At 38.8% G+C, this 121,896-nt stretch overlaps 1 long non-coding RNA gene and 1 pseudogene across 2 annotated transcripts; one reads left to right on the top strand and one right to left on the bottom strand.

Moving 5' to 3' along the window:
• Window positions 1–384: 384 nt before the first annotated feature.
• On the top strand, window positions 385–1,432 carry LOC137745353 (extradiol ring-cleavage dioxygenase pseudogene; annotated as a pseudogene). The gene has a single exon (XR_015956226.1). The product of XR_015956226.1 is annotated as an extradiol ring-cleavage dioxygenase pseudogene (transcript).
• Window positions 1,433–18,156: 16,724 nt separating this feature from the next.
• On the bottom strand, window positions 18,157–65,294 carry LOC148690555 (uncharacterized). The gene is made up of 2 exons (XR_015956238.1): window positions 65,067–65,294; window positions 18,157–18,265 (listed from the first exon to the last, which is right to left on the bottom strand). It is a non-coding gene; the product is annotated as an uncharacterized LOC148690555 (long non-coding RNA).
• Between the last annotated feature and the right edge of the window lie 56,602 nt (window positions 65,295–121,896).

Below are 121,896 nucleotides of genomic sequence, written 5' to 3'. Positions count from 1 at the left end.
TAATTTAAAAAGAGAGTTCTTTCGAGCCAGATAATTTAATGAGGATATATCTCCCAACTTTAAAAAGAGAGTTCTTTCGAGCCAGATAATTTATTTTGAATTTTGAGCAAAAGTTCTTTAGCGTTAATGGGATCTTTCCAGAAAATAATGTTAGGAATGTCTAAATATTTTCCTACAATTGCTTTATGTTGAATATGCATAATGTTGACAATATCAACGCGTTTTTTCCTTGTTCGTTCCAAACTCGTTCTTCTATTTTTTTATCATTTTTAGAAAAAAATGACAGAAGCACATACGCATGCTTGACCGAACCCAGATTACGACTTTTCAGTATAATAATATATATATATATATATATATATATATATATATATATCCCTTCTATACCTAATTCTCAATCCAAATCAAATTCTCAAATTCCCCGTTGTATGTCTGGTAATTCAATTCTCAAAGGAAAAGGAAAAACCATTGTTATGGCAGTGAAAGACACCTTCTACCTATCCCACGGATCGCCGACGCTGAGCATCGACGAGTCGCTTCCGGCCAGAAAATTCCTCCAGTCGTGGAAAGAAACGGTGTATTCTCAGAAACCCACCTCCATCCTCATCATCTCCGGCCACTGGGACACCGCTGTCCCCTCCGTCAGCTCCATTTCCGGCCGCTACAGCACCATCTACGACTTCTACGGCTTCCCCAGATCCATGTACCAGATCAAGTACCCCGCCCCCGGCTCCCCCCACCTCGCCAACCGCGTCAAGCAGCTGCTGACCTCGACGGGCTTTGGACGCGTCGACGTGGACACCAAGCGGGGGCTGGACCACGGCTCCTGGGTCCCGCTCATGTTGATGTACCCGGAGGCAGACATCCCAGTTTGCCAGCTGTCGGTCCAGTCGGGGAGGGACGCCACTTATCACTACAACTTGGGGAAGGCGCTGGCCCCACTGAGGGACGAGGGTGTTCTTATAGTGGCGTCAGGCAGCGCCACCCACAACTTGGGGGCGATGAGGAAGACCAAGAACAATGAGGTCTTCCCTTGGGCTCGCGAGTTTGACACGTGGCTCAAGAGGGCTCTTCTGGAAGGAAGGTACGAGGATGTGAACCAGTGGGAGAAGAAGGCGCCGCATGCGAAAACGGCGCACCCTTGGCCGGACCACCTTTACCCGTTGCATATCGTGATGGGGGCTGCTGGTGCGGACGTAAAGGCTAAGCAAATCCACGACAGCTGGGACCTCGGTGCTGTTTCGTACGCAGCCTACCAGTTTACATCACCTTGAACTTGAGCTTGAGGTTGATCTTGAACTACCAGTTGCCGCTGATTAACTATATATGTCAAATAAATTGCTGTTATATTATGAATTTCATCACGAATTCATTGAATGTGTAGTAGTGAATATTGTATTAAGGATTAATGAGAGATTGTTTTCCTGTTTAATTTCTCCATGGTTCTTGATAGGATTTTTATCACTGTAGGGATAAAACATTTTAAAAATACTTGCAAGAGTACAAGATTGTTGTATTATAGCACCTCAAGCAAGGTCATTTTTCATAGGAATTGAATGAATAATTTGTATTTAAACTAATTCTCAATTAATTACTTGAAACAAGATTTTGGAAAAGGTTGATTTTGTGACTTAAAATATTAAAAACGAATTTAAATTAAAAACAATCAACCAGAAACCAATTTAAAGAAACACTAAAGTTTTGCCGTCACCTTAACAATCCTACCCAATTTTACCCATTACTTATGATTTTCTACATACATACTTTGAATGTTAGGTTTTCCTAATATATATACATTCTACCTAGAATCTCCAACATAGAACGTATATCTGACATGCAACCTGTCCGGACGTTTGGATCAAATATGAACATGAAAGACTCATTAAGTTTTATGAAAATTCTTTGAAAAACCATGCAACCCTTAAGACTTGATGTTCATCCTAAGTGAAATTACAATTATAAACCACAAGAAGCCAACGTCAATTTCAGGGAACTTTCTGACCAAAATTGCATCAAATTACTTTTCTAAATATCCTAATGGTCACGAATCACTAAGACACTTAGATAGTTTAAAACGGTGATTAATAATTCAAAACATGCATGCATAATATCATAAGTAAATTGAAAAGAAACTACATATTCTTGCTAAGGATCAAGGTTTCGCCCTAGCCAAAAAAACTAGCTATGAACAATCATAAAATAAAATATTATTAAGAACAAGCATTATTTATACTACTACAAAATAAAACCCTATGTTGCATCGGACTATCTCGGACTGGACTAGCTTCAGGGACTAAGCTGGATTAGCTTGGACTAGACTAAACAGGACTAACTTAGTGAAGCGTTTGATGCAATATCGGTTTAGAAGTAGGATAATAAAAATAATAAAAATAATTATTTTTTTTCTTTTACTATTTCTTTTTCCTGCTTAAAACCTCTCATCCCTCTCCTTTTTTTCCTGTCCAAACTCCATAGATTCCAATCACAGCTTTTCCTTCATTTCAATTGATAAAGCTTTCCGTCCAAATTCCACTACTTGCAACCACATCTTTCTCCTCCATCTGAATCGATAAAGCTCCCAAAACACAAACAATCAGAAACTCAATTTCAATCAAAATCGAAATTGCAATTGCGTTCCTTGTATACCCAACGACACTCTGATTTGAGCAGGACGAGGAATAAGAGGGAGAGGACGTGATCTGGGTTGGGTCGTGCAGATCAACTTGGCATATAGGTTGGGTCATGCAGTCGGCTTGGCATCTAGTAGGACGAGGAAAGAGAGGGAGATGACGTGATCTGGGTTCAGGGTGAGGAGAGAGGGAAAGGACACAAGCATTAGTGAGAGACCGAGAGCAAAGACAAGACGCGAGAGCAGAGAGAGAGAGGGAGAGGGAGAGATAGAGAGATGAGGAACGGTGAATGAGACAACGTTGTGAGGAATGAGTTCTTAGCAATCCCATGGTTCAACGTCGGACTAATTTGGACGACTTAACGAGGCCCGTAGTCCACACGAGTCCGGGCTAGTCTCATTTAAGTTAGTCCCCAAGCATACCAAACATGAGACAATAATCCTAGCCAGTCCAATCCCACTTAAGAAGGTGAAACAAACACACCCTAAAAGGTCTTAGATTAAAACTAGGAAATATAATAAAATAATAAAACAGAAAATAAAAGGTTTCTTATTTAAACTGAAATTCGGACTTCTTAGAAAATCAGACTTTTGACTAACCAAATCAACTTCGATTTGGTCCCAAAAGGTCTTTTTTGAAAGCTGAAGACGTCCCCTACAAATCCTCAGAAGGAATCTTCCTTAAAATATGCCATCTTGACTTCCAAAATACCCAAAGTGTTCAGAAACGTCAATCTGGGAAGGCTGCGCGCTGGGCATTTATTTCATTGCCACAGTTAAACGGTTTGGTAGAAAAATCTGAAACCTTAATACAATCATCTTAAAAAACTCACGAACATCCTCCAATTGGAATCACTTCAAAATTCGTCCGTTTGATTACTTTTCGCTCAAGAGGAAATCGATTATCCTACATTGAAAATATAATTTAAAGCATTAAAATCTCACCAAAAGTAATCAAACGGTGTAGCTCAAATTATGATATGAAGCTTCAAGTTTAAAAGGCCGTACAGCCTCATGGTTAATTTCATGGACCATTATCTTGTCTGCCCTCCGTAATCCAGTTATGACCAATTGACAATTCATCAGTTGGCAGGCAACTGATTTGTTTTTAGTTTTTTCGTGTTCATTTTTGTGGTTGTGATATAAAAAAGTATATGAGAAAATGAGGAATGAACAACAGAACGGACGAAAACAAAATATTGGAATTGAAAAAAACGAAGACCACAACGGGTGGTCTTAAATTGCATTGATTGGGTATATAACACAATATATCCAAGCTATGTTGAAAGAAGAAATGAAGAAACACTGAGCCATTTGAAGATTGAAGATGAATCGCTCATCAAGAAAACTTATTTCTTCCTACCTTATAATCCACTTAAAAGCGAAATTAATTGACTTCTACATTCAATATACCTCGAATTTCGTGACCTATACAATCTAATCCAACGTTAGGCACTAAATGAGGTCCTAAAGTAGACAATTTGCTATCATAACGAATGCACCTTAGAGATAGAGTTGGATAACAAGTCCTTTTGATCTAAAGCAAAAGGTTATGTTGTGCTTGACTGTGGCAACAGGTAGAGTAAAATTCTCCATAGCCTCTCCAAGCCCGAAAGAGGTAGATAACAGTGATTTGCCACCAGTTATCTCTTTTTTTTTTTTTTTTTTTTTTTTAAAGCAAAAGGTTATGCAACATCCTTCTACATGAATAATATACATGATAATCATTTCATATGTTTATTTAATACTGCTGCTTACCAACATTTAGTTATAGTATCGCAAATTAAATACACCATGTGCTTATTTATCCCAAATGAACCAAAGCGGCCTATATGAAATGAGTCATGACCAACAGCATTTTTTAGCACAAAACAAATCAATGGCAGTGAACACACCTATAAAATCCCCCAATCTTCTCAAATGAATGAACAACTCGTCTGTTCGCTTGCTATACAAGAAACAAAGTAAGAAACCTACTGTTCTCTCTTCTGTGAGAGTCTTTCTCTCATCTTGTGAGAGTATTTCTCACTGTTGTGTGAATGCTTTCAACTTTCACCAATCCACTTGGTCCTAGCTATGACCAAGGTTGGTGGCAGTCCCAGATTTTTCTTCTCTATTTTCTTTCTTTTCTTTATCTTCCCATTGTTTGCAATTTTACCTGTCCCGTTTCTGTCCAGATTTTCATATCACGCCATCATGTCTCTTCTTGCCGTTGATTTCGCCATATTGAACCCCAAATCCGAATCACTTGTTTCCCCCATCTCCCTCAGTCCATCGACTCCATCATTTCATCAGTTGGTTCAGTCATCTTTCCATCCATCCTCATATTTGATCAACTACTGTGTGTTCTTTGCGATTTGCCGTAGATTTATGGGAGAGTGTATAGAGCTTTGACTCAAGTGTTCGCACCACCACCTTTGCTGGCTATAATTTAATTGGTTGGGAAAACAACTTTAATTGGGTAAACAATTTAATGCTTTCTATAATTCCTAATATATTTAGGACAACTCATCATGGGCTGAAAAAACCAACATATGTCATTTCAGGGTTGTTTCCTCTAGGCTTGTGTTCCGTGGATTCAGTTCTTCATCATCCATGCCTAAATACAACCAAAACAAGACACGAAAATACACAGAAAATGCAATCCAATACATATTTTCCTGTGTTGGATATATCCGTAAAAATGCAAGTATGGTGCCTTTTTCATGGACAAATTGACTGGGTTTAGCTATAGATGACCATTCGTGTGACACATTACTTCAAATTGGGGCAAAAGTAAAGCACGTATTTCCTAAAAAATTCATCCTCTTGATATTCTCCTAAACCACTTGAGGCTTCAACTTTGAGCTCTCTCAGGCCCTCTCATGTCGTTCCTCAATCACTTTACCATGAACGTGAGGTCGGTGACAAGCATCAGACAAGAGAATTCTCTTCCCTGTGTGCGAGCCATTATCTTGTCTCTGCAGATTCTCACTCTTTCACTGGGATTTCGATTAGTATTCATATGGGGCTTGACTTGGGTGTGATTTTGACGGTTTATGTACTCCATGTCAATGCAAAAACATTGTGCAAATTGATGGAAAATCCTAAATATTTGACGAATCAAGGTATATAGCAAATTTCTATACCAGCCGAAGGTTCTTGAACATACTTGTCCTTTGTACAGTAGAATAGTCACTGGAAAATCTCTGTGCAGGCAAGAAAGTCGGTACAAAACTGCAACGCATTGAGCAGTTGCTTAATTGCTTATGTTACTCAAATCTTCCACACCCTAATGGTTCCATCAATCGATGAACTTATCATGCAGTTGTCCTTTGGGTGATAATTGACACTTGTGACCTGTAAAAGAAAATTCAACCAACTTTTGGTTAACATAGTATTCCAAACCAGTCATTACATGGAAAACAAAACTTGAAAATTTTCACATGATGAATGTTGCAACACAATCCTCGACGAAGTTTGCTTTGGGATCACAGAATAGTCCTGTGAGGTAAACTTTGACTATTTCACAATTTGGTCTTTTGAGTTTGTGTTTTCTTTACCATTTCACGTAAAAAACAAATACATTATTAAGGTACCCTGCAAGCAACAGCCCTTAAGAAGTTATTTTTGGAATTTGCTCAGGGGAGATAGCAATAATTTTTTATGAGGTTTCCAACTTCCCACAGATATGTAGCAGTGATGAACTGAAGAAGCTCCCCAAGCTCTAAAAGGACAGTCTGATTAATTCTATTTGAGGGAAGCATTTCGTAAGAGGGAGGACCAACCTCCACGATGTTGTCTACTCTATGACAATAAATCGGAACAAAAAGGACGACATTTAAGTATGTACCAGTTCGCAACATACAGAAAGAAAAAGCTTTACCAAAAGCTAACACAATTGAAGAGCAAAAAATATAGGGAAAGTTAAAAAAGAAGAGCAATTAACAAGGAAACACAAAGAAATAAACCTTATTCTTATGATGAAGACGTATCAAAACTGAAACAATATGATGAAAGACAACTTCTTATTCTTATATCTGTTGACAATCTTGTTCAATTAGGATGGATTAGTCACAGGTACAAATTTTATACACATAAAACAGGAAGAGACACTACGAGCATTCAACATCTACATTATTTTAAAAGTAAAAACACAGTGATTGGAAAAGAAAAATAAGCTTTACCACTGACGAATGTGCTCTGAAACTTGTTGCCACCGATGCATCTACCAGACCCCAGAAGAAAATGGAACCATCCTCCAACCCACCAGTTACATGGGCATCGGTATTGGTAAGGCAGCAGTCCAATTTGGTACAGAAAAATAACCAATGAAAATGATAAGAACTTGTGAACAATGAGAGTAGAACTTACGTAGTACCCTGTGTCAAATATTGCAAGGTCACCACAGGATACGGAGAAATGATGATCAAAAGAGCTGAGAACACACATGAAGGGGATGGTATAGTAATAAAAATCGCAAAAGCAGTCGCGCTACACAGCTGCATATTACAAGTGTGTCCTTTGTATTCTTGAAGTAATTCACCAGATCATAAGAAAGAATTAGTGAAAGGTGCCTGCGAGCAAATTAAGCAAAATTACAAATCTACAGTAAGTAAAATCAAATGTGTACATATCAATCAGATGTAAAATTGAATATAAACAGCCGGTGAGTATGCAGTTACCATCATTTGACATTGAGATGCAGTTTACAGGTCGCCTCCAGTCATCGGATAGTTCTCTATAGAATACAACATTAATCATCACTGCGGTAAGCTCCTGAAAAAGATTTTCACAGAATTTTGTTCACAAAGTAACCAAGTAATATAGCTGAAATAAAAACATATGGGTTTAATCTCTGAATTTTCAGGGCAATATAACAATGTTACCTCCCAGTACGCATGTCAACTGTTCGAACAGTTCCATCAACACGCACCAATAATTTTGGTCTTTGTCAAACAAACAGACATTACGCTATCTGTAAATGTGTCAATTATCTGAACCGGTTCAATGCTGTGAGACCTGCAGTCCCAAGCACACAACGACTGATCGAAACCAGCGGAGACAAACGAGAATTGAAATTTGATGTTAAAACTGTTGAAGCCTGCAAATGTTCATGAAGCAATTGCTCTTACTGTTCAATTGGACAACAAGCACTCTGACTCAAAAGTTTATCCTCCTAAACCAGCCCCATTGATTAAGCCCCAACCTGTAATCACTACCCCTACTGCACACACTATGCCTTGGGTGGGTAACTTGGATATTAAGAAACTATCTCCAGAGGAGATTCAAAGGAAGAGGGAGAGGGGTGAGTGCTGGTTTTGCACTGATAAATGGTTTAGAGGACATAAGTGTCGGCTAAAACAACTTTTGATGCTAGATGTGGTTAATGATGAATTACCTGATGGCGAATCTGTTGAGTTACAACCTTAGCTAGTGAATGTGCATTTTATGGTACCAATGCTAGACAAACCATTCAAACAATGAAAGGGGATGGTGTAATTAATGGTCAATCTGTGAAAATTATCTAGGATTCTGGAAGTACACACAACTTCATAGATTCCAAGTTATTGAAGGAGTGGGGGCAGCAAGTTCATCCTACCAAGCATTTGAGGTGATGATAGCTGATGGAGGAAAGGTTAAGAGCTCAGGGTGTTGTAAATCACCTTCTCTCACTATAGGAGGCTATAATTGTGCAGTAGATCTTTACACTCTGCCTTTGGGTGGTTGTGATATTGTTTGGGCTTCAGTGGCTTTCCTCAATTAGTCCTGTTCTTTGGGACTTTCAATTGCTGACTATGGAGTTTGTAAAGGACAATCAACAGTTTAAGTTACGTCATAGTCCCACCACAGTACCCTTAATTCAAGAAATTTCTCTGCCGCACTTCGATAAAGACATTTACAATTCCAACTTGGGATTGTTTTTGTATTCCATGGAAGGAGAGAAGATTGAAGCTAGTGATCTCACTTAGTCTCAACTGCAGGAATTACAATGCTTACTGGGAAATTTTGAAGAAATCTTTGTGTTGCCCTCTAAACCACCACCTTCTAGAGCTCATGATCATCACATTCCATTGGTATGCCACCAAATATCAGACCATACCACTATGGTCTCTTACAGAAAACAGAAATTGAGAAAGCAGTTCAAGAAATTTTAGAAATTGGGTTTATAAGACAAAGTCACAATCCCTTTTCATTCCCAGTGCTTTCAGTGAAAAAGGAGGGAACATGGAGGATGTGTATTGACTATAGAGAGCTTAATGCTCTTACCATCAAGGATAAGTATCCTATTCCACAGATTGAAGACTTGCTGGATGAATTGCATAGGGCCATTTACTTCTCAAAGCTTGATCTGAGGTCTGGTTATCACGATATATTGATGAATAAAGAAAGCATTGCCAAAACTGCATTTAGGACTTGATGTGGTAGAAACTAACACACAAATTAAACCCTATAAATTATGCAATCGTAGTATGAGCAAGTAGGGATCGTTCTATTCTGGGGACTAGAAGAGATGCTAATCAACACAAACTAAACTTATAAAACTGAAAACTAAGTTAAACTAACAACAAAACAATGAGGGGGGAAGTTTTTGGATGAATTCTGACTTAAAACGAAACAAATTAAGTTTGGTACGAAAATTGGGTGAAAGGCTAGCTAGAGGATTCTTCTCCACACATGAACCATATGCATACAAATCAATTTTCAGTTATTATTCTTATAAACCATGAATGACAATGCCCCAATTTATTTGTGAACAACACTAATTAACTCTCAGATTTTCCTAATTTCATTGAATTGGACTCAGCGACGCAATCAAATTATTCTTATCAAGTTCCCAGTATGAACATAATGATAGAGATACATATCAAAGATCATTAAGTTATGTGAAAATCATAAGCATTGACAAAGCATTCGTAACTATAAAAAGCATGATACTCTTGCCAAGAATTTATTTAACTCAATCATGACTAGTGACTTTTACTACTTGCAAATATAAGTTCATAACGATTAGGTGAAATTCCCTTATATTCTAGCATCAAATCCCTGCATGCAAACTAAGTAGGCCTCCTTAATAAACATACAAGAATAAGTTATCTATAAAACAGATAAGTAAATCACATTCATGTTTTATGAAACAATAATTGGATGGAATCAATTCATACCACACATATGTTCATGGCTTCGAATTCACCTCTAACTAAAAAGAAATTTAGTTACACATGTTTGTCATAACTAAACAAAAACAATCTAAATTAAACATTGAAATCAAGTAAGGAAAGAAAGAACTCTGAGACACTCCAGCAATGGCAGATTTGACACAATCCCTAGGTGGCAGAATTGGCTCCTCCCCTCTTCCAAAGCTGCAACACACTTCTGTTTATTTCTTTATATTTTTCTCTCTAAAACTTTCTCTGAATTATGCGGCAAGTGTGTGCATTTATAGGGCAGATACACGGCATTGTTTGTGGAGGAAAAGGATTAGTTCTTAGCATTGTTTTAGGACTCCTAGAAATCAGATAAGAGGTGGTTTAATATGACAAGGAATCGCCCTTGCAGCTGGAGATAAGGTAAAGTAGGATTAGGATAGGATAAGATAAGGTAAGATTAGTTTGGATAAGGTTGGATAAAGATAAGATAAACTGGATAAGATAGGATAAGATTGGATAAAGATAATATTTTTCCTTGTCTTCCAAACTTCAATTTTGATTGCTCGAAATCTAGGAACATGTCTTACACATGTTAAACACCTTCTAATCAACAAAAACGTCTAGCCCACTTGTTCTCCATGCATGTTATCCATTCCAAGTCCAAAACTGCTCCAAATTGCTCAATTTGACCATTTATTGTCATCTTTACCAATTAGACCTACAATAATACGAAAATAACTGAAATCACTATAATAAATGGAAATTAACTAAGTAAATGCCTTTTAAGATAACAAAGTCGCATAAATATGCTCCTATCAGGACTCATGAAGGACATTATGAGTTCCTAGTAATGCCTTTTAGTCTTACTACCCCTGCCACTTTTCAAAATTTTATGTATGACCTCTTTAGACCATTTCTTAGGAAGTTTGTGCTGGTATCTTTGATGACACATTAATATACTACAAGTCTTGGGAATAACACTTATTTCATTCACAACAGGTTTTCTAGATCTTACCGCAGAATCAGTTGTATTTGAAGAAATCGAAACGCTCATTTGGTCAAAGCAAAGTGGAATACTTAGGTCACATTGTATCTAAGGCTAGAGTGGCTGCTGATCAAGTAAATTGCAAGCAATTACTGATTGGCTTGTACCAAGAAATGTGAAAGAGTTGAGAGGTTTCTTGGGTCTTACTGGCTATTACAGGAAATTTGTTCATGGTTATTGGAAAATATGCCAACCCTTGTACAATCTTACCAAGAAAGATGGGTTCTGTTGGGGAGTTGAAGTATTGGAGGCCTTTGAAAAACTAATGAGGATTATGTCTTCACCTTAGGTACGGGCACTACCAGATTTACCTTAACCTTTTGAGCTAGAGTGTGATGCTTCAAACAATGAAATTGGAGTAGTATTACTGAAAAACAAAAAGCCAATTGCCTTCACTAGTCAGGCATTGTGACCAATGAATCAGGCTCTTTCCAACTATGAAAAGGAATTAATTGCAATAGTTCACGATGTGAATAAATGCCAGAACTACTTGCAAGGAAGACATTTCATAATCAAGATTGATTACAACAGTCTAAAGTACTTTTTGAGTCAAAGGACTAACACTCTTTCTAGCAAAAATGGGTTTCAAAACTCTTGGGATTTGACTGTGAGATCCAGTACAAGAGTCGAGTTGAGAACACAGTGGTTGAAGCACTTTCTAAGGTACCAAATGCAAACTCTAATTATGTTGAGACTTCTATTAACCTTGACATGGACCTTATTGTAATATCTTACCCTTATTTTGGGTGGATGGATGACATAAGGAGAAGTTCTGAAAATGATGAATGGATTGTGGAATTAATTTAAGCAGTTTTTGACAATTCTAAAGAAGTGGATGATAATCTTGCAGTTTTTAAGTATATAGTAGACAATGGGTTTCTGTGCTATAAGAAGAGGATATTGCTAAGCCCTACCTCACCTTTAAGGCATAAGATCATTGAAGAATACCACTCTACTCCTGTGTAGGTTACCAAGGGGTGGTTAAAACATATCACAGAATAAAAAAAATTATTGGCAGGGAATGAAGAAAGACATTAGGAACTCTGTGGTAGAATGTGGCATATGCTAGCAAAACAAAAGGGAGAATATAACACCTCCTGGGTTATTACAAAAATTACCAATCCCACAGAAGACTTGGTCTAATATTAGCATGGACTTCATAGTTGGGTTGCCAAATTGTAAGTGTAAAATTGTGATCATGGTTGTGGTAGACGGACTCTCTAAATATGCACACTTTATAGCTCTTTCTCATCCATATACTGCAGTGACTCTGGCTCACGCTTTCATTGAGTCTATATTTAAATTGCATGGTATGCCAAGTTCCATTGTGAGTGACAGATATCCTGTATTCATTAGTGCATTTTGGAGAGAATTTTTCAGGCTACAAGGTTCAAAATTGTGCATGTTATCATCCTCAGAGTGATGGACAAACTGAGTTGGTGAATAGATACTTAGAAACTTACTCAAGGTGTTTAATTGAAGAACAACCTAACAACTTGTTGGAAATGTGCCCTAAAACCAATCATATGATGATACTTTATGGACATTTCACATGTTAAAGTAATCTACTTTCATATAAAAGGCAAATATTATTGTTTTAAGCTGTCTCATATAAATGTCATATGCTTAAACAATAAGTCCAAGGAATATGCAACTGGGAGAATGTGATCTAAAGAAGTTAGATACATGAGACCATTCTCTTTCGTATACATATCCTAAACATTCCTGATCATAGGATTGCCAATTGGGCATTGACAGTCCGTTAAGATCAGTACGTGCTATGTCTTCTCTTAGGGAGAGTGACTGGTCTTGACTCATTGGTGTGACTGACACCAAGACAACATGTAGGTGCTCAATAGAGAATGAGTCCACTAAACACGATTAATGAGGAGTTCTCATACTCATGTCACATGAGAACTCATGGTTGGGATAATGCAAAGTAGTCCTTTGACCTGAGGCATCATAGTTGTCTTGTGGTTAGGTCTTTGATCTTTGACTATGTCAAAGTCACTCCATCAGAGGGTGTCCACGGCATAGTTGGGATTAAGCCACTTAGCCATGGAGGCAAGTGAATGCGCAACAGGGGATCTCTAACCTTCAAACCGTTTGAGGGAGAATACTCTATGATATGATTAAGAATCTATGGCCAGAGTATGAATGAGATTTAGGAAGTCGTTCCAAATCACATTCAAGGTAATTGTATAAGTAAAAGAATCACATTGGATAGTAGACATGAATAAACTATCAAACCAAACAATGTGGTCAAGAGTATTGTATTAGAGAAAGACCGTATTGCATTGTAATCCTAAACTAAATAGGTTCTCCACCTTTTTTGATTAGCTTGGGTAACCATGACATACTGCTAGGTGTCACTCATGGTTTGTAGAAGCCCTAAACGTGTATAATCACTAAAGGGAGAATTGAAAGCAAGTTTCAATTCACAATCGATATGAAGAGTTATAATCACCCACTGCCTTACTAAAAGGAACCTAATGGATCGTACACCGTGTAAGGTAGAGATTGAAGAAATAACGGAGATGAGTAAGGATAATTAAATGGTTTAATTATTTATGGCAAGGATTAATTAATATGATGATTAATCAAATGAATATGTTCGTGATAGACCTCAGGTTAGTTTTGGGCCTCAAGGCCCAATGGGCTTCGAATGTCGAGCCCATTGATTTAAGTTGTATGACAACTTAATGAATAAAGATTCAAGAGGGCCCAAACAACCCAATGACCATAGAAGGCTGGCCATATGTTGAAAGAAAGGCTTTTTGTTCTTTTGTCACTTAAGTGAAGTGACTATATAAAGAACTTTATAGCCAAAATTCATTTAGGGTTTCTTTTGGAGAAAATATGAGAACACAAGCTCCCTTTTCTCTCTAAGAAGCCGGCCACCCTAGGAAGGTTTTACTAGCATCTAAATCTTCCTAGGTCACTCATCTCCTCATCAAAGCTCTCCTTGGTGTGGAAAAATTAGAGGTTCTCTATTTTGGGAACTTGGAGAATCCTTTCAACTATCCTCCTCCAAGAAATCCATGGAGCTAAGAAGTAAGGAATGAAGGCCCTATCTCTAGGGTGATTAGCCTTTGCTTATGCAAAGAGGAATCAACAAATGTATAATATTTCTCAACTAACTTTGTTCTTGAGTTGAGTCTTGGTTCACCCAACTACTAGGCTTTGAATTTCATGGGTTAAGTTTTGTTTTTGGGTGCATACAAGCATGATTCTGCCTTTAATTGTTAATTGCATGCCATACATGTTGCTCAAATGAACTTGTTTTCACAAATGTTTGAATTGGTTGCCTTGGACTGAGTGGTGCTTTATACATTACATCATACTTCTGCAAGATTTACACTTTTTGAATTGGTATGTGGTCATTCCCCTCCACCTATATCTCTATATGAAATAGGAACTGCTAGGATGAATTTTGTGGAACCAAGTCTGTTGGAAAGAGATAGCATGCTAGCTGTTCTCAAGCATAATTTGAAGATTGCACAAAACAGAATGAAGATTCAAGCTGATGAAAAAAGAACTGAGAGGCATTTCACTGTGGGTGATTAGGTATATCTGAAACTGGTTCCCTATTAGTTGCAAACACTTGCTAGACACAGTTATCACAAATTGCAACCTATGTTCTATGGCCATTATGAAATTTTGGAAAAGATTGGTGTTGTAGCTTATAAACTGAAATTACTAGAAAAAATGAAGATACATCTTGTGGTCCATGTCAGTTGTCTCAAGAAGCAATTAGGAGAGAAAGTGGCTCCAAGTGTGACTCTACCAATTGCAACAGATGATGGTTAGGTGCAGAATTCTCCTCAAGCAATCTTGGCTAGAAGGATGCATAAGAAAGGGGAATGCAGCTGGTGTACAACAGTTGGTGCAGTGGCTTGGGCAGGAAGCAACTAAAGCTTCATAGGAGGATTTTGATGACTTCAAGACTCGGTTTCCTGGCTTTCTAGTTTGAACCTTGTGGACAAGGTTATTTTTCAAGAGGGAAGCATTGTTATGTAATGTGATCGCCTCAATAAAAAGTAATAGGATTTTGGGTCGAATTGTAATGTTTTAGCATCAAAATGTAAGGTTTTGGAGTTAATATGTAATTTGTCTCTTTTAGGATTTTTGTTAATGAGTCTAGGTTGTGTATGCCATGTGGCAGTCTTGTATTGGAGAGGTTGGCTAGTAGGGATGACAATTGTAACCGTTAAACCCAATATCCATGGATAACCTCCCGAATGGATTGGATTTGGGTATGGAAATTCAGGTATACTTTGAATATGGGGAAAAACAGTGAATAGTATTCGGTTATGATTTTGGATATGGTTATAGGAGTTACCAATCCGTATCCGTTCTCGAATCTGAATCGAATAATACATACACACACACACACACACACACACACATTATTCACCAAATCACTATCTTGAGAATACAAAAGTTGCATTGTGTGAGTTGCATTTTGTGGGAAAGTTTGAAAGTTTTGATATCAATCAAAATCAATGAGAATTTAGTAGCACTTATGGGAGACATCAAAGATTAGCCAACATCATCAATTTTTAGCTTTAATTTTTAATGAGGAAGTTAATATTTACAAAATCATAATGCGTCAATTGAGCGAATATATTTTTTGTATTGACGAAGATGGATATAACCATTAACTGATGGAAAATCAGTTACCCGATGGGTATGGTTATGGATTATAATCGATGGTTAATTTGCGGTTATGGATATGGTTAATTTTCATGGTTATGGGGATGAATATAGCATTTTCGTCCTCAAATCGAACCGTTGCTATCCCTATTTGCCAGTGCTATTTAATATTCTCTCTCTCTCTTGTTGCAACGATATCAATTTACAAAAAATATCCTCATCTTCCTCCTCTCGCCCTTCCTTGTAACTCTTGCTGCAGGTTAAGGTTGAACCGGTGGCTGGGACTGGTATCTAACATTTTCATCAGAATTGGAAAACTGGGTTGGACCGAAAAACTTGAAAGAAAAAAGGACAACGTTAAATTTCGAGATTTACGAGGTGACGTGAACGTCGCGGACTTCGCTGCCGTGAGACTTGTAGGTCTTGATGTGGATGCCACAGTGGGGACCGGCTCTCAGACTGTAATTCCCGTCGTTGTTGAACCTGGCGACTAATATAGCACCCTCGTGCCGTCCGAGCACGTTTGCCTCTTTCGTTGGCACTTTTGATTCCCTCATCTTCTTCTTCCTCTCCTCTTCGCTGATGCTTTGCGGCATGACAATTTGGGTTCAGCCTAAATTCATCTTTGAATTTGGGCTCACCTATGTTGCATGGATACGAATGGGGATATGCATGAGACCGTATGTCGTAGGGTGGATGCGGATCGGTTTGAAAATAATATGTTGCAATGCTATCACGTTACATTTTTGCGTCGTGACATCATTAGATCTTAATTTTTATATTTTTAAGAGAAAATTAAAATTCCTTGTATTTTTTTTAGTACTTGTTAGATTAAACATTGATTTCATTTTAAGATGTGGTCAAATGTTGTCGAGTCATTCAATTCCAACTGGAAGAAAGCATATGAGTTCAGTTGATGGTGGTGAATGCGGAGAGAATTGCTGTAGAGAAATGAAACTCTTATTTATGTCCTGAAATGGAGAACCAGTTGGATAAGTTATTAGAGGTGGGAAGACATTAGCACATTAGCCGGTCAAGCGAGTTTATATTTGAAGTACATAGTGATGATTCGGTGATGGTGGACTTGAAAAATTGGTATTGTTCATGTCGTCACTAGTAGATTAAAGGTTTCTCTTGCTCACAAGCAATTTAGATTAAAGCAATTTTTGGTGATAAATCATTATGTATTTACTTGAAGCAAAGTGCACCTTACGTACCAATTCTTGTCAAAACTGCACCATACGTACCAAGTGATTTGTATCTTTTGAATTAACATAACGTGAAAAGACCTACCAAATAAGGCACGTTTAAAACTCACATTATATAACATTTCATCAATCGGGTACGTACCAATAATAAAACTAATATGTACCAAACATCTAGTACGTTCTAAATTAATCTTATTCATGAACCATACAATCACTATGTGTGAAATTAACATGAATTAATGTACCAGTTAGTTGGTAGTTTAATACCAAATGATCATTACTCATTGAAATAATGTAAAAAGACGTACCAAATAATTGTTAAGTTTCAAATGCACACTATATAACGTTTCATCAGGTACGTTTCAAAACATTAATTTAAATTACCAAATGTCTGGTATGTTTTAAATTAATATTATTTCATGAAGCAAACGATCAATATGTGTCAACATAACATTAATTAACGTACAAGTTAGTTGGTTAGTTTAATACCAAATGATCATTACTTGTCGAAATAACGTAGAGACATGCCAAACAATAGGTATGTCTCAAACACACATTGTATAACGTTTCATCAGAAGTATACGTTTCAAAAATAAAAACTTTATGTACCAAATGTCTGGTACGTTCTAAATTCATATCATTTCATGACCCAACAATCAATATGTGTCAACATAAGATTCACTAAAGTACCAAACTCCTGGTAAGTGATGCGATATTTATACGCACACAAACTAAACCCTATTTGTGACAATTGTAGTAATGATGTAAGTAGGGATCGTTCTAACCGGGGATTAACTAGGGATGCTAAACACTTGACTCAAATAAATAAAACTAACTTTTAAAACACTAAGACAAACTAAAAGACTCAAAACAAGTTCAAAAGACTCCAAATACTTAAAAACATAAAATAAGACAAATCAAATGATTAAGACTTAACAAAATAGGGGGGGGGGATTGTGGTTGGACGAGATTAAATTAAACGGACAGATTATAATTTAAAACAGATAGTAAAGATGAATGTGATAAAAATATGGATGATGGAATAGCTAAGGGGTTCTTCTCCACACATGTTACACTTGCATACAAGATTGATTTTCGGTTGGTCTTTCGATAAATTATGAAACTCAATGCTCCAAGTTAATTAGGTCCGCTTAAATTAACTTTCAGATTTCCCTAGATTCGTTGGATTGAATGGAATACGCATTACAATCAAATTATTCTTAATCAAAGTCCCTAACTATGGAATACGCATGATAGAGACATTCAACAAAGATCATTAAGTTCAATGAAAATTATAAGTGTTGACGAGGCATTCGTTACTATGGAATACGCATGAAACTTATGCCAAGAATTCGTTTAACGCAATTGTTTATAAGCAACCTCCACTACTTGTGAATATAAGTTCGTAACTATTAGGTGAAACTCACTTATATTCTAGCGTCATATTCATTCAAACGGTTAAACAAATTGAATCCACAACTTATGAAATTCCAACCAAAAGTAATCAATTCATATTGCAAGCATAAACATGTATTTTGAATCACCCCCTAGCTAAAGGGGGGTTTAGTTCCTCATAACTTTGAAATCAAAGAAACACCTAAACATTCCAACAACTCAAACTTGAATTGTATGAACGTTTAGGCACTCTTCTCTTCCATTACAAAACAAAGAAAATTGAATTTAAACATTGAAATCAAAGAAACACCTAAACATTCCAACAACTCAAACTTGAATTGTATGAACGTTTAGGCACTCTTCTCTTCCTCGTTGTTGTAGCACAAGGTCTAAGGTGAGCTTTGGGGATTATGTGAAGTGTTTTGGAGGGATGGGAAGTGGTTGGATAGTGGCTGCAATGGAGGATAAAAACTGCACAGATTGGAAGGATATGCACGGCAATGGATGTGTATTTGTGTTGTGTGTTGTGTTGTGAATTGAATGAGTCCCATTGTGGCTGCAATGCATGCTTATTTATAGGTAAATGAGAGGGAACATGACAGCTAGGAATAGGTGGAAATGTGGCTGCAATTTTGGTGAATGATTATGAGTGAATGCATGTGAATGTGGCTAGGTTGGAAAGCTGGAATTGCATGTGGAGTGTGCTGAAAATGGGATGGGAAAGCCACGGCAATGAAGGGAGATTGATGATGAATTATGAAGAGTGAATGCATGTAGGGTTGATATGTTTGAATGATGATGAATGCATGTGAATTAATGATTAAAGAGTGAGGGTATACATGTGGAATTGCAAGGGAGAAAGCTGGAACAAAGGTGGGTTATGCACGGCAAGGTGTTGTTGTTGAATGATTATGGATGAATGGTTTAATTAATGAAAGAATCAAGGGTGCATGTTTGAATGATTAAAGGGACATGTGGGGGTGGAAATGATGAAGGAAATGGTGGCTGCAATGATGAAGAAAAGCTGGAAATGTTAGGGGGGATGCACGGCATTGGGTGTTTTTGGTGCATGTGGCTGCAATGTTGTGCAATGATGGAGGAATAAGTGCATGTGGTTGAATTGGTGGTGAATGTGCATGGCAAAGAATGGATTTGGCTGCAATGGTGTGGAATTGGGCTAAGGTTTAAGTGCATAAAATGGACCCAAATTGCTCCCCCTTGCATGGCAAGGAATGGTGTTTGTGTTAAGCCCATGGCAAGGTGTTATGTAATTGGGTTAGGGCCATTGTTTTGTGTCCTCAAGTGCATACAAGGCCTTCAATTTCATCCAACACTTGGGCCCCAAGTATAAGTTATCCATCCTTAGCCCAATAGTGCTCCAAAACACTCCACAATGCATCCTATCGTCAAACACGTCTTATTATCCTGAAAACACACAAAAGAAGCATAAAGGACTAAAATAACTAAAGAAACATAACGTAAATGTACGAGAACAAGCCATTTAAGTCGCATGAATATGCTCCTATCAGTAAGTTACAAATTTAGTATGAAAAGAGGGCATTTAAAACTTACAATACGATGAGTTCAGTAAAACAATTCATTGATGATTTTGTATTTGATCATAGGGGTGTTGATTTCAGAAGCTTATCGTTGTTGACAATATTAATTATAAGGGACTTTTTGATATAAGTGCCTGAGTTTTCAACTCTATAGACTAAACATATGTTGGTTTTAGAGATTTAATTAAACATTTTTCCTACAAATTTGGAGTTTCATCTATCATAACTATCCTTTATTTGTACCAAAATTACAGATCTTACCATTCGTTGGCAACGATCACAAGTTAAACAAAATGTTCTAGCATCTTTAAAGATTGTTGGCCAATAAAAACCACATTCTAACACTTTAAGGGCAGTGCGTTGTGTGCCAAAATGTCCACCACAAGCATAAGTATGACAAAATGTTAGAATCGAATTAAACTCATAATCATGCACACAACGACGCACAATCTGATCTGCACAAAACTTCCACAAATATGGGTCATCCCATACATAAAACGTAATGATCTTTAATTGTATCTCTATTATGATCTAATGTAGGGGACTCTTGAAGAATGCTTTGGGTTGTCGTATGATGTCATCCAATCCAATAACTTAAGGAAAATCTGAGGGTTAATTAGTGATGTCACGGTTAATCTGGGGTGTTGAGGTTCATGGTTTATCGAAAAGCAACTGGAAATCAATTTGTATGCAAGTGTGTCATGTGTGGAGAAGGACCCTCTAGCTATCTAATCATCCATAGTTTTTCCTAAATTCGTCCAAATCTCATTTAAGTCTTTTAGTTACTTGTTTTTACATTAATTTCGTCCAAAACACAATCCCCTTTATTTAGTTGTGTCAAATCTGTCCTAATTAGTGTTTTTGAGTGTTTTGAGTCAAAACCAATTCTATTTTCGTCCAAATTGAGTCTTAGAGTCTAGTTTGAGTCTATTTGGTTGTTTTGTGTTGTTTTAAGTCTTTTAAGTTTGTTTTGAGTCATATAAGTTTAGTTAAGAGTCTTTTGAGTTTGTTTAAGTGTTTTGAAGCATATTTTTGTATCTTTGAGTTAGTTTTCATTAGATTAGCAATCCCTCCTAATCCCCGGCCTAGAACGATCCCTACTTATATCTATACTACAATTGTCAAAAATAGGGTTTAATTTGTGTGCTATTATATATCACATCACCAACTTCTTTTCCACTCCTCAAAGTAATTGTTTTGGCAGATTCGAACCCTCCCTTTGGATTGACAATGGTTGAACTTGGAAGCTTGCCTTGGTCTCGGAATAGTCCCACAAACTCCGCAATCTGCCCTATTTGTTTCTCTAAGTGGTCCACCCTTTTGTCTTGGTTTTGCATCGCCTTGTTTTGATTTTCCTGCCCCTGAGACAAACTAGTAAGTAACTTAAGAATTGTAGCATTATCTAAAGTTGTACCTTGATGGTTTTGGGCGGATTGGGGTTGGTTTTGGTCTTGGCCGTGGGTTTTGGCGTAAAACCCCGGGGGTTGCTGCCTAAAGCCTCCTTGTTGGTGAGGTTGTTGAGGCTCCCTCCACTTGAAGTTTGGATGGTCTCTCCATCCCGGATTGTATGTATTGGAATATGGATCATTCCTTGGCTGATTTTGGCTTGGAAATCCAATGGCGTTTGCACTCTCCCATCCCCCATTCTCAATCAATTGAGGGCACTTTTCCGAAGGATGACCTTGAATAGAACATACGCCACATACAATTGAACCTTGGATCTTCATTCCTTCGGCCATCTGAGACACAAGAGAAGTAAGATTAGCTAATTGAGTTTGAATGTCGGATTGAGAACTTACCTCATGTACTTGTTGCCGTGGGGTGTCCCTTTGCCAAATTCCTTCGTATTGTTGTGCATTGAGAGCCCGGTTCGCAATGAGGTTCTTGGCTGCCATAGGGGTTTTATCCACCAACGCTCCTCCCTGATAGGAGCATATTTAGGCGACTTACTTAGCTTGTTTTCGTGCATTTATATTGTTAATTCATAGTTGTTTTAGTAGTTGATGCGAAAATAGTTAAGCACACAAATTAACCCTCTTGTTGTCAAATTATAGTAAGGATGCAAGTAGGGATCGTTCAAGACCGGGGATTAGGAGGGCTTGCTAAAACCTCTAAACTGACTTAAAAACATAAAAACAAAGTTAAAAACGTTCACTAAGATTCAAAGGACTCAAAACAGGTTCAAAAGACTCAAAACTGCCTAAAAACACTACTAGGCAGTTTCTGACCTTCAACACAATTTTGGACGAATTTAAAGTTATGGTTTGACTCAAAACACTTTAAAACACAAACTAAACAGATTCTAAACACTATAGAACAAGAAACTAAAGGGGGGTTTTGATTTGACGAAAATTGAAATAACAAAACAAGTTATAAAACTAGGCAGATTGTAAAACGAATTTTGAAAACAAGATGATGGATGGATTAGTTAGAGGTCCATTCTCCACACATGACATATTTGTATATGAATCGACTTTCCAATTGCTTTTCACTAACTATGATGCTCAACACCCCAAGTTAACTGATAGGAGCATATTTAGGCGACTTAGTTGGTTTGTTCTTGTGCATTTACGTTGTTATTTCTTAGTTCTTTAAGTCTTTTAAGCCATTTTCGTATGTTTTCAGGTTCTAAGGGCTAAAAGAGCAAAGAAGTGCATTTTGGAGCCTTTTGGAGCACTTTTGGGCTAAGGATGGATAGCTTATGCTTGGAGCCAAAGTGTTAGACGAAATTGAAGACCAAGTAAGCCTAGAATCGAAGGAAGAAGGAGGAATCAAGAATTGGAAACCAGTTTCCATTATGGGGAGTTTCTATTCTTGAAAGATTTCCAATTGTGCAAGTTTCCAAATAATGTTGGTTGCCTAAATCACATGTTCTAGAAGCCCTAGACATGTCGTAAATTGTGCCGCACCTTACCTTCCTTTTCTCTCCCAAAATCTGCAAGATTATGTCACAATCCCTTTCTTAAAAGCCTTAGCCTCACCTATACATTCCTTTTCTCCCAAAATCTGCAAGTTTAATTGCACTTTCCCTTTCTTTTCCTCCCTTTGCCGCAAGACTTAGCCCTTTTCCCCTAATTCCTGATTGCAATTACCTATTCTAAAGGGATTTAACTTAATTCCTGATTATTAGAATTTATTTGGGGAATTAAACACATACTTATTTCCTATGCAAGCCTTGCCGTGCACTTCCCTTGACCTTCCCTCTTCCTTGCCGTGCAAGGGAGATAGTTCTTTCCTATTTCCTTGCATTAAAACACATTCCTTCTGTGTTTTATTCCCTTGCCGCACCTATTCACCACTTTCCCTTAAATTTCTGATTTGATTTCCTATTTCTAAAAGCTTTTGACTTAATTTCTGATTACCTAAATAACCTAGGGTTTTAATTCCTGAAATCCTATTAATAAACCTCCTTGTTGCAGCCACAAAACATTCATTCATTCACCATTTGATAGGATCATATTCATGCAACTTAATTAGATTGTTCTCGTGCATTTATGTTGTGTTTACTTAGTTATTTTAGTGTTTAAGGCCACTTTTGTGTATTTTCAGATTATAAGGCCAAAGTGTGCAAGAAGATGCAAATTGGAGTCTTTTGGAGCGAAAGAGGAATGAATGAGTTGAAGACTTGAAGAAACGATGAATTCCTACTCCAACAATGAAATCCTACCAAAACGAGGATTCCTACTCAAACAAGGATTTCTACTTGAAGTAGGACAGTTAACCCTAAGTTTCCCGTTTTGGTAACCTTTCCTAATCTTAAACGTCCGTCTTTTCTAGCCACTTTGAAGGCCTTGTATGCACTTTAGGACACAAAAACAAGGTCCTAGCCCAATTACATAACCTTGCCGTGGGCTTTTCCCTTCTCCCCTTCCCTTGCCGTGCAAGGGAGGGCATTTTTGGCCCATTTTATTCACTTAAACCCTATTTCCCTCTCCTAACCTAACCATAGCCGCACCTTGCCTTTTTAATTTCTGATTTTCTCCTAATTCTAGCAGCCTTTAAATTAATTTTAGTTAATAAAAGTTAGCTAGGGTTTTGTTTTCGGAAAATATATAAACTAAAACTATTAGCCGCACCTTATTTCTCTCCCAATCATTCATTCTTTTCATCTTGCAGCCACCTTTCCATATTTTTCTTCTTGAATCCGTAACTCCCATCCAGAAAACCCTAAGCTTCTAAATCCCATCTCAGCCGCACCCTTTAATTGACCCTAGAATCTTATTCATTCAATCTATCATTCAGCCACCATAAAACCTAATTCACTCCCCTAGCCGCACCTTAGTCTCTATTCTCTAATTAATTCTATTCAGCCATTCACTCATAAACCCTAAGCTTTAAGCCGCAGCCACCCATTCATTCTCTCCCATATTCTTTCCCTTTTGCCGCAGCCACCATCACCCAAAACCATTCAATCCGCAGCCTTCCCCCTTCATTCCAGCCATCTTCCACATCTTTCCCACCATTGCCGCAGCCATCTCCACCCTTCCAGCCACCTTCCACACCTCCACACACCTTCCACCAACCTTGCCGCACCACCAAACCTCCCTAAATCCATCTCCACCCCAAAATAACATCCAAAACACCCTTAGACCATCTCTGCCGCAGCAAGGAGAAGAAGAAAGAGGAGCTTGGACGCGCAGAAATTCAAGTGGATTCGTTGTGCGTTCTAGGTGTAATCAATCTTTGTTCTTGATGTTTAAATTCAATTTTATTTCTCTTTCTGTGAACATGAGAGGCTAAATCCCTAATTAGCTAGAGGGTGATTCGAAACCATGTTTATGCTTGCAATATGAATTGATTACATTTGGTTGGAATTTCATGAGTTGTGGATTCAATTTGTTTAACTGTTTGATTGATAACTTATTTATGTATGTTTATTGAGAGTGCACGCTTGATTTTCATGCATGAATATGACGCTAGAATATAAGTGAGTTTCACCTAATAGTATGAACTTATATTCACAAGTAGTGGAGGTTGCTTATAAACAATCGCGTTAAATGAATTCTTGGCACTAGTTTCATGCTCATCATAGTAACGAATGCCTCGTCAACACTTATAGTTTTCATGATGCTTAATGATCTTTGATTGTATCTTTATTGTGCTTTTCACGTAAAGGACTTTTGGAGAATGTTTTGAATTGTGTATGCGCTAACCCATCCAATTCATTAACTTAAGGAGAACTTGACGGTTAATTTAAGCGGACCTAATTAACCCGGGGTGTTGAGTTTCATAATTCATCGAAAGACCAACTGAAAATCATCTTGTATGCAAGTGTGACATGTGTGGAGAAGAACCTTCTAGCTAGCATTCCATCCATATTTTCATCACATTCATCTTTACAGTCTGCCCTTAATTACAATCTGTGCATTTTATTTAATTTCGTCAAAAACTCAATCCCCCTTTACTTTAGTGTCCAATTTAGTTAGAAAGTGTCTTAGTTTGTGTTTCTAAGTGTTTTGAATCAATTTATTTCCCAAATTCGTCCAAAGTAGTCAAAGTGCTCAAAACTGCCCAGATAGTGTTTTTAAGGCAGTTTTGAGTGTTTTGGTGCTGTTTTGAGTCTTTTGATTTGTTTTAGTGTTTTAAGTGTTTAGTTTTGCATTCTTTGAGTCTAGTTTAGTGTTTTAACCTTTGTTTTAAGTTTTTGAGTCAGTTTCCAGGTGATTTAGTAATCCCTCCTAATCCCCGGTTTAGAATGATCCCTACTTATACATATACTACAATTGTCACAAGAGTGTTTTAATTTGTGTACTTAATTAGTTCGCATCAAATTTTTGGCGCCGTTGCCGGGGATTAGCAACTTTGCTAATCCCTTGGATTGTTTACTTCCTGTTTTATTTAGTTATTTTGTGAAAGAATCTGACCTTGTGTTGTTTTTCTTATTTTAGGTACTAGTGTATGACTCGGAGTTCTCAATCGATTCGTGAGAATATCTTGGACTTTGACAGCGATTTTGAGAGGACTTTGAGACGGAAGAGGAAGCAACACGAACCAAATCCACAAAGCCCGGAACCTGACCTCGAGGAACAAGTCCTAGAAGAGGAGGAGGAACCCACGGCAAGGATCTTTGAAGAACCACAAGTCATGGCCGTGGACACCCGGACACTCAAGGAGCTTTCGGCCTCGGGACTGGATAATGCCGCACCCTTGTGTATCCAATATCCCCCACCTGCCCAAGGGAAGACCGATGAGTTCGAGTTGAAGTCAAGCTTGCTTCACCATATTCCGAAGTACCATGGGTTGTCCATGGAGGATCCGAACAAGCACCTGAAGGAATTTGAGGTGGTGTTTTCAAGCATGACTCCCATCAACGTCGATGGAAGTATTCTGAAGATGAAGGCTTTTCCATTCTCTTTAATGGACAAAGCCAAAGATTGGTTGTACGACTTAGCTCCCGGAACCGTCACAACATGGGAGAGCATGAAGAGGGCATATCTGGAGAAGTTTTTCCCAACTTCTCGAATCATCCTTTTACGAAAAAGGATAAGTGGAATCCAACAAGAAGAAGGTGAGTCCTTTCCTACGTATTATGAACGTTTTAAGTCACTTGTTGCTTCTTGTCCACTGCATCAGATGAAGGAGGAGTTACTTCTACAGTACTTCTACGAGGGGCTCCTACCAATCGAACGTCAAATGCTCGATGCCTCGGCGGGTTGAGCATTGGTGGACAAGACACCCGTGGATGCCAAGGTCTTGATTGCTAACCGAGCGTTGAACGCTCAACAATACGAAGGAGTAGGCCAAAGAGGACCCCCACGGCAGCAAATACATGAGGTAAGTTCCACACCCGACATTCATTCACAATTAGCTAATCTTGCTTCCATTGTGTCTCAGATGGCCGAAGGAATGAGGATGCAAGGACCAATTGTGTGCGGAGTGTGTTCTATCCAAGGACATACTTCTGAGAAGTGCCCACAACTCATTGAAAATGGTGGATGGGAGAGCGCAAACGCAATTGGGTTTCAAGGCCAAAACCAACCAAGGAACGATCCGTATTCAAACACCTATAATCCAGGATGGAGAGACCACCCAAACTTCAAATGGAGGAAGCCCCAACAACCACCACAACAAGGAGGCTTTAGACAACAACCCCCGGGTTTCTTCACTAAGCCATTCGCACCCACACATGCTCCACAACAATCTGCCCAAACAAGTTCAGGTAACACCCTAGACAATGATACACTTCTTAAGTTACTAACTAATTTGTCTCAGGGGCAAGAGAATCAAGCCAAGGCAATGCAAAATCAAGAAAAAAGGGTGCATCAATTGGAGAAACAAATTGGGCAGATTGCGGAGTTTGTAAGCCAATTCCGAGACCAAGGCAAGCTCCCGAGCTCAACCATTCCAAACCCAAAGGGAGGGTTCGAAACGGCCAATGCAATCACCTTGAGATGTGGAAAAGAAGTTGGGGCAGGTCCTAAACCATCCAAATCAGGTCCTAACGAGGATGAAAAGTTGAGAATTGAAGAGGAGGAAGGGCAAAGCCACGGCAAGGGTGGAGCAACCTTTGCTGCAACCACTTCAAGCTCCTAGGCCGTCCAACAAATGTAAGGTAGGTCTAAACTTAATTGTTTCTAATGTGATTCCACCAAATGTGCCTTTTCCTAGTAGGTTTATGCAAACAAAGAAGGAGGAGCAGGAGAAAGACATTCTGGAGACGTTTAGGAAGGTCCAAGTAAACATTCCTTTACTTGATGCCATCAAGCAAGTGCCCAGGTATGCAAAGTTTTTAAAAGAGTTATGCACAACTAGGAAAAGAATTGCAAACAAAGAAGTTGTGAAAGTAAGTGAAAATGTATCCGCGGTTTTGCAACGAAAGTTACCTCCAAAATGTAAGGATCCAGGGAGCTTTACTATCCCATGCATGATGCGAAAATAGTTAAGCACACAAATTAACCCTCTTGTTGTCAAATTGTAGTAAGGATGCAAGTAGGGATCGCTCTGGACCGGGGATTAGGAGGGCTTGCTAAAACGTCTAAACTGACTCAAAAATATAAAAACAAAGTTAAAAACATTCACAAAGACTCAAAGGACTTAAAACAGGTTCAAAAGACTCAAAACTGCCTAAAAACACTAAATAGGCAGTTTCTGACCTTAAACACAATTTTGGACGAATTTAAGGTTATGGTTTGATTCAAAACACTTTAAAACACAAATTAAACAGATTCTAAACAATATAGAACAAGAAAGTAAAGGTGGGTTTGATAGGAGCATATTTACGCACCTTAGTTTAGCTTGTTTTTGTGCATTTATAGTGTTTTTCCTTAGTAAAGTAGTCTTTTAAGCTAGTTCTATGTGTTTTCAGGTTTTAAGGGCAAAGTATGCAAAAGGATGCATTTTGGAGCAAATTAGAGCTTGGAATGGACATCATATGCTTGGAGCCAAGAGGATGGACGAAATTGAAGATTTGAAGATGATGTTTCTTACTTGAACTAGGTTTCCTAGTCGAAGTAGGAAAGCGCCTAATTAAAAGATGAAATCCTAGTCAACAAAGGATTCTTAATTGAAGAAGGATTCCTAATCAACGAGGGATTCCTAGTTGAAGATGGATTCCTAGAAGAATGAAGATTCCTACTCAATTAAGGTTTCCTACTTGATAAAGGAAAGTCAAAATCCAAATTGTCTCAAGTGAAGCAACAAAGAAGTTTTCCAAGTCCAAGAAGGAAAAGGAGTCCAAGATGAAGAAGGAATGACGAAGACAAGGGTTGCTAATCCTAATAGGCAAAGTTTCCAAGTGCAATGAGGAGTCCTTATCCATCTAGGGCACTTTATCCATTTAGGATACCTTATCCTTGTTCTAGAAACCTTATCCATCCTTGCCGTGAGTTTTCCTTGCATTAGAGGGTTTCTAGAAGCCCTAATCTGCCTTATCCTTTAGTGCCGCACCTATCCCTTCTAGAAAGCTGATTTCCCTTGCCTTGCAAGGCATTCTAGAAGCCTTATCACCTCATCTCCTTACCTGCCGCACCTAGGAAGCATTATCCCTTTTTATTTCTGATTTCTAAGCCTATTTCCTTGTGGATTTGGGTTATTCAAGTCCATATCTGATTACACTAGGGTTTTAAGTGCCTATATGTACTCATATTAACCCCTAGATCAGATCACCACCTCTCATACACATTCATTCATTCCAGAAATTCGTCCAACCCTCTCCACACCCTTGCCCCAGCCACCAAACACCTTTCTCCTTAGTTTTAAGCTTTGCCACACCATCCCCTTCCCCTAAACACTACTACATCCCTCCATGACCATGCATCCATACACCTAAGGCCGTAAACCTGTCCCTAGACCTTTGCCGCACCAAGGAGGAGGAGAAGGAAGCTCGGAAGTTCATGCAATTCGAGTTCGCGTCGTTGGAATTTCTAGGTGTTTCTTTTCCTTTGATTTCATTGTTTAATTTCAATTCTCTTTGTTTTGTGCGTATGAGGAACTAAACCCCCCCTTGGCTAGGGGGGGATTCGAAATACATGTTTATGCTTGCGATATGATTTGATTACTCCTAATTGCGTTTCATAAGTTGTGAATTCAATTTACTTATCTATGTGAATTACATTGATTTGTGTGTGTTGGTTGAGAGTGCACGCTTAATTATCATGCATAAATTGGATGCTAGGATATAAGGAAATTTCACCTAATCGTTATGGAATTATATTCACAAGTAGTAAAAGTTGATGATCTCAATTGCGTTAAGTAAATTCTTGGCATAAGTTTCATGCAATTCATAGTAACGAGTGCTTCGTCAATGCTTATGGTTTTCAAAGAACTTAATGATTCTTGCTTGTATCTCTATTATGCAATTCATGTAGGGAACTTGTGGGGAATGCTTTGGGTTGTCGTATGCAATCATCCAATTCAATAACGTTAGGAAAATCTGAGGGTTAATTAGTGCAATTCACGGTTAATCTGGGGCGTTGAGAATTCATGGGTTATTGAAAAGCAATTGGAAATCGTTTTATATGCAAGTATAACATGTGTGGAGATGAACCCCTTAGCTAGCTTCCCATCCATTCAACTCCATCAAATTCGTTTTTACAATCTGTTCTAATTTAAAAAGTTTGTTTTGTTTTTAAATTCGTCCAAAACCAATCCCCCTTTACTTTGTTGAGTCATAGTAGTTAGAAATCACTTTAGTTTGTGTTTTTAAGTGTCTTAGGTCAAAGTAAAATCAATTTTCGTCCAAAGTTGTGTCTAGTGTTCAAAACTGCCCAGATTGTGTTTTTAAGGCTGTTTTGAGTGTTTGGTGCTGTTTTGAGTCTTTTGGTTTGTCTTGGTGTTTTAAAGTTTAGTTTTGCATTCTTTGAGTCTAGTATAGTGTTTTAAACTTGTTTTTACGTATTTGTGTCAGTTTTCAAGTGATTTTGCAATCCCTCCTAATCCCCGGCCTAGAACGATCCCTACTTACATACTACAATTGATAAAAAGAGGGTTAATTTGTGTGCTTATAAATTCTCACATCAAATTTTGGCGCCGTTGCCGGGGATTAGCAACTTTGCTAATCCCTTGGATTGTTTTATTTTCGTTTGTTTTATTTTATTCCAGATTCTTCATCTTGTTTTGTTTCTTGTTTGGGTACTAGTTTATGACTCGGAGTTCTCATCCGATTCGTGAACATATCTTGGACTTTGACAACGATTTCGAGCGAGAGTTGAGACGAAAGAGAAAGAACCCAGAACCTAGCGAATCAAGTGAAAGTTCTGAGTCCGTTTCTGAATTTGAAGAAGAGGAACCCACGGCAAGAGTGGGTGAAGTAGACATGGCAGCGGACAACCGAACAATCAAGGAGCTTTCTGCTTCGGGATTGGCCAATGCCGCACCCTTGTGCATCCAATACCCAAGGGCGGCTCCAGATAAGACTGCCGAGTTCGAATTGAAGTCAAGTTTGTTACATCACATTCCGAAGTACCATGGGCTGTCCATGGAGGATCCAAACAAACACTTAAAGGAGTTCGAAGTTGTTTGTTCGAGCATGACCCCGGTGAATGTCGATGGAAGCATCTTGAAGATGAAAGCTTTTCCATTCTCTCTAATGGATAAAGCTAAAGATTGGTTGTATGAACTGGCGCCCGGAACTGTCACATCTTGGGAGAGCATGAAACGGGCTTTCTTGGAGAAGTTTTTCCCAACTTCTCGAATCATCCTCCTACGAAAAAGGATAAGTGGAATTCAACAAGATGAAGGTGAATCTTTTCCTACTTATTATGAACGTTTTAAATCTCTTGTTGCTTCATGTCCACAACATCAGATGAATGAGGAACTTCTCTTACAATACTTCTACGAGGGACTTCTTCGAACGTCAAATGCTAGATGCCTCAGCGGGAGGAGCCTTGGTGGACAAGACCCCCACGGCTGTAAAGACCTTGATTGCTAATCGAGCATTGAATGCTCAACAATACGAAGGCGTTGGACAGAGGAGTACCCCACGGCAACACCAAGTCAATGAGGTAAGTGCCATAACCGAACTTCAAAATCAAATGGCTAACCTCACTACTTTGCTTTCTCAGGTGATGGACGGTCCAAAAGTCCAAACCGTAGCTTCTTGTGGTGTGTGCTCCATGCAAGGACATCCCACGGATAAGTGCCCACAACTGATCAAGAATGGAGGGTGGGAGACACTCAATGCCGTGGGATATGGGAATCAATACCAAAATCGTGGTGACCCCTTCTCCACTACCTACAATCCCGGTTGGCGTGATCATCCAAATTTCAAATGGCGGGATCCTCAACAACCCCAACAACAAAGAGGATTTAGGCAGCAACCACCGGGCTTTTATACAAAGCCATTCGTCCCCAATCAAACTCAATCGCAATCTACCCCAACAAGCTCAGGTATGTCTTTGGATAATGATCAAGTTCTTAAGTTACTTACTACTTTGATGCAGGAAGTACAAACTCAAGCTAAGGAGAGACAAATCCAAGACAAAAGGGTGGACAATCTGGAGAAGTAATTAGGGCAAATTGCCGAGTTCATGGGGCAATTTCGTGAGCAAGGAAGGTTGCCTAGCTCAACGGTGGTCAATCCGAAAGGTGGATTCGAAACTGCCAAGGCCATTACGTTGAGAAGTGGTATGGAGCTTGGAAATCATCCAAAACCATCCAAACAAAGCCTTAATGAGGAGGAAAAGCTGCTGCAAGAAGAAGAACATGGAGCAAAGGCCACGGCAAGGGAAGCCAAAACCTTGCCGCAACTCTCTAGTACACCAAAACCATCCCAAACTACCAAGGTGAGTCCAAATTCGAATTTGTCTAGTTCTATTCCACTAAATGTGCCCTTTCCTAGCAGGTTTATGCAATCTAAGATAGAGGAGGATGAAAAAGACATCCTGGAGACGTTTAGGAAGGTGCATGTCAATATCCCGCTCCTAGATGCAATAAAGCAAATTCCGAAGTACGCTAAGTTTTTGAGGAAGATTTGTACAACAAGGAAACGGATTCGGGAGAAGGAGGTGGTACATGTAAGTGAGAATGTCTCTGCAATGTTGCAAAGAAAGCTGCCACCTAAATGCAAAGATCCAGGTAGTTTCACTATCCCGTGTGTAATTGGTAATACAAGGTTCGAACATGCTATGCTAGATTTAGGTGCATCAATTAATGTCATGCCATACTCTGTTTATGCATCTATGAATCTAGGAGAGCTTAAAAATGATGGTGTTATTATTCAATTAGCCGATCGATCTAATGCATACCCGAGAGGAGTTTTGGAAGATGTTTTGGTGCAGGTAGACCACTTGATTTTTCCTGCAGATATCTATGTGCTTGACATGGAGGATTCAACCCACTCTCCACCATCGCCACTCTTACTTGGACGACCTTTCATGAAAACAGCCCATACCAAGATTGACGTGGCCAAGGGAGCCTTAACTATGGAGTTTGGCGGTGATACGATTAACTTTAAAGTTTCTGAATACATTGAGAATCCTAATGATGTTCGTTCTTGTTTTGCCATTGGTACAATTAAAAATATAGGGCAGGAACGTTCAACACCAATCAAGAAGGATGCTTCTAGAACCACCATCGAGGAAGGAATTGAAGGAGAGCACAAGGAGCACGCCACTACCCTACAAACACCCAATCTGGCCGTACCTAAGGATAAAATTTGCGAGATGGTGGCTGCCCTAGGGGCATTGCCACAACATCCTAGTAAGTCTCCAATCCCAATTCCAATTCCCATTTCAACTAATAGGTTGTTACCTTCTTTGGTGCAGGTTCCAAATCGATTTCAAGGTGGTGGGAGCATTTACTTGGACTTCCAGAACCAAAATACCACCATTAGGGAGGATCACTATCCCCTCCCATTCATTGAGCCATATTACGAAAGTGTTGAAGAGCAAGTTGTGGAGGATATCACACTCCATGCCGTGGGCCCTAGTAAGGAGTGAATGAGGTCTTCGTCCGGCTGTACGACGTTAAAGCAAGCGCTACTTGGGAGGCAACCCATGCATGCAACAAAGGAAGACCGAGAAAGCACTCCAATTCCAGATTTGCGTTCCTAAACTCTTCTATTTGTTGTTGATTTTGTTTCTGCCATGTTAGGTTGTTAGATGTTGTTTTGTTTGTTTGTTTGTTATTTGTGTGAGTCTATGCTTGAAACATTGAGGACAATGTTTGATTTAAGTGTGGGGGGGGGGGGGTAACCAAAGTGTTTTGATGCAAATTCGTAGGGTTTTGTCACCCATAATTTCAAATGTTGTTTCTTGCTGTTTTTAGGTGTTTTTAGGCTGTTTTGGTGTGTTTTAGTATTTGTTGTTCTAAAAATCCGAAAATCCCAGAAAAAATTGAAAAAAATTGTTTTGAAAACCCAAAAAGAGTTGTTTTTAAGTTGTTTTTGTGTGTTTGTTTGTGTCTTAGGGTACCTTCCAACACAATGATGAGTATTCGGTTTGTAATTGCATGACTGTTAAAGAGAATGATTAACATGGATGAAAGTTTGATTTACTCTTTGTTTATGCTTGGTTGTGGTTATAACTTATGACTTCACATGTAATCAAAAAGAAAAAAAAAATTAGTTTTTGTAACATGCTTGAAGGAAGGAACTCAAACAAATGCTACAACCTTGTGAGACTTGAGCCTAAACGTTTATTTGGAGAGTTAAAATCTGTGCATTCTTGTTTTCTAAAGTCGTTGCATGATCTCATTATTCTTTGCTTGGTTACTACTTAGAAGGCGTTTCATCATTTAGTTCCAAATACTAGAACTCATGCCAATTTCATTCAAAACATGTTATTGAATTGCATAACACATATTCAAGATGAAGTTAGTAGTTACCACCATAGCCAAAAAGCCACCATTCCATGCATGTGTTTTTGTAGGTTTAACCCCGTTGAGCCTCGTTTAGCCTATGTTGTTTGTTAACCCACATTATCCTCACCTAGCCTAGATTAGGATTATCCATACCCTTGTTCTTAGAACGTAGTTAAGCATGACTCATGATGAATTCCTTTGGATCATGGTATTGCAGAAAGCTAAGTGTGGGGGAAGGATTCTTGATATGGGTATGTGCCAAAACTCATATTGAGGCACGGGTTAGGAGAAAAGAAAAAAAGAAAAAAAAAAAAAAAAAAAAGAGAAAAATTCGTGCAAAATAGAAAGAAAAAAAGAAAAAGTTGTGAAAAGTATGAAAAGGAGTTGGAAGAGCATAAAATGAGCTCTAAGTTGTTGGTTATTGAAGAAAGGATCCAAAACGTTGCATTTGACCCTAAGTATGCATGTGTATTCCCCTTTGTGTTTAAAGTTATTTTCTGCACTCTAAAGTGAATTCTAAGTATCAAGTTCATTGCTTTGCTTACTACTGTTTAAAGAACGTTTGTTTTATCCTTTACCTTTCTTTGTTAAGCCAATACCCCTAGCCCCGTTACAACCCTTGACTTTAATCTTGAGTGTTATGTGTTTCAATTTGTGGAGTTTAAAATTGGTACGAGCATATGGTGTCACTGGTTCTCGCATCTAAGTAGTAGCATTCCATTCATGAGATCATGTTGACAAACATGCTTTTTAACTCCGAAAAGTGCTTTCTTTGTCATACATATATGTGAGCATTCGTTTTCATATTTACGTCTATCTTCTCACATATAACTAGTATAGGGTGTGTAGTCAGAAAATCTGTCTGAAAATTGAGTGCATATCTAGTAAGGAATTGAGGAAATTCTCTAAGGCATGTACTACATTCAAAATCATGTTTTAATTGGTTATTTGTGAACTAATGAGTAGTGACTATGATTAAGTAAATGCTTAAGCGTAAAGATGGCTAAAATCTGTGGGAATGATGATTTTTAACATGTCATGTGCATTGGAAATCCCTGAGGCGATTGTTGGAAGGTGTAGGTTGTGTTTTACTCGTTTTACTTCGTTTATTTACTTTGTTTCATTTTATTTTGCTCGGGGACTAGCAAAAGCTAAGTGCGGGGGAATTTGATAGGAGCATATTTACGCACCTTAGTTTAGCTTGTTTTTGTGCATTTATAGTGTTTTTCCTTAGTAAAGTAGTCTTTTAAGCTAGTTCTATGTGTTTTCAGGTTTTAAGGGCAAAGTATGCAAAAGGATGCATTTTGGAGCCTTTTGGAGCAAATTAGAGCTTGGAATGGACATCATATGCTTGGAGCCAAGAGGATGGACGAAATTGAAGATTTGAAGATGATGTTTCTTACTTGAACTAGGTTCCCTAGTCGAAGTAGGAAAGCGCCTAATTAAAAGATGAAATCCTAGTCAACAAAGGATTCTTAATTGAAGAAGGATTCCTAATCAACGAGGGATTCCTAGTTGAAGATGGATTCCTAGAAGAATGAAGATTCCTACTCAATTAAGGTTTCCTACTTGATAAAGGAAAGTCAAAATCCAAATGGTCTCAAGTGAAGCAACAAAGAAGTTTTCCAAGTCCAAGAAGGAAAAGGAGTCCAAGATGAAGAAGGAATGACGAAGACAAGGGTTCCTAATCCTAATAGGCAAAGTTTCCAAGTGCAATGAGGAGTCCTTATCCATTTAGGGTACTTTATCCATTTAGGATACCTTATCCTTGTTCTAGAAACCTTATCCATCCTTGCCGTGAGTTTTCCTTGCATTAGATGGTTTCTAGAAGCCCTAATCTGCCTTATCCTTTAGTGCCGCACCTATCCCTTCTAGAAAGCTGATTTCCCTTGCCTTGCAAGGCATTCTAGAAGCCTTATCACCTCATCTCCTTACCTGCCGCACCTAGGAAGCATTATCCCTTTTTATTTCTGATTTCTAAGCCTATTTCCTTGTGGATTTGGGTTATTCAAGTCCATATCTGATTACACTAGGGTTTTAAGTGCCTATATGTACTCATATTAACCCCTAGATCAGATCACCACCTCTCATACACATTCATTCATTCCAGAAATTCGTCCAACCCTCTCCACACCCTTGCCGCAGCCACCAAACACCTTTCTCCTTAGTTTTAAGCTTTGCCGCACCATCCCCTTCCCCTAAACACTACTACATCCCTCCATGACCATGCATCCATACACCTAAGGCCCTAAACCTGTCCCTAGACCTTTGCCGCACCAAGGAGGAGGAGAAGGAAGCTCGGAAGTTCATGCAATTCGAGTTCGCGTCGCTGGAATTTCTAGGTGTTTCTTTTCCTTTGATTTCAATGTTTAATTTCAATTCTCTTTGTTTTGTGCGTATGAGGAACTAAACCCCCCCTTGGCTAGGGGGGATTCGAAATACATGTTTATGCTTGCGATATGATTTGATTACTCCTAATTGCGTTTCATAAGTTGTGAATTCAATTTACTTATCTATGTGAATTACATTGATTTGTGTGTGTTGGTTGAGAGTGCACGCTTAATTATCATGCATAAATTGGATGCTAGGATATAAGGAAATTTCACCTAATCGTTATGGAATTATATTCACAAGTAGTAAAAGTTGATGATCTCAATTGCGTTAAGTAAATTCTTGGCATAAGTTTCATGCAATTCATAGTAACGAGTGCTTCGTCAATGCTTATGGTTTTCAAAGAACTTAATGATTCTTGCTTGTATCTCTATTATGCAATTCATGTAGGGAACTTGTGGGGAATGCTTTGGGTTGTCGTATGCAATCATCCAATTCAATAACGTTAGGAAAATCTGAGGGTTAATTAGTGCAATTCACGGTTAATCTGGGGCGTTGAGAATTCATGGGTTATTGAAAAGCAATTGGAAATCGTTTTATATGCAAGTATAACATGTGTGGAGATGAACCCCTTAGCTAGCTTCCCATCCATTCAACTCCATCAAATTCGTTTTTACAATCTGTTCTAATTTAAAAAGTTTGTTTTGTTTTTAAATTCGTCCAAAACCAATCCCCCTTTACTTTGTTGAGTCATAGTAGTTAGAAATCACTTTAGTTTGTGTTTTTAAGTGTCTTAGGTCAAAGTAAAACCAATTTTCGTCCAAAGTTGTGTCTAGTGTTCAAAACTGCCCAGATTGTGTTTTTAAGGTTGTTTTGAGTGTTTGGTGCTGTTTTGAGTCTTTTGGTTTGTCTTAGTGTTTTAAAGTTTAGTTTTGCATTCTTTGAGTCTAGTATAGTGTTTTAAACTTGCTTTTACGTATTTGAGTCAGTTTTCAAGTGATTTTGCAATCCCTCCTAATCCCCGGCCTAGAACGATCCCTACTTACATACTTACTACAATTGATAAAAAGAGGGTTAATTTGTGTGCTTATAAATTCTCACATCAAAACACTAAATAGGCAGTTTCTGACCTTAAACACAATTTTGGACGAATTTAAGGTTATGGTTTGATTCAAAACACTTTAAAACACAAATTAAACAGATTCTAAACAATATAGAACAAGAAAGTAAAGGGGGGGTTTTGATTTGACGAAAATTGAAATAACAAAACAAAGTATAGAACTAGGCAGATTGTAAAACGAATTTTGAAAACAAGATGATGGATGGATTAGTTAGAGGTCCATTCTCCACACATGACATATTTATATATGAATCGATTTTCCAATTGCTTTTCATTAACTATGATGCTCAACACCCCAAGTTAGCCGTGGACAGCACTTTTCTAACTTTCAAGTTTTCCTTAAGTTATTGAATTGGATGGGAATGCGCATACAACAACTCAAAACATTCTCTAAAAGTCCCTTACGTGAAAAGCACAATAAAGGTACAATCAAAGATCATTAAGTTTAATGAAAACTATAAGTATTGACGAGGCAATTGTTACTATGAAAAGTATGAAACTCTTGCCAAGAATTCAATTAACGCGGTTGTGACAAGCAACCTTCACTACTCATGTTTATAAACTTGTGACAATTAGGTGAAACTCGTTTATAAACTAGCATCGAGTTTATGCATGAAGACTAAGTATGCATCCCTAATCAACATGCAAAAACAAGTTTTTAATAAACAGATAATTGAATTGCAATCACAACTTAACAAATCACAATTGGAAGAAATCAATTCATATTTCAAACATGTTCATGGCTTCAAACTTTCCCCTAACTAATTAGGGGTTTAGCCACTCATGATTACAGCAAACTTAGAAAGTAATAGCAAAGTAAACATTGAAAACAAGAACGAAGTACACCTAAAACACTCCAATCTGCAAGCATGAAACGTTTTAGGCCTCCTTCCTCTCCTAGTTGCTGCGGCACAAGGGGTTATGGTGAGTTTTGGGGATTATGGATGATGTAGAATGATGTGTTTAGGATAGGGATGGATGTAGGGGACGGCAAGGGTTGTTTTTGGGCATAAAGTATGAAGAATGGTGAAGTATGGATGTGTTAGAGGGAGGGGATGAATTTCTGGCGTGAATGGTGAATGAATGAATGTTTTGTGGCTGCAACAAGGAGGTTTATTAATAGGATTTCAGGAATTAAAACCCTAGGTTATTTAGGTAATCAGAATTTAAGTCAAAAGCTTTTAGAAATAGGAAATCAAATCAGAAAAGTGAAGGAAACTACCTAAAAGTTGCAGCAAAGGAATTAAACACAAAAGGAATGTGTTTAAATGCAATGAAATAAGAAAGAATCATCTCCCTTGCACGGCAAGGAAGAGGAAAGGTCCATGGAGGTGCACGGCAAGGCTTTCAAGAAATAGTTTCCAATTCTTGATTCCTCCTTCTTCCTTCGATTCTAGGCTCACTTGGTCTTTGATGCATGAAATTTTACGCACACAAATTAAACCCTCTTTTTGTCAAATTGTAGTAAGTATGTAAGTAGGGATCGTTCTGGACCGGGGATTAGGAGGGATTATTAATCACTTGGATTTGACTTAAAAACGTAAAAACACAATATAAAACACTATACTAGACTCAAAGAATGCAAAACTAAACTTTAAAACACTAAAACAAACCAAAAGACTCAAACATCACCCAAAACACTCAAAACTGCCTTAAAAACACTTTCTGGGCAGTTTTGAGCACTTTAGTGAATTTGGAGGAATTTGTGTAATAAATTGAATCAAAACACTTATAAACACAAACTAAATGTATTTCTAACTAAATTGGGCAATAAAGTAAAGGGGGATTGAGTTTTGGACGAAATTAAACTAATTGCACATATTGTAATTTAAAGTAGAATGTAAATATGAAATTGATGGAATGGAATGGATGAGAAGCTAGCTAAGGGGTTCATCTCCATACATGTTATACTTGCATAATAAAACGATTTCCAATTGCTTTTCAATAAACCATTAATTCTCAACACCCCAAGTTAACTAGATCCGCTTAAATTATCCTTCAAATCTTCCTAACGTTATTGAATTGGATGATTGCATACGACAACCCAAAACATTCCCCACAAGTCCCCTACATGATTGCATAATAGAGATACAAGCAAGAATCATTACGCTCTATGAAAATTATAAGTGTTGACGATGCGTTCGTTACTATGGAATACGCATGAAACTTATGCCAAGAATTCGTTTAACGCGATTGTTTATAAGCAACCTCCACTACTTGTGAATATAAGTTCGTAACTATTAGGTGAAACTCACTTATATTCTAGCGTCATATTCATGCATGAAAATTAAGCGTGCACTCTCAATAAACATACATAAATAAGTTATCAATCAAACAGTTAAACAAATTGAATCCACAACTTATGAAACGCAATTAGAAGTAATCAAATCAAAATGCAAGCATAAACATATATTTTGAATCCCCCCCTAGCCAAGGGGGGTTTAGTTCCTCATACGTACAAAACAAATAGAATTGAAATTAAACATTGAATTCAAAGGAAAAGAAACACCTAAACATTCCAACAACTCAAACTTGAATTGTATGAACGTTTAGGCCCGCTTCTCTTCCTCTTTGTTGTAGCACAAGGTCTAAGGTGAGTTTTGGGGATTATGGATGATGTAGAATGGAGTGGGGTGGTAGGATAGGGAGTGGTGAATGGCTGAATTTCTGGTGGTGTTTGGATTAGTAGGGAACTCACGGCACAAGTTGGTGTGTATGGATGATTTTCTGAAATGGAAGAGTGAATGAGAATGTGAATGAATGCATGGGTTTTTATAGGGGGAATGGGAGAATATGTGGCTGCAATAATGATGGAAAAACAGCTAGGAATGGGATGGGAGTGCACGGCAATGGTGGGAAAAAAGGGATGGTGGATGAATGATGAAGAGTTGCATGTGGCTTAGTGATTAAAGAATGAATGGATGTGCTGGAATTGGTTGTGAAAAGCTGGAAAAGGGTATGAAAGTGCACGGCATGGGCTTGTTGTTGGTGTAAATGTGGCTGAATGGTTTAATTAATGGGAGTGTGCATGTTTGAATGATTAAAGGGAATGAATGGAAAAACAGCTAGGTTGTTTATGATTAAAATGTGGCTGATTGTTTATGTTGAGAAGTGAATGAATGCACGGCAAAGGGGGGAAGAAATGGGCTGGAATATGTGGTGGATGATTAAAGGTGCATGTGGGTGAATGTGTGGCTGCATGGGTGAATGATTAAAGGGATGTTGCTAGGTTGGAAAAGCATGTGTAATGGCTGGAAATGCAATGAGTAATGCACGGCAAGGATGGGCTGTTTTGTGTTGTTGGTGTGTGAATGGGAATGCAATCTGAAATGGGAGAGCATGTGGGTGGAAATGCATGTGGGTTAAAGTGGAATGACAGCTAGGTTATGATGATGAATGCATGTGCAAAGTTGGTTGAATGATTATGAGTGCATGTGGCTGATTTATTTGAAGGGAATGCATGTGATTGAAGGGATGTTGCTTGTATGAAGGGGGAATAATGCACGGCATTAAGTGATTGGAATGGTGTGTTGTGAAGGGGAAGTCACGGCCAAAGGGGATTGTAATCTTTTGGTCTTCAATTTCGTCCATCTACTTGGCTTCAAGTATATGCAATCCATTTAACGCCCCAAAATGCACCAAAATGCACCCTTTCGTCAAACACATCTTATGATCCTGAAAAGACACAAAAGAAGCATAAAGGACTAAAATAACTAAAGAAACATAACGTAAATGTACGAGAACAAGCCATTTAAGTCGCATGAATATGCTCCTATCAATCTTTAATTTCGTCCAACACTTTGGCTCCACGCACAAGCTATCCATCCTTAGCCCAAAAATGCTCCAAAAGGCTCCAAAATGCACTTCTTTGCTCCTTTAGCCCTTTGAACCTGAAAACATACGAAAATGGCTTAAAAGACTTAAAGAACTAAGAAATAACAACGTAAATGCACAAGAACAAGCCAACTAAGTCGCCTAAATATGCTCCTATCAAATTCCCCCACACTTAGCTTTTGCTAGTCCTCGAGCAAAACAAAACAACAAAAGAACACGAAACTAAACAAAACGAACACAACACAACCTAAACCTTCCAACATTTGCCTCAGGGATTTCCAATGCACATGACATGTTAAAATTCATTATTCCCACAGATTTTGGTCCTCTTTACACTTGAGCACATTCTTAATCATAGTCACCACATACTAGTTCATAATTAAGCATTTAAAACCATGTTTTGAATGTAGTAACATGCCTTAGAGAATTTGCTCAATTCCTTACAGATATGCACACAATTTTCACTCAGATTTTCTAACTACACACCCTACTCTAGTTATATGTGAGAAGATTGATATAACATGAAAACGAACACTCACATATATGTATCACAAAGAAAGCAATTTCTGGAGTTAATAAGCATGTTTAGATATGATCTCATGAATGGAATGCTACTACGTAGATGCGACAACCAGTGACACCATATGCTCATACCAAGTTCAAACTCCACAAATTGAAACACATAACACTCAAGATTGAAGTCAAGGGTTGTAATGGGTTTGGGGTGTTTGGCTAACAAAGAAGGGATATGGAAAACAAAGGTTCTTAAAGAAATAGTGAGCAAAGCATTTGAATCAACTTAGAATTCACTTTTGAATGAAAACTCAACGTTTGAACAACAAGGGGAAATTTAGACAATTTAGGGCCAGATTTGGTGTTTTGGACCCTTTCTTCACATTCAACACTTCATCACTCATTCTTACATCTTTTCAAGCTCTTTTTCCTTTCTTTCTTTCTTTTCTTTTCTGTTTTTCTTTTTCATACGTTTTTCACAACTTTTTTCTTTCCTTTTGAATCTCAAAACATACATATAAACTTAAGAACAACATTCCCTCCCCCACACTTATTTTCTTGCATAATATAACTCAAAAGGAATTCATTTAAGTCATGCTCACTATCTTTTAAGAACAAGGGTGTGGACTGTCCTAAACTAGGCTAGGTGAGGATAATGTGGGTTAACAAAGAATAAAGGCTAAACAAGGCTCAACGGGGTTAACTTAAACATAAAATGAGGTAGGATACACGGCAATTTGGCTTTGGTGGTGGTCACTACACAACTTCTTCTTGAATATGTGTTATGTAAATCAATAACATGCTTCGAATGAAATGGGCATGAGTTCTAGCATTTGGAACTATATGATGAAACGCCTTCTAAGTAATAACCAAGCAAGGAATAATGAGATCATGCAACGACTTTAGAAAACAATAATGCACAGATTGTTAACTCTCCAAATAACGTTTAGGCTTAAAGAACTAAGAAATAACAACGTAAATGCACAAGAACAAGCCAACTAAGTCGCCTAAATATGCTCCTATCAAATTCCCCCACACTTAGCTTTTGCTAGTCCTCGAGCAAAACAAAACAACAAAAGAACACGAAACTAAACAAAACGAACACAACACAACCTAAACCTTCCAACATTTGCCTCAGGGATTTCCAATGCACATGACATGTTAAAAATCATCATTCCCACAGATTTTGGTTATCTTTACACTTAAGTACATACTTAATCCTAGTCACCACATACTAATTCACAATTAAGCATTTAAAACCATGTTTTGAATGTAGTAACATGCCTTAGAGAATTTGCTCAATTCCTTACAAAATATGCACTAAATTTTCACTCAGATTTTCTGACTACTCACCCTAATCGAGTTATATGTGAGAAGATTGATGTAAGCATAAAAACGAACACTCACATATATGTATCATAAAGAGAGCAATTTCTGGAGTTAATAAGCATGTTTAGGTATGATCTCATGAATGGAATGCTACTACTTAGATGCAAGAACCAGTGACACCATATGCTCATACCAAGTTCAAACTCCACAAATTAAAACACATAACACTCAAGATTGAAGTCACGGGTTGTAATGGGGCTTGGGGTGTTTGGATAACAAAGAAGGGATATGGAAAACAAAGGTTCTTTAAGCAATAGTGAGCAAAGTAATGATTTAGACATTTAGAATTCCCTTTAGAACGCAAAAATCAACTTTGATCACCCAAGGGGGAATCACACAAAACTTAGGGCCATATTCAACTTTTTTGGACCCTTTCTTCAACCATCAACGCTTGCGAGTTCATTCTTACTTATTTTCACTCCTTTTCTTTCTTTTCTTCTTCTTTTTCTTTTGAATCTCAAAACATACATATAAACTTAAGAACAAACTTTTACTCCCCCACACTCATTTTCTTGCATAATGTAACTCAAAAGGAATTCATTTTCCGTCATGCTTACTATGCTTCAAGAACAAGGGTACGGATGGTCCTAATCTAGGCTAGGTGAGGATGATAAGGGTTAACAAAGAACATAGGCTAAACGAGGCTCAACGGGGTTAAAACTTACAACATATACAAAATATGGGAAGTAAGGCTTTTTGGCTATGGTGGCAACTACACAACTTCATCTTGATATATGTTATGCAATTCAATGTCATGCTTTGAATGAAACGGATATAAGTTCTAGCATTTAGTTCTATCATGATATAATTGCATTCTAAGTAGCAACCAAGCAAGGAATAATGAGATCATGCAACAACTTTAGAAAACAAAGAATCACAGAATATAACTCTCCAAAGAAGGTAATGGCTCGAGTCTCACAGGGTTGTAGCGTTTGTTTGAGTTCCTTCCTTTAAGCATGTTACAAAAACGAATTTTTCTTTTATGATTGCATGTGAAGTCATACATTATAACCATAACCAAGCATATACCAAGAGTAAATCAAACTTTTCTCTATGTTTATAACTCTTTTTAACAGTCATGCAATTACAAACCAAATCCTTATCATTGTGTTGGAAGGTACCCTAAGACACAAACACACAAAAACGACTCAAAACACTCTTTTTAGGCTTTTCAAAACATGTTTTTCAAATTTTTATGTGATTTTCGGAGTTATAAGAACAAAACATACTAAAACACTCTAAAACAACTTAAAAACACCTTAAAACAGTAAGGAACAACATTTGAAGTTATGGGTGATAAAATCCCACGAATTTGCATCAAATAAACTTAGTTACCCCCCCCCCCCCCCCACACTTAAATCAAACATTGTCCTCAATGTTTTAAGCATAGATTCACACAAAGCATAAGTAAATACACAAAAAACACTTAAACATACTAAACATGGCAGAATGTAACTAACAAAGAGAAGAGTTTAGAGACGCAAATCTGGAATTGGAGTGCTTTCTCGGTCTTCCTTTGTTGAATGCATGGGTTGATCTTGGTGATTCCACAGGCTTAATCTTGAACTGGTTTCCTCCCATTGTTGATTTTCCACAGGCTACTCTTGAACTGGGCTGTAGGATTCTTTTGGTCTCCTCCACTCGTTGATTTTCCTTTGTGCTACTCTTGAACTGGGTAGCAGGATTCTTTTGGTCTCCCCCGAAGGTCTGAGCTTACCCCTTTTATCTGTTTCTTTGTTCAATCTTTGCAGAAGTGGTCCCTTCTCTGGAAGTGTATCAACCGTTGAAGATGACTACTCGAGAGCAACGCTAGGTAAGCAACCAGGAATAGATTCCAGGCAGTCGACTCCAGATCGGAAGACTGACTCCAAGTGCCGGCTGATTGCTTCTTTCACTTTGCCATGCGAGTAAGAACAAGGACAAAGAAAAAGACAGGGAAAGAGCATGATATGAGATACTTTTGCTTTTGACCTTGATGATATGAGATACCTTTGCCTTTGAAGAAGCGGTGAAAGAATCAGCACATGTATTTGTTGTGCTTGTCTCCACATGCTTCAATCTACTGTTTCCTCCTGGGTCATCTGTACTCCAGGCATTTGGTATCATCTTTGGGGAAGAAGAAAAAATTGAGTATTTCGAAAGGCTTTGCTTGGAGTGCGCCCTCAGAGGTGAGGGAGAGTTGGGCATTTTCTTCAGGTCTGCCTTGCCATAAAAGATGAAGGTCGACATATATAGGGATAGCAAGTGGTGGTACTGTTCTTTTACCCTTGTCGACAAACGTTTTGATCCCGCCAATCCGGCTTTTTGAAATAGTGACGACTCTTCGATCTTTGAATGCGCCTCTTCGATTTCTGAACGACGCCTCTTTGATTTCTGAGCAGGCGCCCCTTCGCTTTCTGAACGACACGTAGTAGTGCGGATGCGGCTCCTTTTGACAAAGCTGCACGCGTTTTCTGAAAAGCAGAGAAAGCGTCGCCAAACTTTGCGCTTGTCGGCAAAAGTGTGTAGTTGCGATGATGGCCTCCACGTGTTTTCAGCTTTGTCAGAGATCTTTTGACAAAGTTGAACGCGTTTTCTGAAAAGCCGAGAGATCGTCGCCGAACTTTACGCAGGAAAATCCGGCTCTTTGAATCGGTGGTCGTGGCACCTTGGCTTTTTATAGAGGTATCGATCACCACCAACATACACACTCTGAAGATTGCCCATTTGTGAAAATCGTCTCCGGCCCTTTGAGATTTAACTCCATCCACCCTTCTCTTTGAACACCTTTGAAAAATGACTAACCCATTGAACCTTTGCTTAGATCTCAGTCTCAGCAGCGATCCGGTTTCGCCCCGTCAAGGTAATGTATGGCGCCCTTCTTTCTTATCTTCTAACGGTCCTCTTACAGGTGAAGACTCCATGATGACGGATGCAACAACAGCTACGATAGTAGCTAGGAACCTCCTCACTCCTAAGGATAGTAGGCTGCTTTCAGGACGGTCCGATGAGTTGGCCGTTCAAGAGTCCCTCGCTCTCAGTGTTCAGTGTGCAGGCTCTGTGTCCAACATGGGCCAACGCCTACTTGCTCTCTCCCGGCAGGTTGAATCGTTGATGGCAGAGGTGGAAAGTCTCAAGCAAGAGATCAAACAGCTGAGGTACGAGAATAGAAGTTTGCATGTGCTTGCAAACAACTATTCGACGGGCATGAAGAGGAAGCTTGACGAGTTGCAAGAATCTGAAGGTCGGATTCAGAGTGACCGTCAAAGGCTTGCGGCTTATCTCCAGAGGCACCTTTTTCCTGGGTCATCCAGCGTTCCACCAAGTATTGTGGCCTCGAATGATCTAGCTCCGATGCCTCCCGCTTCGATGCCTCCCTCTTCTATGCCTCCCGCTACGATGCCTCGTAGTGGGGCTTCACGTAAACATCCTTTGTGAAGGCTCCATCATTCTGCCATTTTTATTCTTTTTTTTTTTTTTTTTTTTTTTAGAATGAAACGGTATGGAATTGATCTTTGAATGGAAGGTGATACTTGAAATGATCCGATAATGGTTTAAATTCAAGATTGGATGCCTGAATCATTAACAACATGTTAGTATAAAAGAAAATTGAAATTGGAGGAGGTGGCTTACTTATGTGATCCAATAAGAACTCAAGAATAAACACCCCTTCTTTGAACGTTTCAGGGACTTTGCACTTGGTCAGATTTGATGTGAGGATTGGTCCTTGTCTTGTGTCATAAAATTCAACTTCTTTGGGGTTGTTTATCTCAAGAACGTCCTCTTTGATGAATTCATGATATTCCCTACTTTTCACCTTTGGAAGGGCTTCCAAGGTGTCTTTTTCACTTTCTTCTTCCTTGGAATTCATGAACCTGCAAGGAATAGGGATATTTGTTGGAACGGGTTTAGAAATAATGAAATTTGGAACAACCTTACCTGAATTAGATGGCGTAGGAGCAATAGGTGCCTCCGGCAAAGGTGTTTCCTCTTCCTCAATTTGCAATCTTTCATATTCCTTGTGATTTGATTTTGATGGTTGAGGGTCCGTTCCAACCTCCTTGCCACTTCTCAAGATGATTTCCTTGGCAGTTTCAAATCCTCCCTTCGGATTTGCAATGGTTGAACTAGGGAGTTCGCCTTGGTCTCGAAACTGTCCTACGAACTCCGCGATCTGCCCAATTTGCTTTTCCAAATGGTCCAACCTTTTGTCTTGATTTTGCCTCTCTTTGTTTTGAGGTTGGATTTCATTGCTTTGGGCAGGTTGTGGTGGCTGCATGGGCGTTGAATAGAACTCCTCATATGGTGGCTACCAATATCCTTCTTGTTGAGCCTCATTGTCTTGATTTTGTGAGCCCTGCACCAAACAAATTAATTCATTAAGCTTTTGATTATAATCTATTGACGAACTTAAATTTGGTTGGGCATATTGAATATGAGGTTGTGGTGGGTGTATAGGTGATAGGAGCATATTTATGCGACTTAAATGGCTTGTTCTCGTACATTTACGTTATGTTTCTTTAGTTATTTTAGTTCTTTATGCTTCTTTTGTGTGTTTTCAGGTTCTAAGGGCAAAGTATGCAAAAGGATGCCTTTTGGAGCCTTTTGGAGCAAATTAGAGATTGGAATGGATATCATATGCTTGGAGCCAAAAGGATGGACGAAATTGAAGACTTGAAGTAGGAAAGTTAAATCCTAAAAAGACCTCATGTTTGAGCATCATTGAAAACTCCTACGCATTTTAGAACACAAAAACAACATTCCTAGCAACCTTAGGACATTGTCGTGTGTTTCCTTGTGTCTCCCTTCCTTGCCATGCAAGGAAGGGCTTTGTTCCCTATTTTAAATACTTAAACACTACCACTTATCATACATTCATTTATCACTTATCATAATCATTCACTTATCACTTAACATATCATACACTTATCACTTATCACCTACTTCACCTACAACATCCACCTACTTCACCTACAACATTCACCTACTTCACCTACAACATCCACCTACTTCACCTACAACATCCACCTACTTCACCTACAAATGACATAGCCATATGTTCCCTCCACTACTCCTATAAATACCCTTGCATTCATTCATTCATGAACATCTCATTTCATACACAACACATTACAAACACATTCTCCCTTCCCTAGCCGTGAGCTTCCCATCCATTCCCTTATAATCCAAACACCACTCCTCATCCATTTCCATAATCCCCCAAACCTCACCTTAGACCTTGTGCTACAACAACGAGGAAGATAAGAGGGCCTAAACGTTCATACAATTCAAGTGTGAGTTGTTGGAATGTTTAGGTGTTTCTTTGATTTCAAAGTTTAAATTTAATTCTCTTTGTTTTGTACGTATGAGGAATGGAAGAGAAGAGTGCCTAAACGTTCATACAATTCAAGTTTGAGTTGTTGGAATGTTTAGGTGTTTCTTTGATTTCAAAGTTATGAGGAACTAAACCCCCTTTAGCTAGGGGGTGATTCAAAATACATGTTTATGCTTGCATTATGAATTGATTACTTTTGGTTGGAATTTAATAAGTTGTGGATTCAATTTGTTTAACCGTTTGATTGATAACTTATTTATGAATGTTTATTAAGAATGCGCGCTTAATTTTCATGCATAAATATGACGCTAGAATATAAGTGAATTTCACCTAATCGTAATGAACTTATATTCACAAGTAGTGGAGGTTGCTTATAAACAATCGCGTTAAACGAATTCTTGGCATAAGTTTCATGCGTATTCCATAGTAACGAATGCCTCGTCGATGTTTATGATTTCCGTTGAACTTAATGATCTTTGTTGAATGTCTCTATCATGCGTATTCCATAGTTAGGGACTTTGATTAAGAATAATTTGGTTGTAATGCGTATTCCATTCAATCCAACGAATCTAGGGAAATCTGAAAGTTAATTTAAGCGGACCTAATTAACTTGGAGCATTGAGTTTCATAATTTATCGAAAGACCAACTGAGAATCAATCTTGTATGCAAGTGTAACATGTGTGGAGAAGAACCCCTTGGCTATTCCATCATCCATATTTTCATCACATTTATATTTACGTTTTGCCTTCAATTACAATTTGTGCAATTTAGTTAATTTCGTCAAATCAAACCCCCCCCTTTACTTTCTTGTTCTTTAGTGCTTAGAATCTGTTTAGTTTATGTTTTAAAGTATTTTTGAATTCTTTGAGTCTAGTATAGTGTTTTAAACTTTATTTTACGTTTTTGAGTCAGTTTCCAAGAGATTTGCAATCCCTCCTAATCCCCGGTCCAGAACGATCCCTACTTATACTTATACTACAATTTGACAAAAAGAGGGTTTAATTTGTGCGCGTATAAATCTCGCATCAAATTTTGGCGCCGTTGCCGGGGATTAGCAACTTTGCTAATCCCTTGGTTCTTTTCTTTTTTTTGGTTTAGTTGTTTTCGTTTTAGTTTCTAACTTAGTGTTGTTTTCTTTGTTTGTTGTTACTTTTGATATTTGATTTAGTTCTCTTTCTTTGATTTTAGGTACTAGAGAAGTAAGATATGGATTTTGCTAGCATTCAAGCTCAATTGGCAAATCTTACTTCTAAATTGTCGCCGTATGCCGAAAGGACCACAATGCAGAGTGTCCCTACATTTGGTGCTTCATATAGGCAAGCATTTCAAGCCAATCAATGTCCACAAAGAGATTGGAGGGATCATTCAAACTCTATTTGGTGGGAAGATCAACAAGTTCAACGTGAAGCATATTGGCAACCATATGAGGAGTTCTATTCAAGACCTATGCAGCCACCACAACTTCATATGCAATATGCTCAATTAAATTCAAGTTCGCCAATAGATTATAATCAAATTCTTAATGAAATAAATTCTTTGGCGCAGGGGTCACAAAATCAAGCCAAGGAGGCTCAACAAGAAGCATATTGGCAACCATATGAGGAGTTCAATACAACACCTATGCAGCCACCACAACCTCCCCCACAACAATTCCAATCAAGTTCAAGTATGTCCATGGATAATGATAAAAATTTTCAATTACTAACCTCTTTGACGCAGGACGAAAAAAATCAAGACAAGAAGTTGGGTAAATTGGACGAGCAATTTGGGCAGATTATGGAGTTCATGAAACAAATTCAAGAGCAAAGTGAACTCTCCAACTCAACTATTGAAAACTTGAAGGAAGATTTTGAAATCCATAATGCTATCACTTTGGGAAGTGCTATGGAGGTTGGAGCTGACCTAAAAATGTCCAAACATAGCCTAGAAGTGGATGAAGAGCTGCTAATTGAGGAGGAGGAAGAAGACATGCACACGGCAAGGGTAGAACAACCCTTGCCGCAGCCCCCTAAGCCCTCTAAACCACCCACCACCAGTAAGGACGTCCCAATTCCATGTTATTCTGATGTTATTCCACCCAATGTCCCTTTTCCTAGCAGGTTTTTGATTCCCAACCAAGAAGAAAGTAAAAAGGACATCGTGGAAGCCTTCCCAAAGGTGCAAAATGCTATTCAAATTCTTGGTGCAACACAGCAAGTTTTAGATGGTGTTGAATTCTTCAAAGGACTTTGTACACCAAGAAGAATGATTCAAGAGAAGGTAGTGACTGGAGAAGATGTAGAAGGCATCAAAGAGGACATATTTGAAACCACAATTCCCAAGGAAGTTGGATTTTATGACACGGGACAAGTCATAACTTTCAAAGGGGTGTTTATTCTGGAGTTCATTTTGGAGCACACAGGTAAGCCGCCTCCCCGAATTTCAATTTTCTTTTATACTAACATGTGGTTAATGATTGAGGCACCCAATCTGGAATTTAAACTATTACCGGATCATTTCAAGTATCACCGCCCATTCAAAGATAAATTCCATGCCGTTTGATTTTATTTATGTAAAAAAAAAAAAAAAAAAAAAAAAAAAAAAAAAAAGATACTAAACATGGAGAAAGATGGAGCCTTCACAGAGGATGTTTACGTGAAGCCCCGCTACGAGGCGTCGAAGCAGAAGGAATAGAAGCGGAAGGCATAGGAGCGGAAGGCGCAGAAGCGGGAGGCATCGGAGCGGAAGCCATCGGAGCTAGAGCATTCCAGGCCTCAATACTTGGCCAAGCGCTGGACGACCCAGGAAAAAGGTGCCTCTGGAGACAAGCCGCAAGCCTTTGACGGTCACTGTGAATTCGACCCTCAGATTCTTGCAGCTCATCAAGCTTTCTCTTCATGCCCGACGAATAGTTATTTGCAAGCACATGCAAACTTCTATTCTCGTACTTAAGCTGCTGGATCTCTTGCTTAAGACTCTCCACCTCTGCCATCAATGATTCCACCTGACGGGAGTGGGCAAGCAGGCGTTGGCCCATGTTGGACACAGAACTCGCACACTGAACACTAAGTGCGAGGGACTCTTGAACGGCCAACTCATCGGACCGTTCTGACAGCAGCCTACTATCTTTTGGAGTGAGGAGGTTCCTAGCTACTATTGTAGCTGTTGTGGCGTCCTGCATCACGAAGTCTTCACCTGTAAGAAGACCGTTAGAAGATAAGAAAGAAGGGCGCCATACGTTACCTTGACGCGGCGCGCCCGTATCACTGCTAAGGCTCAATTCCAAGCTAAGGTTCGATGAGTTTGCCATTTTTCAAAAGTGTTCAAAGAAAAGGGATGGAGTTAAATTTCAAAGGGCCGGGGATCATATAGATATCCCTTCAACACAACATAGGTCATTGAAAGGACCAAAAATCCGAGACAGTAGGAGCGCATCACCCAAGCTGAGATCAACAATCGCACGCCCCCCATATGTGTCAACTAATCTGGCGATCTTCAAGAATGGGAAATCTTCAGAGTGTGTTTGTTGTGGTGATCGATAACTCAATAAAAAAGCCAAGGCGACGCGTCCACCGATTCAAAAAGCCGGAATTTCCGGCGTAATTTTGGCGACGCTTTCTCGGCTTTTCAGAAGACGCGTTCAACTTTGTCAAAAGATTTCTTCTTTTCAGACAACACGTGGAGGCCATCACCGCAACTACATATCTTTAGCCGACAAGCGCAAAGTTCGGCGACGCTTTCTCTGCTTTTCAGAAGACGCGTGCAGCTTTGTCAAAAGGAGCCGCATCTGCACTACCACGTGTCGTTCAGAAAGCGAAGGGGCGTCGTTCAGAAATCGAAGGGGCGCCTGCTCAGAAATCGAAGAGGCGTATTCAGAGATCGAAGAGGCGCCACTATTTCAAAAAGCCGGAATTGCGGGATCAAAACGTTTGTCGACAAGGGTAAAAAGTACCACCACTTGATATTATCTCTATATATGTCGACCTTCGTCTTTTATGGCAGGGCAAACCTGAAGAAAATGCCCAACTCTCCCTCACCTCTGAGGGCGCACTCCCAGCAAAGCCTTTCGAAATACTCAATTTTTTCTTCTTCCCCAAAGATGATACCAGATGCCTGGAGTAAAGATGACCCAGGAGGAAATACATGTGCTGATTCATGCACCGCTTCTTCAAAAGCAAAGGTATCTCATATCATCAAGGTCAAAAGCAAAAGTATCTCATATCATGCTCTTTCCCTGTCTTTTTCTTTGTCCTTGTTCTTACTCGCATGGCAAAGTAAAAGAAGCAATCAGCCGGCACTTGGAGTCAATCTTCCGATCTGGAGCCAACTGCCTGGAACCTATTCCTGATTGCTTACCTAGCGTTGCTCTCGAGTAGTCATCTTCAACGGTTGATACACTTCCGGAGAAGGGACCACTTCTGCAAAGGGGAGCGAGTAAGGCAAGTGAAAATGATACATTGAAGCATGTGGAGACAAACATAGGCTGAGTTATCCTCCAACCCTTTTCAATACGAATTGGAAAGATTGAACAAAGAAACAGATAAAAGGGATAAGCTCAGACCTTCGGGGGAGACCAAATGAACCATCATGCTGCCCAGTTCAAGAAGTAGCACAAAGGAAAATCAACGATGGGCAGAAACCAGTTCAAGAGTAAGCCTGTGGAATCACAAAGATCAAAAGCCTCAATGCAATTACCAAGGAGAAGATGGAATTTACACTCTATAACCAGATTTGCGTCTCTAAACTCTTCTCTTTGTTAATTACATTCTGCCATGTTTAGTATGTTTAAGTGCTTTTTGTGTATTTACTTATGCTTTGTGTGAATCTATGCTTAAAACATTGAGGACAATGTTTGATTTAAGTGTGGGGGGGGGGGGGGGGTAACTAAGTATGTTGATGCAAATTCGTTGAATTTTATCACCCATAACTTCAAGTGTTGTTCCTTGCTGTTTTAAATGTTTTTAAGGTGTTTTTAAACTGTTTTAGCGTGTTTTGTTTTATAACTCCGAAAATCACATAAAAATTTGAAAAACATTTTTTTGAAAAGCCTAAAAAGAGTGTTTTGAGTTGTTTTTGTGTCTTAGGGAACCTTCCAACGTTATGATGAGGATTTGGTTTGTAATTGCATGACTGTTAAAAAGAGTTATAAACATGGATGAAAGTTTGATTTACTCTTGGTATATGTTTAGTTATGGTTATAATGTATGACTTCACATGCAATCATAAAAGAAAAATTCGTTTTTGTAACATGCTTGAAGGAAGGAACTCATAATAACGCTACATCCCTGTGAGACTCGAGCCATTACCTTCTTTGGAGAGTTATATTCTCTGATTCTTTGTTTTCTAAAGTTGTTGCATGATCTCATTATTCCTTGCTTGGTTGCTACTTAGAAGGCGTTTCATCATATAGTTCTAAATGCTAGAACTCATGCCCATTTCATTCAAAGCATGTTATTGATTTGCATAACACATATTCAAGAAGAAGTTGTGTAGTGACCACCACCATAGCCAAATAGCCTTACTTCCCATACTTCGTATATGTTGTAAGTTTTAACCCCGTTGAGCCTTGTTTAGCCTTTATTCTTTGTTTACCCACATTTTCCTCACCTAGCCTAGTTTAGGACAATCCCCACCCTTGTTCTTAAAAGATAGTGAGCATGACTTAATTGAATTCCTTTTGAGTTACATTATGACAGAAAATAAGTGTGGGGGAGAGAATGTTTAAGTGTTGATGTTTTGAGATTCAAAAAAAAAAAAAAAAAAAAAAAAAAAAAAAAAAAAAAAAAAGAGAAAAGAAAAAAATGAAAGAATAAGTGATTGAAGAAAGGTTCCAAAACACCAATTCTGGGTGTAAATTGTCTAAACTCTCCCTTTTTGTTCAAAAGTTGAGTTTTCATTCAAAAGTGAATTCTAAGTTGATTCAAATGCTTTGCTCACTATTTCTTTAAAAACCTTTGTTTTCCATATCCCTTCTTTGTTATCCACATACCCCAAGCCCCGTTATAACCCTTGACTTCTATCTTGAGTGTTGTGTATTTCAATTTGTGGAGTTTGAACTTGGTATGGGCTTATGGTGTCACTGGTTCTCGCGTCTAAGTAGTAGCATTCCATTCATGAGATCATATCTAAACATGCTTATTAACTCCAGAAAATGCTTTCCTTATTATAACATATGTGAGTGTTCGTCTACATGTTTACATCAATCTTCTCACATATACCTAGTGTAGGGTGTGTAGTCAGAAAATCTGTGTGAAAAACGAGAGTACATCTAGTAAGAAATTGAGGGAATTCTCTAAGGCATGTTACTACATTCAAAACATGGTTTTAAATGCTTAGTTGTGAACTAGTATGTGGTGACTATGAGTAAGAATGTACTTAAGTGTAAAGATGGCTCAAATCTGTGAGAATAATGATTTTTAATTTGTCATGTGCATTGGAAGTCCCTGATACGATTGTTGGAAGGTGTAGGTTGTGTTTTGTTCTTTTTGTTTTGTTTTTCTGTTTTGCTCGAGGACTAGCAAAAGCTAAGTGTGGGGGTATTTGATAGGAGCATATTTATGCGACTTAAATGGCTTGTTCTCGTACATTTACGTTATGTTTCTTTAGTTATTTTAGTTCTTTATGCTTCTTTTGTGTGTTTTCAGGTTCTAAGGGCAAAGTATGCAAAATGATGCCTTTTGGAGCCTTTTGGAGCAAATTAGAGATTGGAATGGATATCATATGCTTGGAGCCAAAAGGATGGACGAAATTGAAGACTTGAAGTAGGAAAGTTAAATCCTAAAAAGACCTCATGTTTGAGCATCATTGAAAACTCCTACGCATTTTAGAACACAAAAACAACATTCCTAGCAACCTTAGGACATTGTCGTGTGTTTCCTTGTGTCTCCCTTCCTTGCCATGCAAGGAAGGGCTTTGTTCCCTATTTTAAATACTTAAACACTACCATTTATCATTCACCACTTATCATATCATACATTCATTTATCACTTATCATAATCATTCACTTATCACTTAACATATCATACACTTATCACTTATCACCTACTTCACCTACAACATCCACCTACTTCACCTACAACATCCACCTACTTCACCTACAACATCCACCTACTTCACCTACAACATTCACCTACTTCACCTACAACATCCACCTACTTCACCTACAAATGACATAGCCATATGTTCCCTCCACTACTCCTATAAATACCCTTGCATTCATTCATTCATGAACATCTCATTTCATACACAACACATTACAAACACATTCTCCCTTCCCTAGCCGTGAGCTTCCCATCCATTCCCTTATAATCCAAACACCACTCCTCATCCATTTCCATAATCCCCCAAACCTCACCTTAGACCTTGTGCTACAACAACGAGGAAGATAAGAGGGCCTAAACGTTCATACAATTCAAGTGTGAGTTGTTGGAATGTTTAGGTGTTTCTTTGATTTCAAAGTTTAAATTTAATTCTCTTTGTTTTGTACGTATGAGGAATGGAAGAGAAGAGTGCCTAAACGTTCATACAATTCAAGTTTGAGTTGTTGGAATGTTTAGGTGTTTCTTTGATTTCAAAGTTATGAGGAACTAAACCCCCTTTAGCTAGGGGGTGATTCAAAATACATGTTTATGCTTGCATTATGAATTGATTACTTTTGGTTGGAATTTAATAAGTTGTGGATTCAATTTGTTTAACCGTTTGATTGATAACTTATTTATGAATGTTTATTAAGAATGCGCGCTTAATTTTCATGCATAAATATGACGCTAGAATATAAGTGAATTTCACCTAATCGTAATGAACTTATATTCACAAGTAGTGGAGGTTGCTTATAAACAATCGCGTTAAACGAATTCTTGGCATAAGTTTCATGCGTATTCCATAGTAACGAATGCCTCGTCGATGTTTATGATTTCCGTTGAACTTAATGATCTTTGTTGAATGTCTCTATCATGCGTATTCCATAGTTAGGGACTTTGATTAAGAATAATTTGGTTGTAATGCGTATTCCATTCAATCCAACGAATCTAGGGAAATCTGAAAGTTAATTTAAGCGGACCTAATTAACTTGGAGCATTGAGTTTCATAATTTATCGAAAGACCAACTGAGAATCAATCTTGTATGCAAGTGTAACATGTGTGGAGAAGAACCCCTTGGCTATTCCATCATCCATATTTTCATCACATTTATATTTACGTTTTGCCTTCAATTACAATTTGTGCAATTTAGTTAATTTCGTCAAATCAAACCCCCCCCTTTACTTTCTTGTTCTTTAGTGCTTAGAATCTGTTTAGTTTATGTTTTAAAGTATTTTTGAATTCTTTGAGTCTAGTATAGTGTTTTAAACTTTATTTTACGTTTTTGAGTCAGTTTCCAAGAGATTTGCAATCCCTCCTAATCCCCGGTCCAGAACGATCCCTACTTATACTTATACTACAATTTGACAAAAAGAGGGTTTAATTTGTGCGCGTATAAATCTCGCATCAATAGGTCTTGAATAGAACTCCTCATATGGCTGCCAATATCCTTCTTCTTGAACATGTTGAGGTTCCCACCACATAGAGTTTGAATGATCACTCCAATCTGAACTGTAAGTATTGGAAAACACGTTATTCCTTGATTGAAGATCAAATATATCAACGCTTTGCATTTGGGACCTTTCCATGAGCTGTGACAAAAGAGAAGCATTATCAAGTGCCATGTTGTTCTTCTCTAGTACCTAAAATCGACAAACAAAACACAAATAAAAAACTAAAACTAAAATACAAAATAGAAACGAACAATCCAAGAGATTAGCAAATTTGCTAATCCCCGGCAACGGCGCCAAAATTTGATGCCTGAAATTTTACGCACACAAATTAAACCCTCTTTTTGTCAAATTGTAGTAAGTATGTAAGTAGGGATCGTTCTGGACCGGGGATTAGGAGGGATTATTAATCACTTGGATTTGACTTAAAAACGTAAAAACACAATATAAAACACTATACTAGACTCAAAGAATGCAAAACTAAACTTTAAAACACTAAAACAAACCAAAAGACTCAAACATCACCCAAAACACTCAAAACTGCCTTAAAAACACTTTCTGGGCAGTTTTGAGCACTTTGGTGAATTTGGAGGAATTTGTGTAATAAATTGAATCAAAACACTTATAAACACAAACTAAATGTATTTCTAACTAAATTGGACAATAAAGTAAAGGGGGATTGAGTTTTGGACGAAATTAAACTAATTGCACAGATTGTAATTTAAAGTAGAATGTAAATATGAAATTGATGGAATGGAATGGATGAGAAGCTAGCTAAGGGGTTCATCTCCATACATGTTATACTTGCATAATAAAACAATTTCCAATTGCTTTTCAATAAACCATTAATTCTCAACACCCCAAGTTAATTAGATCCGCTTAAATTATCCTTCAAATCTTCCTAACGTTATTGAACTGGATGATTGCATACGACAACCCAAAACATTCCCCACAAGTCCCCTACATGATTGCATAATAGAGATACAAGCAAGAATCATTACGCTCTATGAAAATTATAAGTGTTGACGATGCATTCGTTACTATGGAATACGCATGAAACTTATGCCAAGAATTCGTTTAACGCGATTGTTTATAAGCAACCTCCACTACTTGTGAATATAAGTTCGTAACTATTAGGTGAAACTCACTTATATTCTAGCGTCATATTCATGCATGAAAATTAAGCGTGCACTCTCAATAAACATACATAAATAAGTTATCAATCAAACAGTTAAACAAATTGAATCCACAACTTATGAAACGCAATTAGAAGTAATCAAATCAAAATGCAAGCATAAACATATATTTTGAATCCCCCCCTAGCCAAGGGGGGTTTAGTTCCTCATACGTACAAAACAAAGAGAATTGAAATTAAACATTGAATTCAAAGGAAAAGAAACACCTAAACATTCCAACAACTCAAACTTGAATTGTATGAACGTTTAGGCCCGCTTCTCTTCCTCTTTGTTGTAGCACAAGGTCTAAGGTGAGTTTTGGGGATTATGGATGATGTAGAATGGAGTGGGGTGGTAGGATAGGGAGTGGTGAATGGCTGAATTTTTGGTGGTGTTTGGATTAGTAGGGAACTCACGGCACAAGTTGGTGTGTATGGATGATTTTCTGAAATGGAAGAGTGAATGAGAATGTGAATGAATGCATGGGTTTTTATAGGGGGAATGGGAGAATATGTGGCTGCAATAATGATGGAAAAACAGCTAGGAATGGGATGGGAGTGCACGGCAATGATGGGAAAAAAGGGATGGTGGATGAATGATGAAGAGTTGCATGTGGCTTAGTGATTAAAGAATGAATGGATGTACTGGAATTGGTTGTGAAAAGCTGGAAAAGGGTATGAAAGTGCACGGCATGGGCTTGTTGTTGGTGTAAATGTGGCTGAATGGTTTAATTAATGGGAGTGTGCATGTTTGAATGATTAAAGGGAATGAATGGAAAAACAGCTAGGTTGTTTATGATTAAAATGTGGCTGAGTGTTTATGTTGAGAAGTGAATGAATGCACGGCAAAGGGGGGAAGAAATGGGCTGGAATGTGTGGTGGATGATTAAAGGTGCATGTGGGTGAATGTGTGGCTGCATGGGTGAATGATTAAAGGGATGTTGCTAGGTTGGAAATGCATGTGTAATGGCTGGAAATGCAATGAGTAATGCACGGCAAGGATGGGCTGTTTTGTGTTGTTGGTGTGTGAATGGGAATGCAATCTGAAATGGGAGAGCATGTGGGTGGAAATGCATGTGGGTTAAAGTGGAATGACAGCTAGGTTATGATGATGAATGCATGTGCAAAGTTGGTTGAATGATTATGAGTGCATGTGGCTGATTTATTTGAAGGGAATGCATGTGATTAAAGGCTAGGAAAAGTTGTGGAATGGCTTGTATGAAGGGGGAATAATGCACGGCATTAAGTGATTGGAATGGTGTGTTGTGAAGGGGAAGTCACGGCCAAAAGGGATTGTAATCTTTTGGTCTTCAATTTCGTCCATCTACTTGGCTTCAAGTATATGCAATCCATTTAACGCCCCAAACTACTCCAAAATGCACCAAAATGCACCCTTTCGTCAAACACATCTTATGATCCTGAAAACACACAAAAGAAGCATAAAGGACTAAAATAACTAAAGAAACATAACGTAAATGTACGAGAACAAGCCATTTAAGTCGCATGAATATGCTCCTATCAGTCTTTAATTTCGTCCAACACTTTGGCTCCAAGCACAAGCTATCCATCCTTAGCCCAAAAATGTTCCAAAAGGCTCCAAAATGCACTTCTTTGCTCCTTTAGCCCTTAGAACCTGAAAACATACGAAAATGGCTTAAAAGACTTAAAGAACTAAGAAATAACAACGTAAATGCACAAGAACAAGCCAACTAAGTCGCCTAAATATGCTCCTATCAAATTCCCCCACACTTAGCTTTTGCTAGTCCTCGAGCAAAACAAAACAACAAAAGAACACGAAACTAAACAAAACGAACACAACACAACCTAAACCTTCCAACATTTGCCTCAGGGATTTCCAATGCACATGACATGTTAAAATTCATTATTCCCACAGATTTTGGTCCTCTTTACACTTGAGCACATTCTTAATCATAGTCACCACATACTAGTTCACAATTAAGCATTTAAAACCATGTTTTGAATGTAGTAACATGCCTTAGAGAATTTGCTCAATTCCTTACAGATATGCACACAATTTTCACTCAGATTTTCTAACTACACACCCTACTCTAGTTATATGTGAGAAGATTGATATAACATGAAAACGAACACTCACATATATGTATCACAAAGAAAGCAATTTCTGGAGTTAATAAGCATGTTTAGATATGATCTCATGAATGGAATGCTACTACGTAGATGCGACAACCAGTGACACCATATGCTCATACCAAGTTCAAACTCCACAAATTGAAACACATAACACTCAAGATTGAAGTCAAGGGTTGTAATGGGTTTGGGGTGTTTGGCTAACAAAGAAGGGATATGGAAAACAAAGGTTCTTAAAGAAATAGTGAGCAAAGCATTTGAATCAACTTAGAATTCACTTTTGAATGAAAACTCAACGTTTGAACAACAAGGGGAAATTTAGACAATTTAGGGCCAGATTTGGTGTTTTGGACCCTTTCTTCACATTCAACACTTCATCACTCATTCTTACATCTTTTCAAGCTCTTTTTCCTTTCTTTCTTTCTTTTCTTTTCTGTTTTTCTTTTTCATACGTTTTTCACAACTTTTTTCTTTCCTTTTGAATCTCAAAACATACATATAAACTTAAGAACAACATTCCCTCCCCCACACTCATTTTCTTGCATAATATAACTCAAAAGGAATTCATTTAAGTCATGCTCACTATCTTTTAAGAACAAGGGTGTGGACTGTCCTAAACTAGGCTAGGTGAGGATAATGTGGGTTAACAAAGAATAAAGGCTAAACAAGGCTCAACGGGGTTAACTTAAACATAAAATGTGGTAGGATACACGGCAATTTGGCTTTGGTGGTGGTCACTACACAACTTCTTGAATACGTGTTATGTAAATCAATAACATGCTTCGAATGAAATGGGCATGAGTTCTAGCATTTGGAATATGATGAAACGCCTTCTAAGTAATAACCAAGCAAGGAATAATGAGATCATGCAACGACTTTAGAAAACAATAATGCACAGATTGTTAACTCTCCAAATAACGTTTAGGCTCAAGTCTCACAAGGTTGTAGCGTTTGTTTGAGTTCCTTCCTTCAAGCATGTTACAAAAACGAATTTTATCTTTTATGATTGCATGTGAAGTCATACATTATGATTGCATGTGAAGTCATACATTATAACCATAACCAAGCATATACCAAGAGTAAATCAAACTTTTCTCCATGTTTATAACTCTTTTTAACAGTCATGCAATTACAAACCAAATCCTCATCATTGTGTTGGAAGGTACCCTAAGACACAAACACACAAAAATGACTCAAAACACTCTATTTAGGTTTTTCAAAACATGTTTTCCAAATTTTTATGTGATTTTCGGAGGTATAAAACAAAACACACTAAAACACTCTAAAACAGCAAGGAACAACACTTGAAGTTATGGGTGATAAAATCCCACGAATTTGCATCAAATATACTTAGTTACCCCCCCCCCCCACACTTAAATCAAACATTGTCCTCAATGTTTTAAACATACATTCACACAAAACAAAAGTAAATATGCAAACAGCAACTAAACAACATAACATGGCAGATTAGAAACAACAACAAAGAGAAGGGTTTTAGGAACGTAAATCTGGAATTTGGGGGATTCCTAGGGCTTCCTTTGTGGAATGGATGGGTTGCCTCCCATATAGCGCTTGCTTTAACATCGTGCAGCCGGACGAACACCTCCATCAAGCATCAGGGGAAGCCACGGCATGGAGGGGTGTTTCCTCCACGACATGCTCCTCAAACAAAGTGTAATAAGGCTTCAATCGATGCCCATTTACCTTGAACTCGTGGCCACTTTTTAAGCTTTGGACTTGGACTGCACCATGAGGAAAAACATTAGTAACAACAAAAGGTCCAATCCATTTGGAACGTAACTTACCAGGGAATAACCGAAGTCTTGAATCAAAAAGCAACACTTTCTGCCCCTTGGAGAATGTTTTGGTACGAAGCATCTTATCATGATATGCCTTCGTCTTGTCTTTGTAGATGCGAGCATTCTCGTAAGCCTCGTTCCTCATCTCCTCAAGTTCATCTAATTGGAGCTTCCTATGAACTCCAGCAGCGTCTATGTCCATATTGAAGGTTTTCACAGCCCAATGTGCCTTGTGTTCTAACTCAACGGGGAAATGACATGGCTTACCATATATAAGCCGAAAAGGTGACATGCCAAGGGGAGTTTTGTAAGCCGTACGATAGGCCCACAATGCATCATCCAAGCGCAAACTCCAGTTTTGAGGGTTCCACGGTTTTCTCTAGGACTTATTTGATCTCCTTATTTGAAACCTCAACTTGCCCATTAGTTTGAGGGTGATAAGGTGTTGAAACCTTATGCGTAACGTTGTACTTCTTGAGCAAAGCTTCAATGGTGTGGTTACAAAAGTGAGAACCCCCATCACTGATTAAAACTCGTGGCATCCCAAACCTAGCAAAAATATTAGATTTCACAAAATCTGCAACAACCTTAGAATCGTTAGTACGGGTGGCTTTGGCTTCCACCCATTTGGAAACATAATCGACAGCTAGCAAGATGTAAGTGAAACCAAAAGATGGAGGAAAGGGGCCCATGAAATCAATACCCCAAACATCAAAAATTTCCACAAAGGAGAGAGATTGCTGCGGCATTTGGTCCTTAGGCCCTATGTTACCTGTTCTTTGACACTTATCACATGCTAAACAAAAGGTTCTTGCATCTTTAAACAAAGTAGGCCAATAAAAACCACATTCAAGAACTTTTAAAGCTGTCCTTTGGGTGCCAAAATGACCCCCACTAGCATATGTGTGACAAAAACTTAAAATTGAATGAAAATCTTATTCATGCACACATCTCCTTATAATCTGATTCGAGCAATGTTTCCACAAGTATGGGTCATCCCAAACATAAAATCTAGCATCCTTTTCAAGTTTATCACGTTGGAATGTGTTTAAGGTGCTAGGAACTTGTCTAGATACCAAATAATTGACCAAATCGACATACCAAGGGGTACTTACCTGAATGGACAGAAGTTGCTCATCCGGAAATGTTTCTAAAATGGGGATGGGCTCTTCCTCACGCACCATTCTACTTAGGTGGTCAGCCACCACGTTTTCACACCCTTTCTTGTCTCGAATTTCAAGATCGAACTCTTGAAGTAGGAGCATCCAACGAATGAGTCTTGGCTTGGCCTCCTTTTTGGTGAGAAGATACTTCAAGGCTGCATGATCAGTGAAAACAATTACTTTAGTACCAAGAAGATATGATCTAAACTTATCTAATGCAAATACAATAGCCAAGAGTTCTTTTTCGGTTGTGGAATAATTAAGTTGGGCATCATTCAACGTCCGTTAGGCATAATAGATGACATGCGGCCTCTTGTCTTTCCTTTGCCCTAAAACAGCCCCTAGAGCATAATCAGAGGCGTCACACATTAACTCAAAAGGAAGGCTCCAATCAGGTGGAACAATGATTGGTGCCGTGGTCAACAACTCCTTGAGTTGATTGAATGAAGCCGTGCACTCCTTGGTGAATTCAAACGACACTTCTTTTTGTAGGAGGCGGCAAAGAGGTTGTGCAACTTTTGAGAAATCCTTGATAAACCTACGATAGAATCCTGCATGGCCAAGAAAAGAACGAACCTCTCTAACCGAAGTTAAAGAGGGTAAGTGACGTACAAGATCTATTTTGGATTTATCAACTTCAATGCCGTTTTCAGAGATAATATGACCTAAAACTATGCCTTGTTTAACCATGAAATGACACTTTTCCCAATTAAGAACAAGGTTAGTTTCAACGCAACGTTTTAGAATCAAACTAAGATTATGCAAGCAACCATCAAAAGAATTACCAAAGACACTGAAATCATCCATAAAAACTTCAATGATGTTCTCAACATAATCAGAAAATATACTCATCATGCATCTTTGAAATGTGGCAGGTGTGATGCGAGAATTATACGCGCACAAATTAAACCCTCTTTTTATCAATTGTAGTAAGTATGTAAGTAGGGATCGTTCTGGACCGGGGATTAGGAGGGATTGTTAATCACTTGGATTTGACTTAAAAACGTAAAAACACAATATAAAACACTAAACTAGACTCAAAGAATGTAAAACTAAACTTTAAAACACTAAAACAAATCAAAAGACTCAAAATGCTTTTAAAAACACAAACTTAAATGATTTCTAACTAAATTGACATTAAAGTAAAGGGGGATTTAAGTTTATACGAAATTAAATTAAATGAACAAATTAAAACAGAATGAAAATATGAAATTGATGAAATAGAATGGATGAATGCTAGCTAAGGGGGTCATCTCCACATATGTTACACTTGCATAATAAAAAGATTTCCAATTACATTTCAATAAATTATGAAACTCATCACCCCGGGTCAATTAGGTCCACTTAAATTAACCGTCAAGTTTTCCTTAAGTTAATGAATTGGATGGGTTAGCGCAACGCAATTCACTACATTCTCCAAAAGTCCTTTACGTGAACAGCACAATAAAGATACAATCAAAGATCATTAAGCATTATGAAAACTATAAGTGTTGACGAGGCATTCGTTACTATGATGAGCATGAAACTCGTGCCAAGAATTCATTTAACGCGATTGTTTATAAGCAACCTCCACTACTTGTCAAAATAAGTTCATAACGATTAGGTGAAACTCACTTATATTCTAGCGTCATATTCATGCATGAAAATTAAGTGTGCACTCTCAATAAACATACATAAATAAGTTATCAATCAAACGGTTAAACAAATTGAATTCACAACTTATGAAACGCAATTAGAAGTAATCAAATCAAAATGCAAGCATAAACATTTATTTCGAATTACCCCCTAGCTAAAGGGGGATTAGTTCTTCATAACATTGAAATCAAAGAAACACCTAAACATTCCAACAACTCAAACTTGAATTGTATGAACGTTTAAGCACTCTTTTCTTCCATTCCTCAAACATACAAAACAAAGAGAATTGAATTTAAACATTGAAATCAAAGAAACACCTAAACATTCCTACAACTCAAACTTGAATTGTATGAACGTTTAGGCCCTCTTCTCTTCCTCTTTATTGTAGCACAAGGTCTAAGGGATGTTGTTGGTGTGTTGAATGGATTGGGGAATTATGGAAATGGATGAGGAATGGTAGAAAATGGAAAGAAACCCACGGCAAGGAAGGGAATTTCAGGATGTGAAGATGGTGTGTGTTTGTGTTGTGGTATGTACAATGGAAAATGAGAATTATGGGGAGTGAATGCAAGGGCTTTTATAGGAGAATGAAGGTGTAAATGGCTGTTTGTTTAAGCATGCAAGTGGCTAATTAATGATGAACAAACAGCTAGGAAAGCATGTGAAAGCTGGAATTGCATGTGAAGATGCTGGAATTGCATTGAAAGCCCACGGCATTGAGTGTGTTTTCTGGAATGATGGCAGGTTGTGTATGTGTTTGGGAAGAGAATAAATGTATGATGGTGGCTGAATGATTAAAGGGAATGAATGGGAGTGACACTAGGTTGGTTATGCATGTGGAATGTGGCTGAATTGTTGGTGAAATGATGAATGGGAAAGCTGGAATTTCAAGGGAACTCACGGCAAAGATAAGTGTTTTGGTGATGGGTGCATGTGTTGATGGTTTTGCATGTGAATTAAAACTGGAGTGATGATGATGAATGCATGTGTAAAGGAAGTGGATTTTCTGCAAATGCAAGACTACTTATACATGGCTGAAATGATGAAGAATAAAGGGTGCAAGTGTGAATGATTGAATGTGCATGTGGGTTGGAAATGTGGCTGCAATGATGAAGTGTAATGGCTGAAAATGGGATGGATTTATGATGGGAGTGCATATGATTAAAGAGTGGGAGTGCATGTGGGTGAATGTGAAGGGAATGCATGTGTTGATGACTAGGTTAGTGGGTGGAAATCTGAAAATGGCATAAGGGAATGGGAGCTCACGGTTTTGGCTAGTGTTTGAATGTGTAAAGTGTGTGTGAATGCATGTGAAGATGCTAATAAATAATGCATGTAGGGTTAGGAAATAAAATCATAACTTAAAGGGGGATGATTAAAGGGTGTTGAAAGGTTTTGCATGGCTTTGAAGTGATTGTGGATTGGGCTAGAGTTTAAGTACATGAAATGGACCCAAATTGCTCATCCTTGCATGGCAAGGAATGGTGTTTGTGTTAAGCCCATGGCAAGGTGTTATGTGATTGGGTTAGGGCCATTGTTTTGTGTCTTCAAGTGCATACAAGGCCTTCAATTTCATCCAACACTTGGGCTCCAAGTATAAGCTATCCATCCTTAGCCCAATAGTGCTCCAAAACACTCCACAATGCATCCTTTCGTCAAACACGTCTTATTATCCTGAAAACACACAAAAGAAGCATAAAGGACTAAAATAACTAAAGAAACACAACGTAAATGCACGAGAACAAGCAAAGTAAGTCGCCTAAATATGCTCCTATCAAGGTGCATTACATAAACCAAAAGGCATGCGACGATATGCAAATGTACCAAAAGGGCATGTGAAAGTTGTTTTTTCTTGGTCCTCGGGTGCTATGACAATTTGATTATAACCAGAGTAACCATCAAGAAAACAATAGAAAGCATAACCCGCTAACCTTTCAAGCATTTGGTCAATGAACGGCAATGGGAAGTGGTCCTTGTGGTGGCATTTAGCTTCCTATAGTCGATGCACACCCTCCAACCAGTTTGAATGCGCGTAGGAACAAGCTCATTCTCGTCACTTGCAACCATAGTCACTCCGGACTTCTTTGGAACACATTGCACGGGTGAAACCCACTTACTATCCGAGATTGGATAGATGACTCCACAATCTAGAAGTTTGATTATCTCCTTCTTCACAACTTCCATCATCGGAGGGTTAAGACGGCGTTGAGCCTCTCTAGTTGGTTTGGCCCCCTCCTCAAGAAATATGTGATGCATGCATGTTGTAGGGCTTATACCTTTGATATCGGCCAATGTCCATCCTAGGGCAGATTTGAACTCTCTCAAAACGTGAACTAGTTTCTCCCAAAAAAATGTACTTCAAATGGCTTGGTAGTGGTTTTAGTTCAAGGACGGGTGCCTGAATGATGGACGGAAGCAAACTGTTAGTCGAAATAGGAATTGACTCACGATTAGGAAACTTACCATCATGCGTAGGCAACAACTCAAGGGCAGCAACCATCTCCCTAACTTCCTCACTAGGGGGCACGGCATAGTGTGCTCTAGGTGTGCCGTGAGTTAACCTAGGTGTTACCTCCTCGTTGTGTTCCATGCCTCTTGTAATGGCTTTTTCAAGCGCATCGGCATTCAAATCGTCAAGATATCCCTGCGCCAAAGAATCAATTATATCAATAGAGAAACATGAATGGTCCTCACTAGGGTACTTAATAGAATCAGAAAGATTGAAAAATAATAACTTCCCCATCAAATTCCATGGACAAAGTTCCATTAAACACGTCAATCTTGGTCAGGGCCGTTTACATGAATGGCCTTCCAAGGAGGATGGGTAATGAAGTGGCATGATCCGATTCATCCATGTCAAGAACATAGAAATCCGCCGGGAAGATTAAATGATTAACCTGCACTAAAACATCTTCCAAAACTCCCTTTAGATAGGCGTTAGATCTATCGGCCAATTGTATGATTACACCATCATTTTTCAATGCTCCTAAATTCATAGATGCATAAATTGAGTATGGCATAACATTTATAGAGGCACCTAAGTCTAGCATGGCAGATTCAAAGCGAATATTACCAATGACACAAGGAATTGTAAAACTACCTGGATCTTTGCATTTTGGGGGTAGTTTTCATTGCAAGATAGCAGAGACATTTTCACCTACCTTGACAACCTCATTGGTCGAAATCCTCTTCCTAGTGGTGCACAACTCCTTCAAAAACTTGGCATAGCATGGAACTTGCTTGATTGCGTCCAAAAGAGGTATGTTAACTTGAACTTTCCTAAATGTCTCAAGAATGTCTTTTTCAGCTTCCTGCTTCTTTGTTTGCATGAACCTACTAGGAAAAGGAACATTCGAAGGAAAAACATTAGTAGGAACTGAATTTGACACATTCTTACCTTTATTGGACAGATTGGATGGCTTAGGGTCACTAGAAACTTGCGGCAAAGGGAGTTCCATCCTTGCCGTGGGTTTGGTTGTTTCCCCCTCTTCAAAGTGCAGTTTTTCATCCTCTTCGTGACCTGTTTTTGATGAAGAACCTGCCCCAACTTCTTTCCCACTTCTCAACACTATGGCTTTTGCACTTTCCAACCCTCCTTTTGGATTTGGAATGGTAGAACTAGGGAGTTGGCCTTGGTCTCGAAATTTACCTACAAAATCTGCAATCTGCCCAATTTGTTTCTCCAAATGATCCACCCTTCTGTCATTGTTTTGCATTGCCTTGGCTTGATTTTCATGCCCCTGAGACAAGTTAGTTAGTAATTTAAGAAGTGTATCATTGTCTAAAGTGTTACCTGAGCTTGTTTGGGCAGACTGTGGAGGTGCTTGTGTGGGTGCGTATGGTTTGTTGTAGAAGCCCGGGGGTTGTTGCCTAAAGCCTCCTTGTGATTGGGGTTGTTATGGCTCCCTCCACTTGAAGTTTGGGTGATCTCTCCAACCGGGATTGTAGGTGTTGGAATATGGATCGTTCCTTGGTTGATTTTGGCTTTGAAAGCCAATTGCATTCGCGGTCTCCCATCCACCATTCTCAATAAGTTGAGGACACTTGTTAGAAACATGTCCTTGAATAAAACATACGCCACACACCATTGGTCCTTGGATCCTCATACCTTCGGCCATCTAAGACACAATAGAAGTAAGATTAGCTAATTGAGATTGAATATCGGATGAAGAATGATAGGAGCATATTTAGGCGACTTACTTAGCTTGTTTTCATGCATTTCTGTTATTAATTCATAGTTGTTTTAGTCTTTTAAAGTATTTTCGTGTGTTTTTAGGTTCTAATAGCAAAGGGAGCAATAAAGTGCATTTTGAGGCTATTTGGAGCATTTTTGGGCATGGATTGGATAGCTTAACCATGGAGCAAAGAGGATGGACGAAATTGAAGACTAGAAGAGTTAGGAAAGGCTACAAATCTGGTGGAAGAAGTTCTACTCCAATGAAGATAAGGAAGAAGCAAGAAACAAGGAACCTTATCCAACCTTATCCAAACCTTATCTTATCCTATCCTAGAAACCTTATCCTATCCTAACTCTAACATTATCCTATCCTATCCTATCCAAATCAGATTGGGACCTAAACCTAGCTACTTAGGGAGAATCAATTACACATTTAAACACCTATTTCAGTTTCTAGAAGACTCATCCATACCATTGCCGCAAATCACCATTCCTAGTAGGTTTAGGAATTGAAAACCTTTTCCTACTCTTATATCACATGTCCTAGGCCCTTTAGGTTTAGGAATCTGCCCTAAACCTTCTATTCTAGAAACCTTATCTCATCCCTACATGTGTGCCGCACCTTCCCTTCTAGAATCCCTAAATCCTAGCCGAAATTCCTATTCCAAATCCCACTTGATTTCTGCCTTGAGTTAACCTTTTTCCAATGGGATTAGGCAATCCTTTTCCTTCACTAAGTGTGCCAAACTAGCCTATATAAACTCCTTGCCGTGCCATTTAATCACCACCACCCTTCACACAACAATCATTCATTCATAAACACAATCATCCTTTGCCGCACCACCATACATACCTAAATCCATCCAAAAACCCAGAAAATCATCCACAAACCCACCATAGACCCTTTGCCGTGACTTAGCAAGGAGGAGGAGAAGGAAGACCAAGCCTTGGGCGTTTGTGCATTCAAGTTGGAGTGTTGGACGTTTCTAGGTGTAATTTATCCTTTATTATTAATGTTTAAATCTATGTTGCTTTGTTTTGTCATGAACATGAGAGGCTAAACTCGTTTTAGCCTAGGGATGCTTTGAAACCATGATTACATTTATAATATGAGTTGATTGAGTCCAGTTGTGATTTCATAAATTGTGAACGCAATTTACTTAACCGTTTGACGGATAACTTATTCTTGTATGTTTATTAGGGAGGCCTACTTAATTTGCATGCTTGAATTTGGGGCTAGAATATTAGGGTGTTTCACATAATCGTCACAAACTAATATTCACAAGTAGTTAAGGTTGTTTTCACAATCATGTTAAGTAAATTCTTGGCATAAGTTTCATGCAATTCATAGTAACGAGTGCTTCGTCAATGCTTATGGTTTTCAAAGAACTTAATGATTCTTGCTTGTATCTCTATTATGCAATTCATGAAGGGAACTTGTGGGGAATTGATAGGAGCATATTCATGCGACTTAAATGGCTTGTTCTCGTGCATTTACGTTATGTTTCTTTAGTTATTTTAGTACTTTAAGCTATTTTCGTGTGTTTGTAGGTCCAAAGGGCTAAAGGAGCAAAAAGATGCATTTTGGAGACTTTTGGAGCACTTTTGGGCTAAGGATGGATAGCTTATGCTTGGAGCCAAAGTGTTGGACGAAATTGAAGACCTAATTGAAGACCAAAGTGTTGGAACCTTGTTCTCTTTAGTTCTAGGACATTTAAACCTTTCCTATATCCATTGCACATGCATTCCTTTAATCCACATTCATCACCACTTCAACACATGCATCCATAATCATTTCTCCAACCTTGCCGTGCACATCATCATAAACAATCATGCACTCCACATGCATTTCCACCCTTACAAGACCCTAAAACATATCATCCACACAAATCTGCCATCATTCACACAAACACTACCCATGCCGTGCATCCCCTCACCAAGTAATCATTCAACATTTCAGAAATGAAGCCATTCCACATGCATATTCAACCTAGCTGTCATTCCACTTCATTGCACATGCATCTTCATAAATCAACACATGCATTCACATGCTTTCACAACCTAATCCACATGCAATTGCATCACCCATTCACCACCAGAAATCACTCATTGCCGTGCACATTCACTCACCACAAACATTCCACCTGCATTCATCAACATATCTAGTTGTCACTCACATGCATTTCCTTCATCATTTCCAACCCACATGTCCCTTTAATCATTCAAACATACACCCATTCACCACCAGAAATCATCCTTGCCGTGAGTTCCCATCAGATTTCCATCATATTCACATGCATTCCATCCTTTAAAACATTGCACATGCATCCATAATCATTCATTCCAGCCAAGCCACATGCACTCCCTTTAATTAATTCATCCTAGCTGTCAAAGCACATGCACATTCACCCTAATCATTCACATACACAACCTGCACATTCTCCTTTCATTTCTGTCAAAGCACATGCACTCCCACCCTTTAATCACATGCATAAATCAGCCACATGCATCTCCCATCACCATTTCAGATTTCCACCAAGTTCCTAGCTGTCATGTTCCCTCTTCTTCACCTATAAATAAGCATCCATTGCATTCATTCTCATTCATTCTTCCATTTCAGAAATTCACCCATTCACACATCAAAACTGCCCTTTGGCCGTGAGTCCCTATTAATCCAAACACCACCAGAAATTCAGCCATTCCACCACTCCCCAAACCATTCACACCATCAAACTATCCTTAGACCTTGTGCTACAACGAAGAGGAAGATAAGAGGGCCTAAACGTTCATACAATTCAAGTTTGAGTTGTTGGAATGTTTAGGTGTTTCTTTGATTTCAATGTTTAATTTCAATACTCTTTGTTTTGTACGAATGAGGAATGGAAGAGAAGAGGGCCTAAACGTTCATACAATTCAAGTTCGAGTTGTTGGAATGTTTAGGTGTTTCTTTGATTCTCTTTGTTTTGTACGTATGAGGAACTAAACCCCCCTTGGCTAGGGGGGAATTCGAAATATATGTTTATGCTTGCATTTTGATTTGATTACTTCTAATTGCGTTTCATAAGTTGTGGATTCAATTCGTTTAACTGTTTGATTGATAACTTATTTATGTATGTTTATTGAGAGTGCACACTTAATTTTCATGCATGAATATGACGCTAGAATATAAGTGAGTTTCACCTAATAGTTACGAACTTATATTCACAAGTAGTGGAGGTTGCTTATAAACAATCGCATTAAACGAATTCTTGGCATAAGTTTCATGCGTATTCCATAGTAACGAATGCCTCGTCAACACTTATAATTTTCATAGAGCGTAATGATTCTTGCTTGTATCTCTATTATGCAATCATGTAGGGGACTTGTGGGGAATGTTTTGGGTTGTCGTATGCAATCATCCAATTCAATAACGTTAGGAAGATTTGAAGGTTAATTTAAGCGGATCTAATTAACTTGGAGCATTGAGAATTAATGGTTTATTGAAATGCAATTGGAAATCGTTTTATTATGCAAGTATAACATGTATGGAGATGAACCCCTTAGCTAGCCTTCATTCGATTCAATTCTATCACACATTCACATTTACATTTTGCTTTAATTTACAATCTGTACATTTAGTTTAATTTCGTATAAACCTAAATCCCCCTTTACTTTAATGTCAAATTAGTTAGAAATCAATTTAGTTTGTGTTTTTAAGAGTCTTGAGTCAAGTTACAACTTAATTTCGTCCAAATTTGTGTTTATACTCAAAACTGCCCAGAAAGTGGTTTTTAGGCAGATTTGAGTGTGTTTGTGTTGTTTTGAGTCTTTTGGTTTGTTTGAGTGTTTTAAAGTTTAGTTTTGCATTCTTTGAGTCTAGTATAGTGTTTTATATTGTGTTTTTACGTTTTTGAGTCAAATCCAAGTGATTAACAATCCCTCCTAATCCCCGGTCCAGAACGATCCCTACTTATACTTATACTACAATTGTCAAACAGAGGGTTTAATTTGTGCGCGTATAATTCTCGCATCAGGAATGCTTTGAGTTGTCGTATGCAATCATCCAATTCAATAACGTGAGGAAAATCTGAGGGTTAATTAGTGCAATTCACGGTTAATCTAGGGTGTTGAGGTTCATGGTTTATCGGAAAAGCAACTGGAAATCAATTTATGTTAGAACGTATCATGTGTGGAGAAGTATCCCTTGGCTATCCCATCATCCATTAGTTTTTCTTATTTTCGTCCAAAATCTGTTTTAAAGTTTTAAGTCACTTGTTTTCTTTTAAATTCGTCCAAAATCAAAACCCCCTTTCTTATTTGTTCCAAATTTGTCCAAAAGAGTCTTTTTGAGTCTTTAGAGTCAAAACCAAGTGTATTTTCGTCCAAATTAAGTCCTAGAGTCTAAATTGAGTCTTTTTGGTTGTTTTGAGTTGTTTTGAGTCTTTTAAGTTTGTTTTGAGTTATATAAGTTTAGTTAAGAGTCTTTTGAGTTTGTTTAAGTGTTTTGAAGCATGTTTTTGTATCTTTGAGTCAGTTTTCATTAGATTAGCAATCCCTCCTAATCCCCGGCCTAGAACGATCCCTACTTATATCTATACTACAATTGTCAAAAAGAGGGTTTAATTTGAGTGCTATCTTTTATCACATCAAAGAACTTACCTCATTCACTTGTGGCCGTGGGTTATCCCTTTGTCCCACACCTTCGTATTGTTGTGCATTCAATGCACGGGTTGCAATGAGTGTCTTGGCTGCCATGGGTGTTTTATCTACCAAAGCTCATCTCGCCGAGGCATCTAGCATTTGACGTTCGATTGGTAGAAGGCCTTCATAAAAATATTGAAGGAGAAACTCTTCCTTCATTTGATGCTGTGGACATGAAGCAACAAGTGATTTAAAACGTTCATAATAAGATGGAAACGACTCACCTTGATTTTGTTGGATGCCACTAATTCGTTTCCTCAAGAGAATGATCTTTGCAGTGGGAAAGAATTTCTCTAAGAATGCACGTTTCATACTTTCCCAAGAATTAACAGTTCCGGGGGCCAATTCATATAACCAATCTTTGGCCTTGTCCATAAGTGAGAATGGAAAGACTTTCATCCTCAAAATACTCCCATCCACATTGATGGGTGTCATACTTGAGCAAACTACTTCAAATTCCTTAAGATGTTTGTTAGGATCTTCCATGGACAGCCCATGGAATTTAGGAATATGATGTAATAAACTAGACTTAAGTTCAAATTCGTCCGTCTTACCTTGAGCCGCCGCGAGGTATTGTATGCATAAAGGAACGGCATTGTCTATACCTGAGGCAGAGAGCTCTTTGATGGTTCGATTGTCCACAGCCATGGTTTGTACTTCCTCCACAAACTGTGCCGTGGCCTCTCCTTCCTCACCTCCTTCGTCAAACTCAGATGTAGAGCTAGGAGATGGTGGGTTAGGATTTTGTTGATTCTTTTGCTTCCTCAAGGTCCGCTCAAAATCGTCGTCAAAGTCAAGGATGTGCTCACAAACAGGTTTTCAACTCCTAGTCATAAACTAGGACCCTAGAAACAAAAACAAGAATAAGGTCAGTAACTAAAACGAAAATATATGAAAAAGAAATAAAAGAATTAACGAGGGATTAGCAAAGTTGCTAATCCCCGGCAACGGCGCCAAAATTTGATGCGAAAATAGTTAAGCACGCAAATTAACCCTCTTGTTGTCAAATTGTAGTAAGGATGCAAGTAGGGATCGTTCAAGACCGGGGATTAGGAGGGCTTGCTAAAACCTCTAAACTAACTTAAAAACATAAAAACAAAGTTAAAAACGTTCACAAAGACTCAAAGGACTCAAAACAGGTTCAAAAGACTCAAAACTGCCTAAAAACACTACTAGGCAGTTTCTGACCTTAAACACAATTTTGGACGAATTTAAGGTTATGGTTTGACTCAAAACACTTTAAAACACAAACTAAACAGATTCTAAACACTATAGAACAAGAAAGTAAAGGGGGGTTTTGATTTGACGAAAATTGAAATAACAAAACAAGTTATAAAACTAGGCAGATTGTAAAACGAATTTTGAAAACAAGATGATGGATGGATTAGTTAGAGGTCCATTCTCCACACATGACATATTTGTATATGAATCGACTTTCCAATTGCTTTTCACTAACTATGATGCTCAACACCCCAAGTTAACCGTGATGCACTAATTAACCATCAGATTTCCTTATGTCATTCAATTGGATGATGCATGCGACAATTCAAATTATTCTCCAACGGTCCTCAACATGAATGCATAGAAGAGGTACAGTGAGAGATCATTATGCTCTATGAGAAGCATAAGTGTTGACGAGGCAATTGTAACTATGAATGCATGATACTCTTGCCAAGAATTCAATTAACGCGATTGTGACTAGCAACCTTCACTACTCATGTTTATAAACTTGTGACGATTAGGTGAAACTCGTTTATAAACTAGCATCGAGTTCATGCATGAAAACTAAGTATGCATCATTAATCAACATACACAAACAAGTTTTTTAATAAACAGATAATTGAATTGCAATCACAACTTAACAAATCACAATTGGAAGAAATCAATTCATATTTCAAACATGATCATGGCTTCAAACTTTCCCCTAACTAATTAGGGGTTTAGCCACTCATGATTACAGCAAACTCAGAGAGTAATAACAAAGTAAACATTGAAAACAAGAACGAAGTACACCTAAGAACACTCCAATCTGCGAGCATGAAACGTTCAAGGCCTCCTTCCTCTCCTAATTGCTGCGGCACAAGAGGTTTGGTGAGTTTAGGGAGTTATGGATGCTGTAGAATGATAGATTTTGGGTTGGGATGGATGTAGGGGACGGCAAGGGAAGTTTTTGTGCAGAAAATATGGAGAATGGTGAAGTATGGATGTGTTAGAGGGAAGGGATGAATTTCTGGCGTGAATGGTGAATGAATGAATGTTTTGTGGCTGCAACAAGGTGGTTTATTAATAGGATTTCAGGAATTAAAACCCTAGGTTATTTAGGTAATCAGAATTTAAGTCAAAAGCTTTTAGAAATAGGAAATCAAATCAGAAAAGTGAAGGAAACTACCTAAAAGTTGCGGCAAAGGAATTAAACACAAAAGGAATGTGTTTTAATGCAATGAAATAGGCAAGAACCATCTCCCTTGCACGGCAAGGAAGAGGGAAGGTCAAGGGAAGTGCACGGCAAGGCTTGCATAGGAAATAAGTATGTGTTTAATTCCCCAAATCAATTCTAAGAATCATGAATTAAGTTAAATCCCTTTAGAATAGGTAATTGAAATCAGGAATTAAGGGAAAAGGGCCAAGTCTTGCGGCAAAGGGAGGAAAAGAAAGGGAAAGTCAATTAAACTTGCAGATTTTGGGAGAAAAGGAATGTATCTCACGGCAAGAAAAGAGAAAGGATTTAAAGTCAGAAATTTGGAGAGAAAATGAAGGTAAGGTGCGGCACAATTTAGGACATGTCTAGGGCTTCTAGAACATGTGATTTAGGCAACCAACATTATTTGGAAACTTGCACAATTGGAAACCTTTCAAGAATAGAAACTCCCCATAATGGAAACTGGTTTCCAAATCTTGATCCCTCCTTCTTCCTTCGATTCTAGGCTCACTTGGTCTTCAATTTCGTCCAACACTTTGGCTCCAAGCACAAGCTATCCATCCTTAGCCCAAAAATGCTCCAAAAGGCTCCAAAATGCACTTCTTTGCTCCTTTAGCCCTTAGAACCTGAAAACATACGAAAATGGCTTAAAAGACTTAAAGAACTAAGAAATAACAACGTAAATGCACAAGAACAAGCCAACTAAGTCACCTAAATATGCTCCTATCAAATTCTCCCACACTTAGCTTTTGCTAGTCCTCGAGCAAAACAAAACAACAAAAGAACACGAAACTAGACAAAACGAACAAAACACAACCTAAACCTTCCAACATTTGCCTCAGGGATTTCCAATGCACATAACATGTTAAAATTCATTATCTCCACAGATTTTAGTCATCTTTACACTTGAGCACATACTTAATCATAGTCACCACATACTAGTTCACAATTAAGCATTTAAAACCATGTTTTGAATATAGTAACATGCGTTAGAGAATTTGCTCAATTCCTTACAAGATATGCTCTCAATTTTCACTCAGATTTTCTAACTACACACCCTAATCTAGTTATATGTGAGAAGATTGATGTAAACATGGAAACGAACACTCACATATATGTATCACAAAGAAAGCAATTTCTGGAGTTAATAAGCATGTTTAGATATGATCTCATGAATGGAATGCTACTACTTAGATGCGAGAACCAGTGACACCATATGCTCATAGCAATTTCAAACTCCACAAATTGAAACACATAACACTCAAGATTAAAGTCAAGGGTTGTAATGGGACTTGGGGTGTTTGGCTAACAAAGAAGGGATATGGAAAACAAAGGTTCTTAAAGAAATAGTGAGCAAAGCATTTGAATCAACATAGAATTCACTTTCGAATGCAAACTCAACTTTTGAACAAAAGGGGAGAATGTAAACAATTTAGGGCCAGATTTGGTGTTTTGGACCCTTTCTTCAACATTCAACACTTAATCACTCATTCTTACATCTTTTCAAGCTCTTTTTCCTTTCTTTCTTTCTTTTCTTTTCTGTTTTTCTTTTTCATACGTTTTTCACAACTTTTTCTTTTCTTTTGACTCTCAAACATACATATAAACTTTAAGAACAAACATTCCCTCCCCCACACTCATTTTCTTGCATAATGTAACTCAAAAGGAATTCATTTAAGTCATGCTCACTATCTTTTAAGAACAAAGGTGTGGACTGTCCTAAACTAGGCTAGGTGAGGATAATGTGGGTTAACAAAGAATAAAGGCTAAACAAGGCTCAACGGGGTTAACTTAAACATAAAATGAGGTAGGATACACGGCAATTTGGCTTTGGTGGTGGTCACTACACAACTTCTTCTTGAATATGTGTTATGTAAATCAATAACATGCTTCGAATGAATTGGGCATGAGTTCTAGCATTTGGAACTATATGATGAAACGCCTTCTAAGTAGTAACCAAGCAAAGAATAATGAGATCATGCAACGACTTTAGAAAACAATAATGCACAGATTTTAACTCTCCAAATAACGTTTAGGCTCAAGTCTCACAAGGTTGTAGCGTTAGTTCGAGTTCCTTCCTTCAAGCATGTTACAAAAACGAATTTTTCTTTTATGATTGCATGTGAAGTCATACATTATAACCATAACCAAGCATATACCAAGAGTAAATCAAACTTTTCTCCATGTTTATAACTCTTTTTAACAGTCATGCAATTACAAACCAAATCCTCATCATTGTGTTGGAAGGTACCCTAAGACACAAACACACAAAAACGACTCAAAACACTCTTTTTTAGGCTTTTCAAAACATGTTTTTCAAATTTTTATGTGATTTTCGGAGTTATAAAACAAAACACACTAAAACACTCCAAAACAGCTTAAAAACACTTTAAAACAGCAAGGAACAACACTTGAAGTTATGGGTGATAAAATCCCACGAATTTGCATCAAATATACTTAGTTACCCCCCCACACTTAAATCAAACATTGTCCTCAATGTTTTAAACATAAATTCACACAAAACACAAGTGAACACACAAACAGCAACTAAACAACCTACATGGCAGATTAGAAACAACAACAAAGATAAGGGTTTTAGGAACGCAAATCTGGAATTTGGGGGATTCCTAGGGCTTCCTTTGTTGAATGGATGGGTTGCCTCCCACATAGCGCTTGCTTTAACGTCGTACAGCCGGACGAAGAACACTTTCACGCCAGGTTGGAACCCACGGCATGCAAGGGAAGCTCTTCCACAACATGCTCCACGAAGTTCTCATAGTATGGCTTTAATCTATGTCCGTTCACCTTGAATTCTTGCCCTGTTCTTAAACTCTTAATTTGGACTGCACCATGCACAAAAAGATTAGTAATAACAAAAGGGCCAACCCACTTGGAACGTAACTTACCAGGGAAGAGACGAAGACGTGAGTTGAACAACAACACTTTCTGCCCTATTATAAAAGTCTTGCCTCTAATCATCTTATCATGGAATGCTTTGGTCTTCTCTTTGTAAATTCTAGCATTCTCATAAGCTTCATGTCGTAATTCATCAAGTTCACATAATTGAAGCTTCCTATGAATTCCAGCTTGGTCCACATTCAAATTGAATGTTTTGATAGCCCAATGCGCTCTATGTTCTAATTCCACAGGGAGATGACATGGTTTACCATAAACAAGATGAAAAGGAGACATACCAAGGGGAGTTTTGTACGCTGTCCTATATGCCCAAAGAGCATCGTCCAAACGTAAACTCCAATCTTTTCTATTTGGCCCAACGGTCTTCTCCAAAATCTGTTTAATCTCTCTATTGGACACCTCGGCTTGGCCATTGGTTTGAGGATGGTAAGGTGTGGAAACCTTATGCGTCACATGGTACTTCTTGAGTAAGGCTTCAATGGTATGGTTACAAAAATGAGACCCCCATCACTGATTAGCACCCTAGGCATTCCAAATCTTGAAAAGATATTAGTTTTCACAAAATCTGCCACAACTTTAGAATCATTAGTTCGAGTGGCTTTCGCTTCCACCCACTTTGAAACATAATCAATGGCAAGCAATATGTAATTGAAACCAAAAGATGAAGGAAACGGACCCATAAAATCAATTCCCCACACATCAAAAATTTCAACAACACAAATGGGTACCTGCGGCAATTGGTCTCTTTGGCCTATATTACCTGTCCTTTGGCATCGATCACAAGCTAAACAAAAGGTTCTTGCATCTTTAAACAAAGTAGGCCAATAAAAACCACATTCAAGAACTTTTAAAGCTGTCCTTTGCGTGCCAAAATGACCCCCACTAGCATATGTGTGACAAAAACTTAAAATTGAATGAAAATCTGATTCATGCACACATCTCCTTATAATCTGATCTGGGCAATGTTTCCACAAGTATGGGTCATCCCAAACATAAAATCTAGCATCCTTTTTAAGTTTATCACGTTGGAATTTGTTGAGGGTGCTAGGAACTTGTCGAGATACCAAATAATTGACCAAATCGGCATACCAAGGGGTACTTACTTGAATGGACAGAAATTGCTCATCGGGAAACGTCTCTAAAATGGGAATGGGCTCTTCCTCACGCACCATTCTACTTAGGTGGTCAGCCACCACGTTTTCACACCCTTTCTTGTCTCGAATTTCAAGATCGAACTCTTGAAGTAGGAGCATCCATCGAATGAGTCTTGGCTAGGCCTCCTTTTTCGTGAAAAGATACCTCAAGGCTGCATGGTCAGTGAAAAAAATGACTTTAGTACCAAGAAGATATGATCTAAACTTATCTAATGCAAATACAATAGCCAAGAGTTCTTTTTCGGTTGTAGAATAATTTAGTTGTGCATCATTCAACGTCCGTGAGGCATAGTAGATGACATGCGGCCTCTTGTCTTTTCTTTGCCCTAAAACAGCCCCTAGAGCATAATCAGAGGCGTCACACATCAACTCAAAAGGGAGACTCCAATCCGGGGGAGCAATGATTGGTGCCGTGGTTAACAACTCCTTGAGTTAATTGAATGAAGCCGTGCACTCCTTGGTGAATTCAAACGCCACTTCTTTTTGAAGGAGACGGCAAAGAGGTTGTGCAACTTTTGAGAAGTCTTTGATAAACCTACGATAGAATCCTGCATGGCCAAGAAAAGAACGAACCTCTCTAACCGAAGTTGGAGATGGTAAGTGACATACAAGATCTATTTTGGATTTGTCTACTTCAATGCCGTTTTCAGAGATGATATGACCTAAAACTATGCCTTGCTTAACCATGAAATGACACTTTTCCCAATTAAGAACAAGGTTAGTGTCAACACAACGTTTTAGAATCAAACTAAGATTATGCAAACAACCATCAAAAGAATCACCAAAGACGCTGAAATCATCCATAAAAACTTCAATGATTTTCTCAACATAATCAGAAAATATGCTCATCATGCATCTTTGAAACGTAGCAGGTGCATTACATAAACCAAAAGGCATGCGACGATATGCAAATGTACCAAAAGGGCATGTGAAAGTGGTTTTTTCTTGGTCCTCGGGTGCTATGACAATTTGATTATAACCAGAGTAACCATCAAGAAAACAATAGAAATCGTTGCATGATCTCATTATTCTTTGCTTGGTTACTACTTAGAAGGCGTTTCATCATATAGTTCCAAATGCTAGAACTCATGCCCATTTCATTCAAAGCATGTTATTGATTTGCATAACATATATCAAGATGAAGTTGTGTAGTTGCCACCATAGCCAAATAGCCTCGCTTCCCATATTTCGTATATGTTGTAAGTTTTACCCCCGTTGAGCCATGTTAACCCATGTTCTTTGTTTACCCACTTTATCTTCACCTAACCTAGAATATGACCGTCCTTACCCTTGTTCTTAAAAGATAGTGAGCATGACTTAATTGAATTCCTTTTGAGTTACATTATGAAAGAAAATAAGTGTGGGGGAGAGAATGTTTAAGTGTTTTGTTTTGAGATTCAAAAGAAAAAAAAAAAAAAAAAAAAAAAAAAAAAGAGAAAAGAATAAGTGATTGAAGAAAGGTTCCAAAACACCAATTCTGGGCGTAAATTGTCTAAATTCTCCCTTTTTGTTCAAAAGTTGAGTTTTCATTCAAAAGTGAATTCTAAGTTGATTAAAATGCTTTGCTCACTATTTCTTTAAGAACCTTTGTTTTCCATATCCCTTCTTTATCCACATACCCCAAGCCCCGTTACAACCCTTGACTTCTATCTTGAGTGTTGTGTATTTCAATTTGTGGAGTTTGAACTTGGTATGAGCTTATGGTGTCACTGGTTCTCGCGTCTAAGTAGTAGCATTCCATTCATGAGATCATATCTAAACTTGATTATTAACTCCAGAATTTGCGTTCTTTGTGATACATATATGTGAGTGTCGTTTTCATGTTTACATCAATCTTCTCACATATGACTAGATTAGGGTGTGTAGTTAGAAAATCTGAGTAAAAATTGAGTGCATATCTTGAACGGAATTGAGCAAATTCTCTAAGGCATGTTACTACATTCAAAACATGGTTTTAAATGCTTAATTGTGAACTAGTATATGGTGACTATGATTAAGAATGTACTTAAATGTGAAGATGACTAAAATCTGTGAGAATGATGATTTTTAACTTGTCATGTGCATTGGAAATCCCTAAGACGGTTGTTGGAAGGTTTAGGTTGTGTTTTACGTGTTTAGTGTCGTTTTGTTTATTTGTTTTTATTCTGTTTTGCTCGAGGACTAGCAAAAGCTAAGTGTGGGGGTATTTGATAGGAGCATATTCATGCGACTTAAATGGCTTGTTCTCGTGCATTTACGTTATGTTTCTCTCGTTATTTTAGTCCTTTATGCTTCTTTTGTGTGTTTTCAGGTTCTAAGGGCCTAGGGAGCAAGAAAGTGCATTTTGAGGCCATTTGGAGCATTTTTGGGCATGGATTGGATAGCTTATCCATGGAGCCAAGAGAATGGACGAATTTGAAGGCCTTGTATGCACTTGAAGACACAAAACAATGGCTCTAGCCCAATCAAACACATTATGCCATACAAACCAACCTATTTTAGGCCCATTCTATGTACTTAAACCCTAGCCCTTTAAACTAATTCATTGATCACTTATCAAACCATTCACTTATCACTCACCACATATCATTCACTTATCACTTAACATATCATTCATTTATTTCACTTCCATACTCCTCTTAATTCCACATGCATTCTCACACATGCACATCATTCACTCACATTTCCACCATTCATTCTTTATTCCTTTCCAAACATCTCACATGCATTTCCACCTTCCTACTTCATCATTTCACCACATTCTCCCTCTTTAACTCACATGCATTCTCACACATGCACATCATTCACTCACATTTCCACCATTCATTCTTTATTCCTTTCCAAACATCTCACATGCATTTCCACCTTCCTACTTCATCATTTCACCACATTCTCCCTCTTTAACTCACATGCATTCTCACACATGCACATCATTCACTCACATTTCCACCATTCATTCTTTATTCCTTTCCAAACATCTCACATGCACTTCCACCTTTCATCCACAATGATTCATGATTCATTCACTTTGCATCCTTTAAATCACATACTTTTCCATCATTAATTAGCCACTTGCATCTTAAACAAACAACCATATGTTCCCTCCACTACTCCTATAAATACCCTTGCACCCATTCAATTCATATCTCATATTTCCATTCACACACACTTCACACAACACAAATACCATTCCATTGCCGTGAGTCCCATTTCATTTTCTGCATATTTTCTCTTCATTCTTCCATCTCCAACCACTCCCTACTCCATTCCACATACACCTAAAGCCCTTAAGCTCACCTTAGACCTTGTGCTACAACAACGAGGAAGAAAAGAGTGCTTAAACGTTCATACAATTCAAGTTTGAGTTGTTGGAATGTTTAGGTGTTTCTTTGATTTCAAAGTTTAAATTTAATTCTCTTTGTTTTGTACGTATGAGAAGGGAAGAGAAGAGTGCCTAAACGTTCATACAATTCACATTTGAGTTGTTGGAATGTTTAGGTGTTTCTTTGATTTCAAAGTTATGAGGAACTAAACCCCCCTTTAGCTAGGGGGTGATTCGAAACTATGTTTATATTTGCATTTTGAATTGATTACGTTTGGTTGGAATTTCATAAGTTGTGGATTCAATTCGTTTAACTGTTTGATTGATAACTTATTTATGTATGTTCATTGAGATTGCAAGCTTAATTTTCATGCATAAATATGACGCTAGAATATAAGTGAATTTCACCTAATCGTTATGAACTTATATTCACAAGTAGTAGAGGTTGCTTATAAACAATCTCGTTAAACGAATTCTTGGCATAAGTTTCATGCGTATTCCATAGTAACGAATGCCTCGTCGATGTTTATGATTTCCGTTGAACTTAATGATCTTGGTTAAATGTCTCTATCATGCGTATTCCATAGTTAGGGACTTTGATTAAGAATAATTTGGTTGTAATGCGTATTCCATTCAATCCAACGAATTTAGGGAAATCTGAAAGTTAATCTAAGCGGATCTAATTAACTTGGAGCATTGAGTTTCACAACTTATCGAAAGACCAACTGAGAATCAATTTTGTTTGCAAGTGTAACATGTGTGGAGAAGAACCCCTTGGCTATTCCATCATCCATATTTTCATCACATTCATATTTACATTTTGCCTTTAATTATATTCTGTCTTTTTAATTTAATATCGTCCAAACACAATTCCCCCCCTCTATTTTGTTAAGTTTTAATCATTCGTATTTGTTTTATTTTTGTAACTTTAAGCTTTTGGAGTCATAAACATTTGCAAATTCGTCTAAATCAAGTTCTAGCTTCTATTTGAGTCAATTTGATTGTTTTAGACAATTTGAGTTTTTCAAAGCCATTCTGAGTCATAGTAGTCTTGTTAAGAGTATTTTAATTTAGTTTTTATGTTTTTAAGTCAATTTAGAAGGTTTTAGCAAGCCCTCCTAATCCCCGGTCTAGAACGATCCCTCACTTATCCATTCTACTACAATTGTCAAACGAGGGTTTAATTTGTGTGCGCATAAATCACGCATCAAATTTTGGCGCCGTTGCCGGGGATTAGCAACTTTGCTAATCCTTTGTCTTTATTTTTATATTTTTTTTTGTTTTTCGTGCATTCTTATTTTAGATTCTTAGTTTGTTTGTTTCCTTGTTTTTTAGGTACTGTGTATGACTCGTCGCTCTCGGCCTATTATAGAGAACATCTCCGACTTTGACGGTGATTTTGAACGCACTTTGAGGAGAACGAGGAGTCAACAAGAGCCACCACAACCTCCACCACAACCTGGGCTTGAAGAAGACGAAGTAGGTGTAGAAGAAAAGCCCACGGATCAGATTTTTGAAGAAGAACAAGCCATGGCAGCAGATAATAGAACCATCAAGGAGCTTTCGGCCTCAGGTTTGGATAATGCATTGCCTCTTTGTATCCAATACCCCACGGCTGCAGAGGGGAAGACTGAGGAATTTGAATCAGTTTGTTACACCATATTCCGAAGTTCCATGGCTTGTCTATGGAGGACCCCAACAAACACTTGAAGGAGTTCGAGGTGGTTTGTTCGAGCATGACCCCCGTCAATGTGGATGGGAGTATATTGAAGATGAAGGCCTTTCCATTTTCACTTATGGACAAGGCCAAAGATTGGCTCTACGAACTAGCCCCGGGAACTGTGACTTCGTGGGAGAGTATGAAGCGTGCTTTCTTGGAGAAATTCTTCCCTACTTCGAGAGTGATTCTCCTACGGAAGAAAATTAGTGGTATTCAACAGAATCATGGTGAGACATTCCCGTCTTATTATGAGCGCTTCAAGGGCCTTGTAGCTTCATGTCCTCAACATCAAATGAAGGAGGAACTTCTCCTTCAATATTTCTATGAGGGCCTCCTTCCTATCGAACGTCAAATGGTTGATGCGTCAGCGGGAGGAGCATTGGTGGACAAAACACCAAGGGATGCCAAGATTCTCATAGCCAACCGAGCGCTCAACGCTCAACAATATGAAGGAGTGGGCCAAAGGGAAGCCCCACGGCAACAAAGTGTAAATGAGGTGAGTGCTATTTCTGAAATTCAATCACAACTTGCTAATCTTACTTCTCTTGTTTCTCAGGTTGTGATTGGTCCAAAAGCACAAGAACACCAAGTTTGTGGCGTGTGCTCAATTCAAGGGCATCCATCCGACAAGTGCCCTCAACTAATCGAGAATGGTGGGTGGGAATCTGCCAATGCAATTGGTTTCCAAGGACAAAATCAAAACAACCCATACTCGAACACTTACAATGCCGGATGGAGGGACCATCCAAACTTCAAATGGAGGGAGCCACAACAAGCTGCCCAACAAGGAGGATTTAGGCCAAACCCCCCTGGTTTTTATTCCAAGCCGTATGCACCCCAACAATCCCAACAACCTTCGGCATTATCTCATTCAGGTACGTCTTTGGAAAGTAATCAAGCTATGCAATTACTAACCTCTATTTCGCAGGGGTTGCAAAATCAAAACAACCGAATAGAAAATAACGAGAAGGAGATGATGGATATGAAGAAACAAATAGGGCAGATTTCTGAGTTCCTTGGACAGATTAGAGAGCAAGGAAAGCTTCCTAGCTCAACCACAGTCAATCCAAAGGGAGGATTCGAATCCGCCAAGGCCATCACCCTAAGGGGTGGAAAAGAAGTTGGGACCGAGCCAAACAATCCCAAATCTGCCCAGAAAGTAGATGAAGAGACGACACAACCTGAGGCAGATCACCCTAACTCGGCCAAATCAGGTAATTTAAGTTCAAATTCATGTACTTCACGTCCTAATCTGCCCAATGTACCTTTTCCTCGCAGGTTCATGCAAGAAAAAAAGGAAGAAAGCGAGAAGGACATTCTTGAAACGTTCCGGAAGGTGCAAGTGAACATACCGCTTCTCGATGCAATCAAACAGGTTCCAAAGTATGCTAAATTCCTCAAGGACCTATGCAATACAAAGAGAAGAAGGGCAAACAAAGAGGTAGTGAAGGTAAGCGAGAATGTGTCCGCTGTTTTGCAACGTAAACTGCCTACCAAGTGCAAAGACCCCGGTAGTTTCACGATTCCTTGTGTAATTGGACATAATCGTTTTGAACATGCCATGCTTGATTTAGGTGCATCCATAAATGTCATGCCTTATTCTATTTATGCATCTATGAATTTGGGTGAATTAAAACAAGATGGTGTAATTATACAATTGGCTGATCGTTCTAACGCGTATCCAAAAGGAGTTTTGGAGGATGTGCTTGTGCAGGTGAACCATTTAATTTTTCCGGCTGATTTCTACGTCCTAGACATGGAGGATTCAGCCCATTCTACATCTTTGCCGATTCTCCTTGGTAGGCCATTCATGAAGACGGCCCGAACGAAGATTGATGTATACAAAGGCACCTTGACAATGGAATTCGATGGGGAAGTGATTGATTTTAATATTTCTGAAACTATGAGATATCCCGTTGATGACCATTCTTGTTTTTCCATTGATGTTATCGATTCTTTGGCGCAGGTATACCTTGAAGAATTGAACGAGGACGCCCTGGAAACAACCATCACTAAGGCCATAGAGCGCAAAAATGAAGGATTTGGGCCAATGCAAGGCCACGGCAAGGAGGAGGAATTCTTTGCAATGGGTTCTAGTGAAGAAATAATTGAGGTTGTGGCAGCCCTTGAGTCATTGCCACAACAATATGGTAAGGTTCCACTCTCACTTTCAAATTCAGTTTCCACTAAGATGCTACCTTCTGTTGTTCAGGCACCATCGCTTGAACTTAAGCCGTTGCCGGACCATTTGAAGTATGTGTTTTTGGGAAAAGGCGAAACATTGCCCGTCATCATTTCATCAAGTCTCACGGCAATAGAGGAGGAGAAGCTTGTGAGGGTGCTGCGAGAGCACAAAACGGCCATAGGGTGGACTTTGGCCGACATTAAAGGAATAAGCCCTACCACATGCATGCACCGTATACTTCTTGAGGAGGGGGCTAAACCAAGTCGAGAGGCTCAACGCCGTCTCAACCCTCCGATGATGGAAGTGGTGAAGAAGGAAATAATCAAACTTTTGGATTGCGGAGTGATCTACCCTATCTCCGATAGCCATTGGGTCTCTCCAGTTCAAGTCGTTCCCAAGAAGTCCGGAGTAACTGTTATCAAGAATGATGAGAATGAGCTCGTGCCTACTCGCATTCAGACTGGATGGCGAGTATGTATCGATTACCGGAAGCTAAATGCCATGACTAGGAAAGATCACTTTCCTTTGCCATTCATCGACCAGATGCTCGAAAGGTTAGCCGGTCATGCTTTTTACTGTTTTCTTGATGGATACTCTGGATATAACCAAATTGTGATAGCCCCGGATGATCAAGAGAAGACCACATTCACATGTCCCTTTGGAACATTTGCTTATCGTCGCATGCCATTTGGCTTATGCAACGCACCGGCCACTTTCCAAAGGTGTATGGTAAGTATATTTTCCGATTTTGTTGAAAAGATCATTGAGGTTTTCATGGATGATTTCAGTGTATTTGGGAGTTCATTTGATAATTGCTTGGATAATCTGACCTTAATTTTGAAACGATGTGTTGAAACTAACCTTGTCTTGAATTGGGAGAAATGTCACTTTATGGTGAAACAAGGTATAGTTTTAGGACATATTGTTTCAGAAAAAGGAATTGAAGTAGATAAATCAAAAATAGACCTTGTACGTCACTTACCCTCTCCTACTTCGGTTAGAGAGGTACGTTCGTTTCTTGGCCATGCAGGGTTCTATAGGCGTTTTATCAAGGACTTCTCCAAGATGTCCAACCCTCTTTGCCGATTGCTTCAAAAAGATGTGACATTCAAGTTTGATGAAGAGTGTAATTCGGCATTTAACCAACTCAAGGAGAAGCTAGTCTCAGCCCCCATTATTGTACCTCCAGATTGGAGCCTTCCGTTCGAGCTCATGTGCGATGCATCCGACTATGCATTAGGAGCTGTTCTAGGACAAAGAAGAGACAAGCGGCCGCATGTCATATACTATGCCTCTCGGACTCTCAATGATGCCCAATTGAACTACTCCACGACGGAAAAAGAACTTCTAGCTGTGGTTTTTGCTTTAGATAAATTCCGTTCATATTTAATTGGTACTAAAGTAATCGTTTATTCTGATCATGCAGCTTTGAGGTACTTGCTCACGAAAAAGGAAGCAAAGCCGAGGCTTATCCGTTGGATTCTTCTTCTTCAAGAATTTGATATTGAAATCCGGGATAAGAAAGGAAGCGAGAATGTAGTGGCTGACCATTTAAGCCGAATGATCCATGAGGAGCATGAACATGCCGTACCTATCCCTGAAACTTTTCCCGATGAGCAGCTGCTTTCCATTGAGGTAAGTGAACCATGGTATGCAGATTTAGTGAATTACTTGGTGGCTAAACAAATTCCAAATGAACTAAACAAGCACCAACGTGATAAGCTTAAAAATGATGCACGTTTCTATGTTTGGGATGACCCTTATTTGTGGAAGTATTGCTCAGATCAAATTATACGTAGATGTGTGCATGATTCTGAATTTCACTCAATTCTAAGCTTTTGTCACACATATGCATGTGGTGGTCATTTTGGCACACAACGCACTGCCCTCAAGGTTTTAGAGTGTGGTTTTTATTGGCCGACTATATTTAGGGATGCTAGAACCTTTTGTATGTCTTGTGATCGTTGCCAACGAATGGGTAACATAGGTACCAAGGGCCAAATGCCGCAAACCCCTGTCTTTAATGTTGAAATTTTTGATGTTTGGGGCATTGATTTCATGGGCCCTTTCCCTCCATCTTATGGTTTCACTTATATCTTGCTAGCCGTTGATTATGTTTCTAAATGGGTGGAAGCAAAAGCCACCCGTACTAACGATTCAAAGGTGGTTACAGATTTCGTGAAAACTAACATTTTTGCTAGGTTTGGAATGCCGAGAGTAATCATAAGTGATGGAGGGTCTCATTTTTGCAATCGGACCATTGAGGCGTTGCTAAGAAAGTACCATGTCAACCATAAGGTCTCCACACCTTACCATCCTCAAACAAATGGCCAAGCCGAGGTGTCTAACCGAGAAATAAAACAAATTTTGGAGAAGACCGTTGGACCAACAAGGAGGGATTGGAGCTTACGTTTAGATGATGCACTGTGGGCATATCGTACGGCATACAAAACACCCATTGGGATGTCACCTTTTCGGCTCGTCTATGGTAAGCCATGTCATTTGCCTGTAGAGTTAGAGCACAAGGCACATTGGGCCGTGAAGATTTTCAACATGGACATAGATGCAGCGGGAGTTCATAGGAAGCTCCAATTGAATGAACTTGAGGAGATTCGGAATGAAGCCTATGAGAATGCCCGGATGTACAAAGCCAAGACCAAAGCATTCCATGATAAAATGATTCGAACCAAGACCTTCACAGTTGGGCAGAAAGTGTTACTTTTTAACTCTCGCCTACGTTTGTTTCCTGGTAAGTTGCGTTCTAAATGGATTGGCCCGTTTGTTGTTACTAATGTTTTCCCTCATGGTGCAGTGCAAATCAAAAGTTCAAGGACGCAGCAAGAATTCAAAGTGAATGGGCATCGATTGAAGCCCTATTACGAGATGTTTGAGGAGCATGTCGTGGAGGAGGTACCCCTCCATGCCGTGGAACCTAGTCAAGCTTAAACGGAGGTACCGTCCGGCTGCAAGACGTAAAAGAAAGCGCTTCGTGGGAGGCAACCCATGCATCCGAATAGAGAAGAACTTGGAAACCCCTTTAAGAGACTTATTTTTATTCCTTTCTTTTTCTTTACTGCCTTTACTTTGCTTTCTTTCTCGTATTTGTTTATTTGCTTGCTCTGTTGTGACTTTCTGCTTAAAACATTGAGGACAAAGTTTGATTTAAGTGTGGGGGGTTAAACAATTTGTATTTGCATGAATTTCGTGGGATTTATTCTCCTTTCACTTAGAATGTTGTTTCTTGCTGTTTTAAGCGTTTTTAGAGTGTTTTATAGTGTCTTGGTATAAAACTTCGAAAATTTGATAAAAATTAAAAAAAAAAAAAAAAAAAAAAAAACTCTTCTCTTTGTTGCTATTTCGTTTCTGCCTTGTTAGGTTGTTTAGTTGTTATTGTTTGTTTGTTTATTAATTGTGTGAGTCTATGATTGTAACATTGAGAAAATGTTTGATTTATTGATAGGCACTGCTAAACAAAGAAAGATGGTGCTTCACAAAGGTTGTTTGCTTGAGGCCCCACTACGTGGCTTTACTCTTGAAGCGGAAGGTGTAGGAACAGAAGGCATCGGAGCGGAAGGCGTAGGAACAGAAGGCATCGGAGCGGAAGGCGTAGGAGCAGAAGGCATCGGAGCAGGAGGCATCGAAGATAGAGCATTCCAGGCCTCAATACTTGGCCAAGCGCTGGATGAGCCAGGAAAAAGGTGCCTCTGGAGGAAAGACGAAAACCTTTGACGGTCACTGTGAATCCGACCTTCAGACTCTTGCAGCTCATCAAGCTTCCTCTTCATGCCCGACGAATAGTTATTTGCAAGCACATGCAAACTTCTATTCTCATACTTCAGCTGCTGGATCTCCTGCTTGAGACTTTCCACCTCTGCCATCAATGATTCCACCTGACGGGAGCGGGCAAGCAGGCGTTGGCCCATGTTGGACACAGAACTCGCACACTGAACACTAAGTGCGAGGGACTCTTGAACGGCCAACTCATCGGACCGTCCTGACAGCAGCCTACTATCTTTTGGTGTGAGGAGGTTCCTAGCTACTATTGTAGCTGTTGTGGCGTCCTGCATCACAGAGTCTTCACCTGAAAGAGGACCGTTAGAAGAAAAGAAAGAAGGACGCCATACGTTACCTTGACGCGGCGCGCCCGTATCACTGCTAAGGCTCAATTCCAAGCTAAGGTTCGATGAGTTTGCCATTTTTCAAAAGTGTTCAAAGAGAAGGGATGGAGTTAAATTTCAAAGGGCCGGAGTCGATTTTCTTCAGAGTGTGTTTGTTGTGGTGATCGATAGCTCAATAAAAAAGCCAAGGCGACGCGTCCACCAATTCAAAAAGCCGGAATTTCCGGCGTAAGTTCGGCGACGCTTTCTCGGCTTTTCAGAAGGCGCGTTCAACTTTGTCAAAAGATTTCTACTTTTCAGACAACACGTGGAGGCCATCACCGCAACTACACATCTTTAGCCGACAAGCGCAAAGTTCGGCGACGCTTTCTCTGCTTTTCAGAAGACGCGTGCAGCTTTGTCAAAAGGAGCCGCATCTGCACTACCACGTGTCGTTCAGAAAGCGAAGGGGCGCCTGCTCAGAAATCGAAGAGGCGTGTTCAGAGAACGAAGAGGCGCCACTATTTCAAAAAGCCAGATTTGCGGGATCAAAACGTTTGTCGACAAAGGTAAAAAGTACCACCACTTGATATTATCTCTATATATGTCGACCTTCGTCTTTTATGGCAGGGCAAACCTGAAGAAAAATGCCCAACTCTCCCTCACCTCTGAGGGCGTACTCCCAGCAAAGCCTTTCGAAAGACTCAATTCTTTCTTCTTCCCCAAAGATGATACCAGATGCCTGGAGTACATATGACCCAGGAGGAAACAGCACAACAAATACATGTGCTGATTCATTCACCGCTTCTTCAAAAGCAAAGGTATCTCATATCATCAAGGTCAAAAGCAAAAGTATCTCATATCATGCTCTTTCCCTGTCTTTTTCTTTGTCCTTGTTCTTACTCGCATGGCAAAGTAAAACAAGCAATCAGCCGGCACTTGGAGTCAGTCTTCCGATCTGGAGCCAACTGCCTGGAATCTATTCCTGATTGCTTACCTAGCGTTGCTCTCGAGTAGTCATCTTCAACGGTTGATACACTTCCGGAAAAGGGACCACTTCTGCAAAGGGGAGCGAGTAAGGCAAGTGAAAATGATACATTGAAGCATGTGGAGACAAACATAGGCTGAGTTATCCTCCAACCCTTTTCAATACGAATTGGAAAGATTGAACAAAGAAACAGACCAAAGGGGTAAGCTCAGACCTTCGGGGGAGACCAAATGAACCATCATGCTGCCCAGTTCAAGAAGTAGCACAAAGGAAAATCAACGATGGGCGGAAACCAGTTCGAGAGTAAGCCTGTGGAATCATCAAGATCAAGCCTCAATGCAATCAACAAAGAGAAGATGGAATTTACACTCTATAACCAGATTTGCGTCTCTAAACTCTTCTCTTTGTTAATTACATTATGCCATGTTTAGTATGTTTAAGTGCTTTTTGTGTATTTACTTATGCTTTGTGTGAATCTATGCTTAAAACATTGAGGACAATGTTTGATTTAAGTGTGGGGGGGTAACTAAGTATATTTGATGCAAATTCGTTGGATTTTATCACCTATCACTTCACATGTTGTTTCTCACTGTTTTAAAACTGTTTTAGTGTGTTTTGTCTTAAAAATTCGAAAATCCCATAAAAATTTGAAAAATTGTTTTGAAAAACCCAAAAAGAGTTGTTTTAAAGTTGTTTTTGTGTGTGTGTTTGTGTCTTAGGATACCTTCCAACACAATGATAAGGATTTGGTTTGTAATTGCATGACTGTTAAAAAGAGTTATTAACATAGAGAAAAGTTTGATTTACTCTTGGTATATGCTTGGTTATGGTTATAATGTATAACTTCACATGCAATCATAAAAGAAAATTTAGTTTTTGTAACATGCCTGAAGGAAGGAACTCAAACAAATGCTACAACCCTGAGAGACTTGAGCCTATAACGTTCTTTGGAGAGTATAATCTGTGATTTCTTGTTTTCTAAAATCGTTGCATGATCTCATTATTCTTTGCTTGGTTACTACTTAGAAGGCGTTTCATCATATAGTTCCAAATGCTAGAACTCATGCCCATTTCATTCAAAGCATGTTATTGATTTGCATAACATATATCAAGATGAAGTTGTGTAGTTGCCACCATAGCCAAATAGCCTCGCTTCCCATATTTCGTATATGTTGTAAGTTTTACCCCCGTTGAGCCATGTTAACCCATGTTCTTTGTTTACCCACTTTATCTTCACCTAACCTAGAATATGACCGTCCTTACCCTTGTTCTTAAAAGATAGTGAGCATGACTTAATTGAATTCCTTTTGAGTTACATTATGAAAGAAAATAAGTGTGGGGGAGAGAATGTTTAAGTGTTTTGTTTTGAGATTCAAAAGAAAAAAAAAAAAAAAAAAAAAAAAAAAAAAAAAAAAAAGAGAAAAGAATAAGTGATTGAAGAAAGGTTCCAAAACACCAATTCTGGGCGTAAATTGTCTAAATTCTCCCTTTTTGTTCAAAAGTTGAGTTTTCATTCAAAAGTGAATTCTAAGTTGATTAAAATGCTTTGCTCACTATTTCTTTAAGAACCTTTGTTTTCCATATCCCTTCTTTATCCACATACCCCAAGCCCCGTTACAACCCTTGACTTCTATCTTGAGTGTTGTGTATTTCAATTTGTGGAGTTTGAACTTGGTATGAGCTTATGGTGTCACTGGTTCTCGCGTCTAAGTAGTAGCATTCCATTCATGAGATCATATCTAAACTTGATTATTAACTCCAGAATTTGCGTTCTTTGTGATACATATATGTGAGTGTCGTTTTCATGTTTACATCAATCTTCTCACATATGACTAGATTAGGGTGTGTAGTTAGAAAATCTGAGTAAAAATTGAGTGCATATCTTGAACGGAATTGAGCAAATTCTCTAAGGCATGTTACTACATTCAAAACATGGTTTTAAATGCTTAATTGTGAACTAGTATATGGTGACTATGATTAAGAATGTACTTAAATGTGAAGATGACTAAAATCTGTGAGAATGATGATTTTTAACTTGTCATGTGCATTGGAAATCCCTAAGACGGTTGTTGGAAGGTTTAGGTTGTGTTTTACGTGTTTAGTGTCGTTTTGTTTATTTGTTTTTATTCTGTTTTGCTCGAGGACTAGCAAAAGCTAAGTGTGGGGGTATTTGATAGGAGCATATTCATGCGACTTAAATGGCTTGTTCTCGTGCATTTACGTTATGTTTCTCTCGTTATTTTAGTCCTTTATGCTTCTTTTGTGTGTTTTCAGGTTCTAAGGGCCTAGGGAGCAAGAAAGTGCATTTTGAGGCCATTTGGAGCATTTTTGGGCATGGATTGGATAGCTTATCCATGGAGCCAAGAGAATGGACGAATTTGAAGGCCTTGTATGCACTTGAAGACACAAAACAATGGCTCTAGCCCAATCAAACACATTATGCCATACAAACCAACCTATTTTAGGCCCATTCTATGTACTTAAACCCTAGCCCTTTAAACTAATTCATTGATCACTTATCAAACCATTCACTTATCACTCACCACATATCATTCACTTATCACTTAACATATCATTCATTTATTTCACTTCCATACTCCTCTTAATTCCACATGCATTCTCACACATGCACATCATTCACTCACATTTCCACCATTCATTCTTTATTCCTTTCCAAACATCTCACATGCATTTCCACCTTCCTACTTCATCATTTCACCACATTCTCCCTCTTTAACTCACATGCATTCTCACACATGCACATCATTCACTCACATTTCCACCATTCATTCTTTATTCCTTTCCAAACATCTCACATGCATTTCCACCTTCCTACTTCATCATTTCACCACATTCTCCCTCTTTAACTCACATGCATTCTCACACATGCACATCATTCACTCACATTTCCACCATTCATTCTTTATTCCTTTCCAAACATCTCACATGCACTTCCACCTTTCATCCACAATGATTCATGATTCATTCACTTTGCATCCTTTAAATCACATACTTTTCCATCATTAATTAGCCACTTGCATCTTAAACAAACAACCATATGTTCCCTCCACTACTCCTATAAATACCCTTGCACCCATTCAATTCATATCTCATATTTCCATTCACACACACTTCACACAACACAAATACCATTCCATTGCCGTGAGTCCCATTTCATTTTCTGCATATTTTCTCTTCATTCTTCCATCTCCAACCACTCCCTACTCCATTCCACATACACCTAAAGCCCTTAAGCTCACCTTAGACCTTGTGCTACAACAACGAGGAAGAAAAGAGTGCTTAAACGTTCATACAATTCAAGTTTGAGTTGTTGGAATGTTTAGGTGTTTCTTTGATTTCAAAGTTTAAATTTAATTCTCTTTGTTTTGTACGTATGAGAAGGGAAGAGAAGAGTGCCTAAACGTTCATACAATTCACATTTGAGTTGTTGGAATGTTTAGGTGTTTCTTTGATTTCAAAGTTATGAGGAACTAAACCCCCCTTTAGCTAGGGGGTGATTCGAAACTATGTTTATATTTGCATTTTGAATTGATTACGTTTGGTTGGAATTTCATAAGTTGTGGATTCAATTCGTTTAACTGTTTGATTGATAACTTATTTATGTATGTTCATTGAGATTGCAAGCTTAATTTTCATGCATAAATATGACGCTAGAATATAAGTGAATTTCACCTAATCGTTATGAACTTATATTCACAAGTAGTAGAGGTTGCTTATAAACAATCTCGTTAAACGAATTCTTGGCATAAGTTTCATGCGTATTCCATAGTAACGAATGCCTCGTCGATGTTTATGATTTCCGTTGAACTTAATGATCTTGGTTAAATGTCTCTATCATGCGTATTCCATAGTTAGGGACTTTGATTAAGAATAATTTGGTTGTAATGCGTATTCCATTCAATCCAACGAATTTAGGGAAATCTGAAAGTTAATCTAAGCGGATCTAATTAACTTGGAGCATTGAGTTTCACAACTTATCGAAAGACCAACTGAGAATCAATTTTGTTTGCAAGTGTAACATGTGTGGAGAAGAACCCCTTGGCTATTCCATCATCCATATTTTCATCACATTCATATTTACATTTTGCCTTTAATTATATTCTGTCTTTTTAATTTAATATCGTCCAAACACAATTCCCCCCCTCTATTTTGTTAAGTTTTAATCATTCGTATTTGTTTTATTTTTGTAACTTTAAGCTTTTGGAGTCATAAACATTTGCAAATTCGTCTAAATCAAGTTCTAGCTTCTATTTGAGTCAATTTGATTGTTTTAGACAATTTGAGTTTTTCAAAGCCATTCTGAGTCATAGTAGTCTTGTTAAGAGTATTTTAATTTAGTTTTTATGTTTTTAAGTCAATTTAGAAGGTTTTAGCAAGCCCTCCTAATCCCCGGTCTAGAACGATCCCTCACTTATCCATTCTACTACAATTGTCAAACGAGGGTTTAATTTGTGTGCGCATAAATCACGCATCAGAAACGTCTCTAAAATGGGAATGGGCTCTTCCTCACGCACCATTCTACTTAGGTGGTCAGCCACCACGTTTTCACACCCTTTCTTGTCTCGAATTTCAAGATCGAACTCTTGAAGTAGGAGCATCCATCGAATGAGTCTTGGCTAGGCCTCCTTTTTCGTGAAAAGATACCTCAAGGCTGCATGGTCAGTGAAAAAAATGACTTTAGTACCAAGAAGATATGATCTAAACTTATCTAATGCAAATACAATAGCCAAGAGTTCTTTTTCGGTTGTAGAATAATTTAGTTGTGCATCATTCAACGTCCGTGAGGCATAGTAGATGACATGCGGCCTCTTGTCTTTTCTTTGCCCTAAAACAGCCCCTAGAGCATAATCAGAGGCGTCACACATCAACTCAAAAGGGAGACTCCAATCCGGGGGAGCAATGATTGGTGCCGTGGTTAACAACTCCTTGAGTTAATTGAATGAAGCCGTGCACTCCTTGGTGAATTCAAACGCCACTTCTTTTTGAAGGAGACGGCAAAGAGGTTGTGCAACTTTTGAGAAGTCTTTGATAAACCTACGATAGAATCCTGCATGGCCAAGAAAAGAACGAACCTCTCTAACCGAAGTTGGAGATGGTAAGTGACATACAAGATCTATTTTGGATTTGTCTACTTCAATGCCGTTTTCAGAGATGATATGACCTAAAACTATGCCTTGCTTAACCATGAAATGACACTTTTCCCAATTAAGAACAAGGTTAGTGTCAACACAACGTTTTAGAATCAAACTAAGATTATGCAAACAACCATCAAAAGAATCACCAAAGACGCTGAAATCATCCATAAAAACTTCAATGATTTTCTCAACATAATCAGAAAATATGCTCATCATGCATCTTTGAAACGTAGCAGGTGCATTACATAAACCAAAAGGCATGCGACGATATGCAAATGTACCAAAAGGGCATGTGAAAGTGGTTTTTTCTTGGTCCTCGGGTGCTATGACAATTTGATTATAACCAGAGTAACCATCAAGAAAACAATAGAAAGCATAACCCGCTAACCTTTCGAGCATTTGGTCAATGAACGGCTATGGGAAGTGGTCCTTCCTTGTGGTGGCGTTTAGCTTCCTATAGTCGATGCACACCCTCCAACCAGTTTGAATAGGCATAGGAACAAGCTCATTCTCGGCATTTTCAACCACAGTCACTCCAGATTTCTTTGGAACGCATTGCACGGGCGAAACCCACCTGCTATCAGAAATAGGATAAATCACTCCACAATCAAGTAATTTGATTACCTCTTTCTTCACTACTGCCATCATCGGAGGGTTGAGACGGCGTTGAGCCTCTCAAGATGTTTTGGACCCCTCCTCTAGAAGTATGCGATGCATGCACATAGTAGGGCTAATTCCCTTTATGTTGGCCAAAGTCCATCCAATTGCTGTTTTGTACTCTTTAAGCACTCGCACCAATTTATTCTCCTCTTGTGCCGTGAGTGAGGATGAGATGATGACGGGCAAAGTCTCATCCTCTTCCAAAAACACGTACTTCAAGTGACTAGGCAACGGCTTAAGTTCAAGTGTAGGTGGCTGCACAACTGAGGGAAGCATCTTATTAGCCGAAACTGAACTTAAAATAGGGTCAAAAAACTTACTTGAATGTGATCGCAAGGACTCGAGGGCAGCCACCATCTCAATCATATCTTCACTAGCGGGCACGGCCAAGGATTCCCCATGCATGCCGTGGGGTTCCTTGGTGGTTATTTCGATGTTTTGCATGTCCCTTCCTTGTGCAATGACCAATTCAAGTGCATCGTTCTTCAAATTGTCTAAATAGTCCTGCGCCAAAGAGTCAATTATATCAATAGCAAAACACGAATGATTCTCACTAGGGTACTTCATAGAATCAGAAAGATTGAAATTAATAACATCCCCATTTGTGTTTATACTCAAAACTGCCCAGAAAGTGGTTTTTAGGCAGATTTGAGTGTGTTTGTGTTGTTCTGAGTCTTTTGGTTTGTTTGAGTGTTTTAAAGTTTAGTTTTGCATTCTTTGAGTCTAGTATAGTGTTTTATATTGTGTTTTTACGTTTTTGAGTCAAATCCAAGTGATTAACAATCCCTCCTAATCCCCGGTCCAGAACGATCCCTACTTACATACTTACTACAATTGATAAAAAGAGGGTTTAATTTGTGTGCGTTTAAATCACGCATCATATCCTATCCAAATCAGGTTAGGACTAAAACTTAGCTACTTAGAGGGAATTAATTACACATTTAAACACCTATTTCAGTTTCTAGAAGCCTTATCCATTTAAATGCCGCAAGAACACCATTCCTTGTAGGTTTAGGAGTTGCAATCCTTCCTCTACACCTATATCATGAGTCCTTATCCATTTAGGACCAGAAATCTACCCTTTACCCCTTCTAGAAGTCTAGATTCTGCCAAAAAATACTTAGTTTCTAGAAGCCCTTAATTTCTGGCGAAAATTCCCTATCCCTTTCCCTTTTGGTTTCTACAAAGACTTAACCCTTTTTCCATGGGATTGTGCAATCCTTGTCCTTCACTAAGTGTGCATAATTAGCCTATATAAACAGCCAATGCCTCACCATTTAATCCATCCACTCATTCATTCATTCATTCATACTTTCATCCATCAAACACCACAATCCATTATACACCACCCTAGTGCCGCAAGCAAGGAAGCAAGGAAAGGAGAACTTGTGCAATCTGCCATCCAAGGGAGTGTCGTGCATGCCATTGGAGTGTGGAGCGTTTTCTTGGTGCTTTCTGATAGGAGCATATTCATGCGACTTAATTAGCTTGTTCTCGTACATTTATGTTGTGTTTCCTTAGTTATTTTAGTGTTTAAAGTCACTTTTGTGTATTTTCAGATTATAAGGCCAAAGTGTGCAAGAAGATGCAAATTGGAGCCTTTTGGAGCAAAAGAGGAATGAATGAGTTAAAGACTTGAAGAAACGATGAATTCCTACTCCAACGATGAATTCCTACCAAAACGAGGATTCTTACTCAAACAAGGATTCCTACTTGAAGTAGGAAAGTTAACCTTAGGTTTCCCGTTTTGGTAACCTTTCCTAATCTTAAACGTCCGTATTTTCTAGCCACTTTGAAGGCCTTGTAAGCACCTTAGGACACAAAACGAAGGCCCTAGGCCCCTTAAACACCCTTGCCGTGCCCTTTTCTCTTCTCCCCTTCCCTTGCCGTGCAAGGGGGGGTATTTAGGTCCAAAGTTATGCACTTAAACCCTATTTCCCTTCCTAAACTCAACCCTAGCCGCACCTTGCAGCCATCCCCTTTAATTTCTGATTTAATTCCCTAATTCTAGTAGCCTTTAAATTAATTTTAGTTAATAAAAATAAACTAGGGTTTGAATTTCTGAAACCCTAGGTTTTCCACCACCTAGCCACACCCTATATTCTCTTCTTTGATTCATTCTTTTTAGTTTTCAGCCACAAAATCATCTCAGCCGCAATTCCCATCCATAAACCCTAAGCCTTCTAATCTGAGCCGTACCCTTTATTCCACCCTAGTCTCTCTTCATTCATTATTATTCATTCTCTCACATTCAGCCACATTGACTCCCTTGCCGCAGCCACCATACCCTTTTTTCTCCATTCAATCTGTAGCTTCCCCATCCAAATCAGCCATTACCCACTTTTGCTGCAGCTTCTCATACATCACCCACACCATTCCACACTTCCATACACCACCCACATCCCTTGCCGCAACCCTTCACCTCCCTAAATCCATTCCCTACCCAAAATAACATCCAAAAACCACCCACACCATCTCTGCCGCAGCAAGGAGAAGAAGAAAGAGGAGCTTAAACGCGCAGAAATTCAAGTGGATTCGTTGGGCGTTCTAGGTGTAATCAATCCTTTGTTCTTGATGTTTAATTTCAATTTTATTCCTCTTTCTGTGAACATGAGAGGCTAAACCCCTAGTTAGCTAGGGGGTGATTCGAAACCATGTTTATGCTTGCAATATAAATTGATTACCTTTGGTTGGAATTTCATGAGTTGTGGATTCAATTCGTTTAACTGTTTGATTGATAACTTATTTATGTATGTTTATTGAGAGTGCACGCTTAGTTTTCATGCATGAATATGACGCTAGAATATAAGTGAGTTTCACCTAATAGTTACAAACTTATATTCACAAGTAGTGGAGGTTGCTTATAAACAATCGCGTTAAATGAATTCTTGGCACTAGTTTCATGCTCATCATAGTAACGAATGCCTCGTCAACACTTATAGTTTTCATGTTGCTTAATGATCTTTGATTGTATCTTTATTGTGCTTTTCACGTAAAGGACTTTTGGAGAATGTTTTGAATTGTGTATGCGTTGTCCCATCCAATTCATTAACTTCAGGAGAACTTGAAGGTTAATTTAAGCGGACCTAATTAACCCGGAGTGTTGAGTTTCATAATTCATCGAAAGACCAACTGAAAATCATCTTGTATGCAAGTGTGACATGTGTGGAGAAGAACCTTCTAGCTAGCATTCCATCCATATTTTCATCAAATTCATATTTACATTCTGTTTTAATTGCAATCTGTGCATTTTGTTTAATTTTGTCAAAAACTCAATCCCTGATAGGGGCATATTTATGAACCTCAGTTTAGCTTGTTCTTGTGCATTTATAGTGTTTTTCCTTAGTAAAGTAGTCTTTTAAGCTAGTTTTATGTATTTTCAGGATTTAAGGGCAAAGTATGCAAAAGGATGCATTTTGGAGCCTTTTGGAGCAAATTAGAGCTTGGAATGGATATCATATGCTTGGAGCCAAGAGGATGGACGAAATTGAAGATTTGAAGATGATGATTCCTACTTGAGCAAGGGTTCCTACTTGATGTAGGAAAGTTAAATCCCAATGGCCTCAAGTTGCAGCAACAAAGAAGTTTTCCAAGTCCAAGAAGGAGAAGAATTCCAAGATGAAGAAGGATTAGCTTTCCTAATCCTAATGCACAAGGTTTTCAGCCACAAAGAGGAGTCCTAAACACTTTAGGACACCTTATCCTAATCCTATAGGGATGCCATGCACTTTACCTTATCTTGGAGGGTTTCTAGAAGCCTTAGATGCCCTATCCTATCTTTGCCGTGGGTTTTATCCAACTCCCCTTAGTTTTTAGGCTTTCTAGAAGCCCTAGCATTATCCCTAAGAAGGTGCCGCACCCTTATCTCTTTTTCCCTACAAATCTGGCACTTAAATCATGATTCTAGAAACCTTATCTTATCTCCTACAAAGGTGGCGCCTCAAATCCTTCTAGAAGTGCCAATTTCTGCCACAAAACACTTTGTTTCTAGAACCCTAAAAATCTGGCGCCTCTATTTCTTTTCCTTTGGGGTTTCCTACCTTCTTGATGGCCTATTCCTGATGGGTTTTGATTTCCTTGTCATCTTCAAATACTTAGTCCTTTTCCTTGCTGATTGTGAGGGATTTTGCACTATAAATAGACCCCATTGCCGCACCAATGGATCATCATTCACTCCTCAACATTCAGAAATTCGCTAGAAATACATTCCCAACCCTTTGCCGCAGCCATCCTTCACCATTCTCCATATTTTCCCACCTTGCCGCACTCCCCATCCCTCCTAAACACTACCCTACCATCATACATCCATTCCTCCATACAAATACCACCCAAAACCTGTCCTTAGACCTTGTGCCGCAACAAAGAGGAGGAGAAAAGGGCTTGGACGTTCATGCAATTCAAGTTCGAGTTGCTGGAATTTTTAGGTGTTTCCTCTCCTTTGATTTCAATGGTTAAATTTACTTTTCTTTGTCTTGTACGTATGAGGAACTAAACCCCCACTTGGCTAGGGGGGGATTCGAAACCATGATCATGCTTGCTATATGATTTGATTACCTCTAATTGCGTTTCATAAGTTGTGAATTCAATTCACTTATCTATTTGAATTAAACTGATTTGTGTGTGTTGGTTGAGAGTGCACGCTTAATTATCATGCATAAATCTAATGCTAGGATATAAGGAAGTTTCACCTAATCGTTACAAACTTTTATTCACAAATAGTAAAAGTTGATGATCTCAATTGCGTTAAGTAAATTCTTGGCATAAGTTTCATGCAATTCATAGTAATGAGTGCTTCGTCAATGCTTATGGTTTTCAAAGAACTTAATGATTCTTGCTTGTATCTCTATTATGCAATTCATGTAGGGAACTTGTGGGGAATGCTTTGGGTTGTCGTATGCAATCATCCAATTCAATAACGTTAGGAAAATCTGAGGGTTAATTAGTGCAATTCACGGTTAATCTGGGGCGTTGAGAATTCATGGTTTATTGAAAAGCAATTAGAAATCGTTTTGTGTGCAAGTATGGCATGTGTGGAGATGAACCCCTTAGCTAGCCTTCATTCCATTCATTAAATCCAAATTCGTTTTAAAATCTGTTCGTTTTACAAAGTTTTAAGTTTTGTTTTCAAATTCGTCAAAATCAAAATCCTCCTTTACTTGGAGTGTCAAATTAGTTAGAAATCAATTTAGTTTGTGTTTTTAAAGTATCTTGAGTCAAGTTATAACTATTTTCGTCCAAATTCTTCTCTAGTGCTCAAAACTGCTCAGAAAGTAGTTTTAAAGCAGTTTTGAGTGTTTTCTTGCTGTTTTGAGTCTTTTGGTTTGTCTTAGTGTTTTAAACTTTAGTTTTGCATTCTTTGGGTCTAGTTTGGTGTTTTATATTGTGTTTTTACGTTTTTGAGTCAAATCGAAGTGATTAACAATCCCTCCTAATCCCCGGTCCAGAACGATCCCTATTTTCATTCTTCACTACAATTGATAAAAAGAGGGTTTAATTTGTGTGTGTATAATTCTCACATTAAATTTTGGCGCCGTTGCCGGGGATTAGCAACTTTGCTAATCCCTTGGATTGTTTTATTTTCGTTTGTTTTATTTTATTCCAGATTCTTAATCTTGTTTTGTTTCTTGTTTTAGGTACTAGTTTATGACTCGGAGTTCTCATCCGATTCGTGAACATATCTTGGACTTTGACGACGATTTCGAGCGAGAGTTGAGACGAAAGAGAAAGAACCCAGAACCTAGCGAATCAAGTGAAAGTTCCGAGTCCGTTTCTGAATTTGAAGAAGAGGAACCCACGGCAAGAGTGGGTGAAGTAGACATGGCAGCAGACAACCTAACAATCAAGGAGCTTTCCGCTTCAGGATTGGACAATGCCGCACCCCTATGTATTCAATATCCTAGGGCGGCTCCAGATAAGACTGCCGAGTTTGAATTGAAGTCAAGTTTGTTACATCACATTCCGAAGTACCATGGGCTGTCCATGGAGGATCCAAACAAACACTTAAAGAAGTTCGAAGTTGTTTGTTTTAGCACGACCTCGGTGAATGTCGATGGAAGCATCTTAAAGATGAAAGCTTTTCCATTCTCTCTAATGGATAAAGCTAAAGATTGGTTGTATGAATTGGCTCCCGGAACTGTCACATCTTGGGAGAGCATGAAACGGGCTTTCTTGGAGAAGTTTTTCCCAACTTCTCGAGTCATCTTCCTACGAAAAAGGATAAGTGGAATTCAACAAGATGAAAGTGCATCTTTTCCTACTTATTATGAACGTTTTAAATCTCTTGTTGCTTCATGTCCACAGCATCAGATGAAGGAGGAACTTCTCTTACAATACTTCTACGAGGGACTTCTACCAATCAAACGTCAAATGCTAGATGCCTCAGCGGGAGGAGCCTTGGTGGACAAGATCCCCACGGCTGCAAAGACCTTGATTGCTAATCGAGCATTGAACGCTCAATAATACGAAGGCGTTGGACAGAGGAGTGCCCCACGGCAACACCAAGTTGATAGGAGCATATTTAGGCGACTTACTTAGCTTGTTTTTGTGCATTTATGCTGTTAATTCATAGTTGTTTTAGTATTTTAAGACATTTTCGTATGTTTTTAGGTTCTAATGGCAAAGCGAGCAAGAAAGTGCATTTTGAGGCTATTTGGAGCATTTTTGGGCATGGATTGGATAGCTCAACCATGGAGCAAAGAGGATGGACGAAATTGAAGACAAGAAGAGCTAGGAAAGGCTACAAATCTGGTGGAAGAAGTTCTATTCCAATGAAGATAAGGAAGAAGCAAGAAACAAGGAACCTTATCCAACCTTATCCAAACCTTATCTTATCCTATCCTAGAATCCTTATCCTATCCTATCTCTAACCTTATCCTATTCTTTCCTATCCAAATTAGGTGGGGACTTAAACTTAGCTATTTAGGTGGGATTAGATATATATCTAAACACTTAGAACAGATTCTAGACCCCCATTCCTTTGTATGCCGCATGTACACCACTCCTAGTAGGTTTAGGAATTGAAAACCTTCTCCTACTCTTATATCACATGTTCATATCCCTTTAGGATTAGGAATCTGTTTTAAACCCTTCTTTCTAGAAGCCTTATCTTATCCCTAAAGCCCTTGCCGCACCTATCCTTCTAGAAGGGCCTAAATCCATGCCGTGCACTACCTATCCCAATCCCCTTTGGTTTCTGCCTTAAAATACCCCTTTTTCAATAGGATTAGGCAATCCTTCTCCTTCACTAAGTGTGCCAAACTAGCCTATATAAACAGCCTTGCCGTGCCATTTAATCACCACCACCCCTTCACACAACAGTCATACATTCATTCAGAAATCAACCTTTGCCGTGACCTTGCAACCACCCATCCATCATTCCCCTACTTCCACACCTCCATCCCAACCTCCATACACCACCATCATCCTTTGCCGCACCACCTTACATACCTAAATCCATCCAAAACCCAGAAAATCATCCACAAACCCACCATAGACCTTGTGCCGTGACTTAGCAAGGAGGAGGAGAAGGAAGACCAAGCCTTGGGCGTTTGTGCATTCAAGTTGGAGTGTTGGACGTTTTTAGGTGTAATCTATCTTTTATTTTCAATGTTTAAATCTATATTGCTTTGTTTTGTCATGAACATGAGAGGCTAAACTCGTTTTAGCCTAGGGATGCTTTGAAACCATGATTACATTTATAATATGAGTCGATTAAGTCCAGTTGTGATTTCATAAGTCATGAACGCAATTTGCTTAACCGTTTGATGGATAACTTATTCTTGTATGTTTATTAGGGAGGCCTACTTAATTTGCATGCTTGAATTTGGGGCTAGAATATAAGAGTGTTTCACATAATCGTTACAAACTTATATTCACAAGTAGTTAAGGTTGTTTTCACAATCATGTTAAGTAAATTCCTAGCATGCGTATCATGATGTCATAGTTACAAGTGCTTTGTCAATACTTATGATTTCCATTGAATGTAATGATCTTTGACCGTATCTCTATTATGATGTCATGTAGGGGACGTTTTGAAGAATGCTTTGGGTTGTCGTATGATGTCATCCAATCCACTAACTTAAGGGAAATCTGAGGGTTAATTAGTGATGTCACGGTTAATCTGGGGTGTTGAGGTTCATGGTTTATCGGAAAAGCAACTGGAAATCAATTTATGTTAGAAAGTATCATGTGTGGAGAAGTATCCCTTGGCTATCCTATCATCCATTAGTTTTTCTTAATTTCGTCCAAAATCTGTTTTAAAGTTTTCAGTTACTTGTTTTCTTTTAAATTCGTCCAAAATCAAAGCCCCTTTTCTTACTTTGTCCAAATCTGTCCAAAAGAGTCTTTTTGAGTCTTTAGAGTCAAAACCAAGTGTATTTTCGTCCAAATTAAGTCCTAGAGGCTAAATTGAGTCTTTTTGGTTGTTTTAAGTTGTTTTGAGTCTTTAAAGTTGTTTTTGGTCATATAAGTTAGTAAGAGTCTTGTGAGGTCATTTAAAGTGGTTTAAAACATATTTTCACATCTTTGAGTCAATTTTCATTAGATTAGCAATCCCTCCTAATCCCCGGCCTAGAACGATCCCTACTTATAACTATACTACAATTGTCAAAAAGAGGGTTTAATTTGAGTGCTATCTTATTTCACATCACAAGTCAATGAGGTAAGTGCCATAACCGAGCTTCAAAATCAAATGGCTAACCTCACTACTTTGCTTTCTCAGGTGATGGACGGTCCAAAAGTCCAAACCGTAGCTTCTTGTGGTGTGTGCTCCATGCAAGGACATCCCACGGATAAGTGCCCACAATTGATCGAGAATGGAGGGTGGGAGACACTCAATGCCGTGGGATATGGGAATCAATACCAAAATTGTGGTGACCCCTTCTCCACTACCTACAATCTCGGTTGGCGTGATCATCCAAATTTCAAATGGCAGGATCCTCAACAACCCCAACAACAAGGAGGATTTAGGCAGCAACCACCGGGCTTTTATACAAAGCCATTCGTCCCCAATCAAACTCAATCGCAATCTACCCCAACAAGCTCAGGTATGTCTTTGGATAATGATCAAGTTGTTAAGTTACTACTTTGACGCAGGAAGTACAAACTCAAACTAAGGAGAGACAAATCCAAGACAAAAGGGTGGACAATTTGGAGAAGCAATTGGGGCAAATTGCCGAGTTCATGGGACAATTTCGAGAGCAAGGTAGGTTGCCAAGTTCAACCGTGGTCAATCCGAAAGGTGGAGTCGAATCTGCAAAAGCTATGAGTTTGCGAAGTGGAAAACAAGTTGGATCTGATCCTAGATCACCCACATCACATACCAACGAGGAGGAAGAATTGAGAATTGAAGAGGAGGAACAAAGCTCACTCACGGCCAAGGTGGAAACACCTTTGCCGCAAGCCTCATGTGATCCTAAACCGTCCAATTCACCCAATAAAGGTAAAAACGTGTCAAGTTCAGTTCCTACTAATGCTTTTCCTTTGAATGTTCCTTTTCCTAGTAGGTTTAAGCAAACAAAAAAAGAGGAAGCGGAAAAGGACATTCTCGAGACGTTTCGCAAAGTTCAAGTCAATATCCCTCTTTTGGATGCAATCAAGCAAGTCCCGAGGTACGCCAAGTTCTTGAAGGAACTTTGCACTAATAGGAGCAGGATTTCGACCAAGGAGGTTGTAAAAGTGGGTGAAAACGTCTCAACCATCTTGCAAAGCAAACTGCCCCCTAAATGCAAAGATCCGGGTAGTTTCACAATTCCGTGTGTTATTGGTAATTCTAGGTTTGAATCTGCCATGTTAGACTTAGGTGCATCCATAAATGTCATGCCATATTCAATTTATGCATCTATGAACTTAGGAGCGTTGAAAAATGATGGTGTTATTATACAATTGGCCGATAGATCTCATGCCTATCCAAAGGGAGTTTTGGAAGATGTTTTAGTGCAGGTTAATCATTTGATCTTTTCGGCGGATTTCTACGTACTTGAGATGGATGAATCAGACCATGCCTCGTCATTACCCATTCTCCTTGGAAGGCCATTCATGAAAACTGCTCGTACGAAGATTGACGTCTATAATGGCACTTTGACGATGGAATTTGATGGGGAAGTTATTAATTTCAATCTTTCTGATTCTATGAAGTACCCTAGTGAGAATCATTCATGTTTTGCTATTGATATAATTGACTCTTTGGCGCAGAACCATTTGGACAATTTGAAGGACGATGCACTTGAATTGGTCATTGCACAAGGAAGGGACATGCAAAACATGGAAACAACCACCAAGGAACCCCACGGCATGCATGAGGAATCCTTGGCCGTGCCCCCTAATGAGGATATTATTGAGATGGTGGCTGCCCTCGAGTCATTGCCATCACAATCGGGTAAGTTTTTGGACCCTATTTTAAGTTCAGTTTCGGCTAATAAAATGCTTCCCTCAGTTGTGCAGCCACCTACACTTGAACTTAAGCCGTTGCCTAGTCATTTGAAGTATGTTTTCTTGGGCGAGGATGAGACATTGCCCGTCATTATCTCATCCTCACTCACGGCACAAGAAGAAAACAAATTGGTGCGAGTGCTTGAAGAGTACAAAACGGCAATTGGATGGACATTGGCCGACATAAAGGGAATTAGCCCTACTACGTGCATGCATCGCATACTTCTAGAGGAGGGGTCCAAAACATCTCGAGAGGCTCAACGCCGTCTCAACCCTCCGATGATGGAAGTTGTGAAGAAGGAGATAATCAAGCTTTTGGATTGTGGAGTAATCTATCCAATCTCGGATAGTAGGTGGGTTTCGCCCGTGCAATGCGTTCCAAAGAAATCCGGAGTAACTGTGGTTGTAAATGCCGAGAATGAGCTTGTTCCTACCCGCATTCAAACTGGTTTGAGGGTGTGCATCGACTATAGGAAGCTAAACGCCACCACGAGGAAAGATCACTTCCCATTGCCGTTCATTGACCAAATGCTTGAGAGGTTAGCCGGTTATGCTTTCTATTGTTTTCTTGATGGTTATTCCGGTTATAATCAAATTGTCATTGCACCCGAGGACCAAGAAAAAACCACTTTCACATGCCCTTTTGGTACATTTGCATATCGTCGCATGCCTTTTGGTTTATGTAATGCACCTGCCACATTTCAAAGATGCATGATGAGCATATTTTCCGATTATGTTGAGAAAATAATTGAAGTTTTTATGGATGATTTCAGTGTCTTTGGAGATTCCTTTGATGGTTGCTTGCATAATCTAAGTTTGATTCTAAAACGTTGTGTTGAAACTAACCTTGTTCTTAATTGGGAAAAATGTCATTTCATGGTTAAACAAGGCATAGTTTTAGGTCATATCATCTCTGAAAACGGCATTGAAGTTGATAAGTCAAAGATAGATCTTGTACGTCACTTACCCTCTCCGACTTCGGTTAGAGAGGTTCATTCGTTTCTTGGCCATGCAGGTTTCTATCGTAGGTTTATCAAAGATTTCTCAAAAGTTGCACAACCTCTTTGCCGCCTCCTACAAAAAGACGTGGCGTTTGAATTCACTAAGGAGTGCACGACATCATTCAACCAACTCAAGGAGTTGTTGACCACGGCACCCATTATTGTTCCCCCGGATTGGAGCCTCCCGTTCGAGCTTATGTGTGATGCGTCCGATTATGGTTTAGGGGCTGTTTTGGGACAAAGAAAGGATAAGAGGCCGCATGTCATCTACTATGCCTCACGGACGTTGAACGATGCCCAGTTGAACTACTCCACTACGGAAAAAGAACTTCTTGCCGTTGTCTTTGCTTTATATAAATTTTGATCATATCTAATTGGTACTAAAGTAATTGTTTTCACTGATCATGCAGCTCTAAAGTACTTGCTCACCAAAAAGGAGGCCAAGCCCCGGCTAATTCGGTGGATGTTGTTACTTCAAGAGTTCGACATCGAGATTCGTGACAAGAAGGGAAGTGAAAACGTGGTGGCTGACCACCTAAGCCGAATGGTGCATAATGAGGAGTCCCTATTGCAGAGACATTCCCCGATGAATAATTGCTGTCCATAAAGGTTAGTACACCTTGGTGATAGGAGCATATTTAGGCGTCTAAGGGCTAAAGGTTAGTTGGCTTGTTCTTGTGCATTTACGTTGTTATTTCTTAGTTCTTTAAGTCTTTTAAGTCATTTTCGTATGTTTTCAGGTTCTAAGGGCTAAAGGAGCAAAGAAGTGCATTTTGGAGCCTTTTGGAGCATTTTTGGGCTAAGGATGGATAGCTTATGCTTGGAGCCAAAGTGTTGGACGAAATCAAAGACCAAGTGAGCCTAGAATCGAAGGAAGAAGGAGGAATCAAGAATTGGAAACCAGTTTCCATTATGGGGAGTTTCTATTCTTGAAAGGTTTCCAATTGTGCAAGTTTCCAAATAATGTTGGTTACCTAAATCACATGTTCTAGAAGCCCTAGACATGTCCTAAATTGTGCCGTGAGTTACCTTCCTTTTCTCTCCCAAAATCTGCAAGATTATGTCCCAATCCTTGTCTTAAAAGTCTTAGCCGCACCTATACATTCCTTTTCTCCCAAAATCTGCAAGTTTGCACTTTCCCCTTCTTTTCCTCCCTTGTGCCGCAAGACTTAGCCTTTTTCCCCTAGTTCCTGATTTCAATTACCTATTCTAAAGGGATTTAACTTAATTCCTGATTCTAAGAATTGATTTAGGGAATTAAACACTTACCTATTTCTTAAAAGCCTTGCCGTGCACCTCCATAGAACTTACCTCTTCCTTGCCGTGCAAGGGAGATGGTTCTTTCCTCTTCTATTGCATTAAAACACATTCCTTTTGTGTTTAATCCCTTTGCCGTGGGTTTTAGGTAGTTTCCTTCACTTTTCTGATTTGATTTCCTATTTCTAAAAGCTTTTGACTTAAATTCTGATTACCTAAATAACCTAGGGTTTTAATTCCTGAAATCTTATAATAAAACCTCCTTGTTGCAGCCAAAAACTGATTCATTCATTCACCATTCACGCCAGAAATTCTTGCCATCCCTCTAACACATCCATACTTCACCATTCTCCATATTTTCTGCCCAAAACCAACCTTTGCCGTCCTCTACATCCATCCCTACCCTAAACACATCATTCTACATCATCCATAACCCCCAAAACTCACCAAAAACCCTTGTGCCGCAGCAATTAGGAGAGGAAGGAGGCCTTGAACGTTTCATGCTCGCAGATTGGAGCGTTCTTAGGTGTACTTCGTTCTTGTTTTCAATGTTTATTTTGTTATTAATCTCTGAGTTTGCTGTAATCATGAGTGGCTAAACCCCTAATTAGTTAGGGGAAAGTTTGAAGCCATGAACATGTTTGAGTTATGAATTGATTTCTTCCAATTGTGATTTGTTAAGTTGTGATTGCAATTCAATTATCTGTTCATTAAAAACTTGTTCTTGTATGTTGATTAAGGATGCATACTTAGTTTTCATGCATGAACTTGATGCTAGTTTATAAACGAGTTTCACCTAATCGTCACAAGTTTATAAACATGAGTAGTGAAGGTTGCTAGTCACAACCGCGTTAATTGAATTCTTGGCAAGAGTCTCATGCATTCATAGTTACAATTGCCTCGTCAACACTTATGATTTTCATGGAGCATAATGATCTCTCACTGTATCTCTTCTATGCATTCATGTTGAGGACCGTTGGAGAATGATTTGAATTGTCGCATGCATCATCCAATTCAATGACATAAGGAAATCTGAGGGTTAGTTAGTGCATCACGGTTAACTTGGGGTGTTGAGCATCATAGTTAATGAAAAGCAATTGGAGAATCGATTCATATACAAATATGTCATGTGTGGAGAATGGACCTCTAACTAATCCATCCATCATCTTGTTTTCAAAATTCGTTTTACAATCTGCCTAGTTTTATAACTTGTTTTGTTATTTCAATTTTCGTCAAATCAAACCCCCCCCCTTTACTTTCTTGTTCTAGAGTGTTTAGAATCTGTTTAGTTTGAGTTTTAAAGTGTTTTGATTCAAACCATAACCTTAAATTCGTCCAAAATTGTGTTTAAGGTCAGAAACTGCCTATTTAGAGTTTTTAGGCAGTTTTGAGTCTTTTGAACCTGTTTTGAGTCCTTTGAGTCTTTGTGAACATTTTTAACTTTGTGTGCTTAATCCCCGGTCCTGAACGATCCCTACTTGCATCCTTACTACAATTTGACAACAAGAGGGTTAATTTGTGTGCTTAACTATTTTCGCATCAAATTTTGGCGCCGTTGCCGGGGATTAGCAACTTTGCTAATCCCTCGTTCATTCTTTTATTTCTTTTTCATATATTTTTGTTTTAAGTTACTGACCTTATTCTTGTTTTTGTTTCTAGGTCCTAGTTTATGACTAGGAGTTCAAAACCTGTTCGTGAGCACATCCTTGACTTTGACGACGATTTTGAGCGGACCTTGAGGAAGCAAAAGAATCAACAAAACCCTAACCCATCGTCTCCTAGCTCTACATCTGAGTTTGACGAAGGAGGTGAGGAAGGAGAGGCCACGACACAGTTTGTGGAGGAAGTACAAACCATGGCCGTGGACAATCGAACCATCAAAGAGCTCTCTGCCTCAGGTATGGATAATGCTGTTCCTTTATGCATACAATACCCCACGGCAGCTCAAGGTAAGACGGACGAATTTGAACTTAAGTCTAGTTTATTACATCATATTCCTAAATTCCATGGGCTGTCCATGGAAGATCCTAACAAACATCTTAAGGAATTTGAAGTAGTTTGCTCAAGTATGACACCCATCAATGTGGATGGGAGTATTATGAAGATGAAGGCATTTCCATTCTCCCTTGTGGACAAGGCCAAAGATTGGTTATTTGAATTGGCCCCCGGAACTGTCAATTCTTGGGAAAGTATGAAACGTGCATTCTTAGAGAAATTCTTTCCCACTGCAAAGATCATTCTCTTGAGGAAACGAATAAGTGGCATCCAACAAAATCAAGGTGAGTCGTTTCCATCTTATTATGAACGTTTTAAATCACTTGTTGCTTCATGTCCACATCATCAAATGAAGGAGGAGCTGCTCATTCAATATTTCTACGAGGGACTCCTTCCCATGGAACGTCAAATGCTAGATGCCTCGGCGGGTGGTGCATTAGTGGACAAGACTCCGTTGGATGCCAAAACTCTAATTGCAAACCGAGCACACAATGCACAACAATACGAAGGCGTGGGACAAAGGGATAACCCACGGCCACAAGTGAATGAGGTAAGTTCTTCATCCGATATTCAATCTCAATTAGCTAATTTTACGTCTATTGTGTCTCAGATGGCCGAAGGTATGAAGATTCAAGGACCAATGGTGTGTGGAGTATGTTCTATTCAAGGACATGTTTCTGACAAGTGTCCTCAACTTATTGAGAATGGTGGATGGTGATAGGAGCATATTCATGCGACTTAATTAGCTTGTTCTCGTGCATTTAGGTTGTGTTTCCTTAGCTATTCTAGTGTTTAAAGTCACTTTTGTGCATTTTCAGATTATAAAGCCAAAGTGTGCAAGAAGATGCAAATTGGAGCCTTTTGGAGCAAAAGAGGAATGAATGAGTTGAAGACTTGAAGAAACGATGAATTCCTACTCCAACGATGAATTCCTACCAAAACGAGGATTCCTACTCAAACAAGGCTTCCTACTTGAAGTAGGAAAGTTAACCCTAAGTTTCCCGTTTTGGTAACCTTTCCTAATCTTAAACGTCCGTATTTTCTAGCCACTTTGAAGGCCTTGTATGCACTTTAGAACACAAAAACAAGGCCCTAGCCCAATTACATAACCTTGCCGTGGGTTTTTCCCTTCTCCCCTTCCCTTGTCGTGCAAGGGAGGGCATTTTTGGCCCATTTTATTCACTTAAACCCTATTTCCCTCTCCTAACCTAACCCTAGCCGCACCTTGCCTTTTTAATTTCTGATTTTCTCCTAATTCTAGCAGCCTTTAAATTAATTTAGTTAATAAAAGTTAGCTAGGGTTTTGTTTTCGGAAAATATATAAACTAAACCTATTAGCCGCACCTTATTCTCTCCCAATCATTCATTCTTTTCATCTTGCAGCCACCTTTCCATATTTTTCTTCTTGAATCCGTAACTCCCATCCAGAAAACCCTAAGCTTCTAAATCCCATCTCAGCCGCACCCTTTAATTGACCCTAGAATCTTATTCATTCAATCTATCATTCAGCCACCATAAACCTAATTCACTCCCCTAGCCGCACCTTAGTCTTGATTCTCTAATTAATTCTATTCAGCCATTCACTCATAAACCCTAAGCTCTAAGCCGCAGCCACCCATTCATTCTCTCCCATATTCTTTCCCTTTTGCCGCAGCCACCATCACCCAAAACCATTCAATCCGCAACCTTCCCCCTTCATTCGAGCCATCTTCCACACCTTTCCCACCATTGCCGCAGCCACCATCACCCAAAACCATTCAATCCGCAGCCTTCCCCCTTCATTCGAGCCATCTTCCACACCTTTCCCACCATTGCTGCAGCCATCTCCACCCTTCCAGCCACCTTCCACACCTCCACACACCTTCCACCAACCTTGCCGTACCACCAAACCTCCCTAAATCCATCTCCACCCCAAAATAACATCCAAAACACCCTTAGACCATCTCTGCCGCAGCAAGGAGAAGAAGACAGAGGAGCTTGGACGCGCAGAAATTCAAGTGGATTCGTTGTGCGTTCTAGGTGTAATCAATCTTTTGTTCGTTATGTTTAAATTCAATTTTATTTCTTTTTATGTGAACATGAGAGGCTAAACCCTTATTTAGCTAGGGGGTGATTCGAAACCATGTTTATGCTTGCAATATGATTTGATTACCTTTGGTTGGAATTTCATGTATTGTGGATTCAATTTGTTTAACTGTTTGATTGATAACTTATTTATGTATGTTTATTGAGAGTGCACGCTTGATTTTCATGCATGAATATGACGCTAGAATATAAGTGAGTTTCACCTAATAGTTATGAACTTATATTCACAAGTTGTGGAGGTTGCTTATAAACAATCGCGTTAAATGAATTCTTGGCACTAGTTTCATGCTCATCATAGTAACGAATGCCTCGTCAACACTTATAGTTTTCATGATGCTTAATGATCTTTGATTGTATCTTTATTGTGCTTTTCACGTAAAGGACTTTTGGAGAATGTTTTGAATTGTGTATGCGCTAACCCATCCAATTCATTAACTTAAGGAGAACTTGACGGTTAATTTAAGCGGACCTAATTAACCCGGGGTGTTGAGTTTCATAATTCATCGAAAGACCAACTGAAAATCATCTTGTATGCAAGTGTGACATGTGTGGAGAAGAACCCTCTAGCTAGCATTCCATCCATATTTTCATCACATTCATCTTTACTATCTGTTTTAAATTAGAATCTGTGCATTTTAGTTAATTTCGTCAAAAACCAAATCCCCCTTTACTTTAGTGTCCAATTTAGTTAGAAAGTGTCTTAGTTTGTGTTTCTAAGTGTTTTGAATCAATTTATTTCCCAAATTCGTCCAAAGTAGTCAAAGTGCTCAAAACTGCCCGGAAAGTGTTTTTAAGGCAGTTTTGAGTGTTTTGGTGCTGTTTTGAGTCTTTTGATTTGTTTTAGTGTTTTAAGTGTTTAGTTTTGCATTCTTTGAGTCTAGTTTAGTGTTTTAAGTTTTTGAGTCAGTTTCCAGGTGATTTAGTAATCCCTCCTAATCCCCGGTTTAGAACGATCCCTACTTATTCATATACTACAATTGTCAAAAGAGGGTTTTAATTTGTGTGCTTATTTAGTTTACATCAAATTTTTGGCGCCGTTGCCGGGGATTAGCAACTTTGCTAATCCCTTGGATTGTTTACTTTCTGTTTATTTAGTTATTTTGTTAAAGATTCTGACCTTGTGTTCTTTTTCTTGTTTTAGGTACTAGTGTATGACTCGGAGTTCTCAACCGATTCGTGAGCATATCTTGGACTTTGACAGTGATTTTGAGAGGACTTTGAGACGGAAGAGGAAGCGACACGAACCAAATCCACAAAGCCCGGAACCTGACCTCGAGGAACAAGTCCTAGAAGAGGAGGAGGAATCCACGGCAAGGATCTTTGAAGAACCACAAATTATGGCCGTGGACACCCGGACACTCAAGGAGCTTTCGGCCTCGGGATTGGATAATGCCGCACCATTGTGTATCCAATATCCCCCACCTGTGATAGGAGCATATTTAGGCGACTTACTTAGCTTGTTTTCATGCATTTATGTTATTAATTCATAGTTGTTTTAGTCTTTTAAAGTATTTTCGTGTGTTTTTAGGTTCTAATGGCAAAGGGAGCAATAAAGTGCATTTTGAGGCTATTTGGAGCATTTTTGGGCATGGATTGGATAGCTTAACCATGGAGCAAAGAGGATGGACGAAATTGAAGACTAGAAGAGTTAGGAAAGGCTACAAATCTGGTGGAAGAAGTCCTAATACAATGAAGATAAGGAAGAAGCAAGAAACAAGGAACCTTATCCAACCTTATCTTATCCTATCCTAGAAACCTTATCCTACCCTATCTCTAACATTATCCTATTCTATCCTATCCAAATCAGGTGGGGGCTTAAACCTAGCTAATTAGGGGGAATCAATTACACATTTAAAAACCTAATTCAGTTCTAGAACACTTATCCATACCAATGCCACAAGACACCCCTCCTAGTAGGTTTAGGAATTGAAAACCTTTTCCTACTCTTATATCACATATCCTAGGCCCTTTAGGATTAGGAAATCTGCCTTAAATACAGTTTCTAGAACACCTAATCCTATCCCTACATGTGTGCCGCACCTAGCCTTCTAGAACTCCCTAATTCCTAGCCGAAATTCCTATTCCCAATCCCACTTGATTTCTGCCTTGAATTAACCCTTTTTCAATAGGATTAGGCAATCCTTTTCCTTCACTAAGTGTGCCAAACTAGTCTATATAAACAGCCCTTTGCCGCACCATTTAGGGCACCACCCTTCACACAACAATCATTCATTCATAAACACAACCATCCTTTGCCGTGACCTTACAACCACCCATCCATCATTCCCCTACTTCCACACCTCCATCCCAACCTCCATACACCACCATAGACCCTTTGCCGTGACTTAGCAAGGAGGAGGAGAAGGAAGACCAAGCCTTGGGCGTTTGTGCATTCAAGTTGGAGTGTTGGACGTTTCTAGGTGTAATCTATCCTTTATTGTTAATGTTTAAATCTATGTTGCTTTGTTTTGTCATGAACATGAGAGGCTAAACTCGTTTTAGCCTAGGGATGCTTTGAAACCATGATTACATTTATAATATGAGGTGATTGAGTCCAGTTGTGATTTCATAAATTGTGAACGCAATTTACTTAACCGTTTGACGGATAACTTATTCTTGTATGTTTATTAGGGAGGCCTACTTAATTTGCATGCTTGAATTTGGGGCTAGAATATTAGGGTGTTTCACATAATCGTCACAAACTAATATTCACAAGTAGTTAAGGTTGTTTTCACAATCATGTTAAGTAAATTCTTGGCATAAGTTTCATGCAATTCATAGTAACGAGTGCTTCGTCAATGCCTATGGTTTTCAAAGAACTTAATGATTCTTGCTTGTATCTCTATTATGCAATTCATGTAGGGAACTTGTGGGGAATGCTTTGAGTTGTCGTATGCAATCATCCAATTCAATAACGTGAGGAAAATCTGAGGGTTAATTAGTGCAATTCACGGTTAATCTGGGGTGTTGAGGTTCATGGTTTATCGGAAAAGCAACTGGAAATCAATTTATGTTAGAACGTATCATGTGTGGAGAAGTATCCCTTGGCTATCCCATCATCCATTAGTTTTTTATTTTCGTCCAAAATCTGTTTTAAAGTTTTAAGTCACTTGTTTTCTTTTAAATTCGTCCAAAATCAAAACCCCCTTTCTTATTTGTTCCAAATCTGTCCAAAAGAGTCTTTTTGAGTCGTTAGAGTCAAAACCAAGTGTATTTTCGTCCAAATTAAGTCCTAGAGTCTAAATTGAGTTGTTTTGGTTGTTTTGAGTCTTTTAAGTTTGTTTTTGGTCATATAAGTTAGTAAGAGTCTTGTGAGGTCATTTAAAGTGTTTTAAAGCATATTTTCACATCCTTGAGTCAATTTTCATTAGATTAGCAATCCCTCCTAATCCCCGGCCTAGAACGATCCCTACTTATATCTATACTACAATTGTCAAAAAGAGGGTTTAATTTGTGTGCTATCTTTTATCACATCAACCTGCCCAAGGGAAGACCGACGAGTTCGAATTGAAGTCAAGCTTGCTTCACCATATTCCGAAGTACCATGGGTTGTCCATGGAGGATCTGAACAAGCACCTGAAGGAATTCGAGGTGGTATGTTCAAGCATGACTTCCATCAATGTCGATGGAAGTATATTGAAGATGAAGGCTTTTCCATTCTCTTTAATGGACAAAGCCAAGGATTGGTTGTACGACTTAGCTCCCGGAACCGTCACATCATGGGAGAGCATGAAGAGGGCATATCTGGAGAAGTTTTTCCCAACTTCTCGAATCATCCTTTTACGAAAAAGGATAAGTGGAATCCAACAAGAAGAAGGTGAGTCCTTTCCTACGTATTATGAACGTTTTAAATCTCTTGTTGCTTCGTGTCCACAGCATCAGATGAAGGAGGAGTTACTTCTACAGTACTTCTACGAGGGGCTCCTACCAATCGAACGTCAAATGCTCGATGCCTCGGCGGGTGGAGCATTGGTGGACAAGACACCCAGGGATGCCAAGGTTTTGATTGCTAACCGAGCGTTGAACGCTCAGCAATACGAAGGAGTAGGCCAAAGAGGACCCCCACGGCAGCAAGTACATGAGGTAAGTTCCACAGCCGACATTCATTCACAATTAGCTAATCTTGCTTCCATTGTGTCTCAGATGGCCGAGGGAATGAGGATGCAAGGACCAATTGTGTGCGGAGTGTGTTCTATCCAAGGACATGCTTCTGAGAAGTGCCCACAACTCATTGAAAATGGTGGATGGGAGAGCGCAAACGCAATTGGGTTTCAAGGCCAAAACCAACCAAGGAACGATCCGTATTCACACACCTATAATCCAGGATGGAGAGACCACCCAAACTTCAAATGGAGGGAGCCCCAACAACCACCACAACAAGGAGGCTTTAGACAACAACCCCTGGGTTTCTTCACTAAGCCATTCGCACCCACACATGCTCCACAACAATCTGCCCAAACAAGTTCAGGTAACACCCTAGACAATGATACACTTCTTAAGTTACTAACTAATTTGTCTCAGGGGCAAGAGAATCAAGCCAAGGCAATGCAAAATCAAGAAAAAAGGGTGGATCAATTGGAGAAACAAATTGGGCAGATTGCGGAGTTTGTAGGCCAATTCCGAGACCAAGGCAAGCTCCCGAGCTTAACCATTCCAAACCCAAAGGGAGGGTTCGAAACGGCCCATGCAATCACCTTGAGAAGTGGAAAAGAAGTTGGGGCAGGTCCTAAACCATCCAAATCAGGTCCTAACGAGGATGAAAAATTGAGAATTGAAGAGGAGGAAGCAAGCCACCCCACGGCAAAGGTGGAAACACCTTTGCCGCAAGCTTTTATTGATCCAAAAATGTCCAATTCGGCCAAAAAGGGTAAGAATGTGTCAAATTCGGTTCCTACTAATGTTTTTCCTTGGAATGTGCCTTTTCCTAGGAGGTTCATGCAAACAAAGAAGGAGGAGCAGGAGAAAGACATTCTTGAGACGTTTAGGAGGGTCCAAGTAAACATTCCTTTACTTGATGCCATTAAGCAAGTGCCCAGGTATGCAAAGTTTTTAAGAGAGTTATGCACAACTAGGAAAAGAATTGCAAACAAAGAAGTTGTGAAAGTAAGTGAAAATGTATCCGCGGTTTTGCAACGAAAGTTACTGATAGGAGCATATTCATGCGACTTAAATGGCTTGTTCTCGTGCATTTACGTTATGTTTCTCTAGTTATTTTAGTCCTTTATGCTTCTTTTGTGTGTTTTCAGGTTCTAAGGGCAAGGTATGCAAAAGGATGCCTTTTGGAGCCTTTTGGAGCAAATTAGAGATTGGAATGGATATCATATGCTTGGAGCCAAGAGGATGGACGAAATTAAAGACTTGAAGTAGGAAAGTTAAATCCTAAAAGACCTCATGTTTAAGCATCATTGAAGACTCCTACGCATTTTAGAACACAAAAACAACATTCCTTGCAACCTTAGGACATTGTCGTGTGTTTCCTTGTGTCTCCCTTCCTTGCCATGCAAGGAAGGGCTTTGTTCCCTATTTTAAACACTTAAAGCATTCACTTATCATATCATTCACTTATCATATCATTCACTTATTATAAGCATTCACTTATCATATCATTCACTTATCAAACCATTCACTTATCACTTCCATTCACTTATCACTTATCACTTCCATTCACTTATCACTCACCACATATCATTCATTTATCACTTAACATATCATTCATTTATCACTTAATACATCATTCACTTATCACTTATCATACTCATAATCATCTACACATTTCAACCATTTAAACATATGCATTTCAACTCACATGCATCATCATCATGCAACCAACCTTGCCACTTGCTTTCCAAGCTTTCCCCCTTCATCATTAAGCCACATTCACTCCCATTTCTCTCCCCTTAACAGCCCTAAACCGTGCATAATTAAAGAACACCATTCAACACACACATGCACCAAAAGACAACATTGGCATGCATCACATGCATTTCCAACACTTCCCCCTTTGTGCCGTGCCTTCCCTTCCACTTTCCAACCACATTCTTTCAATTCCCACTTCATCATTACACCACCTAAGCCACATGCACTCCCATTCTTTAATTCAGCCACTTAATCATTCAACCACAAAACAATCACACAACACACCAACACACATGCATCCTGAAATTCTTTGCCGTGCAATCACATGCATTTCCCTTGACATTTTCAGCCATCACACTTCATCATTACACCACCATTCACTCTTTAACCCACACACACTTCACACAAACAACATTCACATGCATTCACATGCATTTCCAACACAAAACACACTCAAAACCGTGGCCACCTTTGCATTTCAGCATTCCCATTTGCATTTTCAGATTTCCAGCTTTCCAACCTAGCCACATTCACATGCATTCACTCATAATCATTCACCAAACTTGCAGCCACATTTCCACCCACCTCCTAGCTATCATGTTCCCTCCATTACTCCTATAAATACCCTTGCATTCATTCATTCAATATCATCTCATTTCATACACAACACACCACAAACACACCACCAAACTTCCTTTGCCGTGGCTTCCCATCTCTCCCTTATAATCCAAACACCATTCCTCTTCCATTTCAATCATTCCCCAATCCATTCAACACACCAACAACATCTCCTTAGACCTTGTGCTACAACAACGAGGAAGAGAAGAGTGCCTAAACGTTCATACAATTCAAGTTTGAGTTGTTGGAATGTTTAGGTGATTCTTTGATTTCAATGTTTCATTTTAATTCTCTTTGTTTTGTACGTATGAGGAATGGAAGAGAAGAGTGCCTAAACGGTCATACAATTCAAGTTTGAGTTGTTGGAATGTTTAGGTGTTTCTTTGATTTCAAAGTTATGAGGAACTAATCCCCCTTTAGCTAGGGGGTGATTCGAAACTATGTTTATATTTGC

The sequence above is a fragment of the Pyrus communis genome, chromosome 15 (genome assembly GCF_041283825.1).
Source record: "Pyrus communis isolate YQ-2024b chromosome 15, ASM4128382v1, whole genome shotgun sequence".
Classification (NCBI taxonomy): Eukaryota; Viridiplantae; Streptophyta; class Magnoliopsida; order Rosales; family Rosaceae; genus Pyrus; species Pyrus communis.
This window is presented reverse-complemented; position numbering and strand designations above follow the sequence as displayed.